At 44.2% G+C, this 125,475-nt stretch overlaps 2 protein-coding genes across 2 annotated transcripts; one reads left to right on the top strand and one right to left on the bottom strand.

Moving 5' to 3' along the window:
- The first annotated feature begins 15,307 nt into the window (after positions 1-15,307).
- On the top strand, positions 15,308-102,566 carry LOC140205388 (receptor-type tyrosine-protein phosphatase H-like). Its single transcript, XM_072272979.1, has 16 exons — positions 15,308-15,445; positions 24,953-24,980; positions 31,982-32,260; positions 36,968-37,246; positions 38,712-38,990; positions 40,070-40,342; positions 49,003-49,090; positions 57,088-57,141; positions 58,286-58,358; positions 60,326-60,416; positions 63,945-64,021; positions 73,950-74,084; positions 77,461-77,583; positions 86,620-86,777; positions 91,404-91,539; positions 100,807-102,566. Exons 1-16 carry the CDS (start codon positions 15,392-15,394, stop codon positions 100,942-100,944), a joined length of 2,265 nt encoding a protein of 754 aa, XP_072129080.1. The 5' UTR covers positions 15,308-15,391; the 3' UTR covers positions 100,945-102,566.
- Positions 102,567-116,277: 13,711 nt separating this feature from the next.
- On the bottom strand, positions 116,278-124,779 carry LOC140205387 (pleckstrin homology-like domain family A member 2). The gene is made up of 2 exons (XM_072272978.1): positions 123,797-124,779; positions 116,278-117,482 (listed from the first exon to the last, which is right to left on the bottom strand). Exon 1 carries the CDS (start codon positions 124,185-124,187, stop codon positions 123,798-123,800), a length of 390 nt encoding a protein of 129 aa, XP_072129079.1. The 5' UTR covers positions 124,188-124,779; the 3' UTR covers positions 116,278-117,482; position 123,797.
- Between the last annotated feature and the right edge of the window lie 696 nt (positions 124,780-125,475).

Below are 125,475 nucleotides of genomic sequence, written 5' to 3'. Positions count from 1 at the left end.
TTCTCCCCTCCACAATGCCCCAAGCATGTCATTCTTCTACGCCCCCAGTGCCCCTCCCCATGATTTGCATTTCCCGTTTAGACTCCTATGCATTCCCCTCTCTGTTGTTGATGGCTTTAAGGCTGTTCAAAGACCATATGACACAGAAACACAATTAGTCCATTCGGCCCATCAATTCAGCCCATCATTCTACTACGGCTGATTTATAATCCCTGTCAACCCTATTCTCCTGTCTTGTCTCCATAACCTTTGATGCCCTTACGAATCAAGAATCTATCGACCTCCAATTTAAATATACCCAGTGACCTGTCCTCGACAGCTATCTACAGCTATCTGTGACAATGAATTCCACAGATCCACCACCCCCTGGCTGAAGAAATTCCTCCTCATCTTCAAAGTTCAAAGTATATTTATTATCAAAGTGTGTATACATTATGTAACCTTGAGATTCGTCTTCAACAGGCAGCCCCGAAACAAAGAAACCCAAAAGAACCCATTAAAAAAGACCGTCAAACACCCAATGTATGGGGGAAAAAAACACAAATCATGCGAACAATAAACGCAAGCAAATAGTGCTCTGTACTGAAGTTCACAGAGAGAGTACGTCCCCAGACCTTTAGTTCAGTGCAGTGCAGAGCAGCGAGCTGTAAAGGCCAGTCCCTCACCTCAGGCCTTTTCAATATGGCCTGGTGTCTGAATTGTCGCCCAAACATTGGGTTCAGCCCTGCTGACAAACTCCAGGGGAGGAGAGAAGCTGCTATGGCTCAGGGTAAATCATAACAAGTCATTTCTATTGTATTTTATGGTTCAATCTGCTGAACTGATGCAGTCTCCTCCTGGGTGTTACCTGGATTCCTATCCTTGAATTTGTGCCATATTTATATCCTCCCTTTGATGCATGAATCTGATCTAAGTGGGAGTAATGTAGGTTTAATCTGAGTAAGTAAGTCTAGTTCCTGGCTTTCACGTGCGGCTTAGCTACTAAGCCCCGCTGAACCATTACTTCTGGCAGGAGAAGGGGCAAAAGCAGGTTACTGGCAATTTAAAGCCAACTGCTCCAGATAGATGGTGGCTCTTCAGCCATGGCTGGCAGCTCTTCTAGGAGGAGGAAATCTCTGATCTCAAACCTCCGCTGCATTGTGGCTATACCCACTCCTGGGGAAGGCTTCAAGAGTAAACCCCCGAGGGAAAAATCCAGAGCTGAAATCCCTGAGGCCGTCCTACGTTGAGTTCAACGCTGACTGGCAGCTCCTGTGACGCTGGTGGTGCCAAACTGTATCAGTCTCTGTCGTTCCTTTGAATTCATCGACGTGAAGAGGGGGAGCCTGCTGCACAGGAAGCAGCTTGCTCCCCATATTGTACTGCCCTGGCTTTCGTACTAGCCTGCACGTAGACAGCTAGGACACAACATCCATGGTCAACCCTGACCCAGTCGTGGGCCTCAAGGTGTAGTGGTGTGATGAGGCATATTACTTTGTACAGTTTTACCACGTTGAAAGCATCAGATCAATGGGAAGGTTGTTAAAGCAAGAGAATACAGCTTCCCCTGCCATCCGAAGGTAGAGCATTCCTATGAAACGGTTCGTAAGCCGAAATGTCATAAAGGGAAGAAGCAATTACCATTTATTTATATGGGAAAATTTTGTGAGCGTTCGCAGACCCAAAAATAACCTACCAAATTATGCCAAATAACACATAAAACCTAAAATAACAGTAACATATAGTAAAAGCAGGAATGATATGATAAATACACAGCCTATATAAAGTAGAAATACTTTTCCACAATCATTACTGCACTGTTCTCTGTAGCGAAAATCTCACGCAAGCGCCGTCGGCAGAAAATCTCACGCAAGTGCTGTTGGCAAAGACACAGCACAAGCGCTTTCCAGTAACCTTTAAGCTATGAAGCTGCCAAATCATACTAAATAACACGTAAAAATACACAGCCGATATAAAGTAGAAATAATGTATGTACAGTGTAGTATCACTTACTGGAATTGGGAAGACAGCGTAGAGCACACTGATGATGGTGTGTTAGACTGAGTCGTCGCAGGTTGGCTGGTGCAGTGGCCCCCACCCTCCAGGCCGCCGACCGATACATTGCCACGAGACACGCAGGGGTCCAGCGGTAGCCGGGAGACACACAGCACATCTTTAAGAAAAAAGCCGGAATAAACATGCTAATTAATTAGGTGCAGCCCGACACGTAATTGTCGGCCCAGATCAGTGCCGATTTCCGACTGCATCATCTATGCTCTGGGCCGACAATTACGTATCGGGCGGCACCTAATTAATTAGCATGTTTATTCCGGCTTTTTTCTTAAAGATGTGCTGTGTGCCTCCCGGCCACTGCTGCATTCTCCGCGAATCGATACAGTATCTGTCCGCAGCCTGGGTGTTGGGGTGGTGGGACACTGGGGTGTCATCTCATCGTCTGTTTCCATTAGGGCAGGCAGCTTATCTTCTCCGATGACTGCCCGCCTCAATGTTGAAGATCGAGGTTCGTCGTCTGCTGTGGCTGATGTGGAAGGCTTGCTTAACTGCTGAGCCTCATGCATTATTCTATCATACAGTTCTTTGTAAGGACTCAAACCATCTTGCAAATATCCCCTAAACCTACGTATCCTTTCAAAGTTAAAGTTGTACTTTATCATTGCAGCGAAAATATCACATAGTTGCTTCACTTTCGCTACTGCATTCGGTTTCGATTGTTATCCTTTCCTCTTCCAATTGCATCAGCTCTTCATCTATCAGTTCTTGGTCATGGGATGCCAAAACCTCTTCAACATCATCTTCGTCAGCTTCCACAAGCCAAATTCACTTAGTCCTTACTTCGTTCACCACGATCGAAACGCTTAATTATGTCAGTTTTACGCTAAGTGTAACACCCTTACGAGACCATAGAACTCATCTTGCAAACGGCTGCTCACAGACACATGTTTAAGCAATGCTGGTGAGGATGCAGTTCCGAATCCGAGGGAGAGCGGCTGCTCAGGGCGCGCGCTGCCTTTTATCGCGCGCTGATTTTTTTCGCACGCTGAATTTTTTATCGTGCACTGCTTTTTTTCGTAACAGTAAAAACAGCTTCTGAAAGTGAAAACAGGGTACTAATGTAGGTCTTTCATAACAGTGAGGTTTCGTAAAGCGAACGTTCGAAAAGCGGGGGACACCTGTACTCAGAAACGACACCCCTGAGGCTGCTATATGGCAACAGGATTAGAAGCAAGAGAAGGGGATTTGGGTCCTTACACCTGCTCCTTCATTCAATAAGATTTTAGCTAATCATCTACAGTACTGAGCAAAAGTCTTAGGCATAAATATATAACTAGGCTGATTAAGACTTTTGCACAGTACTGGATTTGTCAACGTGGAGCAGAGAGAAAGTTTGTAATTCTGGTGGGAGCAAAGGATGTTGGGAGTGGCGAGGGTGGAGCACCATGGGAGGGGTGTGGCACAGGAGGCAGAGAAGGAGTGCCAGGGGCTGGGGGGCTGGGGGGCGGGTTGGCGAGGGTGCAGACACACCCAGCCCTGAGACACCAGGCAAAGTCACTTGGTTCCTGTCATCTGGTTTATTGGTTATTTAAAAAGGGAGCTTCGAGAACGTTTGTCCATTATACGTGGCCTATCAGCTATAACCGGAGCACCAATCGCGAGTTAAATAGTAAGGAAGGTTCAGACATAAAAGGGAGACACTGCCTAGCGGAGTGGTCATCGACAGAGTGATCTGAGGCAGAGTGGTAGGTGATAACGGGTCGAGGTGAGGTAAGTTACCTGTGAGGAATAGAAACAGGAAGTATGTCTGTAAGGTCGGTGTTCAGTACTGGCTGTCTGATGTGGGATGTCCGGAAGACTCCCAGCTGCCCGGACGGCCACATCTGCACCAGGTGTGTCGAGTTCAGCTCCTTAGGGACTGCATTAGGGAACCGGCGATGCAGCTTGATGACCTTCGTCTGGTCAGGGAAAGTGAGGAGATGATAGAGAGGAGCTGTAGGCAAGCAGTCACACTGGGGCCTTGGGAGACAGATAAGTGGGTAACAGTCAGGAGAGCGAAGGGTAGGGGTCAGATACTGGAGAGTACCCCGTGACTGTCCCCGTGAACAATAAGTACTCCTGTTTGAGTACTGTTGGGGGGGTGGTACGGCCTACCCGGGGGAAGCAACAGTGCCTGTGCCTCTAACACAGATTCTGGCCCTGTGGCTCAGAAGGGTAGGGAAAGGAAGAAGGCAGCAGTGATAGGGGACTCTATAGTTAGGGGGTCAGACAGGCAATTCTGTGGACGCAGGAAAGAAACGCGGATGGTAGTTTGCCTCCCTGGTGCCAGGGTCCGGGATGTTTCTGATCACGTCCACGATATCCTGAAGTGGGAAGATGAACAGCCAGAGGTCGTGGTACATATTGGTACCAACAACATAGGTAGGAAAAGGAAAGAAGTCCTGAAAACAGACTACAGGGAGTTAGGAAGGAAGTTGAGAATCAGGACCTCAAAGGTAGTAATCTCGGGATCACTGCCTGTGCCGTGAGACAATGAGTATAGGAATAGAGAGAGGTGGAGGATAAATGCGTGGCTGAGGGATTGGAGCAGGGGGCAGGGATTCAGATTTCTGGATCATTGGGATCTCTTTTGGGACAGGCGTGGCCTGTACAAAAAGGACAGGTTGCACTTGAAACCGAGGGGGACCAATATCCTGGCAGGGAGGTTTTCTAAGACTATTGTGGAGAGTTTAAACTAGAATTGCTTGGGGGGGGGGGTTGGGAACTGAACTGAAGAGACAGAGGAAGGGACGGTTGGCTCACAAATAGAGAAAGCACGGAGACAGTGCGAGAGGGAAGATAGGCAGGTGATAGAGAAGGGATGCACTTAGACCGATGGTTTGAGATGTGTCTATTTTAACACAAGAAGCATCATGAACAAAGCGAATGAGCTTAGAGCGTGGACCAGTACTTGGAATTATGATGTTGAGGCCATCACAGAGACTTGGATGGCTCAGGGGCAGGGATGGTTACTTCGAGTGTCAGGCTTTAGATGTTTCAGAAAGGACAGGGAGGGAGGCAAAGGAGGTGGGGGCGTGACACTGTTGATCAGACATAGTGTCACGGCTGCAGAAAAGGACTAAGTCATGGAGGGATTGTCTACTGAGTCTCTGTGGATGAAAGTTAGAAACAGGAAGGGGTCAATAAATCTACTGGGTGTTTTTTATAGACCATCCAATAGTAACAGGGACATTGAGGAGCAGATAGGGAGACAGATTCTGGAAAGGTGTAATAATAACAGGGTTGTCGTGGTGGAAGATTTTAATTTCCCAAATATCGATTGGCATCTCCCTAGAGCGAGGGGTTTAGATGGGGTCGAGTTTGCTAGGTGTGTTCAGGAAGGTTTTCTGACACAATATGTAGATAAGCCTACAAGAGGAGAGGCTGTACTTGATCTGGTATTGGGAAATGAACCTGGTCAGGTGTCAGGTCTCTCAGTGGAGAGCATTTTGGAGATAGTGATCACAATTCTATTTCCTTTACCATAGCACTGGAGAGGAATAGAAACAGACAGGTTAGGAAAGCGTTTAATTGGGGTAAGGGGAAATATGAGGCTATGAGGCAGGAACATGGAAGTATAAATTGGGAACAGATGTTCTCAGGGAAATGTACGGCAGAAATGAGGCAAACGTTCAGGGGATATTTGCATGGCGTTCTGCATAGGTACTTCCAATGAGACAAGGAAAGGATGGTAGGGTACAGGAAACGTGGTGTACAAAGACTGTTGAAAATCTAGTCAAGAAGAAAAGAAAAGCTTACGAAAGGTTCAAAAAACTAGCTAATGAACAGGTGGCAACAGGTACCGATCTAAATGTACTATACTTAAATGCACGCAGCATTAGAAATAAAGTGGATGACCTTGCTACACAGCTGCATGTTAAAAGGTATGACATTGTGGCCATTACCGAGTCATGGCTAAATGATGGATGTGATTGGGAGCTGAATATTCCAGGATACACAGTGTACAGGAAGGATAGGAAGGTAGGTAAAGGGGGTGGCGTGGCCCTGATGGTAAGTAACGATATCAAATCAATAGAAAGAAGGGACATAGGATCAGAAGAGGTAGAATCCTTATGGGTAGAATTAAGAAATGGCAAGGGTAAAAAGACACTAATAGCAGTTATATACAGGCCTCCAAACAGCAGTCGGGATGTGGACTACAAGTTGCAGCTGGAAATAGAAAAAGCGTGTCAGAAGGACAATGTCAAAATAATTATGGGGGATTTTAATCCGAAAGTAGATTGTGAAAGTCAGGAAGGTAATGGATCTCAGGAGAGGGAGTTTGTAGAATGCCTACAGGATGGCTTTTTGGAGCAACTTGTCCAGAAGCCCACCAGGGGACTGGCTGTTTTGGATTGGGTGCTGTGTAACGAACCTGAGGCGATTAGGGAGCTGGAGGTAAAGGAACCTCTTGGAAGTAGTGATCATAATATGATTGAGTTCAGTTTCAAATTTGAAAAGTAGAAGCTGGTATCAGGTGTATCGATATTTCAGTGGAACAGGGGAAATTACACTGGTATGAGAGAGGAACTGGCCCAAGTCAAATGGAAAAGTAAACTAAATGGAGGGACGGCAGAGCAGAATTGGATGAAATTCCTACAAGAAATAAGGAAAATGCAGGAAAAATATATCCCAAGAAAAAAGAAAATCATGAATGGAAAAATGGCACAAATGTGAGAGAGGTTAAGGCAAAAATAAAAGCAAAAGAAACGGCGTACAAGGAAGCAAAAATTAGTGGGAAAAATGAGGACTGGAAGACCTTTAAAAACTTACAGAAAGAAACTAAGAAAGTCATTAGGAAAGAAAAGATGAATTATGAAAGGAAGTTGGCGATTAACATAAAGAAGTATACTAAGAGTTTTTTTTAAATATATGACGAGTAAAAGAGTGACAAGGGTAGATATGGGACCAATTGAAAATGATGCTGCAGTAATTATAATGGATAATAAAGAGATGGCAGAGGAACTGAATGAGTATTTTGCATCAGTCTTCACAGTGGAAGACATGAGCAATATACCTGATAGCCAGAAGTATCAGGGAATAAAATTAGGTACAGTCAAGATAACTAGAGAGAAAGTGCTTGGGAAGCTAAGTGGACTAAGAATAGATAAGTCTCCCGGCCCGGATGAGGTGCACCCAAAGGTTCTGAAGGAGGTGGCTTTGAAGATTGTGGAAGCATTGGAAATGATCTTCCAGGAATCAATAGACTCTGGCACGGTTCCGGAGGACTGGAAGGTCGCAAATGTAGTTCCGCTATTTAAGAAAGGAAGGAGGCAGCAAAAAGAAAATTACAGACCTATTAGTCTGACATCGGTGGTTGGAAAGATATTGGAGTCAATCCTCAAGGATGAGGTTATGAAATACCTCGAGGTGCATGACAAGATAGGCCGAAGCCAGCATGGTTTCATGAAGGGGAGATCCTGTCTTACCAACTTATTGGAATTTTTTGAGGTAATCTCGAATAAGATTGACAAGGGAGAGACTGTGGATGTTGTGTATTTGGATTTTCAAAAGGCCTTCGATAAGGTGCCGCATATGAGGCTGCTTAATAAGATGAGAGCCCATGGAATTATAGGAAAGATATTGAAATGGGTGGAGCATTGGTTGATAGGCAGAAAGCAAAGGGTGGGAATAAAGGGATCCTATTCTGATTGGTTGCCTGTTACTAGTGGTGTTCCGCAGGGGTTGGTGTTGGGGCCGCTTCTTTTTACGATGTATACCGATGATTTGGATTATGGATTAAATGGTTTTGTGGCCAAGTTTGCGGATGACACCAAGATAGGTGGAGGAGCAGGAAATGTTGAAGAAATGGAAAGGTTGCAGAGAGACTTAGTCAGTTTAGGAGAGTGGGCAAAGAAATGGCAGATGAGATACAACGTTGACAAATGTACGGTTGTACATTTCGGAAAAAGAAATAATCGGGCAGATTATTATTTAGATGGGAAGAAGATTCAAAAATCGGAAGTGCAAGGGGACTTGGGAGTCCTCGTGCAGGATACCCTAAAGGTTAACCACCAAGTTGGATTGGCGGTAAGGAAAGTGAATGCTATGTTGGCATTCATTTCAAGAGGAATAGTGTATAAGAGTAAGGAGGTGTTGATGAGGCTTTATGGGGCATTAGTGAGACCTCATTTGGAATACTGTGTGCAGTTTTGGGCCCCCTATCTTAGAAAGGATATACTAATGTTGGAGAGAGTTCAGAGAAGATTTACGAGGATGATTCCTGGAATGCAGGGGCTAACATATGAGGAGCGTCTGTCCGCTCTTGGATTATATTCATTAGAGTATAGAAGAATGAGAGGGGATCTCATAGAAACGTTTTGAATGTTAAAAGGGTTGGACAGAGTAGATGTGGAAAGGTTGTTTCCCTTGGTGGGTGAGTCCAGGACAAAAGGCCATAGTCTTAGAATTAGAGGGTACCCAGTTAAAACAGAGATGAGGAGAAATTTTTTTAGCCAAAGGGTCGTGGACTACAGAGAAGGTTCACCAGATTGATTCCTGGGATGGCAGGACTTTCATATGAAGAAAGACTGGATGAACTGGGCTTGTACTCGTTGGAATTTAGAAGATTGAGGGGGGATCTGATTGAAACGTATAAGATCCTAAAAGGATTGGACAGCCTAGATGCAGGAAGATTGTTCCTGACGTTGGGGAAGTCCAGAACGAGGGGTCACAGTTTGAGGATAGAGGGGAAGCCTTTTAGGACCGAGATTAGGAAAAACTTCTTCACACAGGGAGTGGTGAATCTGTTGAATTCTCTGCCACAGGAAACAGTTGAGGCCAGTTCATTGGCTATATTTAAGAGGGAGTTAGATATGACCCTTGTGGCTATGGGGGTCAGGGGGTATGGAGGGAAGGCTGGGGCAGTGTTCTGAGTTGGATGATCAGTCATGATCATAATAAATGGCGGTGCAGGCTCGAAGGGCCGAATGGCCTACTCCTGCACCTATTTTCTATCTTTCTATGATTTGTGGAATTCGTTGCCACATATGGCTGTGGAGGCCCGATCATTGAGGGTGTTTAAGGAGGAGATTGACAGGTTGCTAATTAGTCAGGGTATCAAGGGATATGGGGAAAAAGCCGGAAACTGGAACTAGATGGGTGAATAGTTTAGCTCATGGGGGAGCTGCGGAGCAGACTCGATGGGCCAAATGGCCTACTTCTGCTCCTTTGTCTTGTGATCTTGTGAATGATAGAGATCTAGAAGATTATAAAGCCAGCAGGAAGGAGATTAAGAATGAAATTAGGAGAGTCAGAAGGGGCCATGAGAAGGCCTTGGCGAGCAGGATTAAAGAAAATACCAAGACATTCTACAAGTATGTGAAGAGCAGGACGATAAGACATAAGAGAATAGGCCCAATCAAGTGTGACAGTGGAAAAGTGTGTATGGAACCGGAGGAGATAGCAGAGGTACTTAATGAATACTCTGGAAAAGGATCTTGGCAATTGTAGGGATGACACAGCGGATTGAAAAGCTTGAGCATATAGACATTAAGAAAGAGGATGTGCTGGAGCTTTTGGAAAGCATCACATTGGGTAAGTCTCTGGGACCAGACGAGATGTACCCTAGGCTACCGTGGGAGGCGAGGGAGGAGATTGCTGAACCTCTGGCAATGATCTTTGCATCATCAATGGGGATGGGGGAGGTTCTGGAGCACTGGAGGGTTGCAGATGTTGTTCCCTTATTCAAGAAAGGGAGTAGAGATAGCCCAGGGAATTATAGACCAGTGAGTCTTACTTTAGTAGATAGTAAGTTGATGGAAAAGATCCTGAGAAGCAGGATTTATTAACATTTGGAGAGGCATAATATAATGAGGAATAGTCAGCATGGCTTTGTCAAAGGCAGGTCGTGCCTTACGAGCCTGAATGAATTTTTTGAGGATGTGACTAAACATGTTGATGAAAGTAGAGCAGTAGATGTAGTGTACTGTATATGGATTTCAGCAAGGCATATGATAAGGTACCCCATGCAAGGCTTATTGAGAAAGTAAGTAGGCATGGGATCCAAGGGAACATTGCTTTGTGGATCCAGAATTGGCTTGCCCACAGAAGGCAAAGAGTGGTTGTAGACAGGTCATATTTTACATGGAGGTCGGTGACCAGTGGTGTGCCTCAGGGATCTGTTCTGGGACCCCTTCTATTCGTGATTTTTATAAATGACCTGGATGAGGAAGTGGAGGGATGGGTTAGTAAATTTGCTGATGACACAAAGGTTGGGGGTGTTGTGGATAGTGTGGAGGGCTGTCAGAGGTTATAGCGGGACATCAATAGGATGCAAAACTGGGCTGAGAAGTGGCAGATGGAGTTCAACCCAGATAAGTGTGAGGTGGTTCATTTTAGTAGGTCAAATATGATGGCAGAATATAGTATTAATGGTAAGACTCTTGGCAGTGTGGAGGATCAGAGGGAACTTGGGGTCTGAGTCCATATGACATTCAAAGCTGCTGCGCAGGTTAAGAAGGCATACTGTGCATTCGCCTTCATCAACTGTGGGATTGAGTTTAAGAGCCAAGAGGTAATGTTACAGCTAGATAGGACCCTGGTTGGGCCCCATTTGGAGTACTGTGCTCAGTTCTGGTCACCTGACTACAGGAAGGATGTGGAAACTATAGAAAAGGGGCAGAGGAGACTTAGAAGGATGTTGCCTGGATTGGAGAGCATGCCTTATGAGAATAGGTTGAGTGAACTTGGCCTTTTTTCCTTGGAGCGATGGAGGATGAGAGGTGACCTGATAGAGGTGTATAAGGTGATGAGAGGCATTGATTGTGTGGATAGTCAGAGGTTTTTCCACAGGGCTGAAATGGCAATCACAAGAAGGCACAGTTTTAAGGTGCTTGGAAGTAGGTACAGAGGAGATTTCAGGGGTAAGTTTTTTTTAAACAGAGAATGGTGAGTGCCTGGAATGGGCTGCCGGCAACGGTGGTGGAGGCGGTTTTGATAGGGTCTTTTAAGAGACTCCTGGATAGATACATGGAGCGTAGAAAAATAAAGGGCTATGTATAACCCTCGGTAATTTCTAAAGTAAGTACATAATTTGGCACAGCATTGTGGGCCGAAGGGCTTGGATTGTGCTGTAGTTGTTCTACGTTTCAAGTTTCTATGATCATTACAGAATATCTCTCTGGTGCTTCCCACTCCCTTCCACTTTTCCCCAACCATGATTCTCCTCTCTGTGCCCCCTTCCCACTCTCTGTCCACAACAGAGACCCATATCAGAATCAGGTTTATCATCATTCACATATGTCAACCCATCCAATAGTCTGCATTTATGCCCCATCCACAGCCTATCCTTCCTCACAGTCCATCTACACATTGCATCTACCTCCATCTTATTGGAATTATAGCATTATAGAAGGGTACAGCACAGGAATAGGCCATTAAACCCACAAAGTAAATTAAGCCTCTAACATATTTGCCTCTACCACCATACCAGGCAGCACATTCCAGGCATCCACCTGCCTCTGAGTAAGAAAAATTTACCCCTCACATCCGATTTTAACCTATCCCCTCTCACCTTCAATGCATGCCTTCTGGTATCAGACATCTGGTCAGCAAAGATGCATACATCAGAATGCTCTTTATCGATTAAAGCTCGGCATTTAACACCATCATTCCCTCAAAACTAATCAGTAAATTCCAAGATCTGGACCTCAATATCCCCTTGTGCAACTGGATCCTGGATCCTTGCAGGCCCCAGTCAGTTTGGATCAGCTTTCCATGAGGGACTTTGTCAAACACCTTACTAAAATCTCTGTAGACAACGTCCATTGCCCTACCCTCATCAATCTCTCTCGTTACCTTGTCAAAAACTCAATCAAATTGTTAAGACATGACCTGCCAAGCACAAAGCTATGCAGCCTCTTCTTAATTTGGCCATGGGTTTCCAAATGGTTATGTATCCTATCACTAAGAATTTTCTCCAGCAATTTCCCTATGATTGATGTGAAACTCACTGGTTTATAGTTCCCAGGATTTTCCCTTGTTTTCTTCTTAGAGAGCAACATTAGCCACTCTCCACTCTCCTTGGATCTGGCCTGTGCCTAGAGAGGACACGGAGATACTAGTCAAGGCCCCAGCAATCCCGTTGCTTGCCTCTTTCAATAACCTGAGGTAAATTCTATCTGGCCCTGGGGACTTATACTCTTCGGGAGGCCCAACACTTCCTCCTCCTTGACCTTAACATATTTATACACTCAGCACTGATCTCCTGGTCCTCCATGTCCTTTTCCATGTTAACCATTCGTCAGTGGAACTAGGTTAGGAAACTCAATCGGTAACTCGTAATTATTCGAAGCTCGCACTTTATTGTCTCTGCACAAGCAATAAAGTAACTATGTTGACCCCAGGCCAACAACTTCGAACATGAATCCTACTGTTCCCTCTGTACCAATACTCACCAAGACAACTTGTCCAATTTATAACACCAAAATAAGAGATCTCCGTTGGCCAGATGATCAATCCTTTCTCTTCCTAGACCCTGACGTGGAGGTTCTTCATTGCAATGGTGGGTCTCTTGAGAGAGTTATCACTGATTGCACCACTGAAGTGTCCTCTTTTTTTATTCATTCCTAACCAATTCAAATAATGCATTCCAGTGTCATTAGCTGTAGGTCATGTGTCTGACTTTTAACACCTGTTTATTGGTTCTGCTCCTGAGCAGCATCCATTTATTGTCCTATTCCAAGCAAATGACAGTCAGTAATTTATGGCTCTTTGTTCTCTTCAGTAACCAGGTCAAATCACTCCAGGCAGGCACCAACCCCAACATTCACAAACCTGCATGTTATCAAAGACACCTCACAAATAACATTTTCTTTGGAAATGACCACTAGTCCAGCAGATTACCTGAAGCATCGTTGTGTCTACTTTAAAACATAGAAAGCCAAGCAACTTCATCTCACGAAATGGAGGATGTAAAACAGTTCCACAAAATCTCTAAGCACAGGACAGGAACAAAGACAATTGATCTGCCTGCTTTCACTGTCTTTGACCCATTTGAGTTCAATGTTTTCTTCCATATTTTAAATCTGCCATGGCCAACATCTTCCCCCTTTTCATCCACTGACCTCCTTGACCTCTAAATGCCTTAACATATTTATACACTCAGCACTGATTTCCTGATCCTTCATGTCCTTTACCTTGGTAAATACTTAATACTCATTAAGTACCTCACTCACATTCTCCTCATCCAAGAAAATATTCCCCTCTTTATCCTTGAGTGGTCCCACTCTCTCCCTAGTTATCCTCTTGCTCTTGATATATGTATAGAATGCCTTGGGATTCACATTAATCCTACTTGCCAGAGGCTTTTCATGACTCTTCCTGGTTTTTTCTAATTCCCTTCTGACCCAGCTCTCTTGTTACCATCACCCTGCCAACCGAGATTAAATTCTCCACAACAGCTCTAATAAACCTGCCCTCAATGACATCGTTCCCTCTCATGCTCAGGTGTAACCCCTCCTTTTTGTACTGTGTCTTCAACAGAAGAGATCCCCAGAGAAACGAACGCCTAGAAACATTCAAATGAACTAGATCTATCTCTCCCACTCTCTCCCTCTCCCTCTCCCTGGAAGATTATCCAAGATTTAAGATTCAAGATTGCTTAATGTCATTTCCTGTACAAAAGTGTAAGGGGAATGAATTAATTGTTGCACTGAATCTGATGCGGCACAAAACACTCCCACAAAAGATATAGAATACAATAATAATATAAAAAGCAATAAATATTGATACAGAAGGTAGCTTACATATCTCGATTGATTGCATGTCCATAAAGTGATGACAGGCTGTACATAAAGTGACTGACAGATGCAATTAGTGGTTAGAGGGTATTGATCAAACTTTAAAGCTCAAGGTTAATTTATTATCACTATATCCAACACTGAGATTTTATTTATCTATTCATTTAGCTATACAGCGCAGAGGAGACCCTTTAGGCTCTTTGTCGCACTGCCCAGCAAATCCCGGTTAACCCTAACAATTTACACTGTCCAATTAACCTACCAATCGGCGTGTCTTCGTGGAGGAAACCAGAGCACCCAAAGGAAACCCATGCGGTCATGGGGAGAACATATGAACTTGTTACAAGTACCTGCGGAAAGCTAACACATTCCATGGGGAGGGTGTACAGGCTCCTTGCAGACGGGGCCAGAATTGAACTCCAGGCTCTGAAAGATCCCATGCTGTAATAGTGTTGCTTCAGCCACTGCACTACTGTCTTCTTGCAGGCATACACAGTAAGTCCAAGAAACATCACAGAATCAATGAATTAACAGGATGGGCAAACAACCAGTGTGTGAGAGACAGCAAATTGTGCAAATACAAAAAGAAACAAATAGAAATAAAAATAAATAAGCAGTAAATACTGAGAACATGAGAGTCCTTGATTAGCCTCACTGTTTGGGGAAAGTAACTAGTTTTGAGACCGGCATGGATATTATGTAGCCTCCTCCCTGTTGGGAGTTGAACCAACAGTCCATGAGCAGGGTGAGTGGGATCCTTTATAATGTTACTGGCCCTTTTCCAGCACCTTTCTGCATATTAGCATCAGGTTTAATATCACCAGCGTACATCTTGAAATTTGTTAACTTAGCGGCGGTATACAATGCAATAAATAATAGTATAGAGAAAAAAATGAACAAGTAAATCAATTACAGTAAGTGTATTAAATAGTTAAATTAAAAATAGTACAAAAACAGAAAAAATAAAAAAGTGAGGTAGTGTCCATGCGTTCAATATCCATTTAGAAATCAGATGGCAGAGGGGAAGATGTTGTTCCTATTTCACTGAGTGTGTGCCTTCAGGCTTCTGCACCTCCTTTCTGACAGTAACGATGAGAAGAGGGTACATCCTGGCTGGTGGGGGTCCTTAATGATGAACAGCACCTTTCTGAAGATCCACTCCTTGAAGATGTCTTATATATCCATAAGACAACATTTAAAATTTGAGCTGGACCCTGCTGTTAAAACTGCAGCTGGAAATGTGCTGCGGGATTCAGCATACAGCATCGGATCAAGGCCCCTCCCCACCACCTTTTGCGAAGAGAAGTGTCCTCCCCCAACCCCACCCCCCTGACCCTAGCAGTGGATATATACAGAAAACAGTTAACAGACTGCAGTTATACAAAGTTCAAAGTAAAAGTTCATGCAGTAAATCATATCAAGGTTAGAAATTAACTGCGACTTTTATTTCCTTATTGGATTGGGCAAAAGTTAAGTTTGTGCCTTTGTGGTTTCAATGATTACTGCAGAAACGATCACACCAACACAGAGGGGTGGACAGGAAAAAAGTTTCCTGCCGGTGGAGCTTAGTAGGAGAAAGCTTCCCGAACTTGTTAAAGTGATCTTGGATTGAAACTGGCATGAATCCCTTCAACCGGCACCAGCTTCTGTTGCTGACACTGATCTTGACTTGGGTGAGCCTTGCAATCTCTGTCACATTATTGAATGTTCCAGTCTAATCAAATCACTTCTGTTAGGTGTGAGAGTGCTTTGCTTTAATCTTGACAGTTAGTTATTCTATTGTTGAAGGTGAATCAAAAACGCTCTCAGTAAAATTGTTCTATAACTCGATCACACTTTTAAGAGAAGTTTGGATAGGTACATGGATAGTAGGGATATGGAGTGCTATGGTCCCGGCACAGTTTGATGGAAGTAGGCTGTTTAAATGGTTTTGGTATGGACTAGATGGGACAAAGGGCCTGTTTCTGTGCTTTACTTCTCTATGACTCTATCTGAAGGATTGTGCTGAAAATCTCCAAGGGTTCCAGAGATGAAGTGGAGAGTAGTGTTAACAGAGAGCAAATTGTTACAGGGCGTTGGGGTCGGGTTTATAGTCATAGTCATACTTTATTGATCCCGAGGGAAATTGGTTTTCATTACAGTTGCACCATAAATAATTAAATAGTAATAAAACCATAAATAATTAAATAGTAATATGTAAATTATGCCAGGAAATAAGGTTAGAGCAGGATAAGAGTTCCAGTTGTGTAGTATAAGGAGATGGGCGCAAGAGCAAGATGTATTACAGTGATGGGGAGGTTAAAGTGAGAAAAGTGGAGGTGGGGGGGATTACATTGAGGGCATGCTACAGTGAAGAGTTCATACATTGAAGAGTTTGATATACAGTAGTGAGCTAATCATGGTGTTACATCGAACAGAGTGCAGAGAGCTTTGCGGCGAAATGTACTGAGTTAATGCTACTGCAGAAGTGACATAGTGAGGGTATGTTACAATGAGGCGCACAAAATGCTGGTGGAACACAGCAGGTCAGTCCAGATATATGGAAATGAATAAACAGTCAATGTTTCAGGCCCTTCTTCAGGACTGAGAAGGAAGGGGGAAGATGCCAGAATAAAAAGATGGGGAGGGGAGGACAGCTGGAAGGTGATGGGTGAAGCCAGGTGGTGGGAAAGGTTAAGGGCAGGAGAAGAAGGGATCTGATAGGAGATGTGAGTGGACCATAGGAGAAAGGGATGAAAGAGGAGGAAGTAACAGGCAGATGAGAAGAAATAAAAGGTTAGAGTGGGAAATAGAAAAAAAAGGAGTCGAATTTGTTTCCTGGAAGGAGAAATCAATATTCATGCCATCAGGTTGGAGGGTGCCCGGATGGAATACATGGTGTTGTTCCTCCACCCTGAGGGTGGCCTCATCGTGGCACAATAGGAGGCCATGGACTAAGATGTTGGAATGGGAATGGGAATGGGAATTAAAGTACTTGGCCACTGGGAAGTCCCGCTCGTGGTGCGGAGGTGCTGCTGGACCTGCTGAGTTCCTCCCGCAGTTTCTGTGTGTTGCTTTGGATTTCCAGCATCTACAGAATCTCTTGCCTTTATGCTACAGTGAGGGTTTGCTACAGCAAGGGGAGCATTCCAGTGAGGCCAGTTACAGCAAGGTTTTAATCAGAAAGGGTCATCTTATCACACGGTCAGAAGAGTGATCATTAGTTCCAGTTCCATCAAGGGCACTGGCCTCCGTAGTGTCCAGGACATCTTCAAGGGGCGATACCTCTAAAAGGCGGCATCCATCCTTAAAGACCCCCAACACACACAACACGCTGGAGAGACTCAGCAGGTCGGGTAGCATTCGTGGAAACGAACTGTCAACATTTTGTGCCAAGACCCTTCATCAGGACTGAAGAGGGAGGGAGCAGAGGCCCTATAAAGAAGGTGGGGGGAGGGTGGAAAGGAGAAGGCTGGTAGGTGCCAGGTGAAAAACCAGTAAGGGTAAAGATCAAGGGGTGGGGGAGGGAAGCAGGGAGGGGATAAGCAGGGAAGGTGAAGAAGGAACAGGGGAAAGCACAATGGCTAGTAGAAGGAGGCGGAACCATGAGGGAGGTGATAGGCAGCTGGGGGAGGGGGCAGAGTGAAACTGGGATGGCAGAAGGGAGGAGGAGGGAATTACTGGAAGTTGGAGAATTCAATGTTCATACCAAGGGGCTGGAGACTACTCAGACGGTATATGAGTTTTTGCTCCTCCAACCTGAGTTTGGCCTCATCATGGCAGTAGAGGAGGCCATGTATGGACATATCCGAATAGGAATGTGAAGCAGAGTTGAAGTGAGTGGCAACCAGGAGATCCTGTCTGTTGTGGCAGACGGTGCTCGACGAAGCGGTTCCCCAATCTGCATCGGGTCTCACCAATGTAGAGGAGGCCACACTGGGAGCACCGGATGCAATAGATGACCCCAACAGACTCACAAGTGAAGTGTTGCCTCACCTGGAAGGACTGTTTGGGGCCCTAAATGGTGGCAAGAGAGGAGTGTAGGGACAGGTATAGCACTTACACTTACAGGGATAAGTGCCAGGTAGGAGATCCCTGGGGAGAGACGTTGTGGACCAGGGAGTTGCAGAGGGACCGATCCCTGCAGAAAGCAGAGAGGGGTAGAGAGGGAAAGATGTGCTTAGTGGTGGGGTCCTGTTGAAGGTGGCAGAATTTGCGGAGGATAATGTGCTGGAGCCAGAGGCTGGTGGGGTGGTAGGTGAGGACAAGGGGAACTCTGTCCCTGTTGTGGTAACGGGAGGATAGGGTGAGGGCCGAAGTGCGGGAAATGGAGGAGATGTGGGTGAGGGCATCATTGATGATGGCAGAAGGGAAACCACGAACCTTAAAGAAAGAGGACATTTGAGATGTCCTAGAACGGAAAGCCTCATCCTGGGAGCAGATGCGGCGAGGACGGAGGAACTGTGAATAGGGAATAGCATTTATGCATGTGGAAGAGGGGGAAGAGGTATAGTCGAGGTAGTTATGAGAGTCGTGGGCTTATGGAAGATGTCGGTGGACAGTCTGTCTCCCGAGATAGAGACTGAGCGATCGAGAAAGGGGAGAGAAGTGTCCAAGATGGACAAAGTGAGTTTGAGGGCTGGGTGGAAGTGAGAAGCAAAGTCGATGAAATTGACGAGCTCAGCATGGGTGCATTGTGTTTACGACTAAAGACGCCCACCTCCCTGGATATGTCTCCTTCTCATTGTTACCATCAGAAAGGAGGTACAGAAGCCTGAAGGCACACACAACAATTCAGGGACAGTTTCTTCCCCTCTGCCATCTGATTTCTGAATGGGCATTGAACCCATGGACACTACCTCACTATTTTTTTATTTCTATTTTTGCACTGCTTATTTAATTTAACTATTTTATATATATATACACTGACCATCATTCACATTTTTCTCAATTATCATGTATTGCAATGTACTGCTGACATAAAGTTAACAAATTTCACAACATAGGCCTGTGATATTAAACCTGATTTTGATTCTGACCAACAAGAACCTCCATGTTATTTCATATTTGGCATGAAGATCAGGAAATAAGTGTTCTACTTTGCATTAGCAACATTTCCTAAAGATTTACAGTGTCATAAAAATTCCAATGAGGTTGCAGTCATTACAAATGTTGAAATTTTCTCTTCCCATAGTGCTGACAATAATAATTCGATTTGACATTCAGGTGTAAAGATGTTACACCTTAGGCACACATTCACATCCTGCCTCCACCACAGGGTTGTGTCTTTAGCTCCCTGCTCTACTCACTTTACACCTATGATTGTGCGGCGAAGTACAGCTCCTACACCAGATACAAGTTTGCTAATGACACCACTGTTGTGGGCCGTATCAAAGGTGGTGATGAATCAGCATACAGGAGGGAGATTGCAAATTTGGCTGAGTGGTGCCATAACAACAGAGGTCCATGAGCCAGTCTTCATCGGAGGTGGAGAGGGTCAGTAACTTTAAATTCTTGTGTGTCACCTGTCCTGGACCCATTACATACCTGTAAATGTAATTGCAAAGAAAGCACAAAAGCCCTTCCACTTACCTTTTCAATGATCCGGATCACCTCAGGGATGTGCGTGTCCTGGTCATGTGTCCGTTTTGTGCTTGTGTTGAGAAACACACCATCTTTCTCAAAGGCTATCTGCAATGCAGAGGGCTATAGAAGGGGAAAATTTTTAAAAAACACAACTGAAGTGCGGTTGAGTGAAGGCAGGAGTCCAATTAGATGTTCATACCATCCCGGGTGTTTAAATTTCCCAGTGTTATTATTTTCGGAGGACCTGTTCTGGGCCCAGCTTCTATAGATGTGTGGTGAAAAACGTATTGATTGACTGCATTACGGCCTGGTGCATCAATGCCTTTGAATGGAAAATCCTACAGAAAGTAGCGGATACAATACATAACGACCCAGTACATAATGGGTAAAGTTCTCCCAACCATTGAGCTACATGAAACACTTTTACATTCTCCACTGCATAAAATGCTGTTGTCACCATCCAGGCCAGGTTCTTTTCTCACAGCTGCAATCAGGCAAGAGATACAAGAGCCTCAGGACCCACACCATCAGGTTTAATAACAGTTAATACCCCTCAACCATCAGGCTCTTGAACAAAAGAGGATAATTACACTCACCTATTGAGATGTCCTACGACCAATGACCTCACCAAGGACTCTATCGTGTTGTTTCATGCTTTCGTTATTTGTTGCTATTTATTTATTTGTATTTGTACAGTTTGTTGTCTTCTATGCTCCTGCTCTTTCATTGATCCTGTTTACAGTTATATATATATATATACTCCTTCTGATAAGTTCCCTTTGAACTTTTGAAATCACTCACCACCATTCAGGGCTCTAGGCAGGTCTTTCAGGTGAGGCAACACTTCACCTGTGAATCTGCTGGGGTCATCTATTGTACTCTGTGCTCCTGATGCGGTCTCCTCGACATTGATGAGATGCTTCGTAAATTCGGGGACCACTTCATCAAGCACTTCCACAAGCAGGACTTCCTGGTGGCCAAACTTTCCCACAAGAATTCCACATCCTCCCACCCTATGTCACCTCTTTCTAAGGATTTAATTTTATGTTTTTACCAATAGAGCCACCCTACCTCCTCTGCCTACCTGCCTATCCTTTCGGTACAACGCAGAAGTTAATCTTTCAACCACGACTCAGAGTTGCTCACATCATTCATATCTGCCCATCCCTAACTGCCACTCAAGATCATTTACCTTATTCCATATACCATATGAATTCAAATACATCACCTTCAGTCCTGTGTTCATCACCCTTTTTGATGTCATTCCCCTGTTACAGTGAAACTCATCCCACTGACTGCAGTTCTGCCCTATCATCTGCCTGTCCTCCCTCACCGTCTCCCTACACACTGCATCTGCTTGTATACCAACTGCCCCATTCTAAGCCCTATCATTCCAGTTTCCAGCCCCTGCCAAATTAGTTTAAACCCTTCCCCACAGCTCTAGCAAACCTGCCCACAAGGATATTGCTCCCCTTTGGGTTTGGGTACAACCCATCCATTTTGTACAGGTCCTATCTTTCCCAGAAGAGATCTCAGTGATCCAGAAATCTGAAACCCTACCCCTACATCAATTCTTCAGCTGTGCATTCATCTGCCAAATCATCCTATTCTTACCTTCACTGGCATGTGGCAAAGGCAGCAATGCAGAGATTACTACCCTAGAGGTGATGTTTTTCAGCTTTCTGCCTAACTCCCGAAAATCTCTCTTCTGGATTTCCTCCCTTTTCCTACCTATGTCATTATGAAAAATGTGAGGTGCTACATTTTGGTAGAACTAATCAAAATAGGACATACATGGTAAATGGTAGGGCATTAAAGGATGTTTTAGAACAGAGAGATCTAGGAATAATGGTGCATAGTTCCCTGAAGATGGAATCTCATGTGGATAGGGTGGTGAAGAAAGCTTTTGGTTTGCTGGCCTTTATTAATCAGAGCATTGAGTATAGGAGTTGGAGTGTAATGTTGAAATTGCATAAGGCATTGGTAAGGCCAAATCTGGAGTATTGTGTACAGTTCTGGTCACCGAATTATAGGAAAGATGTCAATAAAATTGAGAGAGTACAGAGGAGGTTTACTGAAATGTTGCCTGGGTTTCATCTCCTAAGTTACAGAGAAAGGTTGAACAAGTTAGGTCTTTATTCTTTGGAGCATAGAAGGTTGAGGGGGGGCTTGATAGAGGTGTTTACAATTATGAGGGGATTGATAGAATGGTTAGACTTTTTCCATTGAGAGTGGGGAAGATTCAAACAAGAGGACATGGGTTGAGAATTAGAGGACAAAAGTTTAGGGGTAACGTGATGGGGAACTTCTTTACTCAGAGAGTGGTAGCTGTGTGGAATGAGCTTCCAGCAGAAGTGGTTGAGGCAGGTTCTACGTTCTCATTTAAAGTTAAATTGGATAGATATATGGACAGGAAAGGAATGGAGGGTTATGGGCTGAGTGCAGGTCGGTGGGACTAGGATAGAGCAAGAGTTCAGCACGGATTAGAAGGGCCGAGATGGCCTGTCTCCATGCTGCAATTGTTATATGGTTATATTATCATCAATATGTACCAAGACTTATGGCTGCTCACCATTCCACTTTAGAATGACGTGGACCTGACCTGAGACATCCCTGACCCTGGCACCCGACCATCCAGGGGGTTTATTTCATGGTCACAGTTATTGCCTTCTGCTCCTTGTTGGAACTCTGTTGATTTTCTGATCCTTAGCATTCTTCTGGGAGTCAAGCAGTCTTAATTCCAAGATTTCAGTTTATTGTAGAGTACAAACAAACATACAAGTACTAAACAAACTGAATAAGGAGCTGAGAAATGGTGCTAAGAGGGGGATCAATGCTAAGGGGTGTAAGTATTGAATTGTATTGACTTTATTTCTTACATCCTTCACATACATGAGGAGTAAAAATCTTTACGTTATGTCTCCATCTAAATGAGCAATGTGCAATCATAGTAATTTATAATAATTTATTATAAATAGAACAGTCAATGTAACATAGAAATACACTCAAATCAGTGTGAGTTAATCAGTCTGATGGCCTGGTGGAAGAAGCTGCCCCCGAGTCTGTTGGTCCTGGCTTTTATGCTGCGGTACCGTTTCCCTGATGGTAGCAGCTGGAATAGATTGTGTTTGGGGTGACTCAGGTCCCCAATGATCCTTCGGGCCCTTTCCTCACACCTGTCTTTGTAAATATCCTGAATCATGGGAAGTTCACAACTACAGATGTGCTAGGCTGTCTGCTCCACTCTCTGCAGAGTCTTGCGATTAAGAGAGGTACAGTTCCCATACCAGGCAGAGATGCAATCAGACAGGATGCTCTCAATTGTGCCCCTGCAGAAAGTTCTTAGGATTTGGGTCCCCATACCAAACTTCCTCAACAGTGTGAGGTGAAAGAGACGCTGTTGTGCCTTTTTCACCACACAGCTGGTGTGTACAGACCCCATGAGGTCCTTGGTGTGTGGATGCTTAGGAACTTAAAGCTGTTCACCCTCTCAACCCCAGATCCATTGACGTCCATAGGGGTTAGCCCGTCTTCATTTCTCCTGTAATCCACAACCAGTTCCTTTGTTTTTGCGACATTGAGAGAGAGGTCATTTTCTTGACACCACTGTGTCAGAGAGATTATTTCTTCCCTGTAGACAAAATAATAAAAGCGGTGCCTCTGAAGACTTACCACTTTTATAGGTAAGTTAAAGAAAATACCTTAGATAGTGATAAACCAGTTAATAGGTTACATAATTAAAATTATTGAATCACATGGGTAACGTGCTAATACTTAGCCAATGAGGAATGAGACAAACCGTTAGTTTAGCTGCTATACCGCTTTCTGCCAGTGAGGGTGAAAAATACATGAGTTTGTTAAAAAGTACAAATCTTATAAAAAAGTATTAATAAAAAAAGTGGTTTCCAACATCCTTTAATTATGGAATCCCCTATCACTACTGCACCCCTTTTTCTCCCACTTCTCTTCTGAGCCACAGAACCAGACCCAGTGGCAGAGACCAGGTTGCTGCAGCTTCCCCCACTCCCCCCAAGAGTATCTCGTGGTATGCTAATTATTAAGGGGAACGGCCACTGGGTTATTCTGCACTGGCTATATTCCCTTTCCTCTCCCAACAGTCACCCAGGGAGCTGCTGCCTACAACACAGGGGAGACTACCTCCCCGTAGCTCTTAACTATCACATCCACATTTTCCTGTATGAGCCTCTCATCCCTCCATTATTCCCTTATCCTATGTAGGGATCCTGAACGAAGGTTGAAATGTGAACTCAAATTCACTCAAACTGCCTGGAGTACTCTCAACCTAAAAGAAGACCAGTCAATAAACCAGTGATGGTTTAATAGTAAGTAGTTAAACTGAAGAGTTTAAATAGTCAGGCACAAGAAAATCTGCAGATGCTGGAAATCCAAAGCAACACACACACACACAAACACACACACACAAAATGCTGGAGGAACTCAGCAGGTCAGGCAGCATCTATGGAAATGAATAAACAGTCCTCTGCATCTAGAGAGGATAAAATACGTTATCAAGGACAGACTCAAGAAATTTGAAAAAATCTGGCAACCATTACTGTTGTATTTAGAAGGGACCGACAGCTGAACTAAGTGTGGGGGGGGCGGTAGGACCTAAACAGCACATACGGGAGGGGTGAGGGGAGGGTAGGGCTGGGAAGGGGAAAGGAGACGGAGTGATAGGGTTTCCTTTGCTTTTTACTTGTTTACTATACATACATTCATTTGACTTTCATTATGTTGTTATAAGAAAGAAAAGAAAAAAGAAGCATTGTACTTTAGGACATTGTCGGTTGTACAGTTTTTAGTTAAGCTGATGTTGCTTCACAATAAAAACATTTAAAATGGAAATGAATAAACAGTCAACATTTCAGGCCAAGACTCTTCTTCAGGACTGAGATGGAAGGGGGAAGATATCGGAATAAAAAGGTGTGGGGAGGGGAAAGAGGCTAGATAGAAGGTGACAGGTGAAGCCAGGTGGGTGGAAAAGGTGAAGGGCTGGAGAAGACGGAATCGAATAGGAGAGGAAAGTGGACCACGGGAGCAAAGGAAGGAGAAGGGGGACCCAGGAGGAAGTGATAGGCAGGTGAGAAGCAGTGAAAGGTCTGAGTGGGGAATAGAGGTGGGGAGGCAGAATATGTTCATTGGAAGGAGAAATCGATATTCTGGTACTGCTGACGTGGCATCAGTGTGGCTGTACAGTCAGTGAGGGATGGGGCAAAGACTGCAGAATCTACCAATGTCCTATGTATGACTCCAGTGACAGCCCATTACACCCAGTACGCACCTCCAGCAAAAACCAGTTCATACATTTGGACACGTCAAGAGAAGGCTACCCTTGGCTGGAGGAGCAACATCTTATATTTCATCTGGGTACCCTCCGATCTAATGGCAGGAACGTGAACTATGTTTTCCATTAATGCTGCCTGACCTGCTGAGTTCTTCCAGCATTTTGTGTGTGTTGTTTAAGAAGTCAGGTGATATTATGATGGTTTGTAATAGTGGCTTATGCTGAGAAATATACAAAGGAAAGTAATTTTTGACATGAGATTAAGGACCATTATAATATCTTGTTATTAATGATATTTCTTCATCAACAGGAAGTCATCTGCAGTCAATCTTCCACAAGTAAGTGCCACCATTTTATTTTGATTTTACAATAATTTCTTTTGGACCCTGCTGCTGAATTAAAAGCTGTGGGTGCAGGAAAGGGAAGTGGAGTCAGCGTTTGAGGCAGATGACATTTTGTCAGAACTGGCAAGTCATAGAAACATGTTTCAAGCTGTAGAAAATAGGGAGGCGTGGAGAGAGAGAGCCAGGGAAATGGCTGTGAAGGTGTAGCGTGTGAGCAGGTTGGTGTAAACTTAAAGTAGTTTAATGACAAAATGAATCAGAGGGGAATTGCTGAGAAGAAGGAAAATAAAGAGGGGGGATCCAATCCAAGACTAGCCATGATGCAAAGGCGGAACAGAATTGATGGGCCGTATGGTCTAATTCTGCTCTTGTGTCTTATTTAGTGTGATGCCGTTGCTTACCTGGAAACTAGTAAATGACCCATTGGGTCGAATGACCTCCTTCTGCATCATTGAGCGCTACAGCACAGAAGCTAGCTCTTTGCCCAATCTAGACCATGCCAACATGTGCTTCTGCCTGGCGCAATCTACCTGCTCCCATGGCCATTGCCTTTCATGCCCCTTTCACCCATGTGCCTACCCAAACTTCTCTTCAGTGTCAGAATTGAATCTGCATTTACCCATTCTGCTGGCAGCTTGTTCCACACTCTCACCACCCTCTGAGTGGAGAACTTCCTCTTCAGATTCCCCTGAAATACTTCACCTTTCAGCCTTAACCCATGACCTTTAGTTCTAGTCTCGCCCAACCAGAGGGAAAAATGCCTGCATGCCTTCAGCTATCCACACCCCTCAGAATATTATATACCTCTATAAAATCTCCCCTCATTCTCCTTATTTAAAGATATATTAAAATAGAAAGTAGGTGTGTCCTGCACATAGCTCAGATAAGAAAGAACCCAGAAATCTGAAAGTTTTCATATATTTAATATAAGAATGTGCAATCTTAGTTTTTCTCAAAACCTAAGAGTAGTACAAAGTTGTCCACCTTTTAATTTTCCCTCTTTAGTATTGATGAGATTTATTTCAGATCCTTTTCTGAAGACCCATATTAGGGTAGACAATTGGCAACAGAAATTAGAATAACCTTTTGGGAACCAAAGGAACAGTGATCGGTGGGACAGATGATCATCATTTTGTATAACATCCACTGATATTTTAAAGACTGTTATCAATAGGAGATCAATAGACCAGTAATTACTTGGTAGGACTGTTAGTACTTGTAGGACATAAAACGGAGTTCATGCTTCAGGTCAGTACTTGCCGTGGAGTGGGACGATCACTTTTCCGAGGTCATTAACATTGAATAAGAGGAATACATTCAAAACCAGTGACCCAGGTTCAATTCCCACTGCTGCCTGTAAGGAGTTTGTATGTTTATCCTGTGACCGCTTGGTTTTCCTCCGGGTGCTCCAGTTTCCTCCTCCAGTCCAAAGACTACCGGTTGATAGGTTAATTGATCATTAGGTTAGGTTAGGGTTAAATTGGCGGTTGCAGGGCGGCACAGTTCAAAGGGCCAGAAGGGCCTACTCTACACCATATCTCAATTTAAAAAAAGATTATTCCTATTATTAAGAGGAACCTCCAACAGTGCACTCTTTCCCATGGTCTAAAGTTGAGGTCATAGCCGACACACCCAGCAGCCAAAGAACAGCACACACCTTAAAGAGGACTCACAGCCCAAGAACATTCAGGCTGAAGGGCATCTTCACACTAATTAACCATCCCTTGGCATTTCCCTTACAAGATCCATCACCAGTCAATGGGCTGTGTGCAGTAAACAAGACAACAAATTCATTGATAATTGAATGGAAAAAGCCAAATGATGCAGGAGCCGATAGCTACACCTACAGAATTACAGTCATTAATGTTATCAATAGTCATGAATGGATCAACAACACACAGGCAAATGAGACAATATTTACAGTGAAAGGCCTGGATCCTGGAGATCAATACAATCTATCAGTGCAGTCAGTAAATCCGAAGAGCAGTTGGAGTTCTGCTGAGGACTTAATTAACACCACAAGTAAGTAAGACCATAAGACATAGGAGCAGAATTAAGCCATTCAGCCCACGAGTATGCTCTGCCATGATGAAAGCTTCCGCATTATCTCCTTGTTTTTATATTCTATTCCCCTTGAAATAAAGGCCAACATTGCATTTGCCTTCTTTACCACAGATTCAACCTGTGAATTAACCTTCTGGGAGTCTTGCATGAGGATTCCTAAGTCCCTTTGCACCTCTGATGTTTGAATTTTCTCCAATTAGATAATAGTCTGCACTATCATTCCTTTTAACAAAATACATTATCATACATTTCCCAACACTGTATTTCATCTGCCATTTTTTGCCCATTCTTACAATTTGTCTTCCTCAACTCTACTTACCCCTCCACCTATCTTCACATCATTTGCAAACTTTGCCACAAAGTATTTAAATCACTGGCAAACAATGTGAAAAGTAGCGGTACCAATACTGACCCCTGAGGAACACCACTAGTTTCTGGCAGCCAACCAGAAAAGGCCCCCTTTATTCCCACTTGCTGCCTTCTGTTGGTCAACCATTCCTCTATCCATGCCAGTATATTTCCTGTAACACCAGAGGATTTTATCTCGTTAAGCAACCTCATATGAGGCACCTTATCAAATGTTTCCTGAAAATCCAAGTAAATGACATCCACTGCCTCTTCTTTGTCCACCCTGCTTGTTACCTCTTCGAAGAACTCTAAGAGATTTGTCAGGAAAGATTTCCCTTCACAGAAACCATGCTGACTTTGACTTATTTTATCATTAGCCTCCAAGTAGCCCAAAACTTCATACTTAATAATGGATTCCAACACTTTCCCAACCACTGCGGTTAGGCTAACTGACCTATAATTTCCTCTCTTTTGACTTCCTCCTATCTTAAAGAGTGGAGTGACATTTGCAAATTTCCAGTCCTCTGGTACCATGCCAGGATCAAGTGATTCTTGAAAGATCATGACCAATGCATCTGTTATCTCTTCAGCAACCTCTTTCAGGACTCTGGGATGTAGTTCATCTGACCCAGGTGACTTATCCATCTTAAGACTTCAATTTGCCTAGTACCTTTTCCTTTGTAATAGCAATAGCCCTCACTCCTGCTCCCTGACTCTTACAGACCTATGACGTATAGCTAGTGTCTTCCACAGTAAAGATTGACGCAAAATACTTATTAAGTTCATCTGCCATTTCTTTGTCTCCAATTACTACCCCACCAACATCATTTTCTAGTGGTCCAATATCAACTCTCACCTCCCTTTTAGTTTTTATATAACTGAAAAAACTTTTAGTGTCCTGCTTTATATTATCAGCTAGTTTGCCCTCATACTTCATCTTTTCCCTTCTTATAGCTTTTTTAGTTGCCTTTAGTTGGATTTTAAAAACTTCCCAATATCCAACCTCCCACTCACTTTTACTACCTTATATGCCCCTGCAGTTTGAGAACTACTTCTTCTGTGGGACATATCTATCCTGTGCCTTGTGAACTATTCCCAGAGACTTCAGTCACCTCTGTTCTGCCATCCACTCCACCAGTATCACCTTCCAATCCACCTGGGCAAGCTCCTCTCCTATGCCTCTGTAATTACTTTTATTCCATTGCCATACTGACACATTTGATTAATGCTTCTCCCTCTCATATTGCAGTATGAATTTAATCTTATTATGAACACTGTCTCCTGAGGGTCCCATTATGTTAAGCTCCCTAATTAGATCTGGATTATTACACAACACCCAATCTAAGATAGACTTTCCTTGAGAAGGCTCAAGCAAAAGCTGCTCTAAAAAGCCATCTTGTAGGCATTCGACAAATTCCCTTTCTTGCAAACTGACACCAACCTGATTTTCCCAATTGCCTTAAATATTGAAGTCTCCTATTACTAACGTGTCATTCATTACCCTAATTACATGCCCTTTCCAGCTCCCTTTGCAACCTCAACCCGACATCTTAGCTACTATTTGGAGGCTTCTATATAATTCCCAGAATGTTTTTTTTTACCCTTGCAGTTTCTTAACTCCACCCTCAAAGATTCAAGATTCTCTGATCCTATGTTACCTCTTTCTAAAGAAGTAATTCCATCTCTTACCGCACCGCCACCTATGCTTTCCTGCCTGTCCTTTCAATACAAAGTACATCCTTTGAAGTTAAACTCCCAACTATAACCTTTCAGCCACAATTCAGTGATGCCCACAATGTCATATGGATCAATCTCTAATTGTGCCACGATTTTGACCACCTTATTCCACATGCTATGTGCATTTAAGTTTAGCACCTTCAGTCCTGCATTCTTCGTCCATATGAATTTTGCCTCTGTGGCACAACATAACTCTTTGCTCTGTCTGCATTTATACCCAATCATTGGCTTGTCCTTCCTTACATTCACATTACATATTACATCATCTACTTGTAAACCGGCTGGCTCATCCTCAGCTTTGTCATACTCGTTCCCATTCCCCCAGCCGTATTAACTACCACTTCCAACAGCTCTAGCAAACCTGACTGCAAGGATATTTGTCCCCCTCAGATTCAAGTGCAACCTGTACCTTTTGTACAGGTCCCACCTGCCCTAGAAGAGGTCCCAATTATACAGAAATCTGAATCCCTGCTCCCTGTCCCAATTCTTCAGCCACACATTTATCGCCAACTTATGCTATTCCTGTCCTCACTGTCACGTGGCACAGTCAGCAATCCCGAGATTACTACCCTTGAGGTCCTGCTTCTCAACTTCCTTCCAAATTCCCTGTATTCTATTTTCAGGACCTCCTCCCTTTTTCTACCTATATTGTTGTTACCAATATGTACCAGAATTTCTGGCTGCTCACTCTCCCTTTTCAGGGTATTGTGGATTCCATAAGGGTCCAAAATTCCATAAGTAATTCCATAAGGGTCAGTAGCTGCTCCAGTGCCTTATCCAATAACAGTTCCAATGTCTGAACCAGACTGGAGTAACCCTCACTGTGTGTCCTTATCTACCACACAGTGTTTTGACAGTTCTGAACAAAAGTTACAGTTTGGCCTCCATTTTGTGCGTGCAGAGTAAACATAAATATTTAACCTTTTGAGGCCTGGCTCCTATTTGCAACAGTTACAGAAGGAGCAGAACATGAGGGACCCAAACCCCCAACACTCCCATGCACTGGGAGCTTTGCCAGTGATGATCCTGAAGGCAACTTATTAACCAAGCAGGATAATTGCCTGAGATAGAGACAACAACAACCCAAGGGCAAACTGAATTGGAGACACAGACAAGGGAGCCACAGCTCATCAAAATATTTATTGGCTGAGGCTCCAGTGACGGCAATCAAAAGGCAGACTGGATTGGCATCAGATTAGCATAGGTGGGGAAAGAAGCTCAATTCCTCACAGTATGAATTTGGAAGATCAAGTGATGCTTTAAAAAGCTATACATCCACCTTAACTGATGCAGAAACCGCTGGTGCATTTCATGCAATGGCAGGTTGTTTAGGTTAAATATCAAAAGGAATTAGTGATTAAAATACATAAGCTAGTCATGCAGATCCAGGAATGAACGGTGTATTGTGGAAAATAAAGACATGCTTTTGAGGAATGAAATCTGGCTCATCTTCAATAGGCAGCATGTTGAAACAATTTGTAACCATGTTGAACAACTTTCTATGGGATTTATCTGTCCAGCACCTTCCCAATTGCTCCTTGAAATTCCAGCCATTGCTGTTATGCCATCACCCTCTTCTGCTCAACTTTGGCCAGCTTCTCTCTGATCCCTCCGTAAATCTCTTTACCTCACTGTAATCTTGATATGTCTTATTTTAGCTCCTCCCTCTCAAGCTTCAAGGTGAATTGTCTCATAGTATGATTGCTGTCTCTTACGGGTTCCTTTACCTGAAGCACCCTAATGAAAACTGGTTCATTATGCAACATCCAGAGTATCTAGTGTTCATAGAAATCTCCAACAGTACAGCAGTCTTTCAGTACACCTTCTCCCATAGGAAAGATTCCATGGAGAATTTAATCATATTTATGCCAGATGATATCAGATATTTCTGTCTAACTGTGAGGTCACTGAAATGGATTTAGCTGGTCAAAGACAGAGCTGCATGGAGTGAAAATTCATGCCATGCTTTTGAGGAATGAAGTTTGGCTCAACTTCAATGAACTGAGTGCTGGAACAACTTGCAAGACCCTTGCACAATTTGCAACAGAAATTCAAATTCACATTGAGAATTAACGGAATGAAGAATATTGGGATATTGGGAATATTGAAATTCCATCCTGATGGCATGAAAATCAATTTCATCTTCCGGGAAAAGAAATTCCACGGTTCCATGGGTGCTGCCCAAACTGCTGAGTTCCTCCAGCGTGTTGCTTTGACCCCAGCATCTGCAGAGTATTTTATGTTTAAGAAATTCCCTCCTTTTTCTCTTTCTGCTACAGTCCACTCACCTCCCCTATTAGATTTCTTCTTCTCTAGAACTTTACCTTTCCCAACCATCAGGCTTCAACTATCACTTTCTAGCTATCCTGCTTCCGCACTCCCCCACCTTTTCATTCTGGCATCTTCCTCTTTCCTTTCCCCTCCTGAAGAAGGGTCTCAGCCCAAGATGTTGACTGTTTATTCATTTACATAGGTGCTGCCTGACTTGCTGAGTTTCTCCAGCATTTTACATGTGTTGTTATTGGGATAGGTGTGTTAGGTCATCGAATGACCATCACTTAATTTAAAATCCTCTGATATTCTCAAAATCTCCAGTATTAATAGTATTCTCCAACAGTGCAGAAGTCTCACAGTACACACTCTCCTATGGGAGAGACTTCAGGTAGTCTTTAATTATATCTATGCCAGGTGATCTCAGATATTTCTGTCTGACTGTGAGGCCAATGCTTATCCATACACAGAGCCAAAGAATAGCGCACACCTTGAAAAGGTCACACAATCCAAGGCCAATCATGATGGAGGGTTTCTCACACTAATTAACCATCCCTTGTCTTTTCTCTTAACAGATCCATCACCAGTCACTGGACTGTCTGTGATAAACAGGACAACAAATTCATTGACAATTCGATGGGAAAAGCCAAATGATACAAGAGCCTCTAACTATACCTACGGAATCAAAGTCACTGCTCTTCCAAATACTCACATTGCAACCACCAACACAAGTAAAGGTGCGACAACATTCATAGCGAAAAACTTGGATCCTGGAGTTCAATACAAGCTATCAGTGCAGTCAGTAACTCCAGAGGGCAAACTGAGCTCTTCTGTGGAGGTGACAAGCACCACGGGTAAGTAATTCTTGAAGGGACAGTAACTGTTCCAAACCCTCAGTCAATTTCAGTCCCAATAGATTCCTTCTTCTCCAGGACTTCACCTTTCCCAACCACCTGGCTTCAAGTATCACTTTCTAGCTATCCGGCTTCCCCACTCCACATTTTTATTCTGGCATCTTCCTCCTTCCTTTCCAGTCCTGAAGAAGGGACTTCTGAAGAACCAGCTAGTACTGGCAGAATTCTCACTGTGATTTCTTGTGAGCTTTGCATTTATGAATTCAAATATAATCGTGCCCTCAAATATCTGCAGACATAGTGAACATAAATGGTATTACAAGACCAGATTCCCACCTGCAACCCTGTCATTTGCAACAGGATAGCACTCTCACAGAACTGACTTTCCTATACAGCAGAATCTAGGCAATCTTTATGAATCAAAATAAGGTTCATTATCACCGTTTTGTTCATTATAAAGTGAAATTTGATATCTTCCAATGTTCCCTTGAATACTTTTACAGCTTCGCGGACTGAGCATTGCTCTGAGGTTTACACAGTCTGAAAACTGCATGGCACATTGAATTTTTTTTTGCCTAACATGCATACTACAAATACTTCGAATGAACTTAGAAAAATTACATACCTTATATTTTATTTATTAGTTGAAGGATATAATGAAATACTGAACAATAAAGAAACTCTTCACGTTTCATAACTCTTTAAGCTTAAATGTCTTCATAATTCTGTGGGCTGGCAGTTTATTACTAATGAGCTACCAAAATCCATTCTGTGTCTATTGTTACAATTTGTAACAGTGTAGTAACATGAAACACTGACGCCATAAATGCGTTGAAGCTCTAAAATGTTTCAAAGTAAAGTTATAATACATTTATTATTTTATAAATTTATGGATTATTATCATTAACATTAATTATATACAGGGTAGTTCATAATTATATTTTCATAGATTAAAAACTATATGATTATAAATTCAAAATTATACTACATTAATAAAATTTCAAAATTGAATTAAACAAGTCCTTCTTACATGAGGACTGTTGCGTGCTTTCCCGACTTCCCTATCCTAGTGTGCACAAGCTATTTCTTGTTCTTGCTCTCGAGTGTAAGGTTGTTTCTGCAACATCACTCAACTGACCAGTCTATTCCACCCCCACACATCTCCACATTGCCATCTGAGATTCACCAACAACAGTGATGTCATCTGCAAATTTATAAATATATGACATTGGAGCTGTGCTTAGCCACTCAGTCCAGAGTGTAGAGAGAGTAGAACTGTGGGCTAAATACACACCCTTGAGATGCTCCTGTGTTGATTGTCAGCGAGGACGAGATCTTGGCACTGGTCCACACTGACTGCGATCTCCCGATGAAGAAGTCGATGATTCAATTGTAGAGAAGTACAAAGCCTTCATTTCAGGAGCTTGGTGATTAATTCTGAGGGGATGATGATATTGAACAAATTTGTGTTCAGCTTCACACTGTCTATCAAAAGCAAAACAAAAAAATCCTGAGGAAGCAACACATAGAGACATGGAAACATAGAAACATAGAAAATAGGTGCAGGAGTAGGCCATTCGGCACTTCGAGCCTGCACCGCCATTCAGTATGATCATGGCTGATCATCCAACTCAGAACCCTGCACCAGCCTTCCCTCCATACCTGCTGATCCCCGTAGCCACAAGGGCCATATCTAACTCCCTCTTAAATATAGCCAATGAACTGGCCTCAACTGTTTCCTGTGGCAGAGAATTCCACAGATTCACCACTCTCTGTGTGAAGAAGTTTTTCCTAATCTCGGTTCTAAAAGGCTTCCCCTTTATCCTCAAACTGTGACCCCTCATTCTGGACTTCCCCAACATCGGGAACAATCTTCCTGCATCTAGCCTGTCCAATCCCTTTAGGATTTTATACGTTTCAATCAGATCCCCCCTCAATCTTCTAAATTCCAACGAGTATAAGCCTAGTTCATTCAGTCTCTCATCATATGAAAGTCTTGCCATCCCAGGAATCAATCTGGTGAACCTTCTTTGTACTCCCTCTGTGGCAAGAATGTCTTTTCTCAGATTAGGGGACCAAAACTGAACACAATACTCCAGGTGTGGTCTCACCAAGGCCTTGTACAACTGCAGTAGTACCTCCCTGCTCCTGTACTCGAATCCTCTTCCTCAGCATACCATTCGCCTTTTTCACCGCCTGCTGTACCTGCATGCCCACTTTCAATGACTGGTGTATAATGACACCCAGGTCTCGTTGCACCTCCCCTTTTCCTAGTCGGCCCCCATTCAGATAATAATCTGTTTTCCTGTTTTTGCGACCAAAGTGGATAACTTCACATTTTTCCACATTAAATTGCATCTGCCATGAATTTGCCCACTCACCTAACCTATCCAAGTTACCCTGCATCCTCTTAGCATCCTCCTCACAGCTAACACTGCCGCCCAGCTTCGTGTCATCCGCAAACTTGGAGATGCTGCATTTAATTCCCTCATCCAAGTCATTAATATATATTGTAAACAACTGGGGTCCCAGCACTGAGCCTTGCGGTACCCCACTAGTCACTGCCTGCCATTCTGAAAAGGTCCCGTTTATTCCCACTCTTTGCTTCCTGTCTGCCAACTAACTCTCTATCCACATCAATACCTTACCCCCAATACCGTGTGCTTTAAGTTTGCACACTAATCTCCTGTGTGGGACCTTGTCAAAAGCCTTTTGAAAATCCAAATATACCACATCCACTGGTTCTCCCCTATCCACTCTACTAGTTACAACCTCAAAAACTTCTATGAGATTCGTCAGACATGATTTTCCTTTCACAAATCCATGCTGATTTTGTCCGATGATTTCACCGCTTTCCAAATGTGCTGTTATCACATCTGTTTAACTGACTCTAGCATTTTCCCCACCACCGATGTTAGGCTAACTGGTCTATAATTCCCTGGTTTCTCTCTCCCTCCTTTTTTAAAAAGTGGGGTTACACTGAGCTCTCCTGAGAGGGTGATAATCACCACAAGTAAGTAATTCTGTAAGGGTCAATACTTGCTCCACTGTCTCAGTCAACAACAGTTCCAATATTATTATATTTTCATATTATTGTGTTCTTTATCTTACAGTTTTTTATGCTGTGTTGGATCCAGAGTAACAACTATTTTATTTTCCTTATACTTGTGTACAGGAAATGACATTAAACATCCTTGTGTCAAGTAGAGTTACAAGATAGTCACTTCTTCTTGTTCCTTTCCACGCCTTGTGGCGCATCTGGTAACAGCTCCGCCGTTTCTTTCACATTTTTGTCTGTTTTTTATGAGGTCGAGTTGTTAGTTTGATACTCAACCCAGCAGAGATGGGAAGTGTGCAAGAAGATGGCCAAATTTGAGCCTGGGACCACTCGTCTCAAGACTGTTGCGGATGTCACTACCCCACTGGCTGGCGATACAAGATAGTCACAGTTCGTAATAATATGTATTGACTGAGGTACAGGTGACGGCAAGCAGAGGGCATCAGATTCACCCAGCTCAGAAAAGAGTCTCAGGTCTCAGCTCTTCACAACATGGGCCGGGCCGTTTGAGCGATGGTTTAGTACACTATGGATCCATCTTAGCTGCTGTATGGACTACAGCTTCATTTCCTTTTTCTTTAATTTAGTTTAAATACAAAAAAGAACTAGAGGTATCAAAAGATGAGAACTAATTGTGGGGACCACTTTATCTGCCACAAACGGAACTTCCCGGTGGCCAAAAATTTTAATTCCCATTGGCATTCCAGTTCTGACATGTCGGTCCATGCCCATGCCCTCCTCTTGTGTCGTGATGAGGCCACCCTCAGCATGGAAGAGAAAACCTTATATTCTGTCTGGGTAGCCTCTAACCTGCTGGCATGAATATTGAATTCTCCTTCCCGAAGAAAAACTACCCACTCCCACCACCCTCTTCCTCTATTCCCCACTCTGACCTTGCCCCTACCCTCACCTACCTATCACTTCCCCCTAAGTCCCCAATACTTTCCCTTTCTCACATGGTCCACTCTCCTCTCTCTTCCGATTCCTTTTTCTCCAGTCCCTTACCTTTCCCATCCACCTCGCTCACCTATCACCTTCCTGCCAGCTCCTTCCCCTTCCCCAAATTTCTTTTCTGGCATATTCCCCCTTCCTTCTCAGTCCTGAAGATGGGTCTTGGCCCGAAATGTCGACTGCATTAGATGCTCCATAGATGCTGCCTGACCTGCTGAGTTCCTCCAGCATTTTGTGTGCGTTGCTCTGGATTTCCAGCATCTGCAGATTTCTCTTGTTACTAATTGTGGTGGTCTGTGATTGAACAGTACGGAGTGATGAGCAATGCTTAGATTTTCAGAAATGAAGTTTGGCTGAACTTCAACAAGCAGAGTATTAGAACAATTTGCAATGTACTTGCACATTTGACAACAGAAATTTAATTTCATTTTTGAGAATGAAATGAAGAATATTGGGAAAGGTGGGTTAAGTCATAGAATGGTGATCACTTAGTTTAACATCCACGAATATTAATGCAGATTTTGATCAAGTTTATGCCAGATGATGTCAGATATTTCTGTCTGACAGTAAGATCACCACTTATCCATACACAGAGCCAAAGAATAGCACTCACCTTGAAAAGGTCACACTGTCCCAGAGCAATCATGTTGGAGGATGTCTCACACTAATTAACCATCCCTTGTCTTTTCTCTTAACAGATCCATCACCAGTCACCGGACTGTCTGTGGTAACCAGGACCACAAATTCATTGACAATTCAATGGACAAAGCCAACTGATACAAGAGCCTCTTGCTATACTTACAAGGTCATAGTCACTACTCTTACGAATGCTCCCATTGATAACGGAAACACAAATAAAAGCGAGACAACATTCACAGCGACAGGCCTGCATCCTGGAGATCAGTACAAACTATCGGTACGGTCAGTAACTCTGAATAACACACAGAGCTCTGCTGAGGAGGTGACAGGCACCACAAGTAAGTAATTCTGTAAAGGTCAATACCTGCTCCAGTGTCTCAGTCAACAACAGTTCCAATATTATTACATTTTTAATATTCTTATTGTGTTGTTTATCTTACAGTTTTTTATGCTGTGTTGGATCCAGAGTAACAACTTTTTGTTTTCCTTATACTTGTGTACAGGAAATGACATTAAACTTCCTTGTGTCAAGTAGAGTTACCTGATAGTCACTTCTTCTTGTTCGTTTCCGCGCCTTGTGGCGCATCGGGTGACAACCTCGCCGTTTCTTTAGCATTTTTGTCTGTTTTTTACGAAGCCGAGTTGTTAGTTTGATACTCAACCCAGCACAGATGGGAAGTGTACAAGGAGATGGCCAGATTTGAGCCTGGGACCACTCGTCTCAAGACTGTTTCGGATGTCACTACCCCACTGGCCAGCGATACAAGATAGTCACAGTTTGTAATAATATATATTGGCTGAGGTACAGGTGGTGGCACGCAGAGGGCATCAGGTTCACCCAGCTCAGAGAAGAGTCTCAGGTCTCAACTCTTCACAACATGAATTTGGCAGTTCAAGTGATGGTATAGTACGCTATACATCCATATTAGCTGCTGCATGGACTATAACTTCATTTCCTTTTTCTTCAATTTTGTTTAAATACCAAAAAGAACTAGAGGCATGAAAAGATGAAAACTAATTGTGGGGAAACGAAATTCCACGGTTTCACGGATGCTGCCGAACCTGCTGAGTTCCTCCAGCATGTTGTGCATGTTGCTTTGTCCCCATCATATGCAGAGTATTTTGTGTTTAAGAAATTCCCTCTACCTCCCATCTTCCTCTATCCTCACTCTGCCCTCTCACCTCATCTCATCTGCCTATCAACTCCCCCTGGTGCCCCTCCTTCTTCCCTTTCTGCTACAGTCCACTCACCTCCCCTATTAGATTTCTTCTTCTCCAGAACTTTACCTTTCCCAACCATCTGGCTTCAACTATCACTTTCCAGCTATCCTGCTTCCCCACTCCCCCACCTTTTCATTCTGGGATCTTTTTCTTTCCTTTCTCCTCCTGAAGAAGGGTCTCGGCCCAAAATGTTGACTGTTTATTCACATGAGCTGTCGGACTTGCTGTGTACCTCCAGCATTTTACAGGTGTTGTTATTGGGATAGGTGCGTTAGGTCATAGAATGACCATCACTTAATTTTAAATCCTCTGATATTCTCAAAGTCACCAGTATTGATAGTATTCTCCAACAGTGCAGAAGTCTCACAGTACACACTCTCCCATGGGAGAAACTCCAGGTAATTTTTAATTATATCCATGCCAGATGATGTCAGATATTTCTGTCTGACTGTGAGGCCAATGCTTATCCATGCAAAAAACCAAAGAATAGCGCTCACCTTGAAAAGGTCACACTGTCCCAGAGCAATCATGATGGAGGGTGTCTCACACTAATTAACCATCCCTTGTCTTTTCTCTTAACAGATCCATTACCAGTCACTGGACTGTCTGTGGTAAACAGGACAACAAATTCATTGACAATTGTATGGACAAAGCCAACTGATACAAGAGCCTCTGACTATACCTACAAAATTACAGTCTCTAATGTGATGAATAATAACAGTCAGATCAACAACACAAAAATAGACGAGACAACGTTCACAGTGACAGGTCTGGATCCTGGAGATCAATACGATCTGTCAGTGCAGTCAGTAACTCCAGAGGACACACTGAGCTCTCCTGAGGAGGTGATAAACACCACGGGTAAGTAACTCCTGAAGGGACAGTATTTATTTAACCCATCAGCCCTACTGGGGTGTAGGCTGCCCACAGCAGCTCACCAGATTCCCCTGTCCTGGGCTAGTCTTTCAAGTCATTCCCATGTTTAGCCCATCCTCGAGGATCCTTCCTCTCCCAGGGATGAGGTCTCTGGAGCTTTGTAGCACTGGGATTTTACAGAATTGCATTGCTAGTCCCCATGTGCACCTCTCCTCCTTTCACAGCCAGGCTTGGGACCATCCATGGTGGAGTCCGAAGGGACAATGCCTGAACCAGCCAGTAGTGGCGTACTCCTCATGGAACATTTAAACCACTTCAATTCTCTTCTGTACAGTTTTATGAGAAAATCGGCTGGTAGGTTGTTCCAAGCATCTTGGGGAACTTACCACAGTTCTTCCGCAGACTTTGGCTGTCTCGCTTCCTTTTGTCTCTCCAGTTAATCCCAGTCGGACTCAATGATGTTCAGATCAGGGCTTTGCAGAGGCCATACCAGCTGAAACCATATAGAAAATCTAGGTTGGGCTAATTATTCCACATTGCTTTTCATCCTTGGGTGGTCACAGAAACAAAACAGAAAGGGAGCCTTTCTGATGAACCACCTCAGCCCAAAACTTCAAATCTTTATTCCTCTCCACAGATGCTGCCTGAGCTGCTGAGTTCCTCCTGCATTTTGTGTGTGTTGTTCTGGATTTCCAGCATCTGCAGAGTCTCTTGTGTTTAAGATCGTCATTCGGTGTCTTGTTTATGTTCAGCCCTTTGAAACACTTTTCCAATCAGTGCCATTCTTGTTTCTCCATAGTTGTGTGGATTTCTCAGTTCCTGGTAACTCTGATCCCACCAGACTTTCAATGGGAAATAAGAGACAGATCTTTCTCCATCCTCACCACTCTATCTGTGTCTCTATCTTTCTGTTATATTGTTTTTTCCTCAGATTGATTTTGTGTTTTATTTCAACTGCACCTGCCTTTGCAGACTCCCCCTGCCTTGCTGGTCAGTGTAAAGTTCACTTCAGTTTGTGTCACCAGAGAGAGAACTGGACTCAGTCTGTTCCATCCATTTTTTAGTTCCTGATACTATTTCCAACTTCCGCTGCACTGGGAGCACAGGATACACGATCGGGGTGGAGTGGAACGAACCAAAGGGCAAGTTCACCAGTTTCAAAGCCATTGCATACATCGGTGACCGACTATTGATTAATTGTACCATTGGGAAGGACAAGAATACGCTGAGGGTTGCTAATCTTCAGCCTGGACGCAAGTACACAATCAAAATCACCACGGTGAGCGGGCAGACATACAGCAAGCAGGAGATCAAGGAATGCTGGACCAGCTCAGAGCGTGAGTATTCTGAATGCGAATTTTTCCTCCCCCGCTGTTATAGAAACGTAGAAATCTACAGCACATTACAGGTCCTTCAGCCAACAATGTTGTGCCTACTCTAGAAACTGCCTAGAATTTCTCACCCGCATAGCCCTCTATTTTTCTAAGCTCCATGTACCTATCTAACAGTCTCTTAAAAGCCCCTACTGTATCTGCCTCTACCACCTTCGCTGGCAGTGCATTCATGTACCCACCACTCTGTGTGAAAAAATTACCTCTGACATCCCCCCTGTACCTACTTCCCAGCATCTTAAAACTATGTCCTCTTATGTTAGCCATTTCAGCCCTGGGAAGAAGCCTCTGACTATCTACACCATCAATGCCTCTCATCATCTTATACACCTCTAGCAGGTCACCTCTCATCCTCCGTCACTCCAAGGAGAAAATGCCAAGTTCGTTCACCCTATTCTCATAAGGCTTGCTCTCCAATCCAGGCAACATCCTTGTAAATCTCCTCTCCACTCTCTGTAATCCTTCCTGTAATGAGGTGACCAGGACTCAACACAGTACTCCAAGTGGGGTCTGACCAGGGTCTTATACAGCTGCAACATTACCTCACGGCTCTTGAACTCAATCCCACAGTTGATGAAGGCCAGCACAACATACACCTTCTTAATAACACTGTAAACCTGCGCAGCAGCTTTGAGTGTCCTATGGACATGGATCCCGACATCTCGCTGGTCCTCCACGCTGCCAGGAGTCTTACCATTAATATCCTAATCATTGTCTTTGAACAGCGAGGCTAGATCAAAAGTTCACCTTTCAAAGGTGGCAACTTTTCCTGATGGCTCAGTGAGTGAACCCATCACCTGCTGCTCAACAATGCATCACCGCCATGCCTGCCCTTATCCAGAGATGACATCCAAATGCCTGCACCTCCTGCCAGTAGTCTGTTCATGATATCTTTGTTTGTTGACCCAAAGTCTCAGCAACCCATAGATCTCCCATATCTCCCCCATTTCACGTACATCTGCTCTCACTCCATCCTCTCGCCACCCCACTAGGAATAGGGTTCCCCTGGTCCTCACCTACCACCCCACCAGCTTCCGGGTCCAACATATTATTCTCCGTAACTTCCGCCACCTCCAAGGGGATCCCACCACTAAGCACATCTTTCCCTCCCCCCCCCCCTGCATTCCGCAGGGATCGCTCCCTACACAACTCCCTTGTCCATTTGTCCCCCCCATCCCTCCCCACTGATCTCCCTCCTGGCACTTATCCGTGTAAGCGGAACAAGTGCTACACATGCCCTTACACTTCCTCCCTTACCACCATTCAGGGCCCCAAACAGTCCTTCCAGGTGAGGCAACACTTCACCTGTGAGTCGACTGGGGTGATATACTGCATCCGGTGCTCCCGATGTGGCCTTTTATATATTGGCGAGACCCGACGCAGACTGGGAGACCGCTTTGCTGAACATCTACGCTCTGTCCACCAGAGAAAGTAGGATCTCCCAGTGGCCACACATTTTAATTCCACATCCCATTCCCATTCTGACATGTCCATCCACGGCCTCCTCTACTGTAAAGATGAAGCCACACTCAGGTTGGAGGAACAACACCTTATATTCCGCTGGGTAGCCTCCAACCTGATGGCATAAACATCGATTTCTCTAACTTCCGCTAAGGCCCCACCTCCCCCTCGTACCCCATCTGTTACTCATTTTTATGCACACATTCTTTCTCTCACTCTCCTTTTTTCTCCCTCTGTCCCTCTGAATATACCTCTTTCCCATCCTCTGGCTCCCCCTCCCCCCCCTGTCCTTGTCTTTCTTCCCGGACCTCCTGTCCCATGATCCTCTCGTATCCCCTATTGCCTATCACCTGTCCAGCTCTTGGCTCTATCCCTCCCCCTCCTGTCTTCTCCTATCATTTTGGATCTCCCCCTCCTTCTCCAATTTTCAAATCCCTTACTCACTCTTCCTTCAGTTAGTCCTGACGAAGGGTCTCGGCCTGAAACGTCGACTGCACCTCTTCCTACAGATGCTGCCTGGCCTGCTGCGTTCACCAGCAACTTTGATGTGTGTTGCAACCCATAGATACTGTCTAGCTGCTATTTGATTTATACTTTAAAATATTATTTTATTTAGAGATAAAGTGCAGAGTAAGTCCTTCTGGCCCTTTGAGTCGCGTCACCCTAGCAACCCCTAATTCTACCCTAGCCTAATTACAGGGCAATTTACAATAACCAATTAACCTACCAACCAGTACATCTTTGGACTGTGGGAGGAAACCAGAGCGTTTGGAGAAAACCCATGTATTCCATGGGAAGGACGTACAGACTCCTTAAAGATGACTTTGGAATTGAACTCCAAACTTTGATGCCCCGAGCTGTAATAGTATCTCACTAACCACTACAGTATCGTTTTCTGTTAAAGTACATATAGAATAGTACAGCACAGTACAGGCCCTTCAGCCCACAGTGTTGTGCCGACCCTCAAACCCTGCCTCCCATATATCACCCCACCTTAAATTCCTCTGGTATTATCTTACATTTCACTAGTGTATCTGTCTCCATCACTGACTCAGGCAGTGTATTCCACACACCAATCATCCTCTGAGTAAAAAACCTTCCTCTAATATCCCCCTTGAACTTCCCACCCCTTACCTTAAAGCCATGTCCTCTTGTATCGAGCAGTGGTGCCCTGGGCTACCCACTCTATCTATTCCTCTTAATAGCTTGTATACCTCTATCATGTCTCCTCTCATCCTCCTTCTCTCCAAAGAGTAAAGCCCTAGCTCCCTTAAACTCTGATCATAATCCACACTCTCTAAACCAGGCAACATCCTGGTAGATCTCCTCTATACCCTTTCCAATGCTTCCACATGCTTCCTATAGTGAGGCAACCAGAACTGGACAGAGTACTCCAAGTGTGGCCTAACCAGAGTTTTGTAGAGCTACATCATTACCTCACGACTCTTAAACTCTATCCCTCGACTTATGAAAGCTAACACCCCATAAGCTTTCTTAACTACCCTATCCACCTGTGAGGCAACTTTCAGGGATCTGTGGACATGTACCCCCAGATCCCTCTGCTCCTCCACACTACCAAGTATCCTGCCATTTACTTTGTACTCTGCCTTGGAGTTTGTCCTTCCAAAGTATACCACCTCACACTTCTCTGGGTTGAACTCCATCTGCCACTTCTCAGCCCACTTCTGCATCCTATCAATATCTCTCCGCAATCTTCGACAATCCTCTATACTATCTACAACACCACCAAACTTTGTGTCATCTGCAAACTTGCCAACCTACCCTTCTACCCTCACATCTAGGTCGTTAATAAAAATCATGAAAAGTAGAGGTCCCAGAACCGATCCTTGTGGGACACCACTAGTCACAACCCTCCAATCTGAATGTACTCCCTCCACCACGACCCTCTGCCTTCTGCAGACAAGCCAATTCTGAATCCACCTGGCCAAACTTCCCTGGATCCCATGCCTTCTGACGTTGTGAATAAGCCTGCTCTGTGGAACCTTGTCAAATGCCTTACTAAAATCCATGTAGATCACATCCACTGCACTACCCTCATCAAAGAGGTAGAAGGTGCCTGGTCACCTCCTCAAAGAACTCTATCAGGCTTGTTAGACATGATCTGCCCTTCACAAAGCCATGCTGACTGTCCCTGATCAGACCATGATTCTCTAAATGCCCAGAGATCCTATCTCTAAGAAATTTTTCCAACAGCTTTCCCACCACAGACGTAAGGCTCACTGGTCTATAATTACCCAGACTATCCCTACTACCTTTTTTGAACAAGGGGACAACATTCGCCTCCCACCAATCCTCCAGTACCATTCCCGTGGACAACAAGGACATAAAGTCCCCAGCCATAGGCTCAGCAATCTCTTCCCTCACCTCGTGGAGCAGCTTGGGGAATATTCTGTCAGGCCCCGGGGACTTACCTGTCCTAATGTATTTTAAGAACTCCAACACCTCCTCTCCCTTAATGTCAACATGCTCCAGAACATCAAGCTTACTCATATTGTCCTCACTGTCATCAAGTTCCCTCTCATTGGTGAATACCGAAGAGAAGTATTCATTGAGGACCTCGCTCACTTCCACAGCCTCCAGACACATCTTCCCACTTTTATCTCTAATCGGTCCTGCCTTCACTCCTGTCATGTTTTTGTTCTTCCAATAATTGAAGAATGCCTTGGGGTTTTCCTTTACCCTACTTGCCAAGGCCTTCTCGTGCCCCCTTCTTGCTCTCCTCAGCCCCTTCTTAATCTCCTTTCTTGCTACCCTATATTCCTCAATAGACCCATCTGATCCTTGCTTCCTAAACCTCAGGTATGCTGCCTTCTTCCACCTGACTAGATTTTCCACCTCACTTGTCACCCATGGTTCCTTCACCCTACCACTCTTTATCTTCCTCACCGGGACAAATTTACCCCTAACATCGTGCAAGAGATCCCTAAACATCGACCACATGTCCATAGTACATTTCCCTGCAAAAACATCATCCCAATTCACACCCGCAAGTTCTAGCCTTATAGTCTCATAATTTGCCCTTCCCTGATTAAAAATTTTCCTGTCCACTCTGATTCTATCCTTTTCCATGATAATGCTAAAGGCCAGGGAGCGGTGGTCACTGTCCCCCAGATGCTCACCCACCGAGAGATCTGTGACCTGACCCGGTTCGTTACCTAATACTAGATCTAGTATGGCATTCCCCCTAGTCGGCCTGTCACATACTACGACAGAAATCCGTCCTGGACGCACTTAACAAACTCTGCCCCGTCTAAACCCTTGGAACTAATCAGGTGCCAATCAATACTAGGGAAGTTAAAGTCACCCATGATAACAACCCTGTTATTTTTGCACCTTTCCAAAATCTGCCTCCCAATCTGCTCCTCGGTATCTCTGCTGCTACCAGGGTGCCTATAGAATACTCCCAATAGAGTAACTGCTCCCTTCCTGTTCCTGACTTCCACCCATACTGACTCAAAAGAGGATCTTGCTCATTACCCACCATTTCTGGAGCTGTAATAGTATCCCTGACCAGTAATGCCACCCCTCCTCCCCCTTTTCCGCCCTCTCTACCCCTTTTAAAGCACTGAAATCCAGGAATATTGAGAATCCATTCCTGCCCTGGTGCCAGCCAAGTCTCTGTAATGGCCACTACATCATAATTCCATGTATGTATCCAAGCTCTCAGTTCATCACCTTTGTTCCTGATGCTTCTTGCATTGAAGTACATGCACTTTAGCCCTTCTACTTTACTACCTTTACACCCTTCATTCTGTTTCTCTTTCCTCAAAGCTTCTCTAAATGTTGTATCTGGCTTTACTCCATGCACTTCTTTCACTGCTCTATCGCTCCCGGGTCCCATCCCCCTTGCAAATTAGTTTAAACCCTCCCGAACCATGCTAGCAAACCTACCTGCAAGGATATTGCTCCCCCTCGAGTTCAGGTGCAACCCATCCAATCTGTACAGGTCCCACCTTCCCCAGAAGAGATCCCAATGATCCAAAAATCTAAAACCCTGCTCCCTGCACCAACTCCTCAGCCATGCATTCAACTGCCATCTCCTCCAATTCTTACCATCACTGTCACGTAGCACTGGCAGCAATGCTGAGAACACCACCCTTGAGGTCCTGTTCTTCAGCCTTCTGCCTAGTTCCCGAAACTCACACTTCAGGACCTCATCCCTCTGATATATATCTGATCAATTTCAAAACTGAAGAGAAATTTGGATAGGGACATGGATGGGAGGAATATGGAGGGCTATGGTGCTGGTGCAGGTCAATAGGACCAGGCAGAGTAGTTCTGCACAGAGTAGATGAACCAAAGGGCCTTTTCTGTGCTGTAGTGTTTTATAACTCTATGACTCTATAATGGAGATAATAGGGTTTGTTCCATGCAAATTAATTGCTCTATTTCATATAGTGGACCCTTTTGAGAGATTGAGTTAGAATCAGAATCAGATTTAATATCACTAGCATATGTCGTGAAAGTTATTGTTTTGCCGCAGCGGTACATTGCAATACTTAAATTACAATAAAAAAATTAAATTAAATACGTAGTGCAAAAAGAGAGAAAATATTACTCAGGTAGTGTTCATAGATTCAATGTCCATTCAGAAATCTGATGGCAGAGAGGAAGAAACCATTGTGTGTGTGTCTTCAGGCTCCTGCGTCTCCTCCCCGATGGTAGCAATGAGAAGAGTGGGTGATGTATGTCCTTAATGTTGGATGCTGCCTTTTTGAGGTATCGCCTTTTGAAGGTGTCCTGGATTTCTGATCCAGGTGTGTGATGTACTGAAGAGACAAGAAGTCATAGAAAGATAGAGCATAGACATAGACATGTTGACCCAACGAGCCATCAACCATCAAGTTTTACATTAATGCTGCACTCTTGCCCACATCCAAATCAAATCCTAATTCCAGTTCAATTATCATTCAACCATACATGAATACAGCCAAATGAAACAGTGTTCCCCGGGGGACAAGGTGCAAAACATACACAGCACAAGGTGCACACCACGTTCAAGCTAGCGAGCACACATACAATCACAGGAAAAAAATATACATATATGTCCAAATCAACTCCCAGATTCTGGCACTCACCGAACACCAGAGGTTAGGATTGACTTTGGAGCTGGACCTGGAGCTTTGAGGTAATAGCTATGCATTGGGAATAAACTCTTCTCAGGTTTCCAGCCGGTTGCAGGTATCGATTACAACCAGCATTTTGATGCCAAGCTCTGTCATCTTCTTCAGAGCTTGTCATTAAAACATCAGTTATAATCGATACCTGTACCCAGCTGGAAGCTTGAGAAGAGTTTGTTTGTCCTGTATGCTGGGAAAGCACTAGATCCTTTTTCAACTATGTGTTATTTATTTATTTTTTCTACTTACAGTGTAATTTTATGTCTTATATTGTACAGTTGCTGCAAAACAACATATATCATGACATTCACTCAGTGGCCACTTTATTAGGTACACCGGTACCCTTGCTCATTAATGCAAATATGTAGTCAGCCAATCATGTGCCAGCAATTCGATGCATAAAAGCTTGCAGACATGGTCAAGAGCCTCAGTTGTTGTTCAGACCAAACATCAGAATGGGGAAGGAATGTGATCTAAGTGACTTTGATCGTGGAATGATTGCTGGTACCAGTTGTGGAGGTTTGAGCATATATGAAACTGCTGATCTCCTGGGATTTTCATGCACAATAGTCTCTAGATTTTACAGAGAATGGTGCAAAGAACAAAAAAACATCACTGAGCAGCAGTTCTGTTGGTGAAAACACCTTGTTAATGAGAGAGGTCAGAGGACAATGGCCAGACTGGTTCAAGCTGACAGGAAGGCAACAGTAACTTAAATAATCACACGTTACAACAGTGGTGTGCAGAAGAGCACCTCTGAATGCACAACACGTTGAACGTTGAAGTGGATAGGCTACAGCAGCAGAAGACCATGAACATACACTCAGTGGCCATTTTATTAGGAGCAAGGGGCACATAATAAAGTGGCCACTGAGTCCACGTATGCCAGTGATAATAAACCTCATTCTATTTCTGAAGCTGATTCAGTCTAATAAATCAAAATATCAGAAACCTGGGACTGTAGTACAATGAGAAACACTGACACAGTAAAGTTGAATTTACTGTCATAGGCTCAAGTACATCTATGCACAGGTGCAATGGAGAACTTCTTTGCAACAGCATCACGGGCAAGTACCAAAGGATTCAAAGTACGTTTATCATCAAAGTACGTATGCAGTATACATCCCTGAGATTCGTTGTCCCCATTGACAGCCACAAAACAAGGAAAGCTATGGAACCTATTCATAGAAAAACATCAACTCACCCCCCTTATGCATAAAAGGCAAATCGCAACTGTGTTCAGATCAGCTCAGTGTTCATTATCTGCAGGCCACCCCAATTCAAAGTCGCCAAAAGATAGCAACAGAAAAATGAACGACCAGAAACCAGAAAACACAACATAATATGAACTATCACCACTTAAACTTTGCTCTGGCATCATCCTCCGACAGCATTGAGGCATAAAGAGATCATTCAAGTGCAGTGGCCTTCCTCCGGCAGCAGTGAGCGAGAGGGAGAGAGTGAGAGAGAGGGAGAGTCACACACAGACCCCTTCCTCTGGCAGCAGTGAGTGAGAGGGAGGGGGCAGGAAGAGAGAGAGAGAGAGAGAGAGAGAGAGGGAGAGGGAGAGGGAGAGGGAGAGGGGGGAGAGGGGGAGAGAGAGAGAGAGAGAGAGACAGTCACACACAGACACCTTCCTCTGGCAACAGTGAGGGAGAGACAGAGAGAGTGTGTCACACACAGACACCTTCCTCCGGCAACAGTTGCTCGCCTTCCACACTCGCCTCAAAGTTTTCAATCTTCCTCGATGCTTTAATCTGCGAGATCAGCAAGAAATGGAGTCGATCATGGCATAGCATCAGGTGAGCAGTATTCGCACGAGAAACATCTAAGTAAACATTTTTTCCGCAAGAAAGGGGGCTAGGCCACTGCAGTTAGATAATGGCAGCAACAGTTATGGGGTGAGTGGGGTCTTTTACGCGGATTGGCTCATCCCTTGTTTACCTGATAACATGTCCCAAACTCCTTCCAGTGGGATAACCATGTATTTTTTCATATTTACAGCCATTATCATTGGAGCGACTGTGGGCCCTCTGCTGGGTCTGATCCTAATTGGAGTATTACTGTTCTTCTATAGAGTCAGATTTCGGAGGTAAGAGGACTTACTCAGTGACGGTAATGAACGTGTACTGATGGAGATTTAAAGAAACTTGACGATGCCCAAACCTTCTCACCACTGATAGCAACACTAACAGATGGAGAACTGCAATTGATATTGTTTCCTGACCCTGGAGGCCTGCCTCACTCAAGTTATGTTGACTTCTTCCTCTCTTCATTCCGGTGTAAAATGTTTGAAGTATTTTCTCTCCAGTTATTTTTAGAAGAGCATTGAACAATGTTCCTATAATGTAAGAGTATAAGAGAAAACACAAAAATCTGAGGAGCAAAGGGGCTTGGGAATCCTCGTGCAGGATTACCTAAAGGTTAATTTGCAGTGTGAGTCTGTGGTGAGCAAGGCAAATGCAATGTTAGCATTAACTTCAAGAGGACTAGAATATAAAAGCAAGGATGTAATGTTGAGACTTTATAAAGCACTGGCCTGACTTGGAATATTGTGAGCAGTTTTTGGCCCTTTGTCTTAGAATGGATGTGCTGAAACTGGAGAGGATTCAAAGGAGGTTCACAAAAATGATTCCAGGACTGAGTGGCTTGTCATATGAAGAGCATTTGATGGCTCTGGGTCTGTATTCATTAGAATTCATAAAAATGAGGGGTGATCTAATTGAAACCTATCAAATGGTGAAAGGCTTTGATGGAGTGGATGTGGAGAGGATGTTTCCTCTGGTGGGAGAGTCTAAGACCACAGGACACAGCCTCAGCATAGATACCCGTCCTTTTAGAAAGATGAGAAGGCATTCCTTTACCAGAGAGTGGTAAATCTGTGGAATTAGTTGCCACAGGCAGCTGTGGAGGCCAAGTCTTTATGTATATTTAAGGCAAAGGTTGATAGGTACTTGATTGGTCAGAGCATGAAGGGATACGGGGAGAAGGCAGGAGATTGGGATTGTGGGGGAAAATGGATCAGCTATGATGAGATGGCGGAGCAGACTCGATGGGCCAAATGGCCTAATTCTGCTCCTACATGTTATGGTCTGAGGGCCATGTACTTCAGCAACACTTTTTATTTGGACCTGCACCACATACTGATAATCCTGTGCTCACTCACCTGTATTTTGGCTAAGCAGACCCTCAATTTTAGTAAAATTATTGTTTCTACATCCTGTCTTGGGCCCATGACTTCCTGTTTCTATAATCCCCTCCAGTCCCATGATTGTTCAGGATCTGCACTCAGTGGCTACTTTATTAGGCACACCTGCACACATGCACGTTAAGGCAAATATCTTATCAGCCAATCCTGTGGCAGCACTTCAGTGCATAAAAGCATGCAGACACGGTCAAGAGATTCAGTGGCTGGGCTGAAGGTCCAGCTGGAGACTGGCAGTTGGGGCTGTTGATTGAATGGGTGTGGTCTTGGGCATGGAGCAGCCTAGTAGTTTGGAAAGGGTTAGTTTGTGGCCTATGGCTGCAAAAGGGAGGGGAGGGGTTGAGATTGAAGGAGGAGGGCAGGAGACTGTGGAATACTCCAGAAGTAAGGGTAGCCAAAAAAGGGGTATATCAAGTGAAAGACCCAAAGTAATGGGAAACAACAAATTGAGGAAAATGGGTGAATTGGAGGAATTTATAGTTCTGTATAAAATTAAAGGTCAGAAGGAAGGGGAAGGAGAACTTAGAGCCCTTAATCCTTTGAAAGTGGCAGCAGCATTAGAGAACCAAATAGGTAAAGGATTCCAGGCCAAGATTTTGTCCAATGGATTGCGGAAAATTTATTGCAAAGATATTGACCAATATAACAGTGCTAAAGTGGTGGGAAAATTGGTTGTTAAAGTGGAGTGTATTACCCCATAAGGAAGGGAGTTAGGGGGGTAGTGTATGGTATTTGGTCTGGCATGACTGAAAAGGAAATCTTGGACAATATTAAAGGTGGTCGAGTGATTGAAGCCAAACGATTAAAATCAAGAGAAGGCGGTGATTGGGATTCTCCTGTTCTTCTGGTTTTTGCAGGTGATGTTCTTCCAACTAGAGTCTATCTAGGGTGCATGTCTTATCAAGTTATAGAATACATTAGACCTCCCTTGTGCTGTTATAATTGCCAGAGATTTGGACATGTTGCTGGTTCATGTCGAGGTAAAAGAAGATGTATGAAATGTGGAGAGGATCATGATATTAAAGCATGTAAGGCAGCGGTGCCTAAATGCAGTAACTGTGGAGGGGACCATACAGCGGCGTTCAGAGGATATGAGTATTTTAGTAAGGCAAAGCAGATTCAGGATGTTAGTATCCAACAAAAAATATCATATGCTGAGGCAATAAAGAAAGTTGATAGAGAGCAAAGGATAAGTAAAGAAAAAATTGGAATGATGGGGAGTCAGTACATTCTGAGTTCTCCAACTATGGTTCCTTCAGGCATGTTGTTGATGACTAAAGAGTCTTTTTTGGCATTTGTTGTTGATGTACTGATCGGGGCCATAACTATAACCAAGAGGTTGGATATGATAAAAGTAGTTGGAGCTGCAGAGAGATTCCTTGATATAAAACAGATTTTGCCAGAAAAATTACATGAGTATATGACCGACAAACAATCACTGTATACTTCCCAGTTGTCACGATCAGAGAGCACAGGGGAGCTTTATCTGGATGAAGAGGCCAATAATTAGTACTTGGATTTTTTTAATATTACAATGGAATGTAAGAAGTTTATCTGCAAATGGTCAAGAATTAAAAAGATTTGTTGGAACTTTTGAAGACAAGCCTGATTTGATCTGTATACAGGAGACATGGTTAAAGCCTTATTTATATTTTGTGATCCCTGGATATGATAATTTGAGAGCTGACAGAACGGGTAAATCTGGTGGCGGGTGTGCAACTTTCATAAAAACAGGACTCCAGTTTAGAAGACTTGATTTAACCTTGAAATTGTGGCTGTGGAGGTTTGGAGCTCTTGTGGTCAAATAAGTTTCATTAACTTTTATAATCCAGGTAATCTGATGTTATCAGATTTGGATGAAATTATGAATTAGGTAAAATCCCCAGTAATCTGGGTTGGAGATTTCAATGCCCATAATCCTATATGGGGTAGTGAAAGTAAAGATAGTAATGGAGCGGTAGTAGAGGAATTTCTAGATGAATACAACATGGTACTGCTAAATGACGGAAGGTCTACAAGATTTAATATTGTAAAGAATATTTGTAGTCACTTAGACTTGTCTATCACTTCCTCAAACTTAGCTAGGGTTGGGGAATGGGATGTTATGGTCAGATACACACTAGGAAGTGATCACTATCCTACATTATGTAGATTTGGTAGAAATTTGATAGTAGAAGTTGAGGAGAGGTCTGCTAGGTATAATTTTTCTTTGGCTCATTGGGATGAGTACCAGAAGAAAGCTGTGGATATAATAGAAGAGATTAATAGCGAGAGCTCCATAGACGATTGGAATGAATCCCTCTGTTCTGTAATCCATAAAGTTGCTCAGTTGACTATTCCGCTACAGAATGTTCCTAAGGCTTGAGCATTAGTTCCGTGGTGGAATAAAAATGGTGATATAGCAGTAAGAAACAGAAATAGAGCTTACAGGAAATTAAGAAAGTACCCAGTGTTAGATAATGTTATGGAGTATAAAAAGGAAAGAGCAGTAGCAAGGACAGTAATTAAAAATGCAAAGAGGGATAGTTGGAGAAGATTTTGTGAAGCCCTGAGCCCTGAGACACCTATAAAGCAGTTATGGACGATCATTCACAGTATATCAGGGATATATAGGAAACCATCTGTCCCAGCTTTGCTGGAAGGAGATATTGAAGCTGTAACCAATAAGGAAAAGGCTGATATGTTTGTAGAGGTGTTCCAAGCGTTACACAGTTCTGGAGAGTTAGGTGATTTGAGAAAGGAAATTATGTTAAAGGAAAGTTGGAAATTGGACAGGAGTTGGGATGATAATAGCTCCATAAATTTGTTTTTCTCCCTTCAGGAATGGCAGGAAGCTGTCCAATCAGGTTCAAACACTTCTCCTGGTAGGGATGGACTGTGTTATGAATTGCTTAAGCATTGAGATGGCTCTGTATTAATAGAAATACTAGCATTGTTTAATTCAGAGTGGAAAGAAGGAAAATTACCAGTAGAATGGAAGCATGCGGTGGTAGTTCCAGTTTTAAAGCCAGGTAAGGACGCGGCTAGTCCTAGTACGTATCGGCCTATAGCTTTAATGCCAGTGCTTTGTAAAATTATGGAACGAATGGTCACCAACAGACTTGTTTATATTTTGGAAAATAAGGGACATTTTGCTGCATATCAAAGTGGTTTTAAAACTGGAAGATCAACAATGGAATCTGTTGCCCTTTTAGATCATGATATTAAAAAAGCATTTCAAAATAGAGAAGTAATGGTAAGTGTATTTCTAGATATTGAAAGAGCATATGACTTATTATGGAAGGATGGCTTATTAATTAAACTCTATGATGCGGGAATTAGAGGTAGAATGTTTAATTGGATCAAAAATTTCCTTAAGGAAAAGACAATTCAAGTAAGAATAGGCGGAACAAGCTCCAAGTCAGTTAAAATAGGTAATGGTACCCCTCAAGGAAGTGTCATTAGTCCAGTTCTTTTTAATGTCATGATAAATGATATCTTTGATCAGGAAGGGACAGGATTTGGCAAATCATTGTTTGCAGACAATGGTGCAATCTGGAAAAGAGGAAGAAACATCAAGTATATATCAAGGTAGCTACAAAAGGCTTTAATATCAGTTGAAAACTGGGCTAATAAATGGGGTAACACACATAAAAGTTGCTGGTGAACGCAGCAGGCCAGGCAGCATCTCTAGGAAGAGGTACAGTCGACATTTCGGGCCGAGACCCTTCATTAGGACTCAAGGGTCTCGGCCTGAAACATCGACTGTACCTCTTCCTAGAGATGCTGCCTGGCCTGCTGCGTTCACCAGCAACTTTTATGTATGTTGCTTGAAATTCCAGCATCTGCAGATTTCCTCGTATTTGCAGTAATAAATGGGGTTTCAGGATTTCTGCTTCTAAGTCCAAATATATGATTTTTGGCTTTAGAAGAAAGATTCCTGATTGTGAATTGTGTCTATATGATTCTCCACTAGAAAAAGTCAAGGTATTCAAGTTTTTAGGTGTCTGGTTTGATGAAAGACTTACTTGGAGGGTTCATATAGATAAAACAATTGGAAAGTGAGAAAGTTTTAAATGTTATGAGAAGTATTGCTGGATGCGACTGGGGAGCAGGGTGGGAAACTATGTACTTAATATATCCAGCTATGATTAGATCAGTTATAGATTATGGTTGTATTGCTTATGGTTCCACTGCTACGGCAGTGCTTGGAAAACTAGACACTGTGCAGTCCAAAGCAGTTAGACTCTGTTGTGGAGCTTTTAGAACAACATCAGTCCCAGCATTATGTGTGGAGATGGGAGAAGTGCCTCTACATTTAAGACAAATTCAGTTGGGCCTGCAGTTTTGGGCAAAACTAAATGGATTCAATCACAGCTGTCTGCCAAAGTGTCTTTTTTAGGGGAAGTTGGAGTGCCAAAGTAAAATTAAAAGATGTCCATTTTTAGATTTGGTTAATAACTGGGCTGTGAAATTGAAACTGACTGAGGAAGACATAGTTGACCAAATTTGCTTGCCACCCATCCCTTTTTGGCTCTTGCCGGAACCAGAAGTAGACCTATTCCTCCTTTTTCAGCTTTAAGGAAGCAGAGCAATTTCATCAGCGTTGATCACAAATGAATATTTAAATAATAAATGGGGATCTTATCTGAAGATTTTTACTGATGGCTCAGTCGACCCAGAGAGCAGTAGGGCAGGATTTGGGATGTATATGTCTCAACTTGGAGTTAAGATTGGTCACCAGGTTTCAGAAGGTGTTTCTGTCTTTGCAACAGAATTACTAGCAATCCTCTGGGCTTTATGGTAAATAGAAGACTCTCAACCATGTAGGGTTATCATCTGTTCAGATTCTGCTGCTGCCTTAGAGTCTATAAAAGGGAGTAAATCAAAAGCTCGTCCTGACATAGTTATTGAGATTCTCTTAGTGTTGTTTAGAGTAGGGAAGATGGGTTGTGCAGTTAGATTTTCATGGATACCTGGGCATGCTGGGGTGGAGGGAAATGAAATTGTGGATGGCATTGCAAAGTCTTCCTTACAGAGCAGGCAAGTAGAAATTAGAGCTCCCCTAGGCAGAGCAGAATTGAGAAGTAGGATTAAAAAAGGTATAGAGAATAAATGGCAGGAGGATTGGAAAAATGAATTAAGGGGCAGGCATTATTTTTCTAGTCACCCACTAGTTAAAAAGGTCTCAGACTGTTACCTTTCAAATCGTAGAGATCTGGAGAAATTAACAAGACTTAGGTTGGGGCATTGTGGGCTAAACTATTATTCAAAGATAATAGGAAAACATCCTAGTGGACTATGTGACTGTGGTAGTCCAGAGACAGTCCAGCATGTTTTGCTGAGCTGTAATAGATACAAAATTGAAAGAAGCATGTTGTTCAAGAGGCTATCTGGCTTAAATGTACCTTGGTTTCCTATTAAATCTTTGTTTGCCCATCATGAGAACCAACATCTGATTGAAGAGTTTATTATTCAGTTTATACATGAGACTAGGTTATATTCGAGAATTTGAGTTCCTTGAAGTTCTATAATTACACATCCTGCAGAGGGCAGTAATACGCCTAGATGCGTCTAAACCGCCGGAAATAGAAGAAGAAGAAGAACTTCAGTTGTTGTTCAGACTGAACATCAGAATGGGGAAGAAATGTGATCTAAGTGGCTTTGACCATGGAATGATTGCTGGTGTCAGATGGGGTAGTTTGAGAATCTCAAACTGCTGATCCCCTGGGATTTTCAGTCTTTAGATTAGATTAGATTAGATTGAGGACACGCAGTCCTCTTTTATTGTCATTTAGTAATGCATGCATTAAGAAATGATACAATGTTCTTCCAGAATGATATCACAGAAACACAAGACAAACCGACTAAAAAAAACTTACAAAGTTTGTACAAAAACCACATAATTATAACATATAGTTACAATAGTACAAAGCAATACCGTAATTTGATAGAAGAACAGACCATGGGCACGGTAAAAAAAAATCTCAAAGTCTCTCGAACGTCCCATCATCTCACACAGATGGTAGAAGGAAGAGAAACTCTCTTCCTGCCATGAGTTTCCAGCGCTGCAAACTTGCTGATGCAGCACCCTGGAAGCAGCCGACCACAGCCGACTCTTGAGTCTGTCCAAAAGTGTCAAGCCTTCGACCAGCCCTCCGACACCGAGCACCAAGCACCATCTCTGCCAAGCACTTCGACCCCGGCCCCGGCAACAGGCAAAGCCAAGGATTTGGGGCCTTCCCCTCCAGAGATTCTCGATCGCGCGGTAGCAGCAGCAGCAGCAGCAAAGTGGGCATTTCAGAAGTTTTTCCAGATGTTCCTTCGTGCTTCTCATGGCTGTCTCCATCAAATCAGGATTGTGCACGGCATCCTACTTACAAATACGATAGTGTACACAGGGAACGGTGTGAGAAACAAAAAAACATCCAGTGAGTGGTAGTTCTGTGGGTGAAAATGCCTTGTTAATGAGAGACGACAGAGAAAAATAGCCGGAATGGTTCAAGCTGACAGGAAGGCGACAGTAACTCAAATAACAACATTACAACAGTGGTGTGCAGCAGAGCACCTCTGTGTGCACAACACATTGAACCTTGAAGAGGGTGGGCTACAGCAGCAGAAGACAATGAACATACATTCAGCGGCCATTCTATTAGGTACAGGGGGTAGCTAATAACATGGCTACTGAGTGTCCATGCTCCCCTAAACTTATCATCCATGAATCAATCTACGCCTCAAATTCTGGTATTTCTTCCTAAAACTCTCTACCTCTGTTTTTCTTTAGTCCTATAGGACCCAATTTAATATACAGATCAGCATCAATTTCTGTTGCAGAATGTCTTAAGAAATTTTAATATATTACAGTGATAGAAATTGACATTAACAAGTCATTTTTATCATTCCAGGACGAATCGTGAGTCAGAATTTTTATCAACGATTGCCCTTTCTTCAGCATACAAGTACGTGGATTTTTTTTGTGTTCTTGATGACTTGGGTTGTCTCCCTCCCCTACCCCCACCACTGTCTATGATACTGCAGCTGATGTCTCTCCATCAGTGCTGGCTGTACTCTGAATTACATTGGCCCCTCTCTCTAATTTAATAGCATCTTGCCTGAAGCCCTCCACTGTTCAGGGGCCGACCAAGGACATTGCTTTCTAGTCATTTATGTGATATGCAAGTCAGGGCGCAATGATGTGGAGAGCAAGCTGCTTCCCATGTAGCAGGCTGCCCCTCTCCACACAGCTGATGAATCCAGAGGAACGGCAGAGACTGATACATTCAGACACCAGTGGTATTGCAGGGGTTGCTGATCAGCATAGGACTGCCTTAGGGACTTTAGCTCCAGACTTTTCCTCGGGGTTTGCTCCCCACGAGTGGTTATAGCTGACAGGCAGAGGAGGTTTGAGATGAGAGTTTTCCTTCTAGATGAGCTGTCAACAATGGCTGATGAGTCCCATCTGCCCAAAGTGACTGGTGTTCAGGTGCCAGTAATCCTACTTTGCCCATTCTGCCAGTGTAAATGGTTCCCGCAGGCTTAGTAACTAAGCCGTGAGTTAGCTACGCCAGAGGCGATTTGAGATGCATACCGTTGGGAACATTCAATAGTAGTAGGAGCTATTCGCCACTGCCTTCCCTGGCTATAACAACCTTACACAGCCACGCAGCTGGTAGCTTGCAGTCTGATATTGCACCAAGCAGTGGTATAATGCCCAGTGATATGTGTGTGCTATCTGACCTACTGAATTCCTCCAGCATTTTGTGTGTGTTGCTTTGGATTTCCAGCATCTGCAGAAATTCTTGAGTTCATGATTAAGGGATGAGTCACTGCAAGACAGTACAACTGCCCTTGACAACAAGGCCAAAGGCCTTTTGATGGGAGCAAAGAAAGAATGCATGGTCTTGGTCTTTTGTTTCACCTGAAAGATGAAAGAGAAGGCTAAGACTCTTTTAATATTGCAGAACTTGCTCAAGGTAGCACTAAAACATAAGCCTAGAGTTTCGTGTTAGGTTTGCATTGCAGAACCTAATGAGTCAGCACTAGCTGAGTTAGGGTGAACATCTGAATCAAGTAAAGTCACCTACACTTTGTTTTGCTCCCCAGGCCCATCCCCGTGAGTGAATACAAGAGCTACGTGCTGTGCAACAAAAACACTGGCTTTTCTAGCGAATATTGGGTGTGTATGTTTCGTTGAAATATTCACTTCAAACTCCTGAGAACTTGCTTAACTAGAAAGTGCAGAGCATTGTCAAAAGCAGGTGATGAACACATTGTACAAGTGAACGAGAACTATGGTGGTCCTTGATGAAGTCCTGATGAAGGATCTCCGCCTGAAATGTCAACTGTTTACTCTTTTCCAGAGATGCTGCCTGACATGCTGAGTTCCTCCAGCATTTTGTGTGAGTTGCAGAGATTTCCAGCATCTGCAGATTTTGTCATCTAAGGACCATGGTGGGCAGGGACCCACCAGTGCACTACCAATGAATGCAAGTGCAGGTGTGCTGCCCAAGTACAGCCCTTCTCAATCTTTTTAGTACAAGATCATCCAAGCACTGAACTTCTTTTTGCAACCCCAAATCGATGTAGTCATCATGTCCTTGATTAGCTTCCAATGCAAGTTCAGGTTATATTACAATAATATTGTATTACAGCTGGCTCAATAGCACCACAGTTAACGTTGTCTGTAACGAGATTGTACACTCTCCCCACAACCGTGTGGGTGTCTTCCAGGTTTCCCGGTTTCCTTCCACATCCCAATTACATAGGTTAGTAGGTTAATTGGGCAAAGAAGGCTTGTTGGGCTGACAGGGTCTGTTACTGTGCTATATCTATAAATGAGTATCAAAAGATTGTTAAATAGCGAAACTCTTGCTGATGCTAAATCCCTTGCTTGCCAATTGAACAGATCAATAATAATGGATACGCAAGTATCTTTTTCTTCTTCTTGGCCCCTTAGCTCCCAGTGGAGCATAGGCCATCGATGACCTCCTGTCTCCATTGAACTCTGATCTGACCTAGTTGCTTGAGGGGGCACCTGGGGTGTCCCCGTTGTCTAATTTCGGCCTCGACGTCTCTCCTCCATGTCCTTTTTCCTTTTTCCTTGGGGATTCCATTTTAATGCCTGCCTAGGGATGGTGCTGGTTGGCTTCCTCGAGATGTGGCCAATCCACTTCCACTTCCGTTTGCATCTCTATGGATTCCTGGTTGGTGTTTTCCCACAGAGCCTGTCAATTCATCTGATGTTTAGGATCCTTCTCGGGCACTGATTGATGAAAGCTTGAGGTGTTATTTTCCTGTCTGGTACATGGTTCCCACACAAAGCCCAAGACAGATAAATGAGCTTTGATGACAAAAGAGTTGTTGGCCATGCAGGATCCTGATGGCTTTCCCTGTGCTGTGCCATGTGCTCACTCGATGATAAAACCCTTCTCACAAAGTCGATAGTATGGTTGGAGTTCATCAATGTTTTTGTAACCATTGTATCCACTGTACAGGGTATTGGCCTACAGAGCTTCACCAGAGCCCTGTTGGCCAGCCTCGCCTGTTTCCACCTCTCGAGACGGGGATGTTGAGTTGGAATTTGAGAAGCACTCAAGTATCCTTCCACTCCACATTTAATTTTTGCCTTTCCAAGATTGGGGAAGCACTTCCCAGGACCCAGTCTTGGCTATCAGAGGATAGGATATGGGGTTGTGGTGCAGTCGGGGAGATTGGGGAGCTCCACAGTGAGTGACTAGGTGTTTGGAGGTTCAGGTGCAGGGCTGATCGAGTTGCTGGAAGTGATACAAGTGGTGAGGCGTCGTGCATGGTCAACAGCATGCACGGGGGCATGATTTCACACAACGTGCTCATCAGGTACACAAGGATACAGGTGCTCCAAAAGAGTGGAATGAATGAAAAATAGACCAAGATAACATTCCACCCTGATAGAATGAACTGCTGAATTGGCAGGGTTGCACAATCAAAATTTTAATCATTTAGATTAGAAGCTCTCTTCAAAAGTCATGAGTAAGCCAAGTATAGCTACCCTCAATAAACTGTGAATTTAGTGAGGATAACCTGGATCTTAATGACACTATGGAGCTTAATAGGCTTGGAATCTCCTAACACGACTGACAAACAATTCCTATCAATTCATTGCAGAGTCTGGAGGAAGTGGGTATTCACCAGTCAAAGAAAGCTTCCAAACTTGCAAGCAATGCAGTAAAGAATCGATATGCTAACATCTTGCCATGTAAGTACAAAGCTTGGCATTTACAAATTAACCCTGAAGGACCCCAGCAATAGTGCTTTACTTCCGTCACTCACTTCCCCCCAGCTCTCTTGACAATGTTACCTATGGATTACACAGCATCCATATTACAGAAACGGGCCACTGGGCCCATTTGTTCCATGCTAATATGCTCATATTACACTCAAATCTTGCCCTATTTTTTATCATCAAAATCTATCAATTTAACTCTTAAACAGTTTCAAAACTCAAAAACTTCTACATGGACAGCATTCTGACTGGCTGCATCACTGTCTGATCTGGGATGGTGGGGAGGTGGGGGGCTACCGTGCAGGATCAAAATAAGCTACAGAAAATTGTATACTTAGATGGGTGCATCATGGGTACTAACCTCCATAGTATCCAAGACACCTTCAAGGAGTGGTGTCTTAGAAAGGCCCCAGGACTCATTGTTACCATCAGGAAGGAGGTCCAGAAGCCTGAAGGTACACACTCAATGATTCAAAGACAGCTTCCTCTCCTGCTATCCGATTTCTAAATGAGCACTGAACCCATGATGGGCAAGTGGTTAGGGCGTCAGTCTAGTGATCTGAAGGTCGCTAGTTCGAGCCTCAGCTGAGGCAGCGTGTTGTGTCCTTGAGCAAGGCACTTAACCACACATTACTCTGCTGTATGGGTCCTAATGCCCTTCCCTTGGACAACACCAGTGGCGTGGAGAGGGGAGACTTGCAGCATGGGTAAGTGCCCAGGCCTCCGTCAACATCGAAAATCAATGGACAGCCAAAGAACCCATGAACACGACTTCACTTTTTTAATTTCTGATTTTGCACTATTTTTAATTTAACTATTAAAAAAAATATATATACTTACTGTAATTTATTTATCTTTTCCTCTATATTATCATGCGTTGCATCGCACTGCTGCTGCAAAGTTAACAAATTTCACGACATATGCCGGAGATATTAAACCTGATTCTGATGCTGATTCTCCCTTGTCCCATTTAGTGCATCCATACTAATCACCTTAGCATTTGCACGTTGGTCATTTGTCTTTGTTTGTGTGTAGTCTTTCATTGAATCTATTGCATTTTTTGTTCTACTGTGAACGCCCATAAGATGAATCTCAGGTGACATATATGGACTTTGATGATAAATTTACTTTTAACTTTAAACTTGACTTCTCCCAGTGGAAGCAAATTCTCACTACCCATTGAACAAGAAGTCTTTTTCTGAGCTCCCAAATGGATTCTTGGAGTCTGCGTTATATTGATGCTGCTTTGAAATCCATGCTGACTATTTGATAGACACATATTGGCAATGTTGAGGTGTTAATTGGTCTGTGTTCGATGTTCTACTAAATCCTAGCTCAGGCCCTTGGAAAAACCCCCAGCAATGGTAGATTAGAAACAGAATCAGAATCAGGTTTTAAACACAAAATAATCTGCAGATGCTGTTGTCAAAGGAACACTCACAATGCGCTGGAGGAACTCAGCAGGACAGTCAGCATCAGTTGAAAAGATTAGTCGACGTTTCAGGGCGAAATCCTTCATCAGGACTGAAGGAAGAACTTTAGGGATGGTTTGAAGAATGCTGGTAGTTGAAAAAAAAGTAATTTGAAAGACAAAGGGGTGGGGGAGGGGAAGCAGGGAGCTGACTGGCAGGAGAACAATGCGCAGTAGTAGAAGGAGGCGGAACTATGAGGGAGGTGATGTGAAATAGGGATAGAGGAAAGGAGGGGGAAGGAATTACCGGAAGTTGGAGAATTCTATGTTCATACCAAGGGGCTGGAGACTACCTAGACGGTATATGAGGTGTTGCTCCTCCAACCTGAGTTTAGCCTCATCATGGCAGTAGAGGAGGCCATGTATGGACATATCTGAATGGGAATAGGAAGCAGAATTGAAGTGGGTGGCTACCGGGAGATCCTGTTTGTTGTGGTGGACGGAGTGGAGGTGCTCGACGAAGCGGTCCCCCAATCTGTGTCGGGTTTCACCGATAATCTTCTGTGCAGTAGCCCTCCCCCCATACCATTGGTCGTCTGGATAATTCCCAGCACAGTTTAAGTAGGGTAGGCTCAATGGTTGTTACTCCGGAAACGGTGTTGTAATATTTTTTAAATATTACAATGAACAGTGTGACTGTCAGTCTAGACCTAAAATGATAATCAACTCTCTGCTTGAACTGCTCCCAGAGGAACGTGAGCATGTCTGGGCACCACATCAGGAGAAGGATCTGTAGGCTTGCAAGAAAGGTCACCATACATTTACCAAAAACAAGACCTGAACTCCCCTAGGGGTTAAACTACAGGGAAAAAAATGACAAAAACTGGTTTCACAGGCTTATTTAAATGAAAATTCTAAAAGAGGCAAATGGATAAAAGTGGACAATGGGAAACCTACATCAGGTAATTTCTCCCCCTCCCTCTTCTCTCCTTTTCCATTCACCACTCTGGCTGCCCTCTCCTCACCTGCCTCTCACCTCACTCCAATGCCCCTCCTCTTTCCCTTTCTCCCAAGGTCCATTTTCCTCTCCTATTAAATTCCTCCTCCTTCAGCCCTTTACCTTTTCCACCTCTCACTTCCCAGCTTCTCATTTCACCCTCCCCTCCCTGTCCACCTACCTTCCCCTTCACCTGGCTTCACCCATCACCTATGAGCCTGTGCTCCTTCCCCCTCCTCCATCTTCTTATTCTGGCTTCCCTTCCCGCTCCTGATGAAGCCAGGAACATCGACTCTATTTCTCTCCACGGATGCTGCCTGACATGCTGAGCTCCTCCACCATTTTGTGTGTGCTGCTCTGTGGTATTTTAAGTTCTCACTTCTGTTTGGATGGTAGCTGGGTAAAATTGCTGCCACGCCTAAGAAGAAATAAGGATAGATAAACAGGACCAAATGATCTACTAGTGTTTGTCAGTACTAATGCATCTATTGAAGAAGTTACAGTTGCCAGGTTACATAGGAAAGTTCCTTCCTCATTGGTGCTTAAGATGGCTTTTTATTCCAGTGAATAAGCCGGCTGGTGGTGTAGTGGCATCAGCACTGGCCTTCGAGGCGGGTGGTCCCCGGTTCAAATTCGGCCGGCTCCTTGCACATCTTCCATCTGTACTGGGTTGAGAGATGAGCTAGAAACTCGCCCTCAGAAAAACAGACAAATGCTAAAGAAATGGCAAGGTTTCTGCCTGATGCACCACAAGGCACTGAGAGGAGCAACAATTCCAGGGAAGACAAAGGGTGGCGAATTTGTGGAATTTGTTGCCACGTGCAGCTGTGGAGGCCAGGTCATTGGGTGTATTTAAGGCAGAGATTGATAAATTCTTGATTGGACATGGCATCAAAGGTTACAGGGAGAAGGCTGGGAACTGGGGTTGAGGAGGAGCCAAAAACAAGGTTCAGCCATGATTGAATGGCAGAGGAGACTCGATGGGCCAGATGGCCTAATTCTGCTCCTATGTGTTATGGTGTTATGGTCTTATGGACTCGAGACTGCATTTACTGTGTGTTGCTCATTCCAATGACACTGTTTTCTCTTTCAGACGATGCCACCAGAGTTAAACTTAGCAAACAGCACGGTAGCAGCTCTTCTGATTACATCAATGCAAGTTACATGCCCGTGAGTTTTGCACACAGAGCTATGCAAACCCTCACCCGAAACATTGAATACAGTGAATGTAGAGAGAACGTTTCATATAATGGAAGAGTCGAGAACCAGAGGGCACAGCCTCAGAATATAACAACGTCCCCTTAGAACAGAAATGAGGAGGAATTTCTCTAGCCAGAGGATGGTGTATCTGTGAAATTCATTGCCACAGATGGCTGTGGAGGCCAAGTCATTTAAAGCAGAGGTTTATAGTGTTACATTTTGTAACTTCAAAACATTAAACTAATTTTAAGGAAGACACAAGAGTCTGGGAACATGGATCTAGCTTTATCTTTACTTTTAACAAGGCGCGCACGGATCATGTGGTAGCGTGATGACTTATGTAATTATCATAGTTTTACACATAACCCATAATTATTTAAACAAACAAGAAAGCTTAATTAACCTATATATATACTAGATCCCTCAAATATTACTGTAATATTAAATACCTAACATATAGGTTCTTGATTAGTCGAGGCATCAAAAAGTCTCAGGAGAATGGGGTTGAGAGGGCTAATAAATCAACCATGATGGAATAGGCAGACTCAATGGGCTGAATGAACTAATTCTGCTCCTATATCTTGTAGTCTTAAAACTGAAAGTTCTGAAAGACTGCGATTACGTTTGTCAGTTGTCCAATCTGTGGCTTGTGATGACTAAGGAAAGGGAGGTTGAATCCCTTTGGTTCCCCTGTTCCTGAAAGTAATCAGGAATTACTTCCTTATATTGTTACTGTTCCTCATTTAGATAATAGACAATAGACAATAGGTGCAGGAGTAGGCCATTCGGCCCTTTGAGCCAGCACCACCATTCACTGTGATCATGGCTGATCATCCACTATCAGTATCCAGTTCCTGCCTTATCCCCATAACCTTTGATTCCGCTATCTTTAAGAGCTCTATCCATCTCATTCTTGAAAGCATCCAGAGACTTGGCCTCCCAGGCTTCTGGGGCAGAGCATTCCATATATCCACCACTCACTGGGTGAAAAAGTTTTTCCTCAACTCCATTCTAAATGGCCTACCCCTAATTCTTAAACTGTGGCCTCTGGTTCTGGACTCACCCATCAGCGGGAACATGCTTCCTGCCTGCTGCGTGTCCAATCCCTTAATAATCTTATAGGTTTCAATAAGATCCCCTCTCAGCCTTCTAAATTCCAGAGTATACAAGCCCAGTCGCTCCAATCTTTCGACATATGACAGTCCCGCCATCCCGGGAATTAACCTTGTGAACCTACGCTGCACTCCCTCAATAGCAAGAATGTCCTTCCTCAAATTTGGAGACCAAAACTGCACACAGTACTCCAGGTGTGGTCTCACCAGGGCCCTGTACAGCTGCAGAAGGACCTCTTTGCTCTTGTACTCAATTCCCCTTGTTATGAAGGCCAGCATGCCATTAGCCTTTTTCACTGCCTGCTGTACTTGCATGCTTGCTTTCAGTGACTGATGTACAAGAACACCTAGATCTCGTTGTGCTTCCCCTTTTCCTAACTTAACTCCATTTAGATAATAATCTGCCTTCCCGTTCTTACCATCAAAGTGGATAACCTCACATTCATCCACATTAAACTGCATCTGCCATGCATCTGCCCACTCACCCAGCCTGTCCAAGTCACCCTGCATTCTCATAACATCCTCCTCACATTTCACACTGCCTCCCAGCTTTGTGTCATCGGCAAATTTGCTAATGCTACTTTTAATTCCCTCATCTAAATCATTAATATATATTGTAAACAGCTGCGGTCCCAGCACTGAACCCTGCGGTACTCCACTGGTCACCGCCTGCCATTCCAAAAGGGACCCGTTAATCACTACTCTTTGTTTTCTGTCAGCCAGCCAATTTTCAATCCATGTCAGTACTCTGCCCCCAATACCATGTGCCCTAATTTTGCCCACTAATCTCCTATGTGGGACTTTATCAAAGGCTTTCTGAAAGTCCAGGTACACTACATCCACTGGCTCTCCCTTGTCCATTTTCATAGTTACATCCTCAAAAAATTCCAGAAGACTAGTCAAGCACAATTTCCCCTTCGTAAATCCATGCTGACTCAGACCAATCCTGTTACTGCTATCCAGATGTGTCATAATTTCATCTTTTATAATTGACTCCAGCATCTTTCCCACCACTGACGTCAGGCTAACCGGTCTATAATTCCCTGTTTTCTCTCTTCCTCCCTTCTTGAAGAGAGGGACAACATTAGTCACCCTCCAATCCACAGTAACTGATCTTGAATCTATAGAACATTGGAAAATGATTACCAATGCGTCCATGATTTCTAAAGCCACTTCCTTAAGTACCCTGAGATGCAGACCATCAGGTCCCGGGGACATATCAGCCTTCAGACCCAACAGCCTATCCAACACTAATTCCTGCCTAATATAAATTTCCTTCAATTCATCCATTACTCTAGGTCTTTTGACCACTATTACATCTGGGGGATTGTTTGTGTCTTCCCTAGTGAAGACAGATCCAAAGTACCTGTTCAACTCGTCTGCCATTTCCTTGTTCCCCATAATAAATTCACCTGCTTCTGTCTTCAAGGGCCCAATTTGGTCTTAACTATTTTTTTCCTTTTCACATACCTAAAGAAGCTTTTACTATCCTCCTTTATATTCTTGGCTAGTTTACCTTCATACCTAATTTTTTCTCCGCGTATTGCCTTTTTAGTTACCTTCTGTTGCTCTTTAAAAGTTTCCCAATCCTCCGGCTTCCCACTCATCTTTGCTATGTTATACTTCTCTTTTATTTTTATGCTGTCCATTACTTCCCTTGTCAGCCACAGCCTCCCCTTACTCCCCTTAGGATCTTTCTTCCTCTTTGGAACGAACTGATCCTGCACCTTCTGCATTATTCCCAGAAGCACTTGCCATTGCTGTTCCACTGTCATCCCTGCTAGGGTATTGTTCCATTGAACTTTGGCCAGCTCCTCCCTCATAGCACCATAGTTCACTTTGTTCAACTGTAGTACTGACACTTCCGAGTTTCCCTTCTCCCTCTCAAATTGTAGATTAAAACTTATCATATTATGGTCACTATCTCTTAATGGCTCCTTTACCTCGAGGTCCCTGATCAAATCTGGTTCATTGCACAACACTAAATCTAGAATTGCGTTCTCTCTGGTAGGCTCCAGTACAAGCTGTTCTAAGAATCCATCTCGGAGGGACTCCACAAACTCCCTTTCTTGGGGTCCAGCACCAACCTGATTCCTCCAGTCTACCTGCATGTTGAAGTCCCCCATAACAACTGTAGTATTACCTTTGCGACATGTCAATTTTAACTCTTGATTCAACTTACACCCTACATCCAGACTACTGTTTGGGGGCCTGTAGATAACTCCCATTAGGGTCTTTCTCAGTTCTATCCATATTGACTCTATGTCTCCTGATCCTATGTCCCCCCGCGCAAGGGACTGAATATCATTCTTCACCAACAGAGCCACCCCACCCCCTCTGCCCATCAGTCTGTCCTTTCAATAGGACGTATACCTTGAATATTCATTTCCCAGGCCCTGTCCACTTGAAGCCATGTCTCTGTTATTCCCACAACATCATACTTACCAATTTCCAACTGTACCTCAAGCTCATCCACTTTATTTCTTATACTCCGTGCATTCATATACAATACTTTTGATTCATTACTCCCCTGACCTCCCAAATCAGTTCCTATATCACTTGGCCATATTGTACGATCCCTTCTTGAGCTTTCTGCTCTGTTGATTCTGCTGTCTTTCTTAACTTTTCTTATTCTTACGTTCCCTTTATTTCCATCCTTATATTTCCAGTTCGTCCCCTCCCCCCCACAACTTAGTTTAAACACACCCGTGTTGCAGAGGCAAACCTGGCTGCCAGAATGCTGGTCCCCCGTCTATTAAGGTGCAACCCGTCCCTTTTGTACAATTCATCCTTACCTCAAAACATACCTCACTGGTCCAAGAATGTAAATCCTTGATTCCTGCACCAGTTCCTCAGCCACACATTCAGATCCATTATCTCCCTGTTCTTGACCACTCCAGCACGGGGAACTGGAAGCAAACTGGAGATAACCACCCTGGAAGTCCTGCTTTTCGGCCTTCTTCCGAGTTCTCTGAAGTCGCGCTGTAGAATGTCTTTCCTCCTCTTCCCCACGTCATTTGTGCCGACATGCACCACCGCTTCCAGATGTTCTCCTTCACCCTTGAGGATTCCTTGTAATCGGTCCGTGACGCCCTGGATCCTGGCACCAGGGAGGCAACACACCATCCTTAAATCCCGCCTGTTGCCGCAGAAACCCCTTTCTGTACCCCTCACTATGGAGTCCCCTACTACCACGGCTCTGCCTGACTTCTGTCTCTTCCGGTTTGCCTCAGCGCCAATTATTGACTCGCAGAGCCGTCTGCCTCTCAGACTGGCAGTGTCTTCTGTCCCGAAAGCTTCCAAGAGGGAGAACCTGTTTACGAGAGGCACATCTCCCGGGGTCTCCTGTACTTCAAGCATCCTTTCCTTGCTCATCGTCGTCCTCCTACTCTCTTCCTGTATCCTGGGTGTAACAACCTCACTGTAGGTCCTGTCCAGAAAACTCTCGTTCTCCCGGATTAACCTAACGCCATCCAGTTGCCTCTCCAGTGCCGCAACACAGTCCTTCAGAAGCTGAATCTGGACACATTTTCTGCAGGTGTAGGATCCAGAGGCACCATCAGTGTCCCAGACCTCCCACATCATGCACACAGCACACTGAATCAGCCCAGCGGTCACCTCTCCGACTGTGAGGGCAACATTTATTACTCGTTTTTACTCTCCCATGAGAAGGTATTAAGGAAAAAGAAACTCGAGAATTAGTCATGAGGGTGTGGAATTGGGTCACACGTTTGTCAGATTAGATAAGGCTGGCAGATTTTTTCCTTCCTTCCTTGTTTCATTTCGGGGTGTCAGGATCCGAAGTGAGAGCTGATTTCGCTCGCTCTCCGTGATGGTCACTCCTCTCTCCATGGCGCTGAGGCTATGAAGACTCCCCTGTCTGCTGTGCTCTGTGTCCACTAACATGATGAGCTGGTAAGCGAGGTTTTGGGCCTACTCCAGGCTGCTCTGGGTTTGAACCTGAGGACTCAATTTGGTTCGGAATGCAAACAAGAGAAAATCTGCAGATACTGAAAATCCGAGCAACATAGACAAAATGCTGGAGGAGTTTACCATTTCCCATCCCCTTGTCCCTCTATCATGTTATCTCTTTGCCCACCCATCGCCTCCCTCTGGTGTTCCTGCACCCACCCCTCGGCTTTCTTCTTTCTTCCATGGCCTTCTGTCTCTTTCACCAATAAACTTCCCAGCTCTTTGCTTCATCCCTCCCCCTCCAAGTTTCACCTATCACCTGATGTGTCTCTCTCTCCCCTCCCCCACCACTTTTCAAATCGTCTATCTCAGCCCGAAACGTCGACTGTACTTTTTCCCATAGATGCTGCCTGGCCCGTTGAGTTTCTCCAGCATTTTGTATGTGTTGCTTGGTTTGAAATGCTGTTGTTCGCTTGAAATGTTAGCATGGTTTGTGTCTTTTTCTTTCTCTTGTTCATCGGGTGTTGGTCCTTTACTTTTATTCTTTTTTTTTCTTTAATTGGGTTCCTTTGGGTTTCTTTGAGAGCAAGCAAATCTCAAGGTTGTATACATTCTTTGATGATAACGTACTCTGAATACATATATCAATCAAAGTTCAAAGTACATTTGTTATCAAATTATACAACCTTGAGATTTGTCTGCTTACAGGCAGCCACAAAGCAGGAAACCCGCAAGAACCCAATTTTAAAAAAGACAACACCCAATGCGCAGAGAAAGCGAGGAAGAAAACACGAATCATGCAAACAATAAAAGCAAGTAACAGCTTTCAAAATGAAATTGAGTCCGTGAACCTGAACCCCGGTGAAGCCGGAATAGGCCCACAGATTTGGTTTCAGTTCATCATATAGCGGGGCAAATCGCCATGAAGCTCGCAGTCACGAAGTACGTAGTAACCGGAGCAGTCTTACAGCCTCAGTGCCGAGGAGAGCGGTGTAAAATGTCGCAGAGCAGAACCGGCTAAATGTATAGTTTGATTAAGCATTCTTGTTCATTTAAGTAATTAATTACTGGTTATGAGTATAAATATGTGAATTACATACCTCATCATGCTACCTCGTGATATGTGCACGCCTCACTTAAAGTAAACCTAAAGTTAGACCCACATTTCAGACTCCCGTGTCTGCCTCTGAATTAGTTTAATGTTTTGGAATTACAGACCATAGCTAGAGCACCCAGAGGAAACAGTGCACAGAGGAAGATGTGCGAACTTTACTCAGACAGCATCTGAGGTCAGGCTCAAGCAGGTCACTGGAGCTGAGAAGCAGCAGCTGCAACCGCTGTGCCACTCATAAAGGATTAGCATGACCCGATGGGAACTTGCAGTGAACTGGAAACCGGTCAGCAGTACAGATGCTAACTTTCCTTAATTCCCTGTTGTTTAACTGTTTAAAAGTGCCAACTTCAATCGAGTCAGAGTCATATATCACTACATCACAGAAACAGGCCCTTTGGCCCATCTAATCCAAGCCGAACTGTTGTTCTGCCTAATCCCATTGACGCCTCTACCTGGGCCATAGTCCTCTAATCCATGTTAGGATGTGAACTGTCATCTCTAGGTCTCAATTTCTCTTGCCCTCACACTCCCAGTTCAGCTCTAAGAACCAAGCATCCCAGGTGCTGGAGGTCTGAACTTAAACAGAAAGTGATGGAAATATTGAACAGACCAAGCAACTGCAGAGGGAGAAGGAGGGAATTTTTCTGGTCAAAGGCATTTGATCAGACGAAGCCTTAGATAAGGCAATGGTCAGACTGCACTTGGAGTATTGTGAGCAGTTTTTGGCACCTTACCTAAAAAAACGATGTACTGGCAATGGAGAGGGTCCAGAGGAGGTACATGAGAATAATCCCAGGAATGAAAGGGTTAATGTATGAGGAGCTTTTGATGGCTTTGGGCCTGTGCTCGCTGGAGTCAAGAAGAATGGGGGGGGGGGTTATCTCATTGAAAGCTATCGAATATTGAAAGGCAAACAAGAGAAAATCTGCAGATGCTGGAAATCCAAGCAACAAACACAAAATGCTGGAGGAACTCAGCAGGCCAGGCAGTGTCTGTGGAAAAGAGTACAGTCGATGTTATGGGTCGAGACCCTCCATTAGGACCTGTTGAAGAGTCTAGGCCTGAAACATCGACTATACTCTTTTCCACAAATGCTGCCTGGCCTGCTGAGCTCCAGAATTTTGTGAAAATTGAAAGGCCTAGACAGAGTGGAGCAATAACTTAAGACTCGTATCACGTAGGAGTTTGGAAAAACAAGAAATTAAATGTCCAACTACAATTAGCCAGCATTGATGGAATCCGGTTGCCCTGATACCGTTTCTCCATGACTGCAATGTCCTGGTGAAACCTTTCACCATGCTTGTCACTGACAGCACCAAGATTTGCAGGGAAGAAGTCTAAATGGGAATGCAGAAAATGAATCTTTAGTGACATGTTGTATTTCATGGTATTGTGTGTTTGAAGCATGTTGTCAACCAGTTGCACGTAGATTGGTGCTCTGTAGTTGCCAAGAAAATTTTCAACAACATCTTTGAATGCCTTTCACGTGATTTTCACTGGTCCCACTAGAAGTTCCTCAAATTGCCTGTCATTGCTGACTTGTTTGATTTGTGGACCAATAAAAATGCCTTCCTTAATCGTGATAATCTGTTACTCTGGGAAACATCTGTCTCAAATATCAAAAACCTTAATGGAAGTTTATATCCTTTCTGAATCCTGTCCTGCCATGCAGCATCTGCCCTGGCTAAGCATGTCTGAACAAAATAGAAAATTTTTCAGCTTACATTGTACAACATTTTAATTTACTTGAATGAGGAATTGAAATAACAAAGATATGATTTTTTTTAAAAAAGGCATGCGATAGGAAAATTTTAGGATGATTTTCATGATCAGCAGCCCAAAATCCGAAAGATACACCCAAACGTTATTCAGGAAGCAAAACCTTTGTTATCCATTGTAATAGGGTTGAAATTCAAAGGAGTATATTCGTTCCTTTATTAAGCAATGAGCAAAACAAACTTGAAGCGATAAAACTAATGAACTAAAACTAATGATATAAAAAATAAACAGGCTAAACGTAATAAACGTATTTCAGCTTTCTTCAATGTAATTGAACTCTTTTAAGCCATATTAAGCGTAATTAACAGGTCAACAAAAAATCTATCATACCCGGCGGTCTCTACCTCTAACTGTCTCTAACCAAACTCAAACTAAACTAAAAACAAAGCATACACACGTAACCAAAACCCTCTTCGCTTTTACCACACACCCCCACCCATGTGACTATCTACCATTATGAACGTACAACGCAAAATACAATGTATATAGAAAACAGATGTGGCTCCTACATGGACAATTCATAAACTCATAGGACCTACCATCTGAAATGTTAATTCTTTCTCTTCTCTGGCACCATCCAGTGTCAGTAAGTTCCCATGTATCGTTGCAAGCACAAAATGTTAAATGGCGATAAGATAGAGACAGCTGACAGCTAGAACAGCAGTACCTGGTTAGTTACTGCTCATTACGTCTTGCTGGCACTTAGGGAAGTAATGAAGGTCCTCCATCTCTGCCCATGGCCATATGCCATCACATATAGATAAAGAAGGATTCTGTAACAATTTGTTTTTGACCAGCCAGGGTTCTTAGCCCTGGAACACTCTTAGCCTGGCCTCTACCCTTTGACCTGTTTGGCATGGGCGACCCTACCAAGAGACGAAGCATAAAGCCCAGACTCCAGCCAACATGGTTCTCCAGGTCATTGGGGCACACAAGCTTCCAAATCATGATAGGGTCGTGGTCCTCTTAGAGGAGGAGTATCTGGTACACCCCACAAAAAGCCAGTACATCTGCCCTCACCCCATCATCCCATCTTCATAACAGGGATAGGGTTCCCCCTTGTCTTCTCCTACCACCCCCACGAGTCTCCATAATGTCCATCATCTTCAACAGGATCCTATCACAAAGGCACATCTTTCTCTCCCCTGTCACCTCTCTGTTTTCCGAAGAGATTGCTCTTTGCATGATTTCCTCATCCCTTCCCACTGATCTCCCTCCTGGCAATTATTCCTGCAAGCGTAACGAGTGCTACACCTCCTCTCTTGCCGTTCAGTCCTTCTGGTTTAGGCAACACTTCACCTGCGAGTCTGTCGGGGACCTCTATTGCTCTTAGTGTGCCTTCCTCTGCAAAGGTGAGACCCAACACAGAATAGGGACCACCTCATCGGTCATCTTTTAATCTTAGGGAATCTTAACATCTTCCAGCTATCTCCTTCCAGCCTCATTCCCTCTCCATCACCTACTCTATTTCCCCCTCACCTGATTTCACCTATGACCTGCTATCTTGTAACCCTCTCACCACCCCCCCCCCCCCCCATTCTGGCTTCTTCCCCCTTCCTTTCCAATGATGAAGGATCTCAGCCCAGAACATCAGCTGTTTATTCCTCTTCATAGATGATACCTGACCTGCTGAGTTCCTCCAGTGTTTTGTGTGAGCTGCTCAAGATTTCCAGCATCTGCAAAATCTCTTGTGTTTTTGCCTGCTACAAGATCATATTGAGAGGAAACTATACCCATAAACTTAGCCTCACACTTAGATGCCCAAAAGTAATGTATCAGCTCTGCTGTAGTGTCTTAGGATGAATGAATGGAGACTTTACTGGGAGGTCTTTGGGTCTTAGTTGAGAAGACTCTACCAGACCCCATCTTTTTACTCCAACCCTTCTCCTCCCATCTCCAGCCAGGAGGGCATCTCACACCTCAGGATTTCCTTTTACTTCTGTTGGCTTCTCTTCAGGGTTCTCCTTCTGGTTCCTTGTAGGGTTACAATCGCAAAAAGGCATTCATTGCTACACAGGGACCCCTGCCGGATACAGTGGTAGACTTCTGGCAAATGATTTGGGAGCAGAAGTCAGAGGTCATTGTGATGCTGACCAAATGTGTGGAGCACAATCAGGTGAGTCCCTAGTTTTTATTTATTCTATGTTATTTGGAGATATATCATGGAAAAAACCCTTCCAATCATTCAAGCTGTGCTGCCCAGCATCCCCAACAACCACCAATCTAACCCTAACCTAATCATGGGTCAATTTACAATGACCGATTAACCTACCTGCTATGTCTTTGGACAGTGGGAGGTAACTGGAGCACCTGGAGGAAACCTCATGAATTGCATGAGGAGGGCATACAGAGACTCCTTACAGAGGACATCAGAATTGAACTCACCACTCTGATGCCCATGCCATTAATAGCATTGTGCATCATCTACCCTTCAGTAAGGTCTTCTAATATACAGTAACAAACTACAACGAATTCACAGCGAATCAAATTATATGCACATTTATTATTTGCAAGGGAAGGTCCACCTCCATTAAGTCATTGGAAAGTAGCTTCAATCTTCTCGCTCAAAACAAACCATTTTTTTTACTTTTACAGAGACCATAATTCATCACTTTCATATCTTTGAGGTTGTTCCATTTCATAATGGCATTCCCTCCCCATCGGCATCTGTGGCATCAGTTCTTTAATCCATAGAAACCATAGAAATCATAGAAAAACTACAGCACAGAAACAGGCCTTTTGGCCCTTCTTGGCTGTGCTGAACCATTTTCTGCCTAGTCCCACTGACCTGCACACGGACCATATCCCTCCATACACCTCCCATCCATGTATCTGTCCAATTTATTCTTAATGGAAACCATTGACATCTTTAAGCTGTTGTGGGGGGGGGAGGTGCACTTCTTCCCCTCTGCTCCCCCATGACAGCTGCGTCCTGTCTTTCTCTGTTATCAAAATACTCCCTGCTATAAACTCACCCCTACTATAAAACCCACAGACTTCCATTCAAACCAACAAATCAGGAGCCTCTTTGAGAGGGTGTGTGTACGAAGAACATCTCCCTAGCCCATTATGCCATAGTGTTCAGGGTAACAATGAAGGTCCTCCATCTCTGATGGTGTTCAGGGCTTCCTTCATCATGTCAGTAGCTCAGTTTTCACTACTATCAGTCATGCAAGCCTTGGGTGGAGACTCAGGAATACAATCACACTCAGATGTGGAAGGAATACTCATTGCTGTTTCCTTAACAGTTTTTTGGACCAGTCAGAGTTGTTAGCCCAGAGCTGAACCTCCGAACCTGGAGGACCACTGGACCACTCTTAGTCCGGCCTCTATCTTTTGACCTGTTTGACATGGGTGACCCTACCATGAGCCAAAGCATAAAGCCCTGACCCTAGCCAACATAGCTCTCCAGGTCACTGAGGCATACAAGCCTCCAAAGCAGGACAAGATGTGGTCCTCTTGGGGGTTATAAATCTGTGGCAGTACATAATTCCAGAATTGAACCTACGTCCCCACAGCAGTATGTAGTAAACTGGTGATGCGTTAGCTGAACAGGTTGGGTAGCTTGTGTACAATTCTTGGCTTGATGGATCGAGCAGCCTGATCCTGCTGCTTTGCCTTACGGTCTACTAAACCATGAGCTTTCCAGATCTGTTTCACTTTTTTCATTTTGTTGTGGGAAATCAGGTTCATGGGTTCAGTGAGTGGGAACAGAAGAGACCCGTTACCAGTAAACACACACAAAATGCTGGAAAAGCTCAACAGGTCAGGCAGTATCTATGGAAAAGAGTAAACAGTCGACGTTCGGGCTGAGACCCTTCATCAGGGCTGAGGAGGGGCGATGACGGCAGAATAAAAAAAGTGGGGGGAGGCAAAAGAGGCTAGCTGGAAGTGATAGGTGAAGACAAGTGGTTGGGAAAGGTCAAGGGCTGGAGAAGGAAGAATCTGATAGGAGAGGAGAGTGGAAGATAGGAGAAAGATTTCCAGAAAGCAGGTTAACTGTTTGCAAGACAAGACAGACATTAGACAGTTAGTAAACCCTCCAAGCAAACTCAGTTACAAATACTTATCTAAACTGAGTGTCCAAAGGATCAGGACAAAGCAAACGTGAAACATACACACAGTGTCAAATGCATATCTAAAGTGTGTACTCGGGCCCTCTGCACTGCAGCTCGCCTCCCTCCCCCCACTGTCTACCATATCCATGGCAACCTAATCTAACTGCTCCACTATGACCCAAGAGGAAAAGAGAACGTGTGCTAGATCTAAACCCTAGCGGCTTTGTGACGTCATTGGTAAATGGAAGCTAGTGGGAGGGGCTGCAATGCTTCTTACACGAGCCAATTCCTGCCTCCCACGGGGGAGTGGGTAAGTTAAGACACGTACTGCAACACAGCCCAATATTAATCTGTGATGACGCAAACATATAATATCAGAGAATTGGTATATCGGACAACTGCTGATACCCAGTGTGGTCCAAACTCAAAGCAGCCATCAGGGGATATGCAGTGGGGATGCAACTCTTACTTTATATAATTTTGCATGTTATATTACCTATCCATACTTTAACCTCTAACTTCATATTTTATATTATTCTTTACTCTTTATAATTGTTAAATGTTATTGCTTTTTTGTTGCATGTCGCACCTCAACCAACACACCACAGAAATTCATAACCTATGTCATGGAAATAAAGTTGATCCTTGAAACTTGATTTACCTGCATCTCTCTACTCCACCAAAATCAGGGATGAGATATCATGTTCCTCTGAAGCTTTTCCTTCCCTTAGTTGCTTCTGTATTCAGCAAAATGGTGAAGGGCAGACTGAGGCAAATCTTTCCCATCCAGAGAACTTAATGTTGAATGGCATCTAGAACATGCCTGCTCAGAGTTTGGTGGTTGTCTTGTCGTGTCTAATGATGACAGGAGACCTGTGTGGAAAAGTTTTAGAAGTGAAAATGCCATTGCATTGGGACAGTTCCACTCTCTTGACCTCAGAAGTCCGGGTCCAGTCCCATCACCCAAAACATGCCCGCTTCACACTGTTACTGTCGGGAAGGATGTACAGAAACCTGAAGGCACACACTCAGTGATTCAGGAACAGCTTCCTCCTCCTCTGCCATCTGATTTTTAAATGGACATTGAACCCACCTTACTACTTTTTTATTTCTGCTTTTTCTTGCACTACTTATTTTAACTTAACTAATATATAACTAATGTAACTCAGTTTATTCTCTATTAAATTTATCATGTATTTCATTGTACTGCTGCCGTAAAGTTAACAAATTTCACAACATTTGTCAGTGATATTAAACTTGATTCTAATTGTGAAGAGTAGTTAGGAGACTTTGACCCTGGAATCTTCCAACTTGGAGGCCAGAGTGAAACTGCTTGGTTGCGTTTAGCACCGTGGCTCATTGGGAAGAGGATTGCAAAGCCAGCTCCTAGTCCGATTAGTCCCCTGATCATTCTTTTAACTGTTTTGTTTCCAGAACAAATGCGAAGAATACTGGCCAAAGGATAACAACACTGACATCTACGGGGACTTCACAGTGAATGTCATTTCACTAAGCCGCTGCCCTACTTGGACAATCAGGGAACTTAATATCAAAAAGGTGAAGAGTTATTTACAAAGAGACCACCGTGGAGAACTAGCTGATTGCTGACTGAGACTTTATAAGGCATTCCAAACAAGAGAAAGTCTACAGATGCAGGAGGTCAAAGTAACACGCACAAAAAGCTCGAGGAACTCGGCAAACCTGGCAGCATCTATGGAAAAGAGTAAACAGTTGACATTTTGGGCTGAGACTCTTCATCAGGACTGGACTTTTTTCCAGCCCTGATGAAGGGTCTCGGTCTGAAATGTCGACTGTTTACTCTTTTCCATGGATGCTGCCTGGCCTGCTGAGTTCCTCCAGCATTTTCTGTGTGTTACTTTAAGGCATTGGTCAGACTGCACTTGGAGTATTGTGAGCTACTTTGAGCCCCTTACCTAAGGAAGGAACATGCTGGTGAGGAACCAAAGGAGGTTCAGGGTAATGATCTTGGAAATGAAAGGGAATCATTCTGGGAATGAAGAGCATTTGATGGGCGTGGACCTGCAATTACTGGAATTTAGAATGAGGGGGGATCTCATTGAGACCTATCGGATATTGAAAGGCCTAGAAAGAGTGGACATGGACAAGATGTTCCTTCAGTGGGGGAATCTAGGACCAGAGGGCACAGCCTCAGTATAGAAGGTCGTCCCTTTGGAACGGAGATGAGGAAGAACTGCTTCAGCCAGAGGTTAGTGAATCTGTGGAATCCATTGCTACAGATGGCTGTGAAGGCCAAGTCACTTAAAGTGGGGGTTAATAGGTTCCTGATTAGTCAGGGTGTCAAAGGTTATGGGAAGAAGGCAGAAGAATAGGGTTAAAAGAGATAATAAATTGGCCATGGTGGAATGGCAGAGCCATTATGGATGGGCTGAATGGCCTAATTCTGCTCCTATGTCACAGAGTCACAGAGTGATAGAAAAGTACATCAAACGAACAGGTCCTTCATCACGTCTAGTCCATGCCAAACCATTTAAACTGCCTACTCCCATCAACCTGTGCCAGGACCATAGCCCTCCACATCCCTACAATTCAGGTACCTATCCAAACTTCTCTGAAGCATTGAAATCAAGCTCGCGTGGACCACTTGCACTGGCAGCTCATTCTGCACTCTCATGACTCTCTGAGTGAAGAAAGTTTCCCTTTGCGCTCCCCCTAAAGGTTTCACCACTCTTAACCCACGAGCTCGAGTTGTAGTCCCGTCCAAGCTCAGTTGAAAAAGCCTGCTTGTGTTTAACCTATCTATACCCGTCATAATTTTGGATACCTCTATCAAATCTCATCTCCATCTTCTATGTTCCAAAGAATAAAGTCCTAACCTATTCGATCTTTCCTTATAGCTCAGGTCCTCCAGACAGAGCAACATCTTTGTAAATTTCCTCTATTCTCTTTGAACATTATTTACATCTTTCCTGAGGGTAGGTAACCAACCAAAACTGCACACATTACCCCAAATTAGACCTCACCAATGTCTATACAACTTCAACATAACATCCAGTGCTCAATACTTTGATTTATAGAAACATAGAAACATAGAAAATAGGTGCAGGAGTAGGCCATTTGGCCCTTCGAGCCTGCACCGCCATTTATTATGATCATGGTTGATCATCCAACTCAGAACACCGCCCCAGCCTTCCCTCCATACCCCCTGACCCCCGTAGCCACAAGGGCCATATCTAACTCCCTCTTAAATATAGCCAATGAACTGGCCTCAACTGCTTCCTGTGGCAGAGAATTCCACAGATTCACCACTCTCTGTGTGAAGAAGTTTTTCCTAATCTTGGTCCTAAAAGGCTTCCCCTCTATCCTCAAACTGTGGCCCCTCGTTCTGGACTTCCCCAACATCAGGAACAATCTTCCTGCATCTAGCCTGTCCAATCCCTTTAGGATCTTATACGTTTCAATCAGATCCCCCCTCAATCTTCTAAATTCCAACGAGTACAAGCCCAGTTCATCCAGTCTTTCTTCATATGAAAGTCCTGCCATCCCAGGAATCAATCTGGTGAACCTTCTTTGTACTCCCTCTATGGCAAGGATGTCTTTCCTCAGATTAGGGGACCAAAACTGCACACAATACTCCAGGTGTGGTCTCACCAAGGCCTTGTACAACTGCAGTAGTACCTCCCTGCTCCTGTACTCGAATCCTCTCGCTATAAATGCCAGCATACCATTCGCCTTTTTCACCGCCTGCTGTACCTGTATGCCCACTTTCAATGACTGGTGTATAATGACACCCAGGTCTCGTTGCACCTCCCCTTTTCCTAATCGGCCACCATTCAGATAATAATCTGTTTTCCTATTTTTGCCACCAAAGTGGCTAACTTCACATTTACCCACATTAAATTGCATCTGCCATGAATTTGCCCACTCACCCAACCTATCCAAGTCACCCTGCATCCTCTTAGCATTCTCCTCACAGCTAACACTGCCACCCAGCTTCGTGTCATCTGCAAACTTGGAGATGCTGCATTTAATTCCCTCATCCAAGTCATTAATATATATTGTAAACAACTGGGGTCCCAGCACTGAGCCTTGCGGTACCCCACTAGTCACCGCCTGCCATTCTGAAAAGGTCCCGTTTATTCCCACTCTTTGCTTCCTGTCTGCTAACCAACTCTCCACCCACACCAATACCTTACCCCCAATACCGTGTGCTTTAAGTTTGCACACTAATCTCCTGTGTGGGACCTTGTCAAAAGCCTTCTGAAAATCCAAATATACCACATCCACTGGTTCTCCCCTATCCACTCCACTAGTTACATCCTCAAAAAATTCTATGAGATTCGTCAGACATGATTTTCCTTTCATAAATCCATGCTGACTTTGTCTGATCATTTCACCGCTTTCCAAATGTGCTGTTATCACATCCTTGATAACTGACTCCAGCAGTTTCCCCACCACCGACGTTAGGCTAACCGGTCTATAATTCCCCGGTTTCTCTCTCCCTCTTTTTTTAAAAAGTGGAGTTACATTAGCCACCCTCCAATCCTCAGGAACTAGTCCAGAATCTAACGAGTTTTGAAAAATTATCACTAATGCATCGACTATTTCTTGGGCTACTTCCTTAAGCACTCTGGGATGCAGACCATCTGGCCCTGGGGATTTATCTGCCTTCAATCCCTTCAATTTACCTAACACCACTTCCCTACTAACATGTATTTCGCTCAGTTCCTCCATCTCACTGGACCCTCTGTCCCCTACTATTTCTGGAAGATTATTTATGTCCTCCTTAGTGAAGACAGAACCAAAGTAATTATTCAATTGGTCTGCCATGTCCTTGCTCCCCATGATCAATTCACCTGTTTCTGTCTGCAGGGGACCTACATTTGTCTTTACCAGTCTTTTCCTTTTTACATATCTATAAAAGCTTTTACAGTCCGTTTTTATGTTCCCTGCCAGTTTTCTCTCATAATCTTTTTTCCCCTTCCTAATTAAGCCCTTTGTCCTCCTCTGCTGAACTCTGAATTTCTCCCAGTCCTCAGGTGAGCCACTTTCTCTGGCTAGTTTGTATGCTTCTTCTTTGGAATTGATACTATCCCTAATTTCTCTTGTCAGCCACGGGTGCACTACCTTCCTTGATTTATTCTTTTGCCAAACTGGGATGAACAATTGTTGTAGTTCATCCATGCAACCTTTAAATGCTTGCCATTGCATATCCACCGTCAATCCTTTAAGTGTCATTTGCCAGTCTATCTTAGCTAATTCACATCTCATACCTTCAAAGTTACCCCTCTTTAAGTTGAAGACCAATGTGCCAAATTCTTTCTCTATGACCCTAACTACCTCAGACACCACTTTCAATTAATTATGGGCCCGTATTCCCAGATCCCTTTGTTCTACCACACTCCTCAGTGCCCCACCGCTCGCTGTGTAAGGCCTACCCTGGTTGGTCCTACTGAAGTGCAGCATCTCCCACATGTCTGCATTAAATTCTGTCTGCATTTTTCAGCCTTTTTGCCTGCCGGTCCATATCCCGCTGCAAGCCATGATAGCCTTCCTCGCTGTCAGTACAGCCTCAGACTTGGTGTCATCCACAGATTTGCTGATCCAGTTAACCACATTATCATCCAGATAGTCATATGATCACAACTATCATTCAATTGAAAATAACCCAGATGTAACCACAGGAAAACTAACCAAGATTCTCCCAAACATTATACATTTGTCTCAAATTGTTCAGATATCTACCATCATGGAGGAGATGCAGGAGCCTGAAGACATACACTCTATGATTCAGGAACAGCTTCTTCCCCTCCGCCATCAGATTTCTGAATACTTTATACATTATTGTCGCCAAACAATTGATACTAGAACATACAATCATCACAGTGATATTTGATTCTGCGCTTCCCGCTCCCTGGATTACAAATATTAAATATTAAAAATATTGAAAATAGTAAAAATTAGTAAATATTAAAAATTTAAATTATAAATCATACATGAAAAATAGAAAAATGGAAACTAAGGTAGTGTAAAAAAACTGAGAGACAGGTCCGGATATTTGGAGGGTACGGCCCAGATCCGGGTCAGGATCCGTTCAGCAGTCTTATCACAGTTGGAAAGAAGTTGTTTCCAAATCTGGCCGTACGAGTCTTCAAGCTCCTGAGCCTTCTCCCAGAGGGAGGAGGGATGAAAGGTGTGTTGGCTGAGTGGGTCGTGTCCTTGATTATCCTGGCAGCACTGCTCCGACAGCGTGCGGTGTAAAGTGAGTCCACGGACGGAAGGTTGGTTTGTGCGATGTGCTGCGCCGTGTTCACGATCTTCTGCAGCTTCTTTTGGTCTTGTACAGGACAACTTCCATACCAGGTTGTGATGCACCCTAGAAGAATGCTTTCTACGGTGCATCTATAAAAATTAGTGAAGGTCTTAGGGGACAGGCCAAATTCCTTTAGTTTTCTCAGTAAGTAAAGGCGATGGTGGGCATTCTTGGCAGTGGACTCTGCTTGGTTGGACCAAGTCAAGTCATTTGTGATATTGACTCCAAGGAACTTAAAGCTTTTGACCTGTTCCACTTGCGCACCACCGATGTAAATTGGGTCGTGCGGTCCGCTACTCCTTCTGAGGTCAACAACTTATTCCTTCATCTTGCTGACGTTGAGGGATAGGTTATTTTCTTCGCACCATGCCACCAGGTTCTTAATTTCCTCTCTGTACTCAAACAGAGAGGAAATTAAGAACATTGAACCCATGAATATTTCCTCAGTATTTTCCCTCTCTCTTTGTAACTTACAGTTACAATTTTATAGTTTTTTCTATTATGAATTGCATTGTACTGTTGCCACAAAGCATCAAATTCAATGACATGTGCTGATGATATTAAACCTGATTCTAAGTAGGATCAGAATCAGTATCAGGTTTAACATCACTGGTATATGTTAAATTTGCTGTCTTTGCGGCAGCAATACAATGAGATGCATAATAAAAGAAAACGTGAATTACATTTATATATATATATATATATATATATATATATATATCCTGGAGGAACTCAGCAGGCCAGGCATCATCTATGGAAATGAATAAACAGTTGACGTTTCAGGCCAAGATTCTTCATCAGGACAGGAAAGGAAGAGAAGAAGTCAGAGTAAGAAACTGGGGGGAGGGGAGGAAGAAGTACAAGATGGCAGGTGATAGGTGAAACCAGGAAAGAGGGAGGGAATGAAGTAAAGAGCTGGAAGGTTGATTGGTGAAAGAGATAAAGGGCTGGAGAAGGGGGAATCTGATAGGAGAGGACAGACCATAGAAGAAAAGGAAGGGGGGAGCAATGCAATACACAATAATAGAGGAAAAGAACTGTGAATTAAAGTAAATATATAATAGTTAAATTAATTAAGTAGTGCAAAAATAGAAATAAAAATAGTGAGGTAGTGTTCATGAGTTCAATGTCCATTCAGAAATTGGATAGCAGAGAGGAAGAAGCTGTTACTGAATTTTTGAGTGTATGTCTTCAGGCTCCTGTACCTCCTTCCTGATGGTAGCAATAAGAACAAGGCTTGACCTGTGATGGGGGTCCTTAATGTTGGATGCTGCCTTTTTGATGCATCACTACTTGAACTGTCCTGGATACTACAGAGGCTAGCGCCCATGGTGGAGCTGACTAAGTTTACAACTCTGTAGCTTATTTCGATCCTATGCAATGCCCCCCTCCCCTATACCAGACAGTGATACAGTCAGTTAGAATGCTTTCTATGGTACATCTGTAAAAATTTGTGAGTGTCTTTGGTGACATACCAAATCTCCTTAAATTCCTAATGAAGCCTAGCTGCTGTTGTGCCTTATTTTTCTGATTCTGATTTGTATATACATGAATCATTTCCTCAAGGAGCTTGTTTCAATTACTTCTCATTTACACACTGCAATATGATTTCTATGGATCTGTTTTGAATTTATCCCAGCACTCCTTCTATCTGCCATCAATTATCCATCAATTGTTCCAAAGCTCTCACTGCCCACATCTGATGATGCCTTTCTTGAATGATTTGGCTAAAAGTCCATAGCCAACATTGCTTAAGCAAATTAGCTGGTCATTATCACAAACAGGAGAAAATCTGCAGATGCTGGAAATCCAGAGCAACACACAAAATTCTGGAGGAACTCAGCAGGTCAGGCAGCACTTGTGGAAAAGAGTAAACAATTGACGTTTCACAATGAGACCTTTTATCAGGACTGGAAAGGAAGGGGGAAGGAGTCAGAATAAGGTGGGGGCAGGGGAGGAAGAAATACAAAGTGGCAGGTGAGAGGTGAAGCAGGGGGAGGGGTTGAAGGAGCTGGGTTCAAAGGTTCAATTTAATGCCAGAGAAATGTATACAATATACATCCTGAAATCCTGAAGTTGATTAGTAAAATACAACCTGTCCATCACGTCCCTCTAATGCTCCCCCTTCCTTTTCTTCCATGGTCTGTCCTCTCCTATCAGATTCCCCCTTCTCCAGCCCTTTATCTCTTTCACCAATCAACTTCCCAGCTCTTTACTTCACCCCCTCCCCCTTTCCTAGTTTCACCTATCACCTTCCATCTTGTACTTCTTCGTCCCCTCCCCCCACCTTCTTACTCTGACTTCTCCCCTTCCTTTCCAGTCCTGACGAAGAATCTTGGCCTGAGACGTCGACTGTTTATTCATTTCCATACAATGCTGCCTGGCCTGCTGCCTCCCTCCAGCATTTTGTGTGTGGTACTTTCGATTTCCAGCATCTGCAGACTTTCTTGTTTTTCTCTTTCGCCAGATATTTAGTTCCTTAGTTGGTTGTTGCCTGTTTTATTTTTCCTGCATTTTACTTCCCACTTGTGGTGATTGGTTGTCCACTGTACCCGACAATGACAGTTTTTTGAAACCGGTGCAGGAGTTTTTGAAGCGGAAAAGCCACTGCACTGGCGCAGTTCTGAACTGCAGGCGTCTGGGTCCTGTGGTACGATCGGTCATCACAAACTGGAGTCTTCTGTGGTTGCAGTGGATGACTATGACTTCTCCTGTGCCTTGTCATGCCCTTCGCTCTCCATGGAGCATTGCAAAACCAGCTTCCTGGCTGCTGAATCTCAGTGTTACTCTCATCTGCCCAGTCCTCTAGAGCTGAGTGTTCATGCTAGGTCAGGCATGTCCCTTTCTTACCAGGGTATAAGGCCTGCCGGCCACCCTCACCCAGTTTAGCCCACCTGTTGAAGCGGTGTACCAGGGTGTCAGCAGCTACTTGGAGCCACAGGGGACCAAAGGGCAGTGATCTGCCCCAGAATGGACACCACGAGCCCCTTCTCTGTTGATAAAGATGCAGATAACACCACTGCTGTTGGTAAAATCTCAGGTGGTGATGAGGAGGCATACAGCAGTGGGATAGATCAGCTGGATGACAGGTGTCACCACAACAACCTCCCACTCAGTATCAGCAAGACTGTGGACTTCAGCAAGTGGAAGTCAGGAGAGCACACAGTAGTTGTCATTGAGGGGTCAGCAGAGGAAAGTGTGCACAGCTTTAAGTTCCTGGGTGTCAACATCTCTGAGGCTCTCTCCTGGACCAAACACATTGAAGATATCACAAGGAGAGCATGCAAGCAGCTCAACTTCCTTAGGGTTTGTTGACAAAGACTCGTGCAAATTTCTATAGACGTACGGTGGAGATCATTCTTACTGTCTGGTATGGAAGCCCCAGTGCACAGCATCACAAGAGGCTGTAGCGTGTTGTAGATTCAGCCAGTTCCATCAGGGCACAACCCTCCCCTTCATCGAGGCCATCTTCAAGAGAGGCTGCCTCAAGAAGGCACCATCCATCATTACTACAGGAAGGATGTAGATACTATAGAGAGAGCACAGAGATTTACAAGGATGTTGCCTGGATTGGGGAGCATGCCTTATGAGAATAGGCTGAGTGAACTTTGCCTTTTCTCCTTGAAGTGACGGAGGATGAGTGGTGACCTGACAGAGGCGTATAAGATGATAAGAGGCATTTTGATCACGTGGATAGCCAGATGCTTTTTCCCAGGGCTGAAATGGTTAACACGAGAGGTCATAGTTTTAGGTGCTTGGAGGTAGGAACAAGGGGGATGTTAGAGCGGTGGGTGCATGGAATGCACTGCCAGCAACAGTGGTAGAGGTGGATACAACAGGGTCTTTTAAGAGTCTCCTAGGTAGGTACATGGAGCTTAGAAAAATAGAGGGCTAAGCAGTTAGGTAATTTTAGGCAGTTTCTATAGTAGGTTACATGGTCGGCACAATATTGTGGGCTGAAAGGCCTGTAATGTGCTGTAGATTTCTATGATTCTATGATTAAAGACCCTCACTATCCAGGATATGCCCTCTTCCTGTTAATACCATCTGGGAGGAAGTACAGGAGCATGAAGAAACACACTCAATAATTCTGGTACAGCTTCTTCCCTTCCACCATCAGGTTCCTGATGGGCTCATGAACCCTCATTATTCCACATTATTTTTTTAAATTTCAAGTTTCTTGTTTGCTTTCATGCTGCACTGCTGTCGCAGAGTGATGAGCTTCAAGTCATCTACCACAGTGACAATGAGCCTGACTGTGATTCTGAGTCTGTGACTGATGCTTTGCCTTCTTCGCTTAGGCTGGATCCTCAGAGTCACGTAGAGTCACCCAGTTCCAATTCACTTGCTGGTCAAACCAGAGTATTCCTAAGACCACAGAGAACCTGCTGCAGTTCCACGGGATGATCCGGAATTACCTCAACAAAGGTCAGGGAGGAATTCCTGTCGTACATTGTAGGTAAACATCTCCTTTGTTCAGTCTTTACGGACTTCAATTCTCAGTTAAGGGTATGTCTTAAAAGGCCCATCAAGAGTCTCACTACTGCTCTGTTATGAGCTACACTCCTTTTTCTTCCAGCCTTTGCTCTGTTGACTCTTCATTTATAGAACATAGAATACTACAGCACAATGCAGGCCATTCAGCCCACAATGTTGTCCAACCTTATAATCTAATCTAAGATCAATCCAGCTCTTCCATATTTATATCATCCATCTCCCTCTCTAAGAGATTCTTAAATGTCTCTAATGTATCTGTCTCTATGGCCACCTCTGGCAGGGCGTCCCACACTCTCCCCACCCTCTGTTTAAAAAAAATCTCACCTCTGACATCCCCTATAAGTTTCTCCAATCACCTTAAAATTACGCCCACCCCCCTCCTGCTTCAACCATTTCCACTCTGGGGGAAGATGTATCTGGCTACCCATTCAACCTATGCCTCTTATCACCTTGTACACCTCTGTGCAGTCACTTCCTTCACTCCAGAGAGAAAAGCCCCAGCTCGCCCAACCTATCCTCATGAGATATGCTCTCTAATCCAGGTAGCATCCTTGTAATCTTCCTGCCCCCCTCTCTAAAACTTCCACATCCTATAACGAGGGGACCAGATCCGAACACAATATGTCAAGTGCGGTTTAACCAGGGGTTTATAGAGCTGCAACATCACCTTACAACTCTTGTATTCACAAGGGGTCTGAGTGTTAATTTCGTATCCTAGTTAACTAATTATGGGCATGTTCTAGTTGAATAATCAAAGTAGCAGTGATAGTGGGTACTTTAATCTTTATATCATGGTGTGAGGGAAGTGGTAGGGATACAAGAACTTATGCAGGGAAATTGGGAAAAGGGGTTACTGTGTGACAGTGAGCTGCACTGACATCATTGGAGGTCAAATCCAACACAGCTCTGAAGAAGAGGTTACCAAATGACGAAGGGAGTTAGACAGAAGAAACTGCAGATAAGACCATAAGATATAGGAGCAGAATAAGGCTATTTGGCCCTTTGAGCTTGCTCCATGGCTGATCCATTTTCTCCTTCAGCCCCAATCTCCTGTCTTCTCCTCATATCCCTTCATGCTGTGACTAATCAAGAACCTATCAACCTCTGCTTTAAATATACCCAATGACTTAGCCTCCACAGGCACCTGTGGCAATGAATTCAACAGATTTGCCACCCTCTAGCTAAAGAAATTCCTCCTCATCTCCATTCTAAAAGGATGCCCCTCTATTTTGAGGCTGTATCCTCTAGTCTTAGACTCCCCTACCATAGAAAACATCCTCCCCACATCACTGGGTTTCAAGGCCTTTCAACATTTGATATGCTTCAATTAGGTCACCCCTCATTCTTCTGAATTCCTGTGAGAAGAGGCCCTGAGCCACCAAACACTCCTCATATGATGAGCCTTTCAATCCTGGAATCATTTTCTGAACTTCAATCTCAGCACATCATTTCTTAAATAAGGGGCTCAAAACTGCTCAACTCCAGATGTAATCAGGAGCAAAAGGTTGAAAAACTCAACAGGTCAGGCAGCATCTGTGAAGGCAGAGGGGTGGGATGACATAGTGGGTCAGGACTATGAAGGGGTGAGTCAGTCAGGCAGGCCACAGTAGAAACATGTGAGAAAAGGGATGATGGTCAGATGGAGTTGGGCCACAGGGGGAACTGCAGGTGTTGTAGAGGTGAGGTGAGAAGCTGAAGAGAGGATCTAGGTAAAGGAGGTATGCCATGAACAGATGGGAGAGGGGAGAAAGACCCATTATATTAATTGTGTGGCTTATACACAAATGGAAAAAGGCCTGGCACCCATCTAAACGGGTTAGCACTTAGGGAGGGGGTTAGCTAAAGGAGCATGAAGGAACATGGATGTGTGACTAGATGAGGATGGTAAGGACCCAAGTGCTTGAGAATCTGAGACTAGAATCCAGACACGCTTTTGAGACTGAGACGAGAACAGGGTTCTTGACTGGATGCTAGATGAGAATCTGACAAGACTAGATGAGAATCCAAACAAGACAGAAATCCTAAATGCAATCACAGACTGAACTGACAATTGAGCCCCAAACCTGAGTTCAGGTGTTCTTTAAATATCCAGATCCTGGCACCAAAACATGGCCACCAATTAGCGGAGCAAGCTAGTCTGTTTAAGGGGGCCATGCCAGCTGTCCATACTCTGGAGAATCGGAGCACCTAAACCCTGGAGGCTGGAGTGGTCGGGAGCATACCATATCAGGGTGGATCAGAAGGAGGGAGAAAGGAACGGGGGCCGGGAGGGGGCGTTACTGGAGAATGGAAAGCACAGTGCTTATACCATTGGATTGTAGACTACACAGGCAGAATATGACTTCTGATTTGTGTTTCATCTCACCCTAGAAGTAGAGAAGGGCAGGAGCTGTAAATCGGCGTGGGAATGGGAAGTGGAGTTGAATTTGTCTGCAAATAGGAGCTCTGGATGGCTAATCCAGACAGAGAGCAAATGCTTCTTAGGGCAGTCAATGTATATGTCTTGTCTATGCCTGGTCTTGCTGATGTACAGGAGGCCACAACAAAAGCATTGAATTCAGTAGATGGGGCTGGAGTGAATGGAAGTGCTGTTCAGTTCTCTGGGTAGAGATGAAGGAGGAGGTGTGGAGACAAGTATTGCACCTCCTATGGTTGAAAGGTTAAGTGCCAGGGAGCTGGAAGGGCCAGGTTTGCAGAGATGAGCAAAGCCAGGGAGTCATGAGGAGAGGATCCCAGCAGATAACAGATTGGGTAAAACTGTAAGAACATAATGGCTGGGAGCAGAACTAGGCCATTCAGCCCATTGAATCTGCTCCAACACTCCATCATGGCTGATTTATTATCCCTCTCAGACCCATTCTCCTGCCTTCTCCTCAAGAACCTACCAATCACCACTTTAAATATACACAATGAATTGGCTTCCGCAGCCATCTGTGTTAATGAGTTCCACAGGTTCGCAACCCTCTGGGTGAAGGAGTTCCTCTTCATTCTCCGTTCTAAAGGGATGTCCTCAGAATATAAGGCGTAGGTAGGATAGGAAGGGGAAGGAAGTGGCTGGTTGGTGGAACTGACAATGATAAAACCAGTAGGGTGAAAGGTGAGGACCAGGGACATCACTTGGACAAGTACATGGAAAGAAAAAGTTTTAGAGGGATAAGGGTCAAATGTAGTCAGAATGGAACCAGCTCAGGTAGACAACTTGGTAGCACGAGCGAGTTTGACCAAAATGCATCTTTCCATGCTTTAAGGCTCTAGCATAGTGGTTTGTGTAATGCTATTACAGCACCAGTGACTCAGGTCCAATTCCACCGCTGACTGTGGGCAGTTTGTATGTTCTCCTTGTGACCGCAAGGGGAGGGGCACCAGGGGGAGGTGATAGGCAGCTGAAGAGAAGAGGTAAGAGGGGAATTGAAGAATTCTGCAAAAAAGCAGGATTTCCCAGTGACCAACCATTTCAATTCCAATCTCCATTCCCGTTCAAACATGTCGGACTATGACCTCCTCTTCTGCCATGATAAGAACCCCTCTGAGGGTGCAGAAGCACCAATTCATAATTGTATGGGTAGCCTCCAATCTGATGGCATGAGTATTGATTTCTCCAACTTTCAGAAATGTTTCCTCCTTCCCCTTCCCTCTTCTTAAATTTCCCACTCTGGCCTCTTGCCTCTTCTCTTCTCCTCACCTGCCTATCATTTCCCCCTGGTGCCCCTTTTCCTTCCCTTTTTCCCATGGTCCACTCTCCTCTCTTATCAAATTCATTCCTCTCCAGCCCTTCACCTTTTCCACCTATCACCTCCCAGCTTCTTCTTTCATCCCTTCCTTCTCCACCTATCACCTTCTAGCTTGTACTCCTTTCCCTCCTCCACCTTCTTATTAGGCATTCTTTCCCCTTCCTTTCCAGTCCTGATGAAGAGACTTGACCCGAAACAACAACTGTTTATTCCTCTCCATAGATACTGCCCTGCCAGCCACTGGCGTAGTGGCATCAGCACTGGACTTTGAGACGAATGGTCCTGAGTTCGAATCTGGCCGGCTCCTTGCACACTTTCCATTCTAGCAACGTGGCCTTGTAGAAGAACAGTCAAAATGCTGAGTTCCTCCCACATTTTGTGTGTGTTGCTCTGGATTTCCAGCATCTCTTGTGTTTATGACAGTGTGAGGAAGCTGAGTTAGCATGGGAGCGAACTAGGCAGCAGTGCAAGGCACTGGGGAAGAGGGGTGACTGAGTACATTTGAGAGGGCTGGATTAACACCTCAGTGATGCAGACTGCTGAGGGAAGTGATTACTGAAGGACATATGAGGGAGCTGGGTTAATGTCTGGACAGAGCTAATTAGTAGCATGGTCCACTGGAGGAGAGGAGTGGGACTGCACAAGGGAGGTGGATTAGCATGAAGGGATATAAGTTAGACTGGGTGCTGGAGGCGAGGTATTACCGACAGAGTAAGGGAGACATTTATTGTGAGGGTGAATAAAATTGTCTAAAGAATGCCTGATTTAATCAGAATTTTTAAACGCAGGCCATGTTGCCATGGAGACTAAGAAAAGAATATAAATCTGAAAATGATGATAATCCTGTTTCATTTCAGCTCTGGTTCAGGACGGACTGGCACTTTCATAGCCCTTGACTATATCCTGCAACAGGTAGAAAAGGAGGCAGTGGTTGATGTCCATGGGGTCATCAGTAAAATTAGGATGAATCGGTCGTCCATGGTCCAGTCTGAGGTGAGAAGTTTCTACTGTTGGTTCAGCTTCAGTATTATTAATTATCACGCTGAGTTAATTATCTACACATGATCATATTCCATATCAGTAAGGGGCAGCTTGGAATATTCACCCTCTTGGCAAGATCTGACCAATTCTCAAAACACAGTGGCTGACAATACTCTGGCCTCCCACACATCCATGGTGTTCTTTCACTGGAAATTTGTTCAAAGTTCAAGGTAAATTTTGTTATCAAAGTACATATATGACACCATATACAATCCCGAGATTCATTTTCCTGTGGCATACTTAGCAAATCTATAGAATAATAACTATAACAGGATCAATGAAAGATCATCCAAAGTGCAGAAGACAACAAACTGCGCAAATGTAAATAAATAGCAATAAATAATGAGAACATGAGATAAAGAGTCCTTAAAGTGAGATCACTGGTTGTGGGAACCTCAATGGATGGGGAAATGAGTGTAGTTATCCCCTTTTATTCAAGAGCCTGATGGTTGTGGGGTTGTAACTGTTCTTGAACCTGGTGGTGTGAGTCCTGAGGCTCTTGTACCTTCTACCTGATAGCAGCAGGGAGAAAAGAACATGGCCTGGGTGCTGGGGATCCATATTAGAGTGAAAATTCTTTACCTAGACTTTGTCTCTACACATGATCATATTCCATATCAGTAAGGGGCATTGTCTTGATGAGTAACTGACTGTCGTTTAGGTCTAAGACAGAGGTTCTCAACCTGGGGTCTACGGATCCCTTGCTTAACAGCATTGGTCCATGGCATAAAAATGGTTGGGACCCTCCTTCTCTAAAGGTTTTCGATTTGGGTTCCATTCATGAGACTTGAGCAGAAAACCTAGAGGCTGCCTCTCGTGGTGTACTACTGACTGCTGAAATTCAAGTCAAGTCAAGTCCAGTCACTTTTTATTGTCATTTCGACCATAACCGCTGGTACAGTACACAGTAAAAACGAAACAACATTTTTCAGGACCATGGTGCTACATGAAACAATACAAAACACTACACCGAATGACATAAAACAACACAAAAACTACACTAGACTACAGACCTACCCAGGACTGCATAAAGTGCACAAAACAGTGCAGGAATTACAATAAATAATAAACAAGACAATAAAACAAAACAAACACAGTAGAGGGCAGTAGGTTGGTGTCAGTCCAGGCTCTGGGTATTGAGGAGTCTGATGAGTTGGGGGAAGAAACTGTTACATAGTCTGGTCGTGAGAGCCCGAATGCTTCGGTGCCTTTTGCCAGATGGCAGGAGGGAGAAGAGTTTGTATGAGGGGTGCGTGGGGTCCTTCATAACGCTGTTTGCTTTACGGATGCAGCGTGTGGTGTAAATATCTGTAATGCCGGGAAGAGAGACCCCGCTGATCTTCTCAGCTGACTTCACTATCCGCTGCAGGGTCTTGCGATCCGAGATGGTGCAATTTCCAAACCAGGCAGTGATGCAGATGCTCAGGATGCTCTCAATGCAATGGGGTGAGGATGGGGGGTGGGAGATGGAATTTTCCCAGCCTTCGCAGAAAGTAGAGACGCTGCTGGGCTTTCTTTGCTATAGAGCTGGTGTTGAGGGACCTGGTGAGATTCTCCGCCACATGAACACCAAGAAATTTGGTGCTCTTAACGATCTCTATGGAGGAGTCGTCGATGTTCAGTGGAGAGTTGTCACTCTGTGTCCTCCTGAAGTCAACAACCATCAAGGTAAGTTTATTACCAAAGTACATATAGTATATGTCACCATATACAACCCTGAGATTCATTTTTGGCAGGCATTCACAGTAAATTCAAAGAAACACAATAGGAGCAATGCAAAACTGCACACAAACACTGACAAACAACCAATGTGCAAAAGACAACAAATTGTGTAAAAAGGAAAAAGAAATATGATGATAATAATAAATCAGAAAGTAATAAATATCGAGAACATGAGTTGTAGAGTCCTTGAAAGTGAGCCCATAGGTTCTGGAATCAGTTCAGTGTTGGGACGAGTGAAGTTTTCCACGCTGGTTCAGGGGCCTGATGGTTGAGACGTAATAATTGTTCCTGATCCTGATGGTGTGGGACCTAAGGGTCCTGCACACCCTGTCTGATGGCAGCAGTAAGAAGAGAACATGGTCTAGACAGTGGAAGTCCCTGATGATGGATGCTGTTTTCCTGTGACAGCAATGGTGGGGAGGGCTCTACCTGTGATGGCCTAAACTGTATCCACTGCTTTTTGTGGGCTTGTCCGATCAACGGCATTGGTGTTTCCATGCCAGGCTGCAAAGCAATCAGTCAGGATACACTCCAATGTGCGTCTACAGAAGTACGTCAAAGTTTTAGATGACATGTTGAATCTTCACAAACTTCTAAGAAAGTAGTCACTTCCTCCCTCCTGTCCATTCAGGGCCCTAAACAGCCCTTCTAGGTGAGGCAACACTTCACCTGTGTATCTGCTGGGGTTGTCTATTGTATCCAGTGCTTCCGATGTCCTGCCTCTACATTGGCGAAACCGACCTTAAACTGAGGGACTGTTTCGTCAAGCACCTCTGCTCCATCTGCCACAAGCGGAACTCCCTGGTGGCCAAACTTTTTAATTCCCATTCCTATTCTGATACGTCGGTCCTTCTGGAGCAACACCTTATATTCCGTCTGGGTAGCCTCCAGCCTGATGGCATGAATATCAATTTCTCCTTCTGGTAAACATTTTTCCCATCCCCTGCCCTCTTCCTCTATTCCCCACTCTGACCTTCTACCTCTTCTCACCTACCTATGACTTCCCCCAGGTCACCACCTCCTTCCCTTTCTCTTACTATCCACTCTCCTCTCCTATCATATTCCTTCTTCTCCAGCCCTTGATCTTTCCCACCTACCTGGCTTCACTTATCACCTTCCAGCCAGCCTATTTCCCCTCACCCCATCTTTTTTTATTCTGTTGTCTTCCCCCCCCTTTACTTTCCAGTCCTGAAGAAGGATCTCAGCCGACATGTCAACTGTTTATTTACTTCCATCGATGCGGCCTGACCCGCTGAGTTCCTCCAGCATTTTGTGTGTCTGAAAGTAACACCATCTTTTGTGTTTTCTCAAGTGGATGCCAAAGATCCCATAGCCCTATTCTATACAACTGGAAAGTTATCCTGTGGCAAGTATTTAGCCACCATGGGAGAGATTACACTTGCTATTATCTAAGTGATATCGGTGGGAGTTTGCTGAGCTCAGTTTAGCATTGTCTCAATTCAGCCTTCCCCTCCCACCCCCATCTTAACTGAATTTTACAGGAGCACCATTGAGAGCTTTCTGACAAGCTGCCTCTCCATCTGGTATGGGAGCAGCAGGGCATCGGGCCAGAAATTCCTACAAAGGACTGTGAGAATGGCTGAGAGGATCGTAGGGGTCTCCCGACTCGGGGAAATTTATCAGGAGCATTGTGTACACAGGGCGCTTAGTGTTCTCAAGGATCCCACCCATCTATCCAGCATCCTCTTTGACTCTCTACGAACAGGTAGGAGACTCCAATGCATAAAGACAAGAATGGTCAGGATGGGGAACAGTTTCTTTCCACAGGCCATTAGGCTTCTGAACTCCCTGCCGCATCACATTCGAAGTGTCACCAGATAATTTGTACTGTACCCTACAGTATTTAATTTATGCACTGTTTTGTTTATCTATGCGTAATTTATTTGTAGATTTAATCCTTACTTTCCCAAGTTATTCTGTAAACTGGACTGGTCTAAGAACACTGAAGCTGTCTACAAGAAGGGTCAGAGCAGTCTCTATTTCCTGAGGAGACTGAGGTCCTTTAACATCTGCCGGACGATGCTGAGCCTGTTCTATGAGTCCGTGGTGACCAGTGCTATCATGTTTGCTGTTGTGTGCTGGGGCAGCAGGCTGAGGGTAGCAGACACCAACAGAATCAACAAACTCATCTGTAAGGCCAGTGATGTTGTGGGGATGGAACTGGACTCTCTCACGGTGGTGTCTGAAAAGGCAATGCTGTCTAAGTTGCATGCCATCTTGGTCAATGTCTCCCATCCACTACATAATGTACTGGTTGGGCACAGGAGTACATTCAGCCAGAGACTCATTCCTCCGAGATGCAGCACAGAGTGTCATAGGAAGTCATTCCTGCCTGTGGCCATCAAACTTTACAACTCCTCCCTTGGAGAGTCAGACACCCTGAGCTGATAGGCTGGTCCTGGACTTATTTCATAATTTACTGGCATAATTTACATATTACTATTTAACTATTTATTACTATTTTCTACTACTATTCTATTACTATTTATTATTTCTATGAGTATTACTATTTACTATTTACTAATAGTAATATTACTATTACTATTTATTATTTATGGTGCAACTGTAACGAAAACCAATTTCCCCCGGGATCAATAAAGTATGACTACTACTACTACTACTATTATACATGTGTCATGTGTACAATTGTACATTATACGTGTGTCATCCTTACTTTCCCAAGTTATTGTGTATTATATGTGTGTCATGTGTTTCTCCTAGTCCGGAGAAACATTGTCTCATTTGATGGTATGCATGTATATAGATAAATGACAATAAACTTGACTTGAGCTTGACTCGCCTGTAGTGACAGTTCAATGGTGCACTTGCAGACGTGCTGCCTCTGAGTTCCCCTGGCCTGTGCGCAACCCTAACCTCTGGTGTTCCCTGTGTGCACATACGCCCTCTGACCATTTCGATTTCCTTTAAGAGTCCCAGTTTCCTGCTGCGTCCCAGACAGGTTGTGGTGTGCTATAAATTGCCCATTGCCCTTGTGTGTGCATGTGTGTGTGGTAGAATTAAAGAAGATTTGAGGAGAATGTGGGAGAATATAATGGGATTGATGTACAGGACTGAAAGAAGGTCATAAATGTAGTCAGCTCCATCTTGGGCACTAGCCTACAAAGTACCCAGACACCTTCAAGGAGCGGTGTCTCAGAAAGGCAGTGTCCATTATTCAGAACTTCCAGCACCTAGGGCATGCCCTTTTCTCACTGTTACCATCAGATAGGAGGTACAGAAGCCTCAAGCACACACTCAGCAATTCAGAAACAGCTTCTTCCCCTCTGCCATCCGATTCCTAAATGGACATTGAACCTGTGAACACTACCTCACTTTTTAAATGTATATTATTTCTGTTTTTGCACGATTTTTACTCTTATCAATATAATTGATTATTATTATTTTTCTTCTATGTTATGAACTGCTGCTGCTAACTTAACAAATGCCACGACACAGGCCAGTGATAATAAACCTGATTCTCATTCTGATTCCGTAAGTAGGTGGTTGATGATTACTGCAGACTTGGTAGGTTGAAGATTCAAGATTGTTTAATATCATTTCCAGTGCACAAGTTTAATTAAATTATTGATACTCTGGACCCAATGTAGCATACAAAAACACAAAAGATGAAGAACACGAGAAAAATAATAAATATAAGTACATACCATAGGTTATACACAAAGATATGCACATAGATACAAGATTCAAGATTGTTTAATATCATTTCCTGTACATAAGTATAAAGGAGAATGAAGTAATTGTTACTCGAGATCCGATGCAGCACAAAGAAAACTACAAAAGTACTATAGTACTAAAACACACGCACAATAAATATAAATACATAAGATAGCTTATATACATAGATTAATTGTACGACCAGAAAGTGACACTAGTCTGTACATAAGGTGAGTGACAGGAAATAATAAAGTAGTGGTGGAGTCAGTGGGTTTTTATTGTCTATAGAATCAGAATCTGAACCAGGTTTAATATCACCAGCATATGTCGTGAAATTTGTTAACTAAACAGCAGCACAATGCAATACATGGTAAATATAGAAAAAAGTTGAATTACAGTAAGTATATATAATTAAATAAGTTAAAATAAGTAGTGCAAAAACAGAAACAAATAAAAAGTAGTGAGTCAGTATTCACGGGTTCAATGTCTATTTAGAAATCGGATGTCAGAGGGGAAGAAACTGTTCCTGAATCGCTGAGTGTGTGCCTTCAGGCTTCTGTGACAGTAATTCAATAGTTAATTGAGATGGTAATTCCTAAGATTGTGAAAGTACTGTAGATATACCAATAGATGTTCTCTAGATGAATAACACGTTCAAACAAGAAGAACGTATGGACAAAACGTGTTTTTTTTAATGTGCACAGTTTGTCTTTTACACATCGGCCTTTGTTTGCATGTAGTTTTTCATTGCTTCTATTGTATTTTTCTGATCTACTGTGAAAGCCCACAAGAAGATGAATCTCAAGGTAGTATTTATTTTTTCAACAACACAGTGCAGGATAGGCCCTTCTGGCTGTTTGAGCCATGTTGCCCCAGCAATCCCTAACAAATCTGATTAACCCTAATCTAATCATGGGACAATTTACAATGACCAATTCACCTACCCGGTAGGTCTTTAGACTGTGGGAGGAAACCGGTACACCCAGGGAAAACCCACGCATTTGACAGGGAGGACATATGGAATCCTTACAGACGGCGCCGGAATTGAACTGTACACGTTGTTCAGTTCCTTCTCACGCCTTGTTTGGTGCATCCAACAGCATTCTTGCCAAGGCAGAGATGCCAGCCTGATGCTCAATCCAGCACGGTTGGAAAGTGTGCAAGGAGCTGGCCGAATTCGAACCCAGGACCACTTGCCTCGAAGTCCAGTGCTGATGCCACTACACCACCAGACAGCTATCTTTATATGTACTTTACTAATAAATTTACTTTGAACTTTAGCAGTGGGGATTAAGGTATCTAGGACCTTAGGGACCAGCAATGTTTGCTATCCCTACCCTGGGAATGCCTAGTGTGCCAATGCAGAGGGAGCTGATACAGAGTAATCCATGCTGACATTACCCTGGAAGTAGCTGATGGGACAATTCAGATTGAGATTGACTCTGTATCTAACCTACCTTAGGAGTGTATCATGAGATTGTCAACAGAGACCTTTAAAATACTTTCTGACTATATCATGAGTATATCATGGTCTCAACCTGAACATTAACTCGATTTCTCTCTCCACAGATGCTGTCTTAATGGGCTGAATAATTCCATCATTTTCTCTTTTTCTTTCAGCATTTACAGTTTCTTTTATTTGTTACTCAGTTGGGAGACCTATGGTCTCCAGACCATGGGAGTGTTTTATGGGACGGTGTTAGGGGAGCTTGACTTTGTACCTAACCTGTGTTATCACTGCCTTGGGAGTGTTTGACGGGGTGGTGCGGAAGGAATTTTACTCCTTATTTAACCTGTCTTATTTTTTGGGGGGATGTGGGCGTCGCTGTCAAGACCCGTCTTTATTGCCCATTGGTAGAGCACAAAATGCTGGAGAGACTCAGCAGGTCAGGCAGCTCTATGGAAATGAATAAACAGTCGATGTTTCAGGACTGGAAAGGAAGGGGGAAGGTGCCAGAATAAGAAGGTGGGGGGAGGGGAGGAAGACAAGCTAGAAGGTGATAGTGAAGCCCGGTGGGTGGAAAAGGTAAAGGGCTGGAGAAGAATGAATCTGGTGGGAGAGGAGAGTGGACCACAGGAGAAAGGGAAGGAGGAGGTACCCATTCCTAATTGCTCTCTAGAGGGCAATGATGATCAATAATGTCAAGAGTCATACTTTTTGATCCCAGTGAACTTGTTCTCCCCAACCGGCTTCACCTAGAATGGCTGAGATCAGAAGCCACACTCATCCTTCAGAAGACCAAATTTCCTTCATGTCACTTCCTTCTGCGGCCAAATCCATATACAATTGGTGCAGAAGAAAACAAAGAAGGACCTTTCCCCATCTGCTTTTCAGCCACTATTAATGCCTCAAAAATGAATGAAAGCTTTGTATTTTTCACAAGAACTGAGCATATTTTTTATTATTTATTTTGTATTTCCACAGTGTCTCTGCTTTTGCACATCGGTTGTCTGCAAATCTTTGTATGTAACTTTTCATTGATTGTATTGTATTTAACAAACAAAACAATTAACAATCACAGCACGGAAACAGGCCATCTCGGCCCTTCTAGATTTATTTCTTTATTTTCCCGTGAATGCCTGCAAGGAAATGAATCTCAGGGTTGTATATGGAGACATATATGTACTTTGATAGTAATTTTACTTTGATCTTTTGAACTTCGAACTTTGAAAAGCCGCTGTAGGTCTGATGCCAGTGAAAACCATTAAAGTTCAAAATTCAAAGTTCAAAGTAAAAATATTTATTATCAAAGTACAAATATGTCACCATATACAACACTGAGATTCATTTACTTGTGGGTATACTCAATAAATCCATAATAGAATAATAACCATAACAGAATCAATGTAAGACTGCACCAACTTGGGCGTTCAACCAATGTGCAAAAGACAACAGACTGTGTAAATGCAAAATTAAAGAAATAATAATAATAAACAAATAAACAATACGTATAGAGACCATGAGACGAAGAGTCTTTGAAGGTGAGTCCATAGGTTGTGGGAGCATGTCCATGATGGGGCAAGTGAAGTTATCCTCTTTGGTTCAAGAGCCCAATGGCTGAAGGGTAATAACCATTCCTGAACCCGCTGGTGTGAGTCCTGAGGCTCCTGTACTTTCTTCCTGATGGCAGTAGCAAGAAGGGAGCATGACCAGTGTGGTGGGCGTCCCTGATGATGGATGCTGCTTTTCTATGACAACACTCCATGTAGATGTGCTCAATGGTGGGGAGAGCTTTACCCATGATGGACTGGGCTGTATCCACTAATTTTTGCAGGATTTTCCATTCAAGGATATCGGTGTTTCCATACCAGGCTGTAATGCAGCCACTCAATATACTCTCCACCACACATCTATACAGGTTTGTCAAAGTATTAGATATCATGCCAAATCTTCGCAAACTTCTAAGGAAGGGAACTTGAATATGGCATTGGAGCTGTGCTTAGCCTCACAGTCATAAGTGTACAGTAAGTAGAGCAGGGGGCTAAGATCATAGAGGAGATATTGCCAATCCGAAGTGACCGAGGTCTGCATGTGAGGATCCAATTGTGCAAGGAGGTGTTGAGGCCAAGGTCTTGGAGCCTTTTGATTAGTTTCGTGGGGATGATGGTGTTGAATGCCAAGCTGTACTTCATAAAGAGCATCGAGATGTTCCAGGGTTGAGTGAAGAGCCAATGAGATGGTATCTGCCGTGGACTAATTGCTCCGGTAGGCAAATTGGAGCCTACTTCTTTTCATAACTACAGTAGGGATGGCTCGGCTCGTCTCACTGTGAGTAACATTTCAATTTCCTGCTTTTCTAGGCTCTGTATACCTTCCTACACCAGTGCATTCTGGACATAATTGAAAGGAAATGGAACATTGAGCATACCTATCCGAATGACACAGGCCACTTCTATGAAAGCATCAAAGACAGCAGTGAATATCAAGTTGTTGTTTAAGAGTTGTCGGACTGTTCCATCCAGTCGCGTTGCCATGGATACACGTTGCACCCTGCTTGTAAGCGTGCTTGTGTTTATTTTCTCCCTCTCTTCCAGCATCACTGACCCTGTGGGGACTGCACTGAGATCAGCAGAGTGTTAGATTAGCTCCATTTCTCACATGCACGTCGAAACCCACAGTGAACTGCGTCACTTGCACCAAATTAAATCAGCGTGGACTGTGCTGGGGGCCGTCTGCAAGTGTCACCAACATACCATGTCCTCAATTCACTAACCCAATCTCTAACCTGTACATCTTTGGAATATGAGACCCAGAGCACCTGAAACAAAACCCTCACATACAAGGGAGAACGTACAAACTCCTTAGCGACAACAGTGGGAATCAAACCCCCACTGTTGATTACTGGCACTGTACTGTAATAATACTATAAGACGGTAAAATATAGGAGCTGAATTAGGCCATTTGGCACATTGAATCTGCTCCGCCATTTCATCCTGGCAGATCCAATGGTCCTCTCAGTCCCAGTCTCCTGCCTTCTCCCCGTATCCCTTTATGCCCTGACTAACCAAGAATCTATCAACCTCTGCCCTAACTATACATAAAGACTTGACCTCCTCAACTGCCTGTGGCAATGAATTCCACAGATTCACCACTATCTGGCTAAAGAAATTCCTCCTCATCTCCATTTCATTGGCTTTGTATCTGTACTTGGCACAATGACAATAAAGTTGAATCTAATCTAATCTAAAAGGACAACTCTCTATTCTGAGTCTATGCCCTCTGGTCTTAAACTCTCCCATCCACATGCACTCTATCAAGGTTGTTCACCATCTGATAGGTTTCAATGAGGTCACCCCTCATTCTTCTAAATTCTAGTGAATACGGGCCCAGAGCCATCAAATGTTGCTGCGATATCATTTTTCCAATTTTTTTGTAATCATTAGGGTACCATTACTGCGCAGTTAACTGCATCCAAACTCTCCAAATCACCGTCTGTGCATTCTACCTCTGGTTCACTATCCACTCCAGTGCATCGGTGTCTGTCTCGGTGTTTGCATATATCTCCATGTGCATCAGACTACCCCCGGTGTCTCTGTCTGCTTTATTATCTCTGTCTGTATCTCACACTGTTTCCACCAACCCTTCAATGTCTGTCTCACTGTCCATACATGACTCACTGGTCTGTCTACATCAAACCCCCTTTGTCTACATCAGACTCCTTCTGTCTATGTGTCTGTCCCGTGTTTTGTCTCTATCCAACTTTCTCTTTAAATTTTTTTTACCGCTGTGTGGACCAATCATTGCTCTGAGCAGGAAATTTTTGCACAGTCTGAAAACTGAGTGGCACCTTAAATGTCTTTTTTTGTAATGTAAATATTTAGAACGAAAATTGAAAAATGACATACTTATGATTTTATGTATTAATTGAAGGGTATATTGAAATACAGTACAGCAAAGCAAATCGTTCACATTTTGTAAGCTTTTTCTCATCTCTGTTAGAGTGCTTTTTGGGTTTAGCACATATAGCAAATAGCTGTTTGTTCTTTCCATTTTTTTTCCTCTCTCTCTACCCTCCCACTCCCCCTCTCCCTTCCCACTCCATCCTCCCCCTCCCTCCTCATCCTCCAAAAGATAGTCAGCTTATTTGTGAGTGTGTGCATCAAATAAAAAGACTACTGTTCATACAGTCTCTACGGTGACTTTGCTCACTTGACAAGGAGCATTTCAGTCACTGCGCGGCCACGCACCCTTGCAGTTAAGAAACAGTGCTTCTGTCCAACACTCACAACACGCTGCAGGAACTCAGCAGGTTGGGCAGCATCCGTGGAAACAATGAGTTGACGTTTTGGGCCAGAACGCTTCATCAGGACTGTAGAGGGAAGGGGCAGAGGCCCTATAAAGAAGGTGGGAGAGGGTGGGAAGAAGGCTGGTAGGTTCCAGGTGAAAAACCAGTAAGGGGAAAGATAAAGGGGTGGGGGAGGGGAAGCAGGGAGGTGATAGGCAGGAAAGGTGGAGAAGGAACAGGGGAAAACATAATGGGTAGTAGAAGGAGGTGGAACCATGAGAGAGGTGATAGGCAGCTGGGGGAGGGGGCAGAGTGACACAGGGATAGAGGAAGGGAGGGGGAGGGAATTACCGGAAGTTGGAGAATTCTATGTTCATACCAAGGGGCTGGAGATTACCTAGATGATGTATGAGGTGTTGCTCCTCCAACCTGAGTTTAGCCTCATCATGGCAGTAGAGGAGGCCATGTATGGACATATCTGAATGGGAATGGGAAGCAGAGTTGAAGTGGGTGGCTACCGGGAGATCCTGTCTGTTGTGGCGGACGGAGCGGAGGTGCTCGACGAAGCGGTCCCCCAATCTGCGTCGGGTTTCGCCGACGTAGAGGAGGCCGCACCGGGAGCACCGGATGCAATAGATGACCCCCTGTCCATATGTCCCACCATTTCAGTGTCTCTGCTGAGATTGAATTATATATTTGTTTGTCCCACTTTCTTCCATAGTCCGTTACATGGTATTTGTCCATTCCAGAGTCTCCAGACAGTCCGCACCCTTTTCAATAGTCACCCACTTCCTCCACAATCCTCCCACTATCTCGGTGTCCACAGGTCCAATAGATTTCTGTTCCAGGAGCAGCCAAGAGTTATTACCTTCTGAGGAAGCGCCCCCTGATTCCAGGTGATACAATGTCCAAATGACACGTAATCAGATTATCGTCTCCCACCTTCAGTGAGGCAGGACACGGGCAGACTACGGCACGGCACTGTAAATGGCCGGGCAGAATGGAGTGCAACGAGATTAATTTCCCTTCAGGAAAAGCCCAAAAAGTTTAGAGCTCAAGTAATTGGAGGAATTACACCAAAGGCCCTTCAAAGTGAAGCAAAGCTCTTATAAACAAAACAGAAATAAGTAATATTGCTGGAATTTAGTGACAGTGGGAGGTGGGGGAGGGATGGGGACTGTCAGCCATGGTTGGCAGCTTATCTGGGAGAAGGAAAACTCTGATCTCAAACCATCACTGCCTCGCGGCTGTATCCACTCTTTGGGAAGGCTTCGGGAGTAAACCCTGAGGGAAAAATCCGGAGCTGGAGTCCCTAAGGCAGTCTGACGTTGAGTTCAACACTGACTGGCAACTCCTGCAATGCCACTGGTGCCAAACTGTATCAGTTACTAACGTTCCTTTGGATTCATCAGCTGCTTGGGAGGGGGAGCCTACTACACAGGCAACAGCTTGCTCTCCATATCATACTGCCCCAGCTTGCGTGCCGACTATGTCTTCGCTACGATGTAAAATCCATGGTTGTCCCCAACCAATGGGGGCCTCATTCTCGGGCGGGGACTGAATAGTAAATCGTCCAGCCACTAAGGAGAAGAAATCAGTCAGATTATCAAAGTAATGTGGCAATCTGTTATGGCATGTTTTGCCTTGCTGCACTGAGACACTCTGACCCCTCACTGGCCAAATCCAGGATGTTGCTGTTTACCAGCGCCATTAAATACCGAAATCCCACCCCCTGTTCCAAATTCCACCCACCTGAAGAATCATAGTCATAGAAAAGTACAGCACCGAAACAGGCCCTTTGGCCCATCTAGTCTGTGCTGAACCACTTAAGCTGCCTACTCCCATCATCCTGCACCAGGACCACAGCCCTCCAGACCCCTCCCATCCATATACCTATCCAAACTTCTCTTAAACGTTGAAATCGAGACTGCATCCACCACTTGTGCTGTCAGCTCGTTCCACACTCTCACCACCCTCTGAGTGAAGAGGTTCCCCCTCATGTTCCCTTCAAACTTTTCACCTTTCACCCTTAACCCATGACCTCTGGTTGTAGTCCCACCCAACCTCAGTGGAAAAAAGCCTGCGTGCATTTACCCTATCTACACCTCTCATAATTTTATATACCTCTATCAAACCTCCCCTCAATCTCCTTTCTAAGTTCCCAGTAATAAAGTCCCAACTTATTCAATCGTTCTTTATAACTCAGGTCCTCCATCCCTGGCATCATCCTTGTGAGTTTTCTCTGAAGGTAGAACATCTCCACAGCACCTACCTCATCAACCCCGTCAGAATGTTGTATACTTCAAGGTCACCTCTCATTTGAGTAAACTTCAATATGTTCCTCAACAATTCTGCATAAAACAACCCTTTTTCCACTCAAAAGCTGTTGGCCACATCTATACTGACTATTCTTGGTCAAACCAACAAATGCCAATATATTTAAATGTAGTAATTATGTAATTTTTTCTAAGACTGTCTAACTCCAATTAAAGCACTGTTTCTAATTTACTAAGGAAGTCTGCATTTAGGATTAAGAGCTATGGTTTCACACTCTTGTGGCCACAGACTTACTGGGTGTGACCCAGACATACAATCTGCTTGTTCCATCTCAGTTCACCTCTTGTACAAGAACAACTTCCTGCAAAGGCTGGAGGTCACTGAAAACGCTGCAACTGGGAGCATCAGAGGAGAGAGAAAATCAGGAATTAACCTTTCAGGTTCATGAACTTTAATCTGAATTCTATTCAGATTTAGACCATAAGACCTAAGAGTAGAATTAGGCCATTCAGCCCATTGAATCTGCTTCTCCATTCCAGTACGGCTGACTTATTTTCCCTCTCAACCCCATTCGCTTCCCTTCTCCCCTCACCTTTGACACCCTGACTAATCAGAAACCAATCAACTTCTGCTTTAAATAGACCCAACGACTTGACCTCCACAGCTGCCTGTGATAATGAATTCCACAGATTCACTATCCTCTGGCTAAAGAAATTCCTTCTCATCTCTGTTCTAAAGGGGGGTCCTTCTATTCTGAGGCTGTGCACTCTGGTCCTAGACTCCCCTACTATAGGAGACATCCTCTCTACGTCCACTTTGTCTAGCCCTTTCAATATTCAGTTGATTTCAATGAGATTTCAATCGTTCTTCTGAACTGCAGTGAGGACAGGCCCAGAGCCATGAAACACTCCGTATGCATTAGCCTTTCCACTCCTGGGATCGTTCTTGTGAAATTATTCAGCTGCAGTTCATGGTAGAATTCAGGTAAAAGGGGCTTGTCTGAGAGGGTATGTGTATAGCATAGAAACAGGCCCTTCGGCCCATAATGCCTGTGCCAACCACGATGCAAATTTAAGCTGCTGATCTTCCTCTATTCTCCCCATACTGTGTAAAAGTCTGCCAGTATTGCAAAAGATAAAAGTGTTGGTGAATACACTGGACAACAAATTTTTTCTGAAGTGTTGCTTCCTCAGAATTTTTTTTTGTTTATGATAGACCGCTTGAAGCTGAACACAAATATAATTTCAGACTACTTTTAACACACAGGAATTTGGAGAAACAAGAAACAAACTTATTGAATATAACATATTTAATTGAATAATTGATGCTTTGCAATGGTCAAACTAAGCTAAATACGTTTTGTGATGATTTTCATTTGTACTCAGTGTATAAGGCTTCTCGCTTAAGTGTCCAACAATAATCAGCCAGCATTGATGGATCCCAGTTGTCCTGATACCGTTTCTCCATGACTGCAATGACCTGGTGAAATCTTTCACGAGCTCGTCACTGACAGTACCAGGATTTGCAGGGAAGAAGTCTAAATGGGAATGCAGGAAGTGAATCTTTAGTGACATGTTGCACTGCATGGTTTTGTATGCTTGAAGCATGTTGTCACCCAGCTGCTCATAGTTTGGCGCTCTGTCGTAGCCAAGAAAATTTTGAACACATCCTTGAATGCCTTCCATGTGATTTTCTCCAGACCCATTATAAGTTCTAATTGCCTGTCACTGGTGACCTGTTTGATTTGTGGACCAACAAAAGTGCCTTCCTTAATACTTTATAGTCGCCAAACAATTGGTACTAGAACGTACAATCATCACAGCGATATTTGATTCTGCGCTACCCACTCCCTGGATTACAAATATTAAATATTAAAAATAGTAAAATTTAGTAAATATTAAAAATTTAAATTATAACTCATAAGTAGAAAATAGAAAAATGGAAAGAAAGGTAGTGCAAAAAAAACCGAGAGGCAGGTCTGGATATATAATGCAGGTTTCCCCTGCCATCCGAAGGTAGAGCGTTCTTATGAAACGGTTCATAAACCGGAATGTCGTAAAGCGAAGAAGCAATGACCATTTATTTATATGGGAAAAATTCGTGAGCGTTCGCAGACACAAAAAATAACCTACCAAATCATGCCAAATAACACATAAAACCTAAAATAACAGTAACATATAGTAAAAACAGGAATGATATGATAAATACACAGCCTATATAAAGTAGAAATACTTTTCTACAATCATTGCCGCACTGCTCTCCATAGCGAAAATCTCATGCAAGCGCTCTCAGCAGAAACACTCTCTCCAGTAACCTTTACGTGATGAAGCTGCCAAATCATACCAAATAACACATAAAAATACACAGTCTATATAAAGTAGAAATAATGTATGTACAGTGTAGTATCACTTACCGGAATTAGGAAGACAGTGCCGAGCACACTGATGATGGCGTGATAGGCTGAGTCGTCGGAGGTTGGGGTGGTGCAGTGGTCCCCAACCTCCAGTCCGCCGACTAATACCAATCCGTGAAACATGCAGGGGTACAGCGGTAGCCAGGATGCACCCAGCACATCTTTAAGAAAAAAGCCAAAATAAACAAGCTAATTAATTAGGTGCTGCCCAGCACGTAAATGTCGGCCCAGATCAGAGGCGACGCAATCAGCAATCGCCTCTGATCTGGGCCGACAGTTACATACTGGGTGGCACCTGATTAATTGGCTTGTTTATTTCAGCATTTTTTCTTAAGGATGTGCTGGGTGCATCCCAGCTACTGCTGCATTCTCCACGGCAATGTATCGGTCCACGGCCCGGGGATTGGGGTGGTGGGACACTGGGATGTCATCTCATTGTCTATTTCCATCAGGGCAGGCAGGTCATCTTCTATGTCTGCCTGCCTCGATGTTGAAGGTCGAGGTTCGTCGTCTGCTGTGGCTGATGTGGAAGGCTTGAAAAACGACAGTATGCTTGACTGCTTAGCCTCGCGCATTTTTCTATCATCTCATGCAGTTGCTTCACGTTCAGTTCCTGGACGACTTCAGTTTCGATCCCTTCGTTACTGCAGTCGGTTTTGAGTGTTGTTCTTTCCTCTTCCAATTGCATCAGCTCTTCATCTATCAGTTCTTGGTGATGGGATGCCAAAACCTCTTCAACATCATCTTTGTTGCCTCCCACAAGCCAAACTCACCTTGTCCTTACTTCGTTCACCACGATCGAAACGCTTAATTATGCCTAGTTTTACGCTAAGTGTAACACCTTACGAGCTCTTTTGGGCTTTTCCGATACCTCAGAACTCACCTCGCTAACGGCTGCTCAAAATAAATCGACATAAAGCACAGGTGCTCACAGGCACGTGCCGGCTAGAACGCAGTTCCGGGGGAGGAGCTTGGCTGCTCGGGGCGCGCGCTGCCTCTTATCGCGCGCTGTCTTTTCTCGCGCGCTGCCTCTTATCGCGCGCTGTCTTTTCTCGCGCGCTGCCTCTTATCGCGCGCTGTCTTTTCTCGCGCGCTGCCTTTTATCGCGCGCTGCTTTTTTCGCGCGCTGCTTTACTCGCGCGCTGCCGTTTATCGCGCGCTGCTGTTTATCGCGCGCTGCCGTTTATCGCGCGCTGCCGTTTATCGCGCGCCCCTTTTCTCGCGCGCTGCCTTTTCTCAAAGAGGCCTTCGGTTTAATGCCCTGTTCCTCAACTGCCCTCTGCCTACCCAACACCCCTCTTTCACACCGTTCCCCTCCCATTGATAGTACTCGTCTGCTCATTCAATTCCCCCCACCACCGCTCTGTTCCTCTCACCACCCCCTCCCCGACAGTCCCATCACTCTCCTTGGTACACCCTCACTCGATGACCATTCCACTAAATACCCCCCTCTTCAATGCCACCTTCTCCGTGACCATGCCACTCAATTCTCCCCACAATATCCCTCCAGAATACCCCACTTCATCTCAATGTCCCTCCCAATAAGGCACTTGAAAAGTTCCATCAACGCTGTCTTCGAAACATCTTAAATATCAGCTGGGAAGATAGAAGAACCAACCTCAGTGTGCTAAGTGAAGCAAAAACAACAAACATTGAAGCCTACGTCATCAAGAACCAACTAAGATGGAGCGGTCATGTTGTTCAGATGAAAGACATACGTCTGCCGAAACAAATCTTCTACTCCCAGCTTAAAGAAGGCAAACGTAAAAGAGGTGGACAACAGAAGAGACTCAAAGACGTCTTAAAAGCCAACATGAAGAAATGTAACATCGATATCAACAATTGGGAAACCAATGCCAAGGACAGGAAGCTCTGGCAAGCCATCATCCGAGAAGGAACAGTAACTTTCGAAGCCAACAGATGTGCAGAATTAGAAGAAAAGAGAAGAAAATGGAAAGAGAGGCAGCAGCAACCAAAGCCATCTGGAACTACCTGTCCTGAATGCAGAAGAACTTCCAAAGCCAAGATTGGACTCATAAGCCACTTGAGAGTCTATGATCAACAGAATGAAGACCATCATCCTCGACCTCGAGGGATAGACACGACGACGAATATCTTTCCTCATCAGTTCATTCCCAATGTTCCTCTATTTGACAATAGATCTCCTCATTGTTGCCCTTCCTAGCCCCCAGAAACTCCCTTCCCTCAATATGTCTATGAAGGTTCTCAGTCATCCAGGTTATTGTATATCAAGGCAGCTGGACTTGCTGTGTTGTCTAGGAGACGTTTCACCACCCATCCGGGAGGCTTCTTCTGTTCTGATCCATGGTGGTTAGTTTTCTGGCTTATAAACTCTGTGAGTTGTTTAAAGGTACAGCAATCACATGAGGGTCTTTAAGAGTCATAGAGGCAATGAGAGTTTTATCTTTGCATGGATAGAGGTGTGAACTGTTGTGGAGATGCAGGGGTAGAGATGTTAGGACTACATTGTAAGTAGTTGATAGGTGGTGTCACACCCCCTCTGTTCAGGGAGGGGTTGGAAAAGTTTGACCAAGATGGTTTCTTTTGCCCCTCGTTCAAACCACCTGTCCTCCCTGTCCAAAATGTGCACATTGTTATCAAGCGAGTGTCCCTTGTCCTTTAGGAGGAGATGTACAGCTGAGTCTTGACCTGAGGCGTTAGCCCTCCTATATTGGAGGGCTTCCCTCAATTTTCTCTTTCACGCAGTGCCTATCTTGTTGCCTCAACATTTACTGCCCCCTTTCTTCCAAAAGCATCTTCCTCACTCCATGCCCCAATGAATTTGTTCAGTCACTGCAGTTCTTCCATGTGACATTGTCTCTGTCAGGACCAGCATCTCACCCTTCACACTACAGATCTTTCAATTGAAATCTGACAAATCCTGTCAAGTACGGAATGGTCCTTGCTGGGTCAGGTTTTAACTTAATAATGAATTACTTCTCCCTTAGATTAGGGTTTAACCCCTAGGGTCCCAAATGACTGGCCAAGATGGCAATGCTGAACACAGCCTGCCATCTAGTGTCAGAATGCTGGTATTGCATATAGACTGCTCAATCATACATCCCCACATCAAGATTAAAGATTGTTTAATTTAATTTCCAGTAAACAAGTGTAAAGGAGAATGAAATAATTATTATGGATCTGATACAGTACAAAAAGCAGAATAAGTTAACACAATAAATATAAATACACAATATAGCTTATATACATAGACTGATTGTACATCCATAAAGTGACACTAGGGACAGGAGTGTCTGTACACAAGGTCACTCTAACAGGAAATGATTAAGTAGTGGTAATGGGGGGTGTGGAGGGGTTGGTGGAGGAGTTGCTCAGCCTTATTGCTTGGGGAAGCAACTATTTTTGAGTCTGGTGGTCCTGGCGTGGATGCTACGTAGCCTCCTCCCTGATGGGAGTGGGACAAACAGTCCATGAGCAGGGTGGGTGGGATCCTTCATGATGTTACTGGCCCTTTTTCTGGCACCTTTCTGTATATATGTCCTTGATGGCAGGTAGGTGAAGCATTGGCCAGTTTTGACTACCCGTTTAGTCTTCCTGTCCGCTGCAGTGCGGTTTCCATATCAGGCAGTGACGCAGCAAACCTTAAGGTTCAAATGTTTACCCCTGATCAGAAACTATTAATTATTTTAATTGAAGGCTAAACATCATCTGGGGCTAACAGTGCCACATTCCCTCAGTACACAAGTGAATTAATCAGCTTAAATTTTCCATGTTTGAGAGTCAAGAGCAAGCTCACAATTTTCTGCGTCAAAGAAATCTGGGACCAGAGGACACAGCCTCAGAAAACAAGGACATCTCTTTAGAACAGAGATGAGGAGGAATTTCTTTAGCCAGAGAGCAGTGAATCTTTGGAATTCATTGTCATGGACAGTTGTTGAGTATACTAAAGTGGAGGCTGATTAGTAAGGGTGTCTAAGGTTACAGGGAGAAGGCAGGAGAATGGGGTTGAGAGGGATAATAAAACAGCCATGATGGAATGGTAGACCAGACTTGATGGGCCAAATGGCCTAATTCTGCTCCTATGTCTTATGTTCCTAGCCCTGAGCTACAGGTGACAATCCCGTGAATTGTGGCTGAATTCTATTTTGAGGACCTTGTCTGACTTTGCCCTGCATTCAGACATTTTTTAGACACAAGACATCCCAAGAACATTCTCTCCTGCTAACACTGGTAAAGGTCCCATGGGAAGAGGAGGAGGCTGGAGGGGGAGGGTTAACTACAAATGGTTACAGTTTTCAAGTATTTGCTGGAGAGGGATTGGAGCAAAGATAGCTGGGGGGGGAAGGGATGGCAAATGACTGTGGACATATGTGAGTGTTAATACGTGTATTCTGTGTCTGTGAGCATCTGTACATTAGTATATATGTGTGTATACAGCTATATACCATATGTACCATCTTCTCTGAGCACTGTCACCTTGTCATGAGGAGGCTTGTGAGTTCCCAAGAGTTAGCAAACCGGCTGTTGTCTCCTGGTAGAGTTACTCGTGGTGGTAAGGTCAAGGGAGAGGTTCAAGACAAAGACCAATCCAACCGAGATCTCAATGGTGGAGCTGGCAGAAGATCACAATGGCTGTGAAGAGTCTTTAGTCACCTTGTGTTCCATGCCTCTGGACCCTGCCCCTGATCCTGATCCACCTAGAACCGTGTGGTGGCTGCCTGTGCATCAGACTCCAGGTGTTAAACAAAGTCAGACACAGATGTTCTCTGTTAAGGGAATCTACCCTAACATCCTGGATTAAGTCCCATGGCAACCAGCAAGTGGCAAAGTGGGGCAGGAAGTCTGGAAGTGCCTCAGAATATGTGGGTCTCAGGTCGACCTCTATACGTGTCTGAAGACCCACCAATAGATAACCTTTCAGGAGAACATCATACTTGTTGAGGATTGCATGACTACTACTGTATAAAATGTAAAGTGGGCGAATAATTTCCCTCTTCTCACACCTGCATTACTTTCACAGCTTCTTCTCACACTCCAAACTTCAGAGTCATACCAAGACCCACTCAAACACGAGTTTCCTCCAGAGAGATGAGTACAGAGTTCATGTTGAGGTAGAATGGTACTGCAATACTCCTTCACATTCCACCTCTCTCTTTTCACAATGCCAGGGTCTGTGGCTTTAAGGGAATTAAATCCCTTCTGATGGAGCCCAGTTTGGCAGCTCCAGAGAAATTACTGCAGGTCAGGGTGGAAAGGAGAAGAAACATATACAAGTTGTGTTTGCTGATTTTAGTCTGATGTTCTGCTATCTGATCTCTCCTCCTGGCTGTACTCTGGAATCCACTCCTTGAATTTTTGTTGTAATATGCGATTCATCCCATTACCTGATCACATTGTGTCCCATTAGCATGACAAAGTCTGCAGGTGTCCATGATCCCATTGAGCTGTGAATCAGTCCAAATAATTGAGATAGAGCTATGTAGCACATGTATATTACTGCTTGGAGCATAGAGAATGAGAGGAGATTTGATAAAGGTATACAAAATTATGAGCGGTGTACATAGGGTAAATCTCCCAGATATAATAGTGGCCAAAGGACCTAGGGTAATGGATGAACTGAAGGAAATTTATATTAGGCAGGAAATGGTGTTGGATAGACTGTTGGGTCTGAAGGCTGATAAGTCCCTGGGACCTGATGGTCTGCATCCCAGGGTACTTAAGGAGGTGGCTTTAGAAGTCGTGGACGCATTGGTAATCATTTTCCAATGTTCTATAGATTCAGGATCAGTTCCTGTGGATTGGAAGGTGGCTAATATTGTCCCTCTCTTCAAGAAGGGAGGAAGAGAGAAAACAGGGAATTATAGATCGGTTAGCCTGACGTCAGTGGTGGGAAAGATGCTGGAGTCAATTATAATAGTGAAATTACAACACATCTGGATAGCAGTAACAGCATCGGTCCGAGTCAGCATGGATTTACGAAGGGGAAATCGTGCTTCACTAATCTTCTGGAATTTTTTGAGGATGTAACTATGAAAATGGACAAGGGAGAGCCAGTGGATGTAGTGTACCTGGACTTTCAGAAAGCCTTTGATAAAATCCCACATAGGAGATTAGTAGGCAAAATTAGGGCACATGGTATTGGGGGCAGAGTACTGACATGGATTGAAAATTGGCTGGCTGACAGAAAACAAAGAATAGCGATTAACGGGTCCCTTTTGGAATGGCAGGCGGTGACCAGTGGAGTACCGCAGGGTTCAGTGCTGGGACCGCAGCTGTTTACAATATATATATATTAATGATTTAGATGAGGGAATTAAAAGAAGCATTAGCAAATTTGCCAATGACACAAAGCTGGGTGGCAGTGTGAAATGTGAGGAGGATGTTATGAGTATGCAGGGTGACTTGGGCAGGCTGAGTGAGTGGGCAGATGCATGGCAGATGCAGTTTAATGTGGATAAATGTGAGGTTATCCACTTTGGTGGTAAGAACAGGAAGGCAGATTATTATCTAAATGGAGTCAAGTTAGGGAAAGGGGAAGCACAACGAGATCTAGGTGTTCTTGTACATCACTCACTGAAAGCAAGCATACAAGTACAGCAGGCTGTGAAGAAAGCTAATGGCATGCTGGCCTTCATAACAAGGGGAATTGAGTATAAGAGCAAAGAGGTCCTTCTGCAGCTGTACAGGGGCCTGGTGAGACCACACCTGGAGTACTGTGTGCAGTTTTGGTCTCCAAATTTGAGGAAGGACATTCTTGCTATATAGGGAGTGCAGTGTAGGTTCACAAGGTTAATTCCCGGGATGGCGGGACTGTCATATGTCGAAAGATTGGAGCAACTGGGCTTGTATACTATGGAATTTAGAAGGCTGAGAGGGGATCTTACTGAAACATATAAGATTATTAAGGGATTGGACACACTGGAGGCAGGAAGCATGTTCCCGCTGATGGGTGAGTCCAGAACCAGAGGCCACAGTTTAAGAATAAGGGGTAGGCCATTTAGAATGGAGTTGAGGAAAAACTTTTTCACCCAGAGAGTGGTGGATATATGGAATGCTCTGCCCCAGAAGGCTGTGGAGGCCAAGTCTCTGGATGCTTTCAAGAAAGAGATGGATAGAGCTCTTAAAGATAGCGGAATCAAAGGTTATGGCGATAAGGCAGGAACTGGATACTGATTGTGGATGATCAGCCATGATCACAGTGAATGGCGGTGCTGGCTCGAAGGGCCGATTGGCCTACTCCTGCACCTATTGTCTATTGTAAAGGCAAGCTGGCTTTTTCCACTTAGGTCATGTGAGACTAAAATTAGAGATCATAGGTTAAGGGTGAGAGGGGAATTATTTAAGGGAAACCTGAGGGGCATCTTCTCAGTGGGGGGGGGTCTTGAAAAAAAAAAGGATAACGCCACTCATCTATTGAGATGTTTACACAAATAATGATCTCACTTTAAGGACTCTTTATCTCATGTTCTCATTAGTTATTGCTATTTACTTATAGTTGTATTTGCACAGTTTGTTGTCTTCAATGTTCTTGTTCTTTCATTGATCCTGTTTACAGTTACTGTTCTATAGATTTGCTGAGTATGCCCACAGGAAAAAGAATCTTAGGGTTGCTTGTGGTGACATGTATGTACTCTGATAATAAATTTTGCTTTGAACTTTGAACTTCAGCCAGAGGGATGGGAGGGTGGGTAATAGCTGACAGGTGAAATCTGGATGTAGTGTTCAACTGTAACACAAGAGAAGTTTGGATAGGGACACGGATGGGAAGGGGTATGGAGGGCAATGGTCCTGGTGCAGGTTGATGGGAGTAGGCAGAATAACAGATCAGCATGGACTAGATGGATCAAAGGGCCTGTTCCTGTGCTGTGGTACTCTACATTGAAACCATGACATCAATGGAAACTTGTTAAATGCGGGTAGGGTCAGAAAAACAATCCCTCCCCGCCAAGTCTGCCATGATACAAGAAGAACAGAACCAAAAGGAAGTCATTTGGTTCCTCACACCTGCTCCACCATTTGCTTTGTTTTATTTTTGTTGTTGTTCCTCTCCGCACGTTGTGGCGCATCTGGCAGCAACCTCGCCGTTCCTTTGGCACTTTTAATTTGTTTTTTCACGAGGCCAAATTGCTAGCTCAACACTCAGCTCAGCACAGATTTTGGAGCCGGGACCACTCGCCTCAAAGTCCGGTGCCGATCCCACTACCCCACCGGCCATCATGCTCCACCATTTAACACCATTATACCTCAGTGGCATTTACTGCTATCAACCCTATATCCTTTTGATTCTCTTAATATCCAGAGATCTATTACTCTGCTGGTCATCTATTTTTAATATTTAATATTTGTAACCCAGGGAGCGGGAAGCACAGAATCAAATATCACTGTGATGATTGTATGTTCTAGTATCAATTGTTTGGTGACAATAAAGTATAAAGTATCTAGCCCCTCAAATACACCATGTAATAAAAAAGGCTGTTCAGCCCCTTAAGCTGCTCCTATAGAAACAGGTCATTCCGTCCCTCTAGCTTTACCCATTGCTCTTGTATATTTCTTAAGATCTTTTCTCTTTAATCAGCCTCAGCCTTTTAGGGAAAGCGAGCTCTAGGTTCTGACTGGGAATTGGGAAAAAGAAAACCCTTCCTAGTTTTGCTCCTGACCACTGGGGCTGAGAGCCCTCACCACCCCCGCCCCCCACCACCACCCTGCAGATGACATGTAACTCAGCCTGATCTTGCGACGGGTCCGTCTCTATCAGAAAAAAATACCGCAGCACCGCTCCCATCTGAGCACTGCGGAGTTCTTCCCCCGCCTCCCTTGGCACATGTTGCCGCAGCAACGGCTGCTCAAGTGAACCAGAAACCAACAGCCTACGGCTGACAGACAGATTTACTTTTATTAACGTTATGCAGACAGACAATAAATAAGTCAAACAGAGAGGAAGCGCTAAAAAAAAATCAAACGGGGGGGTTGGGGGTGGTGGGGAAAGAACCACCCAGCAGCCGGTTCCATCAGGTGGCTCAGTCCGCAGGGACCCACACAAAGCCGCGAGATTTTCTGATTATGAATGCGAAGGGGCAGCTGGAGCTGGAGGCCTGGAAAAGCCCAGTAGGAGCAGGAATGCAGTCAATACTGGCATGCTCTTGAGGCGATCTGACTCAGTAAGGCACTGACATCACCGACTCACCGAGCCGTCGCTGGGGAGACTGCTCAGTGGGCACACATTTAGAGCTCTCTCACTGCAGACGCTTATTGATGCGGGCCACGCTCGTGTCTGGGCGGCAGGTGACCCCGTGTCAAGGGCTGGCAGCTACTTGGAAGATCAGAAGGTTTGCTCTGCACAGGCTATCCCGGGCTTTGTGACTGAGTCCTCCACGAGATTATGTCCCCAAGTTACCAGGGGCCCTCAAGAGCTTCCAGGTATGCCGATCCTTAGTCCCCTACATTCTGGAATATTCCTGGAGTTTTCATCACATTGTCTTGTCTCCAAGAGCCCACCCAGCACATCCATCTTTACAATGTCCTGCCTCTGCTGGGCCAACTGGAATGCCAAAGCAAAAATGACAGGTTGACTCTTAACTGTCCTTCAATCATCCCACTTACAATATCTCTACAACAAAAGAGTTCAAAAAAAACAAAACAATTTTTTTCCTGTCCATTTTTATTGCTGTTTCCTGGATTTAGTTCCAGGAAATCCCATGGTATCTCTGGACTGATGTTGGTGGCAGCTTCTGAGTTTGATTTCCCCAATCCTGCTGTTCCAATGGACACGAGGGCATTTCAAATCTGACTTTCACCTGTCCAATAAAAGGAATTGGGGCAACTCGCTTTCTTCCCTCTGGTGATCTGAACAGGGACTGCCAGCGGGGATCGATTACTATTCCCAATTCATTCCATTCTGGTCAGAGGCCCCAGTTCGCTGCCAAACTGGATGCTGGGCTGGAAGTCAGGTTGAGGGAGGTGGGGGTCCGAGCTGCGAAAATTCTGAGAGTCTGGGACCCTGCAGCTTTGAAATATGGAGCCAAAACTTCATGATTGGTCCCGACACTGACGTTGCTTTGAAGATCAGTTTAGCTTGCAGTCTGGAGGAGAAAGAGTTGGTGGACAGATAATAGTTAATTTCTATGCAATGACAGTGATGATGATTCATTCAGTCATAGACACACACAGCACAGAAACAGGCTCTTTGGGGACTGGAGTCAGTGTACTAGGGATATACGGAATGTGAGGGGTGGCAGCCTCTGTTTGAATATCCGAAGGGGCTGCTCCTCAGCTTTGGGTTACATTTCAGCCCCGCGCTCCTTATATACAGGGACCCAAAACAAAAGAGGCGGGTCGCGTGGAGGATTTACTGCCAGGCTTGCTCCTGGGTCCGGCCAAGATGGCCATTCATGGGTCCAGATGGCGGGACAGTTGAGGGTTCCGCCAGTGCCGACTGCCTGCCCCTTTTCCGAGGACACATTCCCGGCCATCCTCGGAGAGGGAGCGTGCGGTCATGATGGGTTTTTCCTGGGGGATTTCCAGGAGCGGTGGGGCCACCCCCCCCAGTGAATTGAGTGGTTTATAGGCAGTAATAATCATATTTTAATTTGAATTTATTCAGTCATGTAAATATTTGATGTTTGTATTTTGTGCATTTTTTGTGCAAATAAACTTCTGTAGTTTTGTTAAAAAAAAAGCAGAGTCTTTGGGCCATCTGGTGCATACCAGCCAAGATGGACATCCAAGCTAAAACTATTTACCCCAGTTCCTTCTAAATCTTTCCTATCCACGTATCTGTCCAACTATCCTTTAACAGTTATTGTACCTGCCTCAACCACTTCCCAGAGTCATTGAGAAGAAAAGCCCTGCAGCCCATCTAGTCCAAGCTAAACTATTTAAATTGCCTACTCCCATCGATCTGCAGTGGAATCATAGCCCTCCATACCCCTACAATCCATTTACCTATCATTTCTTAAACAATGAAATTGTTCGCATGCACTTCTTACGCTGGCAGCTTGTTCCACACTCTCATGACCCTCTGAGTGAAGTTTCCCCTCATGTTCCCCCCAAACTTCTCACCTTTCACCCTTAACCCATGACTTCTAGATGCAGTCCCAACCAACCTCAGTGGAAAAAGCCTGCTTGCATTTACCCTCATAATTTTGTATACCTCTATCAAATCTTCTACATTCCAAGAATAAAGTCCTGACCAACTCCATCTTTCCTTATTAATTCAGGTCCTCCAGACCTGGCAACATCCCTGTAAATTTTCTCCGCACTCTTTCAACCCTATTTACATCTTTCCTGTAGGTTGGCGAGCAAAACTGCACACAATACTCCAAATTAGGCCTCACCAATGACTTTTACAACTTCAACATAACATCCCATCTTCTGTATTCAATTCTTTGATTTATAAAGGCCAATGTGCCAAAAGCTTTCTTTACGACCCTAGCTACCCGTGGCAACTTTCAATGAATTTCCTGTCATTCTCCTGCATACAAATGTAATTGCAAAGAAAGCATGATGCCCTCTCTACTTCCTTGGGAGTCTGCGGAGATTTAGCACGTCATCAAAAACCTTGACAAACTTCTATAGTTGTGTGGTAGAAAGCGTATTGAGTGGCTGCATTACGGCTTGGCATGGAAACACCAATATCTTTGAGCAAAAAGTACTACAAAAGGTAGTGGATTCGGCCCAGTACGTCATGGGAAAAGCCCTCCCAACCATTGTGTACCTCTGCATGAAACTCTGTCATAGGAAAGAAGCATCCATCGTCAAAGATGCTCACCACCCAGGCCATGCTCCTTCTCATTGCTGCCATCAGGTAGAAGGTCCAAGAGCCTCAGGACTCGCACCTCCAGGTACTACCCCTCAACCATCAGGCTCTTGAACAAAAGAGGATGACTACACTCATATATTGAGATGTTCCCACAACCAATGATATCACTTTAAGGGCTCTTTATCTTGTTATTTATTGCTATTTAATATATTTATCATCTTTATTGCTATTTAACTGCATTTGCAGTGTTGGTGTCTTCTATACTCTTGCTCTTTCATTGATCCTGTTTACAGTTACTATTCACTGAGTTTGCCCGCAGGGAAAACGAACCTCAGGGTTGTATGAGGTCACAAGTAGGTACTCTGGAAATACATTTTACTTTGAACTTTGAACCAGGGAGTAAACCCTAACCTATTGAACCTTTCCCCGTAGCTCAGGTCCTCTAGCAGCTCATTCGGCATCCATGCCGCACTCTGTATGAGGAGGTTGCTGCTCAAGTTGCTATTAAACTTTTCCTCTCTCACCTTAACCTATACTCTCTTGTTTTTCATTCGCTGACCCTGGGAGAAAGACTTGAGTGCATTCATCATCTCTGGGTGTGCCCCTTATGAATTTGTACATCCCTATCAGTCTCAGCAACAACCTTGAAAATCTTGAGCAACACACACAGAATGCTGGAGGAACTCAGCAGGTCAGGCAGCATCTACGGAGGGCAATAAACAGTCAACTTTTCAGGCTGAGGACTGGCCAGGAATGGGGGAAGACGCCAGAATAAAAAGGTGAGTGGGGGGGGGGGGGGAAGGAGGACTAGCTAGAAGCTGGCAGATGAAGACAGATGGATGGGAATGGTAAAGGACTGGAGAAGGAGGAGCCTGATAGGAGAGGACAGTGGACCATGGGACAGTGGGAAGAGGGTGAGGCACCAGAGGGAGGTGATAGGCAGGTGAGAAGAGGCAAGAGGCCAGAGTGGGGAATAGAAGAAGAGGGAAGGGGGAGGGAAAAAATTACCGACAGGAGAAATCAATGTTTATGCCTATCAGGTTGGAGGCTACTCAGACAGAATATGAGGTGTTACTCATAAGAGTGGCCTCATCATGGCAAAAGGAGGCCATGGACTGACATGTTGGAATGGGAATGGGGGCTAATTAACCTACCTACCGGTACCTCTTTGGACTATGAGAGGAAACTGGAGAAAACCCACACAGTCACTGGGAGAATGTACAAACTCCTTACATGCAACGGTAGGAATTGAACCCGGGTCGCTTGTGCTTAAACTACCGTGCCATTTTTGATCAAGTCCCTCTGTTCCTCTCAGGTCCCCTACAGCTTGAGTGTACGAAGGAAAGCAATAACCCACTGGGTCTATGCCAGCACCCAGAATAATCCCAGTCCCCAAATACACTCAGTGATAGGCTTTGGAGGAAGAAGAGTAACTGGAGAAAACCTATGGTGTCATGGAGAACTTGCTAACCCCGCAAAAACTGGACCGGATGTCAGGATTGAACGCAGGTTGTAAGGAGCTGCGAGGCAGCCTCTCCATCAGCTGTGCCACCATGTCGTTAACAGCTTATCTGTACCGCGAACAAACACAGCCCAGTGACTGCCAATTCATAAAAAAGGTCCGGGGTGTGAAATCAGACACTAGTCTGACTCTGATCTACGTGACATTAGAAGAGACCGTGCTTTAATGGAGACACCGGGAGGATTAGGGATGGAATTCCAGAGCTCAGGATATGATGACTGAGAGTCAAGTGATTAAATTCAAGGTCAGCCGAGAAGCCAGAATTAACTGAGTGCATTTTGGATATCAGTGGTACGGGTGGCATATCGCCACAACCAATAGAGTGGCTGCCTCGCAACCCCAGCGTGTGCGCAGCTTCCATGCTCTCTCTGTGATTGCATGGGTCTCCTCCAAGCACTCTGGTTTCCTCCCACATGCTAGAGACGTGCAAATTGGTAGTCTCTTTTTTTTGCTTCAGCTGGCCCCCAATGAGGGTGGGTGGTAAAATAGGATCATAAGATTCATATGGCCGGTCAGTTCTCCACGTCCACCCCAATCATCAAGAACCCTTTTGCAATTCACCAGCACTTGCTTCATAGCATATTATGTTTTGGTGATTGAAGTGCGCCTCCAGCTGCTTCTTACATGTTGTTAAGGGTAAGATCAAGTTTTATTATCATTCAAACATACATAAATATAGCCAAGCGAAACAGCGTTCCTCTGGGGCCAACATGCAAATCACATTACCAACAGCACACAGCACAAATAGCACTTCTAGATAAGACTTCAGAAAAACATACAAAGAAAAAAAATATATAATCTCTCTGCCTCCACCAGTACCATCAGCAGTGCGGTCCACATTTTAAGACCCTCTGGGCGAAAAATATTCTTCCTCAGTTTCTTGCTAATCCTCTTACTTGTCAGTTTAAACCTGTGCCCTCCAGTGTAAGTCATGGGGAAAAGTTTCCTGCTACCTACCCTCTCATAATTTTGGATAACTCTGTCAACCTCCTCGGTTTCAAGGAAAGCAAGCGCAGGCCCATACAGTCAAGAGGAGACATTCCATCCTGAACAACATCCTGACAAATTTCCCCTGTACTATCTGCAGTGCAATCATGCCTTTTGTATAGAGGGGCAACCAGAACTGCACATGGTACTCCAAATGTCACCTAACCAATAGTATATATTTGGGGAGACGAGGTTGATGGAAGTGGGAAAGGTAAATTGGGATTGATGACGGGGGTAGACTCAATGAACCAAAGGACTCAATGTCCCTGCAATTCGACTCAGACTCCATTATACAGGGAGGCGAATCAGTGGATATTATCAACAAAACTGCAGATGCTGAAAAGGTGTGTAAAAAAAAAATCAGAAGATGCTTGAAACACTCAGCAGGCCAGGCAGCATCCATGGAGAGAGAAACTTAAAATCTCAGGCCTGGGAAGCTTCAGCAAGCAGGTTGAGAAGTAGCAGTAGTAATGGGAAATCTTGGTGTGGATGTCACAGGTGGCAGAATTTTGGATGAGCTACACTCTACAAAGTGGAATATGAGAAACCAACCACAATGTGTTGTCATAGGATCACAGGTAGGATTGGGTTTCAGAAGTGGGTTAGTGGCTGGTGTCCTGATGAAGGATCTCAGACAGAAACATTGACTATTCCTCTCCCTAGATGCTGTCTTGCTGGGCGGTGGTGTAGTGGCATCAGCACTGGACATCGAGGCAAATGGTCATGGGTTAGCATCCAGTGGCTCCTTGCATGCTTTTCCATCTGTGTTGAGTGTTGAGCTAGCAATTTGGCCTCGTAAAAACAGACAAATGCTAAAGAAACGGCACGGTTGCTACACAATGCACCACAAGGTGCGGAGAGGAACAACAATAGATACTATCTGGCATGCAGAGTTCCTCCGGCAGTTTGTGTTGCTCAAGGTTTCCAGAACCTGCAGAATCTCTTGTGTTAGTGGGTACAATTAATGGTCTGAGGGTAGAAGGGGGGGTGAAGGTCTAACAATCTGACTGAGAAATTCAATCTCTTTTGTTTGATACACAACTAATGGGTCAGAATTTCCTCACAAAAACATGGCATTCACCAGAACCAAAATTGTTGGGAAATTATCAACAGACAAATCTTTGGGATAAAACTTGCAGTTACAGGGAAAATGTCTGAACTCAGGCAGAGAGTACCCAAGGTGAGGATTGAACCTGGGTCTCTGATACTATGAGGCGGGAATCCTCCTGGTTGCATCAGTGTGCCACCCATGACTGACTCTGGTCAGGGTTTGAACCTGTGAGCTTCTAACTCCCAGATGAATTATAACCCATAAGACCACAAGTCCATAAGATATAGGAGGAGAATTAGGCCATTTGACCCATCCAGTCTTCTCCACCATTTCAGTATTCCTCTTAGCCCCAATTTCCTGCCTTCTCCATTTATCCCTTCATGCCCTGGACTATCAAAATCCATCAACCTCTGCCTTAAATATCCATAAAGACTTGGTGATGAATTCACAGATTCACCGCCTTCTGGAAATGTTCCAAATAGCTAATGGAGGAACACAGGGGTCTGTTGAAGCTACAACTGAAAGGTCTAACTTACTAATGGTGTTAGTCATCAATTTAGGTGGGACAGGCAGACTGGAAGGTCTCACCTAACCCTTAACCTCACGTCTCTCAGACTATGTGTTTTCTGGGTAGCTGCTGGGTTAACTTCTGACAGGGTAATGGTATTGGTTTTATAGGAGATTGATCTCCTGAAGCTGATTTGGAACTCGCTGGTCCCCTTAGTTCATCATCTGACCGGGTAGCTGATGTTTCCACCCTGGAGGACCGCAACTGCTGGGTGTTGGAGCGTAAACCAGTGCATCACAAGAAAACACCCTTCGGCCCACAATGACTACGCCGACCATGATGCCAATATTCTGCTGCCCATCCATTTGCCTGTCTAGATGCCTGTTAAACGTTGCTGTCGTGTCTTTGGTGTGTGGGCAGGTCAGTGGGTAAAGCAGAGTTGCAAGACCAAGGTTCATTGATTGGTGGACTGCACCTGACGGGCCGAATGGTCTTATCCCAATGATGTTACTAGGTGTGGGATGCCCCCCCCCCCAATACCCAGCCGCTTTCCCCTGGCTCACTCACCTCACGCAGCCCACCCCCGCCACCTCTTGACGGGCTTCCTCGCGTGGAACTCCCTCACCGCCCGCTCGTTCTTGAAGGCCACCAGGGCGAGGGTGATGGCGGCGTTCCAGGAGCTGGCATCCTCGCATCGGAAGTCGATCTCCCGCCAGTCGGTGGTCACGATGGTGAAGTAGACACGCGTGCCCTTCCTCTCCACACACTCCAGCTTGCGGATGGTGTCGAAGCTCAGCTCCTTACAGCGACAGCCCCTGCCATCGCCGTCGGTCAGCAGCAGGCTGTCCCGGGTCAGTGTGCACTGCTTCTTCTTCCAGAGCTGCAGCAGGCTCTCGCTCCGCTTCTCCAGTGCCCCGACTTTAATTGCCCCCCTGGACGCCACAGTCAGCCCCTTCATCTCTCTCAGCAGCTCGGTTCCCAGAGGATCGACTAAAAAGAAAACGAGTCCTCAGAACCACTAGGTACACAGCATTGGTTTGACCACAGGCTGACTAATGATAGCTCTCCCCACTGTCTCTGCCCAGCTGATTTTCCCTTTCTGAGCCTCTAAATGGGTCAGACAGTGAGATCCAGCATTAGGCTCCACCTCTTGCTGTTGACATCAGCCGCTATTTAACAGGAGGTCTCCCCCTTCTTTAACTCCTTCAGGTCTGAGTCCGTGAGCTGTCAGAACGGTCAGGCTCTTGAACAAAGGGGGATAACGACACTCATTTGCCCCATCATTGAAATATTCCCACAACCAATGCTCGCACTTCAAAGTACTCTTTATCTTGTTATTTATTTGTATTTTCACAGTTTGTTATCTTCATGCTCCTGCGCTTTCTTTAATCCTGTTATAATTACCAATCTAGAGATTCGCTGCGTATGCCCACAAAATTTACTTTGAATTTTACTGCCCTTGGGTTTGCCAGCGCATCGAGAAGTCCGAGGAGGAACGCTGCTGACTGGCACATTCACATTCAAGGTTGGTGCAGGCACTGAGACAGTTCGGTGGGGAAAGAACACAGCCTCTCGTCTAAGGCTGTGCCCTCTGATCCTAGACCCACCCACTATAGGTAGCATCCTCCCTACATCCGGTTTATCCAGACCTTTCAATATTTGACAGGCTCCAATGAGATCTCCGCTTATTCTACACTCCGGTGCAATTTAGTGCAACGAACAAGACCGGAGGAAGTTAATAGGACAGCTAGTATCTTTGGAGGAAAATGGACAGTCGGTGTTTCAGGTTAAAACCTTGTCTGCATCGATCTGAGACTTTGTACTTTTCCCTCCACAGATGCTGCGGATGTGCTGAGTTCCTCCCGATACTTTTTTTGAATTAAAAACTGTGTTGGTCTGTTAATAGGAATAATATCCAACAGACTGGGAAAAGAAACTGCCAGTTCAACACTACCTAGTCAGAGCTCTTACCTTAATTACAAATCTGTACTCAATGGTGGTGGGGGGAGAATCTCATTAAAACGTATCAAAATATTGACAGGTCTAGGGAGAGTGGACGTGGATAGGATGTTTCCTATTGTGGGGGAGTCTAGGATCAGAGCGCACAGTTTCGCAATGGAAGGATGTCACTTTAGAACAGAGATGACGAGGAATTTCTTTAGCCAGAGGGTGGTGGATCTGTGGAATTCATTACCACAGGCGGCTGTGGAGGCCAAGTCACTGGGTATATTTAAAGCGGAGATTGA

Source organism: Mobula birostris, chromosome 11, assembly GCF_030028105.1.
Source record: "Mobula birostris isolate sMobBir1 chromosome 11, sMobBir1.hap1, whole genome shotgun sequence".
In the NCBI taxonomy this organism is placed as follows: Eukaryota; Metazoa; Chordata; class Chondrichthyes; order Myliobatiformes; family Myliobatidae; genus Mobula; species Mobula birostris.
The sequence above is the reverse complement of the archived record's forward strand: the minus strand, read 5'-3'. Positions and strand labels throughout refer to the sequence as shown.

Coding starts and splice junctions, on each gene's coding strand:
- LOC140205388 (XM_072272979.1), top strand. CDS start 15,392: ATGAATCCCTTCAACCGGCACCAGCTTCTGTTGCTGACACTGATCTTG. Junction 15,446..24,952: donor TGACACTGATCTTGACTTGG/GTGAGCCTTGCA, acceptor CTTCATCAACAG/GAAGTCATCTGCAGTCAATC. Junction 77,584..86,619: donor GGGAACTTAATATCAAAAAG/GTGAAGAGTTAT, acceptor TTCTTCGCTTAG/GCTGGATCCTCAGAGTCACG.
- LOC140205387 (XM_072272978.1), bottom strand. CDS start 124,187: ATGAAGGGGCTGACTGTGGCGTCCAGGGGGGCAATTAAAGTCGGGGCA.